The 144179-nt window shown below is 42.1% G+C and overlaps 1 protein-coding gene across 1 annotated transcript; it reads right to left on the reverse strand.

The window, feature by feature from the left end:
• Positions 1-3178: 3178 nt before the first annotated feature.
• LOC309973975 (metabotropic glutamate receptor 7-like) lies at positions 3179-99245 on the reverse strand (the record flags this gene model as incomplete). Its single annotated transcript, XM_082858437.1, has 4 exons — positions 3179-3307; positions 80369-80411; positions 87327-87417; positions 98727-99245. Coding segments are annotated over 4 exons (654 nt in total). The 3' UTR covers positions 3179-3306.
• Between the last annotated feature and the right edge of the window lie 44934 nt (positions 99246-144179).

Raw genomic sequence — 144179 nt, forward strand, 5'->3', positions numbered from 1 at the left:
ATCCTGGCACATGAATGAGTTGTCAGAACCAAGGGCTGCTGGAGACCATGCTTCTACCCTAGGTAATCTTCCCTTCTACTGGGCAGCAAGTAAACACAAGCACAGGAGTCAGTGCTCTGGAAGAAGTGAGTTCTGCTGCTACAGAGCACAGAATCTCTTTTTTCTTTGATTTAATTTTTATTCTATATTGGAGGATAGTTGATTTACAATATTGTGTTAGTTTCAGGTGTACAGTAAAGTGATTCAGTTATACATATATCCATTCCTTTTCAGATTCTTTTCCCGTACACTTTGTTACAGGATATGGAGTAGAGGTCCCTGTGCTATGCAGTAGGTCCTTGTTGATTATTTTATATATAGTCGTGTGTCTATGTTAATGCCAAACTCCTAATGTATCCCTCCCCGCCATCTTTCCCCTTTGCAGAGCACAGAAACTTGGAAGGGCAAGTTCAGGGTAGGATTCCTGGAGGAAGTGCCGTCCTTTCTAAGGATATGTAGAAGCTCCTGGGGTGGCAGGAGAGAGCAGTGTGTGTTGAAGTTTGAAAAATGTAAGAAAATATGGCAAAACTAATGTACAGGACTGGAACTCAGGGTTTGGGAAAGAAATGAGAGTCGATACTGAAAACTTAGTGGGGCCCAACAGAAAGGCGCCTTGTTTGTCCTGTCAGAAGTTTGGATGTTTATCCTGAAGGCTGCGGGAAACACCAAAGAACAGTGAAATGGAATTCTGGTTTAGAGGCTCACTTGGACCTCCATGTGGAAGGCAGTTGATTGGGTGCAGGGTGAATTGTAATCTAAGGGTCCCACTTAAGTTATAAAAGGTGGGACCGGGTTTTGCAGATCTGAGAGAGAATGGGTGAGGCCTGGTGACCAGTTAGAAAAGGGAGGGCAGCAAGCGTGGGTGACAGTTTACAGCTGCATCTTTTTGAGAGATACAGAGCACAGTAGAAAGGGATTGGGGGTGGCGAGAGGATCTTACTTCATCTTCAGTGCTTTAGAGGGGCCTGGTAGATAGGTCTGGGCCCAAGGTACAGATGTGGGCTTTTGGGAGGACAGGTGTTTGAAGGCATGGTAGAGACTTAGGTTATCCACAAGAATATCCAAAGAATCATAGGTCTGAGAGTTTTTTTAAGTGGGTATATTTGAGGATGTTTATAAGCTGAGAGAAAGTAGCCAACAGAGGAAGGGTGTAAAGATCTAGGAGAGGAAGTGATTATTCATTTGTTTTTGAAAGCTGAATACTTATCGTGTGCCTGGCCCTTTTCTTAGATCTGGGGTTCACACCATCTGTTATCTCTTCTGCAAGGACAGTTGAATTCATGCCCCGGTGAACAGAAGTCAGATTATTCTTTGCATCCCATTCAAGTGTAAGAACTGTTTTGTACCTCTGAAGGGAAGCAAGCTCTATCCTTTGGTCACCTGCTGATGATAATAGCATTGGCTGAGACCTGACCATTTACAACGAAGGCACTTCTGTAGGTAATAAGTTCCAGGAGGGCCCGAACTGAGTATGTCTGTTTCAGCATTTAGCATGGTTTAGCATCTGAGAGGCCGGTACATTATTGGCATATAGTAGACTTAAAAATGAATATTTGTGGATTGTCTGAATGAGTGGATGTGTGTGATTCACATCCTATTTGCAGGTCCTATGCCCTGCAATGGATTTTCAGTGTCAGGTTGTGAAAGTATTTATGACAGGGATTGGCATTGTTCCCTATCTAAAGGATAAAGATTACACATGAAAGGACTTTACACTGACATCCTAAAAGCCTCATAGGAATTACTTAAGAAAAAAATAAAATTGGATTCTGTATAACTTCTAATTTGTAAGCTGGCCAGAACACTGGTATTTCAGCCAGTCCTCTGGTAGTTCCGATGACGTCCCCATGATCACCCAGGCATAATCAGAATGGCTTTAGGATTTGGGAGCCAAAATGTTCCTCAGTATTTACGGCTTTGCTCGTCCATTTAAGAAAATGGACTATTGAAAAAATAGCTTCAGACACAATATGGCATTTTATGATTTAGCATGAAATCTGAGAAATACAGAGGTTATCGGAAGCCTGCAATGGTAAAGTTCCCTCTGCTATTGAAGTTATTGTCTTTAAACAAAGATTCTACATCACTAATGCTATATATATATATTTTATGATATTCAGGTTAATTTCCAATTCTAATTCTAACTGGTCAGTTGGTATGAGAGATGGTGTGGCTTCCAAAGGTGAAAAGTATTATTTTGTTGTAATTTCCGGCTACCTAAGGATGGGAGAGGCCCAGGACACTGCAGTCAGTATATTATGTGGAGCAGGTTATATTGTGGTTTATTTATGAACTTTTACATGTTTATTTTCTTCTTTGCGGTATGCGGGCCTCTCACTGTTGCGGCCTCTCCCGTTGAGGAGCACAGGCTCCGGACACGCAGGCTCAGCGGCCATGGCTCACGGGCCTAGCCACTCCGCGGCATGTGGGATCTTCCCGGACTGGGGCACGAACCCGTGTCCCCTGCATTGGCAGGCAGACTCTCAACCACTGCGCCACAAGGGAAGCCCACATGTTTATTTTCTATGCAAGTTTGTGTGCTCCTTTTTGAGTTTTGGTAGATAAGTGTTTTGTAACTTTGGAATACTTGGAGTTATATATATATATATTTTAATGTAGTAGTTAAAGCCGTGGAGAGTGTACTAGTCTACCTAGGTTCAAATTCTGGCTTTACCCTATGACTTCCCTGTGGCTTCCTCTGCTCACCTATTAAAAAGGAGGATAATAAGACTGCTGTGGTGAGTTATATACTAAGTGCTATTTAAGCATTTGCTATAATGATCATATATACTCGAAGGCAAGGAACTTGCCCCTTGATCATCTCTGTATTCCTAGTGCTTAAGAATTCCTAGTGCTTTCCTAGTGCATTGTCTTAGGATAGAGATAGCTCAGTATAGTTCTTCTCACTATAAAGTACTGTTATGTTGAAAGTCTTTGCTTGTGTACTAGTAATCTATGACATATCTGCTGAGGACAAGGAAAGGAATAGTTTTAAAACTGCAATGGATAACAAAAGATTGTATGATGTAATGCCTTTATTATGTAATTATAAAACTAACAAATGATCGTGGTAGAAAATTTGAAAAACTCCTAGACAAAAGAGAGGTCAACAATATTTGGAGTAACTTTCAGAGTGTAGAGTTGTCCATGAATATTAGTGCTTTCATATTTTCCAGGACTTTCAGTAGACTCTGCTTCTTAAGAGTCTATTCATGATATTTTACTTTAATGATGTTTTCATCATGGGGACACACACACACACAGAAATCTGTTAAAAAAAAAAAGAAAGGCATGTAAATCACCTATGTTTCAGATAGCCACATGAAATAAAGTGAGAAAGGTCAACAAGCTGAAAGAATGTGGAGTAGCATCTCCTTAATTGCTTACATAACTCTGATAATTACCTCTTTGTGGATAAAGTAATTAATGGGGAATCTAATTCAAGAAAAATGTATGAACTTCAAGCCTTCTCAAAGCCAAGTATTTCTTTCCACAAAAGGTTACTTTCCTAGGCCGTGCTTCCTTATTACCAGACAGGGAAAGAGTATTGTATGGCAAAGGATCTTCCTGAAGGAAGGTGCTTCCCACACTGATTGTCATAAATGACTTCGGAATGACTGTTGCTGTATTACCAAAATCTTAAACTAGGATATTTTTGACAAATGCGGTCCTTAGTTAATTTTTAGAGCGACAAACTGTCAGATGGCTCTGAAATAACAATTGTCTGGCTATTCTTCAGGGTGATCACAATATGGTAATGACCTTGAAGTATCACTAAAAAGCAGGAAGGTGTGAGTCTTCCTTTGGTGCCAGAGTGAAATGCGAGTTGGAGTTGGAGTTGGAAAAGAGGCCCACAACCAAGTGATAGAGAAGGAAATGTGAGGTCATTGGTGAAAAACCAGGTTGAAGTTAAGGTGAAGAGGCATGAGGAAATGGGCAACTGTTCCAGTATTACAAAGATCATCAAGAAGCATATCCATGAATGTGGTTTGTATTGCAATCTGCTGAAAAAGAGACAAATATCCTGGCCTGGCCTTCATGGAGATTATATTTTATTGATTCTGATAATAGATTATTGTTGAAAAGGGCCTCCTATAAATTATAACCATGCAAAGGCAGCAAGATAATTTTTTTTCTTTATGTATGTGTTTCTCATTCCTACTCACTTCTCTCTTAGGGGAAGAGAAAATCACAAAAAGCAAAAATGTCAATTCTCAGCTATTCATTTTCAAAATAATTTTTTTTCCAAATTCCAGTGGAGGCAATAGGTTAACTGTTAAGATTTGTAAGGCTCAAAACGCTAGATTTTTACAAAATGTCGCCAAATTTTATTCCACAAATAATAGCTTTGCAAAGAATATATGGTGATGCAAAGTTGGAAAAAGCTGGTTTTTCTTCCGTGAATGGCTTCACTGTGTTGGGAGAAGAGGCGCAGAAGAAATCAAAGTAATTAAACATGGGGTGAGTTTTCCTGATAGGGGACTCTAGTGCTTTAAAATAGACTAGATAATCCTAGGGATAATCTGAGGGTAGAACAGACCAATGCCTCATTTCCAATTTGGTACCCTGGAAGAAAACAATGTATTTTCTTTAAGGTCTTGAGAGGTTTTTCTTCTGCTTTGTTTTGGTTTTGGTTCATTTTGTAATCAGCCTTATTAAGGTATCATTTACATACAATCAAATGCAGACATTTTTCATCAACGGCTCAGTGACTTTTAATTAATGTATACATTTGTATAACTACCACCCCCATAAAGATAGATAACAATTCTAAAACCCTAGAAAGTTTCCTCCCAGGCTTTTGCAAAAGTATCCCCATCTCCCACCCCAAGGCCACCACGGATCTGTTTTTTATCTTTAGAGATGACTTTTGCCCAGTTTAGAATTTCATGTAAGTTGAATAATACAGTAGGTGCCCTTCTGATCTGGCTTCACTTGTTCAGCATATGGTTTCTGAGATTCATTCATGTTGGGATGTTTTAAACCAGGACTTTAGCCTGGGTGGCTGATGTTGTCTGAAGGCACCTATAGGTACATATGAGTCTCTGGCATTGTCACTGTCTGTTCTTGGCTCAGTATTTTCAACTTTATAAGAAGCACAAGGTTGAAGTAAGGAAGATCATTGTCAGTATAATGGAAGTGAAGTGGGTTCTGTTATATAATATTCTCAGCATAAATTGATCTGCTTGGAATCATTGTGTTGATAATGGACAAGGATACTCCTCCTCCAAAAACCTTGATACTATAAAACTTCTAAAGGATGCTGTCCTAGGACTCTTTTAATTTTCATGTTTTGGGAAACATTTCTGGAGAATTCAAATGCTCGCAACCTGAAAGAAGCAATTATTCACCTGAAGGCTAACTCTGCTAAAGTTGAGTTGTCTGACCTTTACATGCTGATAGAACCCAAATAGCCTTGCAAAACAATGCTCTCTTGTTGGATATAAGCATATAGATTGTTTAAGATGGACGTGTATATGCAGTAAAGTGAAAAAACAAAGAATCTTTGAGTTTCCCTTGCTGGGTTTTTTTATTTTTTCATTTAAGTTTCTATAGCATATGCTAATAATTCAGGGAAACCTCAGGTTAGTTTTAGGTCCACTCTACATAAATGTTGAAGTACTCCATATCCACCTTTTTTGTACCTTCCTTCTTTTCTTCCATCTTTCCTTTCTAACTTCTTATAATCCATTATACTTAATCCTGCATTTGCTGAGGTGGCAATTAGTGTAGGAAAATACTGTGAAATTTTGCTGTTCAGAACGCATGTTGACCAAATTCTATATTGAGAAAAGGTCTGAATTTACCCAGAGTAACCCTTTCTCAGCGTCTCTGAATAAAGGGCATAGAAACTGGGTTATATATAATATCCTGACAGGTATGTAGAACTCATAGCAATTGCCCTAAAGAGCTTACCTAGCATAGATGCATATGAATGCATTTAATGATTGCTTTATTGGCAGCAGTGCCAACCTACACAGTCTGTTTGGTTTTATATTATTCTCATTACCTGCTGTTTACCACTGTATACATTGCTAATGGTGTGGTTTCTACGGCTTGTGAATTTCACGGCCAAATAATATGTAATTTATTGCACACTTTAGTGTAGAAGATGGAGACTCCATAACTTTTCGTGTGCTCTTTGCCCCTTTAGAATGTATTACACTGAGATCAGGCAAAGTAATAAATTTATTTCAGATGTGCGGGATAGCTAAACATCAATTAGGACTGATGGGCAATATTTCTGCTTCCAGCAACATAACAGTTTTTAAAGACTAAGCCATTGAACGTGGAGTCACTGAACATGGGACTCAGTTCACTGGGATCCTTCTTAGAAAAATAAAGGACAACTTGAATTGGATTTGTGTGGCTTATTCAAGTAGTAACTAATCAGCTACACCTTGGTGAACTTAATTTGTCACAATTGTTTGGTATTTTATTAACTCTCTTCCCCTTCTTCCCCGACTCTCACGAGAACGGATCATGAGTATCTTAAAACATACTAAGTCGTCTTCCATCCCTGTTAATCTAACTACAAAAGCACACTTTCCTTATCCAATGTAACTTACTGTCTTTTAGAGTGGCTGGGGTTTTAATTCTCTACAAAATTAAAACCAGCAAAGAGAAAGATTTTCAAGGAGCCACCACCTTGTAGTGCTTTAGAAAGAAGACTTTAGAATTAAGGGCAAATATATCATTTTATAGCTAAAGCACCTGAGGCCTAAAGTAGGAAGGTAACCATCAAGGTCAGGGAAGGGGTAGAAGATCAGGTTTCAAGCTGAGGAAGAGTCTACAGGGACTCAATCTGAGCAGGTCAAAAACTGAAAGGAGACCACAAATGTTCTGGGAATGCTGGCATCTGGCCTCAAGTGTGGGATTCAGACAGGGAGCGGACCTGGGGGGAACTGAGCTTCTGCAGTAGGCAGAGAAGTCCACGTCCTCTCCGGAAAGTACCACTGACATCAGGGAGTTGAGGGGAAAGAGCAGAATTCCAGTCCACCTGAGAAAGCAGGCCAGTCTGATTAACTCTGAATTTAGGCTTATTTCAGATACTTCTTGAGAAAGAACTTGGACAAGAGCAAGTCCCACGCAGCCTCTTTTAAATCCTTGCCCAGTATTTTCTGGTGGAGCTGCTTAAACCCTCCAACTGACTCCAGTATTTTAATTTCACTCTGTATTTAATTCCGACAGTTCTATGACTGATTATTTAATGGGCAAATAAGTAGGGTCACAAAAGAGTGTGAATGTATTTTACAGGATGAGGATGGGCGGAGTGGAGCAGTCTGGAATAGGACACCAATAAAAAGGGATCTTGGTAAAGAAGAACGTCTATTAGAAATGGAGAGGAATTCGCAAGGAAATTAGTGCCTGACACCACGCCCTTCTCTCTGCATGTTTAGAAGCTAGTTTCTAATTTTATTTTCGTAGGAGCTGTCCCTGTGATGAATTCTCTTTTACCTCCACACCATTTATCACATGGACATATTGTGAAGTTTGTGTGAGAGAAAGCAAGTATTAGAATGTGTCTTGCAAGGAGCTATAAACACTTCCTAGAACAATCTAGGGTAGAAGGAAAAGGAAAGGAAGGTGGAAACAAAGGAGAAAGACAGCTAATGATGCTGGAGTCTCTCGTTGGGATTTGTGGTATGTCTTTTTGAAAGTAAGTACAGAAAGTCAGAACTTGACTGATTGTTTCCTGATCACGGTTTGTTTTCAGTTCTGCTTTTTTCTTGCTCTCTCATCAGTTATTCCAGCCATTGCTATGTCATTTTCAGTTTCAGTAAGCATGCCTGTCTTGTTTCCATTTGCATTTTTCATGCAAACGTTGATTGAACTGATGACCCCGAGTTATCAAGGAAACATTAGATACACCAGTAGATACATTTCTTAATTTTAGAAAAAAATTACCGAGTGAAGGTTAAAATAACTCCTCTTCAATTTGTCATTTTAAAAAAACTTCTCCTAACATACAATACCTCATTGCCTAACAATGCCAGATAAATGAAGAATTCCTATGTATTCATGAATGCAGGCTAGTCTGTATATTTTTTGGCAGGTATGACCGTTACCGAGGGTAACGGCCTGGTTTGCTGGCCATGTCCTGTCTCCTAGATAGTTGTAGTTTCTGTTGTCTTTCAGTTGGTCCATTGGATATCAGAGGTGAATTTATAAAACTATACTTCCCTTTACACTTAGTTTTTTGTTTTGTTTTGTTTTACTTGAAGTATAGTTGATTGACAATGTTGTGTTTCAGGTGTACAGCCAAGTGATTCCGATATATGTATTTCTTCTTCAGATCCTTTTCCATTATAGGTTATTACAAGGTATTGAATATAGTTGCCTGTGCTATACAGTAGGACCTCGTAGTCTATCTACTTTATATATAGTATACACTTACTTTGTGTGATCCACGCTGGTCAGACCACATGATTATTTTCACTTCTGATATAATTTCTTCAGGTCTAACCTCAAATCTTTGATAAGAAGATATTTTTTAGCATGTGTGTGCTCTAAATCCAACAGTAGTTAGCAGAGATATGGTTTTGCACTAGGTATTCTTCGCTTTTTTGTTCTCGGCCAAGCAACTGAAAATTAGCTTTTATTTTCTGGTTGGTTTGCTAGATGTTTATGACTATAATAAAAGTCTTACATTTTGTCTCATATCTTAAAACACAATCTGAATTAGCAATGGGTATTGTGCTATACATAGGCGCTGTGATATAAATATTGTATCTAATTTCAAAAACATATAGCCTAGAAGGGAACACAGACACACAAGCAGCAATTATGGCAACTGCATTTGTTTACTAAGTGAAATAGTACTGAGATGGGTAAAGTGCTAGCAAGTCTTGAACAGCCAAATCAGCTTCAAAAACAGATGCGCAGTTCTTTAAAAATCTTTTTAACATTTTTCCATCTACATGTAGAATATAACTTAGCATAAAAACGGTACGGGTTTTATTTTAAGTAATGTAGCATTTTGACATCCTCATAATGAAATTAAATCCAGAAGGAGGTTTCTCTCCATGATCTCTTGAAATGGTCCTTGATCATCCACAATATTTCCCATCAACACAAAGGTGGTACCAAGGGCAGGAAACTCCAGCATTATTAAAGTTTCATAAAGCAAAGTCAATTTTAAGAATATAATGTCCCCAAACTGATAAAGGTCTTGACAGAAAATTTCAAGGGAAGCATAAATTGTTTTTTGTTTGTCAGAGGGCAAAAATATTTAGGTTGAGTTAATGAATGGTAGAGTTTTTGAGTGGAGAGTGTCCTTAAAATATTATGTAGATCTGTACTGTCAACAGATGCTAGCCACGTGGCATTATTTATATTTAAACAAATTTAAAAATAAGATTAAAAAATCAGTTCCTAAGTTGCATTTGCCATATTTCAAAGATGTTTATTAGCTCCATGTAGCTACTGAACACTGCATTGCATGGTACAGATATAGAATATTTTCATTATCAACAAAAATTTTATTGAGCAATACTAAAATTATACCCAGATATTCACAGAGAAGGCAACCAAGTCTCAAGGAAATAATATAACTTCCCCAAGATCACACAGCTGTGTTTTTAAAGAAAAACAAAATGACACAAAGGAAATAGTAACAGAGGCATTAACGAAACTCAGTAAGTTTCTGGAGCAGTCAAAGTAGGGTTTAAAAGTGCATACTTAGCTGTTAGCAGGGCTGAAGCTCTTGATGGTTGGTAAGATCTACCTGCCTGAATTTGGACATTAGCATTTTATGCAATGAATTAAAAGCAAAAAATCCTTTCAGCGAATGGCTGCTCCATAGTTTTAGTCACTGCCGTGATTCCATAGTTTTAGCCACTGCCGTGCTTCCAGGTTATGTTTATCACTTTCATATACAGGGCACCACTGTGAGATGTGATGGTTTATTTGACCCCAGAGAAATCAAGAATCTTGTGGGGGTTATGGCTATATTTGAAAAGGTTGATTTTTAAATGCATCATGCAGACTGGCCCTGTTTTAAAAGGGATTCCTGCCATCAAATAATCAAAATGTAAACTCTCTTCTTACCTTGCAAAAGTCAAAGATAGTCCCTGCATCTTTATTATTTCGTTGAAATCCAAATATTATTTTTCCATTCTCTAACTTGTTTTCCTCACAGTGTGATCAACTATTGCCAAGGAAGGAAAGGTTAGATTTATCAGTCAAAGTTTGCTAAAGGCCCCCTAGGTAACTGAACCCTCAGGAGAAACAATCGTCATGTATTCTTTTTCTGTTGTTTCAGTATCTTCGTAAAGAGTCATTTCAATATGTTTGGTTCTGTAGCAGAGGTTCTGTGAAGTGCTTATCTTCCTCAGAGGTCCAGAAAGCCTGCGAGTCTGTGGGTAAAGATGGGTAAGGAGAGAGAGGGAAGGAGGCTAGATAGAGGCTCAGTGCTGAGACAAGGACAGTGTTCTAAAGCCTCCTGGGGGTGAGGCTGGGGTGCACAAACACCCACGACTAATCTAGACAGAAACTGAATAATCAAGGGAACGACCACTGTGAAGCCATGTGGTCACCTCTCCCTCTAGAAATAAATATTGCCCTCAGTAAGTCTCCCCCCTGCCCCAGAAGAGCATTAGGAAGGTCTGGAGAGGGGGATTATTGGCAGAAATGGAAAAAGCAGGTTGAAGGGATTAGCCTGGAGCAGAGAGCCCAAGAAACCCAAGCCAGTAGATGGAAGGCAGACTTTTCCTGGAAGTCTCCAAGCCCAAGTCAAGTTCTGGGACCACCAAGTACAGTCAAAGAGTGCTCATGTAACCCCTTGGGGCCCCCACGGGAGTGGAGGAAGACTGGACAGAGAGGGAGAAGGGGCCACTGAAGGTACAGTATTTACGATGGGATTTAACTCCTCAAAGGCCTCCCAGTAGCTTCAGATCTGCTCAAGAATCCTTCATGTCCTGCTGGTTTGCAGCGAGTGGCTCACAGCTTCAAGGCCTCCTCTGCCAGATGGAGAACTATTTCAAACATCCTGCCTCTATTTTGTACTCTAGCAATGCAGACAGGAAACCTGACCCCATTTTCAGGTTCTAAAGAGAAATTCTAAGTACCTGAAAGACTGAGGAACATGGTGGCTTTTATTTAAGATGTGGAGATAGAGAGCACATACCTGGACTTGGGCCTGCAGCAGCACCGAATTGCACCAAGAGTTCCCTTTATTTTCTCTCGCATCTCTGTTCCTCCTTTTCTCTCTGCTGGATTAGCCATGGGGACTCCCAAGTTCTTCATTGTGTGGTCCTGGTACCAAGATTCTCCTGGGAATTATAAAGCTATTCACCTTCTACATCGAGCACTTCTTATTTTTTCCCCAGCAACGTAAGTCATCCTTAAGAAGGGTCAGGGTGCTAGCTCTTAAATATATATTAGTCATCCCTTTGTACATTAAATTCTCTTTCTTGGAGACTGCTCCTGAGATGGTGTTCACCGTGCTCCCAGCTGGCCTCCTGAAGTTCTGCCCTGCCTTCCCCAACAGGTACAGTTCAGGAGCTGCCTACCTCAGGGTGATAAGTTCTCTTCTAGTTGCTTTATTCCTTTCCCTTTTACATTTAGAGAGTATAACTGGAATACATAAACTTCTCTGTGACCACAGCTTTATTTGCAACCCACAGGTTTTGTTATGGGATGTTTTCATTATCATTCAATTAATAAAATTCTAATTCCCATTGCGACTTTATCTTTGACCTACATAATGATCAGAAGTATGTCTTTAATATCCAACTATTTGCTAAAATATTGGTTATATAGGTTTAAATTTCTTGCTTATTCGGAGTCTTGTTTTATAACCAGAATATAGTCAATTTTATAAATGTGCCACGTGCACCTAAAAATTTCTGTGGGATATATATATTCCATCATTGTTGGTAGAGTGTTTTATATAAATTTAGGCCAAAGTTTTTAATGATGGTATTCAGATCTTCTATAATCTGCTGATTTATTGTTGTGGTTCTATGTTACTGATCTAGGTAATTCAGATTTTCCTATTTCTACTTAGATTTTTGGAATTTCCCTTCATATATTGCATTGAAGTTTAGATTTATAATATATTCCTTGTAAAGTAACAGTGGGTTTTATTATCCTGCCTTATCGCCAGTGATACTTTTTGCTTTCAAATCTATGTTAACATTAAAAAATCTTCTTCAATTTTGCTTATTGTTGTTATGCCATAATTGTTGAATCCTTTTTTTTCTGACTCTTGTCTCTTGTAGGTGGCATAGAATTAGGTTTTTTGTTTCAATAATCCTTGTCCTTTGAGTATTTACAGTTAATGTATTTTCTTACAGATTGTTTACTCCTTGTTTACTATTTGTCCCACCTTGTTATGTTCCTTTTGCTCTTCTTTCTTCCTTTGAGATATCTTCAAATTCCATTTCCCTTGTATTAGCTTGTTATTTTTACATAAGTAGCAGTTACACATGTACCATGACTTATTAGCTCTTTTACTGCTTCTCAGGCAATGCTGAGATCTTAAATTTCTTTTACTATATTTTCCTCTTCCATTTGTTTTAATGCATTCTAATTTTTGATATATTTTATTATTACCCTTTTGTGTTGTTAGATTTTATTTAGGTTTATCCATTTATTTATCCTTTCTGTTATACATAATTCTTTATAAAGTCCTTATTTTCATCTGTGATAATCTTCCTTCTGCCTGCAGGTCTCCCTTTATAATTTAATTCAGTCAGTTCTGATGAGAAAATATTTTCTAAATTTTGTTTGTCTGCAAATTTCCTTATTGCATCTTTCCTTCCAAACAACAATTTCTCTGCCTCTAGAATTCCCAATGGGCACCTCTTTTCTTTAGCACTTAAAAATGTTATTCCGGGGCTTCCCTGGTGGCGCAGTGGTTGAGAGTCCGCCTGCCGATGCAGGGGATGCGGGTTCGTGCCCTGGTCCGGGAGGATCCCACATGCCGCGGAGCGACTGGGCCCGTGGGCCATGGCCGCTGAGCCTGCGCATCCGGAGCCTGTGCTCCGCAACGGGAGAGGCCACAGCAGTGGGAGGCCCGCGTACCGCAAAAAAAAAAAAAAAAAAAAAATGTTATTCCGTTATTTTCTAGTATCCATTCAGCTTCGCTGAGAAGTAAACTGTAATCTTAATCCTATTGTTCCTTTGAAAGTAATCTCTCTCGTTTTGGTCGGGCTGCTTTTAAGATGTCATGCTTTTCTTTGCTATTCGTGAATTGTACTGTGGTGATCTTAGGTGTGGTTTTCTTTGTATTTGTTCTTGTTGCATTTTTTTAGTGCTTATTGATTTATGGCTCCATATATTCCTTTTAGTTTTAGAGAACTCTCAGCTGTTAATATTTCTGAAATATTGTTTTCATCCCAATCTCTCTCTCCTTTTTTCTTTGGACTCCAGTTTACACATATGATAAAAATGTTTACTGTGACCCATATGTCTCAAATGCGCTTATGTGTACTTTTTATTCTTTTCGTTTCCCGTGCTTTAGTCTTAATATTGTTACTACTCTATCTTCCAGTTCACTTACCTCTCTTTACCTGTGTCCAATCCACTACCGAGTTTTAAATTTAGTATAATTTTTAATTCTATCAGTTCAACTTCAATCCGTTTCTAGTTTCTAGTTGTCAAGTTAAATTCTTCACCTTGTCATCTATTTTCTTGAACTTGATAATATTTACCAAAATATGTATGAACTTTAATGTTTAGGTTATCTATGATTCTGATTCTGTTTTGTTTTTTATTCTAATTCTCCTTTTCTTGGTAGTCTTGGTGGTTCTTCAGTGAATACCAGACTTGGGATATGACAAGTTGTAGAGAATCTGAATGACATTACAGTTGCCCTTTGGACAACCTGGGTTTGAACTGCACAGATCCACTTATACATGGATTTTTTTTTCAATAAGTAATACAGTACTACATGATCTGTGGTTGGTTGAATCCTCAGATTCAGAACCACAGATAAGAAGGGCCGACCATAAAGTTATATGTGGATTTTTGACTACACAGGGAGTCAGCGTCTCTAACTCCAACATTGTTCCAGGGTCAACTGTATTTTCTTGAGGACAGAATTTCCTATTCTTAGGTAGGGAGCAGAGGGGAAGATCACCTCAGTCACCTGGACCAACTTCATACTCATTTTCCTTCTTTATAAGGTTCAATGTAGATGTTGCATCAACCTTCCTAACCCACACACACACACAGACACACAGACACACACACACACACATATGTAGAGACTTCCAGTGTCCTAATTCGTATCATTAGTTTTCCATTGGGCCACAAATCTTTCATAAGTTCTGAACGCCAATTTTGTCTCTTCAGCATTATGAGCCAACTAAGTCTTTGCTTTGACTTCAGTTAGCTTTTGTTTGACTTCTTAGCATCTTGTCTTGTCTACCTTTTATACATGGAAAATACTGCAAGGGAACACTGTTGCTGAATCCAGCTCTGTTCTCTGAATCTTTACTCTCTCTGTGATTTTGGTCCTTAAAATTCTAGCTGCCTTGTTATTTCTCAATTCCAACTCTGGTTTCCTTAGTCCTATGACATTGTCCTAAGATCTACTGGCTTTTCTACCTCTTAGGAGCCACATTTTTGAAGACTTTTGCTCTTCATCAGTAGTTTCTAAATGACTGGGCTAGAAACGCATGTGCAGAATATTGTTCTCACTTCAGTGAGTTTCTTTCTCTATTTTACTTTTCTAGGTCATGGCTACCTCAGTAGCTTTCTAACGCTCACAGTCAAATGTTGCTTATGATTTATCTGGCCTTTCTAGTATGTTTTCCTAAGGTAAACTGATATAGTTGGAAACAGAAGTTTGTACCCACCATTTAAAAAATTCTGTTTTGTCTTTCTATGAATTCTCTTTTTGTCCCATCTTCTGTCACTTTTTCCTACCCAAAATTCCCATTCTCACAGGTAGATTAAGATTAAAAATTATTATTAAGCTAATACGTTACTTTTGAAAGGAATTAATTTTGCTTTGAACAAGAACACAGATTGGTGAATGGAATATGGAAGATTCCTTAAGACCTTTTTCATCTCTAAGAGTAGTATCCAACCATCGGTACCATCATAAGTTTGTTAACTATGGAAGCAAGCAGTCTTTATAAAATCAGCATTTTTCTTATTTTTTTTATTTTTTTGGGTGTCACCAGGACTTGCCTTAGACCACAACTCCTGGCAACACCAAATATAAATGAACCCTGTTACCCATGGGCGTTTACTTGGCTCTGCCACCCTAAGATTGGCCTCCTGGCTCCTTAACCCCAGGGGACTCTAAGCCCTGGGCCACATTCTTGAACCCAAGCCCTGCTCCTCTGTCAGTGGGCAGAATAGTCCTGATACCCCCTGGACCAGGGACTGGGCACATGGCCCACATCTGCCACCACACGGGTCAGGGCGAGAGGGAAGAGGGACCTTGACATTCTCTTCTGGTTTCCCTCTGGGGCTTGGAGTCAGATCCAGGCAAAGACCCCTCCCTTCCGTGTGGAGCTCCTGGCCCCTCATTTGCAGCGCCCAAAACCTGCCTCTGGGGAACCCTTCATTTTGCTCCTTTCTTTGGCTGAGGGTGCTCAGGAAGGAAGCACTGCTGAGACCCAGAATCCCAGGCCAGAAGATGCCCAACGAAGTAGGCTAGGCCAGCCCCAGGACATGATACCGGAACTCCCTCCTAAACAAGACTGAACTCATCACACAGATGGGGAAACTGAGGTCGAAGAGGGCAACGGCTTACTGGCGGAGCCTGGAGCAGAGTCTCTAATGGACACATTCCATGTTACCACCAAAACATGGGATTTCTAGAGTGCAGCTCACCCTGTGCTGACCCCCCCTCTTAGCCTGGCCACCAAGGTCTCACCTCCATAATCCCATCCCACGACACCCCCTTCCTGTGTCCCACACAACAGCCGGATTAGACCCCTTGCCCTCAGGCTGTCGTTCACAGGGCTCCTTCTCCCCGAAGCTCCTTCTCCCACCTCTGCCTGCCCAAGTTCAACCAGCCTCTTTAGGGTCCGGCTCAATGCCAGCTCCTTCGTGAGCCACCCAGAGCCCTCATGCTCCTCTAACCTTCCGAGGTGCTTTGCCTCCACCCTCACACCCCGCGCTCTGTTGTCCACGTGAGCTGTGGTTACGGTGTGTGAGCTTCCTGAAGCCGCAGACCACCTCCCCTCTGGGCCCCAGCACCTGGCGCAGTACCCAGCACTCAGTAGGTGCTCAGTAAAATCTCCTCCTCATCTGATGCCCTGCCATGTCCTACCGATAACTGACAATAATGCCTATTGTTTACCGAGCATATACCATAAGCCCGGCTCTGGTACTGTCTCCCATCCTCATGTGATGGACCCAGGTCACAGAGGTTGTGTGACTTTCCTGAGGTCACAGCTCTGGAACTGGAACCCCACTGGTTCTTGTGCCTATATGAGTCTCCTTTCCTTCCCACTCACCTCTTCTAGGTCAGACCACCATCATTTCCTCACCCTGTCCTGTCACTAAAGACTTCCCATGACTCCTTGTGGCCCACTAGACAAAATCTAAACCCCTGAGCATGGCATCTAAACTCTGTGACATCTGGCTTCTTCCCTCTTTGCAGCTTCTCCTCTAGTCTCTGAGCATCACCTCGGTTTCCAGCCTACTGTACCTTGATTTACTTGTAGGCTCTGCACATGCTTTGCCCTCTGCCTAGAACACCCTTCCCCTACTTTTCCTCCTGTGAACTCCTACACATCTCTCAACATCCAAGATCAAGGGTTACCTTCCATTCTAGTCAGATGAGACAAGCAGCAAACGAACTGGACACAAAATTGAGAGCTCTACGAGGGAAGGACCTGTGTCATCATAGTATCCCCAATGCTTAACCCATAATCAGTGCTCAGTCAACATTTGTTGAATGAATAAATGAATACTCTATATATTCTTGTTGACTAAACGGAGAAATGGCGAAAGAATACAAGGCCACAGTATGCAGGGCTGGAGGTGGAAGGGAAGAGACTGAGGCCAGGAAGGCCAAGGACGTGGTGGAGTACAGTCACAAGTACTTCAGGGGCTGCTCTGCAGCAGAGCCACGCTCTTGGCAGAGGGAGTGTTTGTGAGAGACAGAGGAAGGAAAGTGATGGTGTGAGGGAGGCTCTGAAAGTGTGTGTGTGCACGCACACGCGCATGTGAGAAGGCGGTGGGGATATATGCGGGGGAGTGTGCGTGTGTTGAGTGTGCTGCATTTGTAATCAGTCTGTGAGAGCGGTGCTGAGGAAGTATGTGAAGGAGCGTGTGTACGTGGCTTGTGGGTCTGTGGCGGAGAGCCCGTGCGTTCTATTTGTGCATGGGGGTCTGCGTGAGAAGGCGAGGGTGTGGGCCACGAAGGCTGTGCCGGAGGTTGTGCATGTCTGCAGGGCGAGGGGGTGGGGACAGTGATTGAGAAAGACAACAAGGAGGGGACACCTGAGGGGGGTGTGAGGGAGAAACCGTAAGTGTGCGGGCGTGGAGGGTGTCGTGAGCACGTGCAGGAGGAGACGGTGTGACCGTGAGTGTGCACGACGCGGAGGGTAAGGTAGGATGTCAGGGCGCTGCTGAGGGTGTGGCTGCATGGCCTCGGCCACGGGCCGGGAGCCAGAGGTGGGGGCTGGCCCTGGGCCCAGGGTGGGGGGCTCTGACCGAGCAGAAGGTTCCTCAGAGTTCTCCCTGGAGCCACGGGCGCCAGATCACCACGTCCCCAGGTAGAGAGGTCGAGCAGGAGGCCCAGATGTGTGTGTGCGCCTCACATTTTGTCCACAGCAAAACCTCTGGGCATTTATTTGTCTTTGTCTGTGTCCGGGTGTGCACGCCTGTGCTTGTGTGCGTGCTGCCGGCTGTGTGTCTGTGCCTGTCTTTGTCTCTGTATGTATCTGGGCCTTTGTCTCAGTGTGTGTGGCGGTTGGTCTAGGCTTGCCCACAAGACTGTGTCTGGGGTTGTGTGTGTCTACGTGTATCTGTGCCTGTGGGGCACCGGGCGTCCTTGATCTGTGCATGTCTAAGTAGGGCTGCGAGCATCCCCCTGGACCGCCTGTTTGTATCTCTGTTTGTGTGGCCTTAGTGTGAGTGGGAGAACGTTGTGCTTTGGAGACTGTGGATCTAGATCTCAGTGTATCTTTAAGTGTGAGTGTGTGCTTGTGTATCTGCATGTGAGAGTCTGCCATGCGTTGTAGCATGGAAATGCTTATGTGTGTCTGTGGAAGGTGCGTTTGTGAGACCAAGGATCTCCGTGTGTCTCTGTGCCTCTGTGTGTGTATGTGTGTTGGGTGTGAGGGGTTTGTCACAGACTGGTGAGCAAGTTAATCTCAGACTCCGTGACACGTGGAATAAAATCACGCTCCCATAATGGGAGAGAACCAACTCTTCACCCTCTGCCCTGGGGGAGCCAGTGGGGGCCAGGGCCAGGCTTAGGCCCCTATGCAGGGCCCCCTGTGGCCTCAGCACCCTACCCCCGCCTCTCCTCTGCCACACCAGGCTCATTCTGCCTCCAGAGTGCCCCGGTGCCCACTGCTGGCTGGGCTAGGCTCCAGGACATGTGACGGAGCCTTAGAGGCCTGTCCTGGGCCCCACAGCCCCACCCACTGCTGAGGAGGGCCCTGCCCCAGATGGGAGGGCGGGTGCAGGAAGCAATCTTTGGGCCCCTCCTCCTCCCGGAGGAGAGGGATGAGCTGCAGGCCCGACCTGGATCTTCCATCTCTCAGCAACAAGATTCCTGGTGAGCAGGCTGCGAGGCTTGGCAGGGCACCTGCCGGAGACCCGCCCTCACCCGCCAGGACGCCTGGGTCCCCAGGGCCGGGCAGCAGCGGGTTCCCTGGGGAGCTAGGAGGGCCCCAGAACTTCAGGCTACAGCTGCCCGGGACTATGGGAAAGCCAGACCCTTCCAGGCTCCCACCCCCAACCACACACGGCTCCTCAGCCCCCCAGGCAAACCGCCACCCTTCTTCTGGCCTCTCCCCAGCCTCAGCCATTGCTTCAGAAAGCAGACCAGCCACCAGCACCACCCACTCCCTACCTGAGCCTCAGCGCACACCCAGCCTGAGTTCAAGACCTCACCTCTGGGTTTGAGGGCTCTCAAGGCCAGGACTGTGCTGCTTATCTCAGAATGGGGCTTCTGAGGACAGGGCCATGTGTCCCGCAGCTGTGAAATCCCTCTTGGTCTTAGCACTCTTTCCTGACTGAGCAGTCAGGCACCAGGAGAGGATTTCAAACCCAAGGCTGGGGAAACTGAGGCAGTGAAGCTCTCTGCCCTGCCTACCGTTATGAATCAGAGGCCAAATCCAGTAGTCTAGACACACAAGTTCTTAATTCTGTCCAGCGGCAGTGGCTGCAACTTGTTCTTCCCCATAGGGGGTGCAATTTCGGGGGGAGGAGGCATCAGTTGGAGGGAGAGGGGAATGGGCAGGTGGACCCCCCTCAACCCTCAGACTTGGATAAGCAGCCGGAGAGCAGGTTTGGTAAGAGATTAAGGTCGAGGAGAAGAGAACCCAGACGCTCCAAGATTTATGACCCTAATTCTTCTCCCTTAAATTCCCCTCCAAGCCCCCCAGCCCTAGCCTGGTCCCTCCAGGGTCATGCTGTGGCCCCAGGTCAATGACAAGGCCTTAACCCATCCATCAGCTGTTGCCAGGGAGTTTCCACCCCAATGGGCCCCAAAGGGAGGAGATCAACTGACACTACGGGCCCAGACTGACAGGGAAGGGGCATGGCCCTAAAGAGGTGGCCAACAGCCCCCTGCATCCTCCCAGGATGTAGGGGCTCACAACCTCCAGGGAAGAAGCTAGGCTGGTGGGTGGGGTCCAGGAGGAGGTGACCTCCCAGCTCTGGCACCACTCCCAGCCCCGCCCTTCCAACAGGCCAGGAGACCTGGGATCCCACGGGGCCCTACAGCTTACAGGGTGTGTGGCCTTGGGCCCTTGTTGCTCCTCTCCAAGCCTCAGCCTCCCCACCACACAATGCAGGAAGTGGTCTGGATACCCCAGGCATCCCCCTTCAGCTCCGCTCCCTCAGTGCTAAGCCCTGCCCTCTCTCCAGTCCAGGGGTGTCACCTAGAATCTGGGCCAGATGGGGTGAGGCTTTGGCAGTTATCTGGAGGAGCTCCTGAAGCCACCCAAGTCAGAGCTGAAGAACGTATGGTGCTCACTCCTCCACCGCACATCCATTTTCCAGAAGAGTGAAACTGAGGCCCTGAGAGAAGGTCGGGGTCTGCGCCAAGACCTGAGTGTTACTGGTGGGATGGTTAAGAGCACGGGCTCTGGGGACAGAAAGACTTAAGATTAAAATGTCAGCTGCAACAGAAACTTGTTATGTGAAGTCCCTTGCCTTCTCAGCCTCAGATTCCTCATCCATAAAATGGGCAATAGTGCCTCCCTCCCACGACTGCTGAGTTGAAATAAGAAAACGCACATAAAGGGCTCGGCCAGTGTAGCAAACCCTTGGACAGTGGTAACTATCATGACTGTGGGTAGTGTTAACACAAAGCCAAGTGGCCGGGGGGAAGGGTAGGTGGGGTCCCGACCGGGCTCATCCTCCAGACCAGGAGGGCCAGCCAAATACCTCAGAGCCCCCCAGCTGTCTCCCCTCTTCGTTAAAGGCCTCTCATTAGTGAGCCTGGGCACCTGCCCCCCCACACGTAATAAGCCTCATTAGTATCTTAGCCCCAAACTCTGAGCCAAGAGTCTGTGCATGTGCACACGCCTGAGGGTGGGGGGCTGCGACAGGCCACCAGCCAGGAGACAGCATCCCCGCCAACCACACCCCCTGCCTGTCATCAGCAGGGCCCGTCACCACCCAGCTTGTCACCTGCCTGCCTCGCACCCGCACCACCTGTCACCCACCCAGCTCGTCACCCACCCAGCCCATCACCTGCACCACCTGTCACCCACCCAGCTCGTCACCCACCCAGCCCATCACCTGCACCACCTGTCACCCACCCAGCCTGTCACCGGAGCTGCCTGACAGGCCTCTGGGTGAGGGACAGGAGATGGGGAGGAGAAGACCACAGGGGTGTGGAGCTGGGGGCCCCAGAGACCCTGTAACACCCCCCACTTCAGCTCGGCATCCTGCAGCATCGCCATGGCAACGTCTCAGCCGCAACCACTTTCCCAAACATCCCCCCCGTCCCCCAGGCCCTGCTCTTAGCTGAGCTGAGGCTGAGAAGAGCCTTGACTGACAGCAGAATGGGACAGGAAGGAGCTGCTCATCAGCTGGCTGGCCTTGGCCATCCCTGCCCTCTCTGGACTTGGTTACTCCATCTGCAAAACGGAGGGGCTGGAACTGGGGAGGCCCCTGTACAGCGGGTCATCCCTTCCCAGCCTGGATTTGCTGAGCCAGTGGCCAGTTAACCTGTGAAGGCTGGTGGGGGTGGGGTACAAAAGGACAGGGGGTTCTGGGTTCTTCCACACTCCTTTGCCCTGGCCCAGCTCACACAGGCTGGGCCTCTGGCCCAAACTCACATAGCAAAAGAGGAGCAGCAGGCTGGAAGGCAGAGGGGCTCTGCCACAGGACTGCCAGCTGGAGATGATGCCACAGTGGGTGACCCAAGGCTGAGTTGGCCCCCACCTCCAAGCTGCATTATTTATAAAACCCAGAGCTCCTAGCCGAGCAACAGCTGCGGTGCCGCCCCTCCAGGGGGCACAGGCCGAGGTGGAAGGGTGGTGCCTCCCCGGGGGAGCCCCCTGGGGTCCCGGGCTCCCTCCACAGCTGGCTGGGGCAGAGGCTGAGGTGGGAAAGGGGCGGCTGCGCCATCCTTCCCCTCCCAGCCCCCTCTCCTCTCCTCTCCTCCAGGCAGGCAGGCAGCGATAGGATTACTTCTGCATGACTGCCCGCTCCACAAGGGTCCAGAGACCCTCCTGCCTGCAGCAATCTTTAAAATTCCTGTAGCCCGGCCTCTCTCCCTTTCTCCCCACAGTGAATGCTCCAGCTTCTACCGCAGCGTGCCCGCGGCCGCCACCACCACCAGCGAGCTGGCCGGGGCCCCAGGTCCCCGGAGCCACGGGCAAAGGTAGACCCATCCTCGGGGTGTCCCTCGGAACCCTCTGAGGCCCAGGCCCTGGCCCATCCCCTCCGGCCCCTGGTGCCCGTCCAGCCCCACAGGGCAAGGCTCAAGCTGGGGTCGGGCCTGCCAGCTGCGCCAAGGAGGACCGGCACATACGTGCAAACACACCTGGTGGGTCCTGGCGTGCCTGGCCACATCCTCTGCTGCCAAAACCTGGATGTCCCCACCTCTGCTCTAACCGCCCCCTCCCTAACCTCACTAATCCTTGCTACCCTGGGGTGGGCAGACAGCTGGGCCAGGCCAGCGCCTGTGGCTCCCCAGGGCACAAGAAGCAGGCAAGAGATCGATCCACTGAATTTTTTAAGGCTCTAAATGAGCCTGCCTCCCCAGACTTGGGGCCTGGGACACAGGCGATCTCTCAGGGACCCCTCCCTCAGCATTGCAGTTGCTTCCTCTTTCAGGTCTAGGGGGTCGGGGCACCTTTCTAGGAGCCTTTCCCCCAACAACAGAAGAGGCACGAGGGGCCCCTGGGAAAGAGATGGGATTGGGGGGCTGTGAGCAATACCCAGAGCCCCCCCCAGTCTCCCCAGCCCTAATGCAGGCAGAAGCAGCCTCTAAATCACTCCCCTCATGCTGCCCTCTGAGGCGGATTCTGTGCATCTGTAATTAGGGGGTGGAACAGATGGTGGAGATTCCGTTTAAAATCATGCATCTAGTAAAGTAACCTTCACTGCTGGAACTGACTCCCAGGGAGACCAAGCCCCAAGCCCGGATCTGGGGGTGGGGTGGGGTGGGAGTGGAAGCATATCAAGCCAGCACCTTCTCCATCTTTTTTCCTGAAGCTCCAGACCCCCCCACCCCCACCCATACACGACAGAGTCAGGGCATGGCTGGGTACTCAGAGTTCTTGGCTGACACACCAGGATGACCAGGTGCCAAGAGCCCCCAAAGAGGCCCCAAAGCCCCAAAGCCCAGGCCAGGGTGCCCAGAGCACAGGGTCTTGGGTGGGGCAGCTTTGAACCAGATGTACAGCCTCACTGTCCAGGAATGAAAGGCCTGGGGCAATGAGGGGGGATGGAGATGCCTCCCCAGGCAGAGGAGGCTCTGGGAAGTGGGGGAGGACCAGGCAGCCGAGAATAAGAGAGAGCACGGAAGAGTGGGCCAGTGTGTCTGCAAGGCTGAGGCTATCTGGGGGGAGGTTGGGGGAGGGAGGCTGGGGAGGACAAGGTGGGGTGGGGGAGCGGTGATGGAGAGCGCTGAGGAGGGAGGCTGTGCTGGAACGTGTGATGGTGGGAGTGCGGCTGCAGGGTGAGGTGTGGGCGCAGGGCAGAGCTGCTCTGAGGGGTGACTGGGCTGGGGCCCTGTGTGTTTGTGTATGAGTGCGGGACTGGTGTTTGGAGAGGGGTGGGGGCTGTCCCTGGGCCCTTGGATAGCTGAGGAAAGTACTGGAGCTGGAGCTTGCTGGGGAACACACAGAGGACTGCTTGTTTGCGGAGGTGCTGGGATCTGGGGGGGGGGGGTGTGCATGTGCGGGATGTGCATGCACGTGCACGGCCTGGAAGGTACGAGAAGCTGAGGGGACATTACTGTTCAAAGATGCACCGTGTCTGTGTGTTTGAGGTAAATGGTGTGGCTACAGGGGTGTCCTCCTCCGCGTGGGTGTTGAGGCGGTGTGTGTACGTGTATGTCGCGGGGAGAGTTTGGAAAGGTGTAGGGGGCTGTATCAATGTGTCTGGGGACGTGATGAGCTGCAACGGAGGGAAACGCTGGGGCCGTCGGGAGAGTCTGTGGGTGTCTGGTTAGGTGCTGGGACTCTGAGAACCTGAGTGTGTGGAAGGTATTAGGGCTACAGTAGGGTCCTGGGTGTATCTGGGGAGGTGCTGGGATTGGAGGAAGAGTTGATCTGTTTCAGGATGTGGTAGAAGCCTTGTGTGTGTGTTGGGGTGTCTGGGGGTATATTGGGGGTCATAAACATCTGGGTTTTGGTTAAGTACTAGGGCTGTAATATGTGTTTGGGTGGGTAGGCATGTGGTGGTTGTGTGTTTGGGGGCGTGCTGGGGCTGTGTGTTTAGGGGTGCTGGAGCTGTGAGTGGGGAAGTGGTTGTGTATTTAGGAGGTACAAGGGGCTGGAGTTGGGCCCCTGTGCCCAGACAGGTGATGGGGCTGTGGGGTGAGGGCGGGTGCCCCTCTGAGGAGGTGAAGGGCAGAGTCCTGGCCTTTGCTCGGGCCCACCTGGGGGCTGCCCGCTAGAGCCCCTCTGCCGGTGGTGCCCGCCCACCCCCAGACCCCACGTCCGGGTGTCGAGACAGGCAGTCCATCTGTCTCTTCCTGTGCCCAGGCCGAAGGAGCAGTGCCGCCTCCTCGCTCCCTGGGAGAGCAGCAGCAGATCCCAGCCCACCCATCTGCCTTCAGATGGTTGAGGCAGGAGCCTCCACAAAGCTGCCTGGAGGGCATCCCTGTGTTTGAAGAGGCACGGGCTGGGGGGTCGGGGGAACTGCACAGCAAACAGTCCTCGTGGAGGCTCCTTTGAAAACCACTGACGCCAGGAGAGACGAAGAGGGAGGACAGGGGCGGGTATGTCTGTCCTTGTACGTCGTTTGGGTCAGCGCCCAACTGTGTGCCTTGGAGCCCCTTCGCATGTGTTCATGCCGGTGGCCTCTGTTCAAGCAGCATCCTTGCCTTGGAAAACAGCCCTCCAACCCAGGCTATGAGCTCACAGCCTCACACAGGCAGCTACCCCCTCATCCATGCACCCTGCCTACACTACACTCACACGCAAACATCCCCCACACCTTCACGCCTGCAGAACACTGCACCCTGGTACACATGCCCCTCAGCCCCAGAGTCCCAGTCCTTCACATGTGTACGCCCATGACACACACCCGCACACTGCAAAGCCAGGTACAGCCACATGCACCTGTCACATATGCATGCCTCCACACAGACATACCCGACAAGTAGCTGTCACACCCACACCCACACACTCCACACACCTTGGGGAGTGGATCTCCCTGTCACACCCATATCCCACCTCATATGCACTCAGTCTCTCTCATACACATTGTAACAGACACTCATCATCCCTGATACCTGTACATACGTGCACGTTTGTACACGTGCATACACACTCTCACCAGCTCTCAGCTCTTTCACACCAGCCAGTTTCTCTGTGTCCAGGCCAGGCCCTGCAGGAAGGCTGCCACCGGCTGAAAGTGTCTCCTGCCTCCCTGCCCTGCCAGCTAGGTCAGAGTGGGGGGCATACCCCCCCACCATGGCTCCCTGGGAACCCTGATCTTCCCCTCCAGAGAGAAAGAGTCCTCTCTCTGCTCTGGGGTGACTGCCACTGTTGTGTGAGAGTGTGACTGTGTATGTGTGTGTATCAACATGTTTTGAGAAGCCACGATGAGGCCTGTGTGTCACTGCCTGTATGGGTAAGAAAGCACAGGGACAGGTTCACTGGTTATGTTTGTGAGATTCAAGATGAGTGTGAGAGCAGAGACATGTATGCCACAAAATGTGTATTTGTGAGTATGTGTGAGGCCAGGCCCCTGTGGACAGGTGAGAGTATGGGGGGTTGCACTTACACAAGGAGACACACGGTGAGTGTGAGTGGGGAGTGAGTGGGAAGTATTCTGGGATATTTTCTGAGACAAGGGGTATGTACATTTGTGAGTAGGGGTCAGGGCTACGAGAGGCACCCTCCGCAACTCCCTCCCCCTACAAAATCAGGGGAAAGGGGTCTCTGAGATCTGGGGGGAGTGTGTGTGTGTGTGTGTGTGTGTGTGTGTGTGTGTGTGTGTGTGTGTGTGTGTGTGTGTGTGTGTGTGTGTGTGTGTGTGTGTGTGTGTGTGTGTGTGTGTGTGTGTCTTCCTCTCTCTCTTTCTCCCTGACCTCTTTAGCAGCTGGAAACTGAGCCGGGGGTGGAAGGAATGGAGACTTGGCTGGCCTGGGGGTTTGGGGAGGGAAGCAGGAGAAAACACCTTCCAGATTCTCATCAAATCCTTGTTTGTGATTTGTAGCCTTCAGTCTCTCCTCTCTCTTTCTCTCGGTCTGGGTTTCCCCCTTTCTTTATCTCTTTCTGCCCCTCCCTCTCTCTCCCGTATCTCTCCTTCTCCCATCTCAGTCACCTTGTCTCCCCCCTTGGATCTCCCTGTCTCCAAGTCTCTGTCTCTCTCTGTCTGTTACTCTCTCCCCAGGCCCTTCCATTTTTCCGACTCCTGTCTCTGCCAGCACCTCTGTATGTCCGTCTCTCCCAGTCCTGGTCCATCTGTCTGTCTCTCTCCGTCTGCCTGTGCGTGGGTGTCTCTGTCCATCTGCTCCGCCACCCATCTGTCTGGGTGTCTGTGCTAGTCCTTCTAAGGGTGCCCACTCGCTCACCAAGACACCCTCCCCCAGGTCAGCAAAGGCCTCTCCTGGCTCAGGGGGCGGGGAGGGGGTGCAGAGCTGCAGCTTCTGGAAGCTTCAGTAGCAGCTGGCTGACCTGGGAGTTCGGGGCCAGCCAGCTGCAGAAGTGGCCCCTCCCCTGGGCTCCCAAGCCAAGGACCCCAGAGCAGAGAGAGGAGAAAGCAGGGCCTCACTGCAGCTGAGTCTGTGTGTGCGTGCGTAGGGGGAGGCAGGGGGCCTCACTTTGCCTTCACTTCACCGTTCCCCCCAAAGCCAGGCCCTGTAGGAGAGGAAGCTTCAGTGCCCACCTCCCTCATCCCCTCACCAATGGAAGAGATGCTGGGGATCCAGGAGGGAAGGGCTGGGGGATGCCAGGCCTTGGACGAAGCCATAGCTTCCTGTCAGATGGGTGGGAGGGGGGCTCCTTCCCTCCTCCCTCCCAGGCAGTCCCTGGGGATCCCTCCAGTGCTGGTCCCAGCTCCGGACACGAGGGGCCCCATAGGCAGTTCTCACCAGCTCCCACAGGGACCATTCCTACCTCCCAGCTGCCCCAGAGCCTCTGAGCCACAGGGATAAGGCGGAGGGGGGTGGATCACAAGGGTGTCTCCTCCCTCCCCAAATGGAGGTTGGCTCTGGACATCTGGAGTTCGTGGCCCTGTCTACGCCCTGGCCATCCTGAGAGGCCCCAGGCAGTCCACCTACCATTGCCAGTCCGGCACCACACACACACACACTGCACCCCAGCACTCGTGGCCCACCACCGCCACTTCCTGGCCCAGCAACTCTGAGGGCTCAAGAGGAGCCCTACCGCGGAGACCTGCACCCTACACTGACTGGTGGCAGCCTCCAGCAGGGCCCCCGGCACAAAGCCAGCAGCTGGAGGAAGTACCCTCCAACAATTCCCAGGAGGCTCTGTTCCTCCCTCTCTAAGAAGAGCTCACAGTCCAAATCCCACAATAGATGGGGAAACTGAGGAAGGGATGGGATGACACAGTCAGTCATTCTTCCTGAGACCCTGGGGTGGGATCATAAATGAGGAATAGGGAATGAAAAGGACGCCGCAGGGGCAGAATCTGGCTCCTTCCTGACCTGCCACGGGCAAAGTCCATGTTGGCTGCACAGCCCTGCACAGCCCTACCGCTGGGCCAGGGCCAGGGGCTGGCTCCCTCCTTCTCCTCATTTCTGAGCAGCCCTCCCTGCCCTCTCCCTCCCAGCTCTGGCTCTCTCATCCTCAGCTCTTGGAAGCCTGACTCACTGTTTCCCCTCCTCTCTCTCCTCCCTCCCTCTCTCCTGGCAGCGGCGCCTCCCCCTCCCCTGGGGGGGCTCTGGCCACAAGGGTGCCCGCCTGCTCCTCTCCCCAGGCTCTGGCCCCCTCCGCACCCAGGAGGCCCCCTGCAGCTGTTCCAGCTCTCTAACTACAGAGGTGGACGCAAAGAGCCTAGGTCCCAGGCAAGCAAGGGGAGGGGGCCCCTCTAGACTGGATTTCCTCCTGTCAAACAAGGTGGGGGGGATCCAACCGGATGACACCCCTGGTGTCTCTAACAGTCCTAATGTTCCCCGCTTTTAAAAGCCCGGTGCCTCCTGACAGAGCGCCCACAACCTGTGGGGTGCTGTACCTGCTTCAGGCTCCGCCCCCAGGTCCAAAGAAGAGGTCGGCTCTGTTCCCAGACATTTGGGGAGTGGGGAGACGCTGCCCTGGGGCAGGAGAATTAGTCAAGTGACCCCTGGAATCCCCCTGTCTCCCCGTTCTCCCTCCTCCTGTGGGAGAGCTTCCTTCTCTCTCTCTCCCACCTGTCCTCCCTTTTCCCAGAGACGTTTGCTTGTCTCTCCTTCAGATACTATCCTAGCAGCAATTGATCTTGGGTGAGAGGCTCTCAGTGCCCGCTCATTTTGGGCTGTGGGGTGGGGAGTGGCACATGTCTAGGCCTTCTTGGTCCCCTGGATGCCATCTCCAGGGGCTGTGATCCTGGCTCTTCTCCTTGACCGTTTTCTCTCTCACCCCCTCATCACTGGCTTCTGTCACCATCTTTTCCTCTTTCCACCTCACGTCGGGCTCTCTGGGTCTCTTTCCTCCCCACGTCCCCCAGCTCTCTCCCTGCGGGGCCCATCTGCTGACATTAGCAACAATGTTACCGTTGCTCCCCCCCTTCAGTTCCCAGCTCCACCCCATCCTGGCTTCCCCCTCCCCGGCTCTGTCCCAAGAGACCCAGGGGACCCAGAGGCAGAGCTGGGCTCCATCCCATAATGGTGAGTCTGCTTGACCTCACTAATCACACCAGAAGTGCCTGGGCATCTGGTATGAAGGCATGGCACCCTGTGGTCTTGGGTGGCTGGCCTGAGGCACAGAGCTCTGTATTCCACAAACCAAAAAAAAAGAAGTTGACTTGGGGTGGGGCAGAGCAGAGAAGAGGGGAAGTGAGGGGGATCAGGTTTGCCTGGAGGAAGCCCCTGTCCAATGGAGAACAGAGGCAAGAGGAGGTAGTGGCTCGAGCCAGCGCTCCAGGCTGACTGAGAACAAGCAATGTCCCTCTGGGGCTCTGCCGGTCCAGATCAGCCCCCGCTAAAAAAAAGTCTTCTGCCAGCGATAGTTTGCCCCGCAAGCCTCCAGCACAGCTACACCAAGCAGGTAAAGATCCCGTCTCTGTCTCTTAATCTCCTGTAGAATCCAAATCCATCCTCCCTACAGTACACCTCCACTTAGCTCAGCAGGGGGTTCCATAAGCCTCCCTGCCCCAATCTAACCAGGTGGAATGGGAGGGGACAAAGCCCCCCGGCTCCCAAGCCCCCTCACCAAAGGCCCCATCAAGGGCTGGGGAGCAATGCAAAACAATCCTGGAACCCACGCACCTTCAAACCGAGAAGCAACCCTGTCCATCACAGCACCTGGGGGTGCTGGGGCTCCCTGCCCCCACGACCCTGTTCCAGACCCCCCAGCCCAGCAACCATAATAAACAGCAAACTCTTTTTCTTTATGACACCAAATTCCTCCAAGCCGAACAGCTCCTTCCATCACTACCTCAGCCATAGATCACATTAAAAACTCACAGAGGGCAACTTAAACACATCACATTTGTTTCTCTCTATATTATTTCAATAGTAACGGCATTAAAAATGGATTTTACTACACAAAATAAATATCAACACGTGGGCCGGGAGCCCAGGCAGGGGGAGAGAGCCCACCAGGAGAAGGTCCCTGAGGGCTTGGGCACAGCTTAGGCACTGACCAAGGAGGTGGCTGAGAGGACAGACTACACCTGGGGTGGGGTGGGGTGTGGGGGGAATGCCTGGGGAGGGGGCAATGCCCGCCCACCTGGGCACCTGCCCCAATGCCAGACCAAGAGGGACAAGAGTCACTGGTTTGAACTGGTCCCCCAAAGCTCATGCCCTCACTGATCTTTGCAATCTCTGGAGGGTAGGAGCTCTGGGGCAAGAAGTTCACTAGTCTCTAGGGGTTATTCCAACTATTGACACAGCAGAAGAGAAAAATGAATTCAACTTACTATCCAGTTTGATTTTCCATTACTATAAAAATATACATCTGCTCAAAGGAGGGAAATGGCAAGCTGCAGGCACATGCCACCTGGGGGGTCCCCCTGCAGCTCACCACCACAACCCAGCCTGCCCCTCCAGGCGGCAGGGGTGGGGGCTGTGTGTGGGTGGGGGACGACCAACTGGTAATCTGTCACCTACAGCCCCAGCTCACACAGCTACACACACCGGGCCACACGGAACAGGAACAAGCCAACAACAGAAACACCCCAAATGCTCCTGGCAGGACTGTGCCCAGGCCCGGGCGCATGCCCCCGCCCTGCCGGCGGCAGCAGCGGACAAAATGTGGCCACCCTGACCCGGAGGCAAACTTGTCCTCACACCCTGAGCTCTGCACAGGGAACTGGGGCCAAGTCCCGCCTGACACCAACTGGTCCGGCGGGAAACGCCTGCCCAGCCAGACAGGCACAGGCCCCCCAAGGGTCCCTCCTTGTGCTCAGGGGCCAGGCTGGTGCAGCCTGGCCCTACCTCCCAGGGTGACGCCTGGGCCCAAATTCAGCTGGCCCTGCCAGTCAGGCACTGGTGCAGAACGGAGGGCACCAGGCTCAGCCCCGCCCAGCCCCAGGGCCCCCAAGCTAGGAGGGAGGGGGAACTCCCCACCCCTCCACATCTGGCCCTGGCCCCCAGGGTCTGCAGTAGAGAATTCCCACCCCCGCTTCTCTCTCTCTCCCTCCTCCCTCTCAGTGCCCGCTGCCCATCTCAGGGACGGCCCCAGCTCCCGCCTCCGGCCAGCAAGGCCCACATCCTTCCTCCCTCAGCTGGCCCCTTCGCCTGGCAGGAGGCTGGGGGGGTCAGGCTGCTGGGGAACCCCTCCAGCCCCCATCAGTCTTCATCCCCAGCCCCCAAACTCTGGGTTGCTGTCCCTTTTCCTCTAGAACAGGAAACAAGGTTATTTCCTAGACTCAGAGCCAGCCCTCTGCCCCTCTGGCTCTGCCTGGGGACCAGGACCCAGCAGGGGAATGCGCCCTTAGCCAGAAAGCAGAGGGATTCTGCAATTCAACCCCAGCTACCGGCCCAGGGGGCTGACAGCTGTCACTCAGCACCCCACCCCCTGGGGAAGAGGGGGCCCGATTCAATCAGAGCCTCAGAGGAAACGCATTGATAGGCGATTATTTATTTATTTATGCAAAAGTGAGCCGACTTTGTTCACCAGGTAACCAGGCACGCGGCCCAACCCCTACGGCTCTGGTCGCCCCCAAATCCCTCCTCCGCCCCACACCCGCTCCGGGTCAGCTCCGGGTCATTAGGTTCCCGCCTCTCAACTCCCAGAGCACCAGCAGAACCTTGGGATTTGGGGGTTGAAGGGGAGGGGCTCCTCCCTCCGCAGTCTCCCCCTTTCCCAGGGCCGTTCCTAAAATCCAGCCTTGTTCTCCGGTCCCACGGTCACCCCCCTTCACCCACCCCCGCCACATTCTCAGCAAGCTGGAGAGCAAACTGCAGTTTTAAATCCAAAGACGGAGGGAGGGGGAAGGAGGAGAGGGCACGCGGCAGCGCTGGGCGCGCACCTCGCCCCCGAGCCGGGGGAGCCGCGGGGCGGCCAGGAAACCCGACAACCCCCCCTCCCCGCGCCCCCTTCTCGTCCACCTCCCCCTCCCCCTTCCCGGCGCTGCCTGCCAGGCTTCGAGCCCAGGCCAGCCGAGCCCCGGGCCCCAGTGGAAACAAAGACCGATCGCACCGCGGGCACCGCAGCCATGGGGTCCGGCGGACCGGACCCGGGCGCGCGGAGGGGGTGCAGAGCACCCCCGGTGCGCTGCACAAAAGAGCCCGGCCGGCCGGTCCCCAGCGGGGGTCTAGGGATGGGGAGGAGGCGCCACTCACCGGAGTGCTGGGCTGCCGGCTCCGTTGGTCCGAGCCAGGCGAGGGGCTTTGGGGGGCGTCTGTCTTCCGGCCGCGGCAGCGACGCGGGGCGCTCGGCAGCTTTGCCGCTCACCCTAAAATCGAGATCATATTTCCCTTTGAGTCCTAACACTATGATAATATAATCTCAGTTATGGTATAAACCAGGTAACTGATTTGAGAAGAATACTGAGTTTGAGGACATATTGACCGATTCATTCCACAAATACTTTACTAAGGGACTATGCTAAGGGCATGGGATCCCATGAAACAAAATGCCAGCAGAAGTGAATCTCTTTAATGAAACGAAGTATGTGGAAGACAAATCATTAAATGCTTACTTACAGTAAAGTAAAGCATGCAATGTATCCTGAAATAGGATATATAAATGATTATACGTGCAGGGCTTGCCCCAAGACCAAGTCTTCTCTAAATGGATTACTTTCTTTTCTCCTTCTTTACCCTGTCTTCCCCACTTATACCTCTACTCTCTGCTTCAGTGAAAGATATTTCTCCTTTCCACTTCTAGCTGAAAAAAAAAAACAAGTCTCAGGTGTCAATTTACTATGTAACTGTGGGTCCCTCTCTGTATTACAAAACAAGACTCAGGGGCAAGTGAGTCCTGATATCATGACCTCCAAAAGGGTCACAAGGGATCTCCGAAAATTTCAATAGTTTTAGAGTCTTTTCTACATCTTTTCCAATGATTCAGGTATGGAGGTTTCTATATCTTGGGCCTAGAATTCCTTCTACTGAGTGGCGAGTCGATGTGGTTTTAGTGCTTATATCCTATAAGTTCTTTTAATTAGTGTCTTATAGCCTCCCAAAGTGTTATATATATATATATATATATATATATATATATATGACTGGCCACCATTTAAAATGAAAAAAATAATTTACATTTCTACTTAACCTCATTGAGTTGCCCATTTAAGAAGCAGAACTACACTGTCAGAGCATCCACTTTTGTAATACCTTAGCCATAGTATTTTAACATATATAGTAGTTCTCAATATTTACAGTGTATTGGAAGCACCATATTAGGGTACTCCAGAGAAACAGAACCAATAGGAGATATATAATAAATATAATGTAATGTATGTAATTCCTTTAATAGGTATTAAACATATTAAATATATTGTATATTAAATATAAGCTGGAAACTAGGAAATCCAGGGGTGTAGTTTCCAGAACTGACGTAAGCCACAGTCAGAGGGCAGGGGATCAGATCAAACACTCCGGCAGAGACAGCAAATTCTCCTTTCCTCTGACTTTTTATTCTTTTGGGGCCCTCAAGAGATTGGATGAGGCCCACCTACACTGGGGAGGGAAATCTGCTTTACTCCATCTACCAATTCAAATGCTAATCTCATCTGGGAACACCCTCACAGACCCACCCAGAAATAATGTTTAGAAAAATATCTGTGTATCTCAGGATATAGTTGAGTTGACACTTAAAAATTAACCATTACATTCTGCAAACCTTAAAATATACCAATGCCTCAGTCCAACCCCCAGAAATTCATATTTAATTGGTATAAATTACAGGCTGGGCTTTAAGATTATCAAAAGCTCCCCAGGAGATTTTAATGAATCACCAAAAGTTAAGAACCATTAACATCATAGAACATTCCTTTCTTGATGAGAAATCAAAATGCTTCTCACTTTTAGTGTTGATGCCCTGGAAGAGATATTATCTACCTCTGTAAGGTGGCTTCAGAGTATCCCACTGTACCCCATGTAGTCAGTATTTTCAAACAGGCCACTGCAAACATGTGCCTCCAAGTCTGGTAAAAGTCAATCCAAATATTTTTCCCCAATATGGTAGTAGATGGGTGGAATTTCTTTTATGATCACCATGTTGTATGGTAGGCATAATTATTCCCATGTAGAGGGTGAACTGAGATTCAGAGAAAAATAGGGGTGCATATTGCCACAAAGCTAGCAAATGTAAAAAATTAGGAAAAGGTCAAGTTTTCTGATCCGAGTTAAATAAGTAGTAGGTATCATTATTTTATTTATTCCACAGATACTACTGTCAGGGGTGAGTAGAAAAAAAGCAAATGAATAAAAATGTAGTCAGCCTATGAACGGGAAGATTAGCTAGCATCCTTCACACAAAAGACCTGATATGTATTCGGCCACTAGAGAGGTTTAGTCAGCTGTATTTACAGTCCCATAAATGGAAAGAAGCATCATGACAAAAGGAAATTCTATGAATCCAGGAAAAAACGCATCAAATTAAATAAATAATTCACAGGCAGAGCAAAGATTACAGAGTTGGCTCTGATAACAAAGTATCTAAAATAAGTGGTGATGTGTTTCTCCAACCACACAGGCTGCCAGTCCAGGTGCAAAGGAAAATAAATAAAACTATTATAGATCTAGTAAAAGTTAAACAGATAATAAAAACCAACAATGGGGATGAATTTTAAGTTGGTGATTCTTTGAACAATACTCAAGACATTTCATTTGCTCTGTTAACGCAATGTCAAGTCCATTTTAGAAATAAAAGAACATTTTTCTGCTTGCTAGAGTTTAGACATAATCCTCAAACTGTATTAAATCAAGATGCTTCTAGAATCAGAGCTAAAGATCATCAAGGATTATTAAAGAACTATAGTCACTCCCTCATTTTACAGGTGAGAAAACCAAGGTGGTAAATGATTGTGTGCTGGGCTTAAAGTCCACATGATTCCCATCAGTGGCCAAAACAAGATTAGAATGCAGGTCTCCCATTTCCTCTTCACTTATTCATCATTCTTTAGTCATTTTGAGCACAACTAGTGCACTGCTGTTTGAAACCTGACCTTTCCAATGGCAGTCAAAATGCCATACTTTAATAGTGCTTCCATTGTCTTTGACCAGAATATTAAATAACTGGCAATCACATTCTGAGCTTCTTTCCAGATGAATTATACGTTAAGCTCTATTTCAATATTGATTTGTAATATACTTTAAAGCATGTTGATCTTCCTCTGGTCTCTTCTTACAGTTCTGAGCTACATGAATGCTAGAGTTCCTAAAATTTGTGATTTTCTGAATGGCCATCTCTACTATGTCCACCAATCCAACAATAGTCACTGCTTGTTGCTAGACAGAAAAAAAAAGTTAATAAATTTACAAGTGAAATCCTGTGTTCATTTTTTTAAATGAAAAACAGAAACCTATTTCATTTAGAATCTAAACCCTAGAAGCATACATAGGGCTTAAAGAAATGTATGATTCTTCTATGGAATATTGGAGAATTCTTGTTTAATCAATGGAAGCACATCGTTAGTTTACTCAGGTCCCTAAAAAGGTAGAGGACCTCACTTAAAAGAAACAAGTGACTATCTTAGTTAATGTAAATAGAAATGCATTTCCAGCTTATTTATGGTTGTTCATTTCTATACCATACAGTGGTCTGTATCTCAGGATATGAGTATAAAAGGCAAATTGATAGGTGAGAAGGATAAGTGGTATAATAAAAGAGTTAAAAGCATGGGCTATATGACATGGACAAGTTACTCAGCCTTTCTAATCTTCCATATGCACATCTATAAAACAGGGAATAAAACATATTACAAAGAGATATGCTTCTCCTCCCACCATGCTTTGGCCTTCACATGTTTGGGAGGCATAGGAGATCCAGTGCCTTTCCCCTCCATCCTATTCTTGGAAGAGGAATTGTTAATGTTATTGGTCAGTAACCAGAACATCTATGGAGCAATGGGTAGAATTATTACATTTGAAAGGGACAAACGTGTCACATGGTTCTGTCCCAGTAGCTCAGCTTATGATTCACAGAATAAGGCATGTTAGCTTAAGCTTGTCCCATGACCTAGTCATCTGTGATTTGGGGGCGAGAGAGAGAGAAGGAAAGCCTCAATTAGAATTCCAAAATGAAGTAACAGCGACTAGCTCACTAGTAATAAATAATACTTTGGTCTTTTCTGATGATCGTTTCTTGTGTATGGATCCCTTGGCAGGAAACTTAACCACCCACTTCAGAGGTCTGTTATGAAGTCCGATATGGTATAAAAAGTGCACAGTGCAGTGCCTCATATGCAATAAGCTGTCAAAGAATATTATCTAGATGACCTTGGATTTGCACTTAAATGTTTGTTATTAAATCAGTTTGCATGGGACTAGTATCCAGAGCCTCAGGATAAAGTAGATTCATGTGAGTTAATAAATGAAAAGCTCTCTGAAATTCTAGATGGCAGTTCTTGCTAACTCAGGTAAGTGGAAGCTGGTGGCTGGGTGTTCCCTCAGGACACGTGTTTTGATGGAATGAGGACTCAGGGTGTAGAAACCAGCTTGGCAGTGGATGGTAAACCATTGCCCAGCACATGCTGCCTCCTGTTAAGCAGAAGGCTCTCATGCAAATTGCTTTCTGAATCGTTAGCTGTCGGCAACACTCATCTCTCCTCCTGCAGCTGTTCTTGCTGATTTTGCCTGCAAACTTTTCATATTGGGCAGGCTCCCAAGCCAAACAAGTTGTCCCTCTGCAGGCTTTGTTCCTGGGGGCGAGAAGTGAACCTCACAGATAAGTCAAAGTAAGGATGCACCATGGACTAATATACACTGAAGGAACAGACTCCTTTAAGCTAAGGTGATGGATGCCTTTGAAAGTAATTTTCATGCAGCTTGCTGTGAGAATGTCAGCCAGGCTCCAGAAGTTATATGCTGCAATTTTAAAATTATCTGCCTCTGTAGACTTCTAAAGCTTCTATCAGCTAAGAAGTATCTTTTTTAAAAAGAAAATATTTTTATACAATTTTAAAGACTACTTTCCATTTATTACAAAATATTGGCTATATTCCCCCTGTTGTATATAATACATCCTGGAGCCTACTTTACACCCAATAGTTTGTACTTCCCACTCCCCAATTCCAACTCTTAAATTGTCTTTCCCCCCTCCCCCACTGGCAATAACTAGTTTGTTCTTTATATCTGTGAGTCTGCTTCTTTTATGTTATATTCACTAGTTTGTTTTATTTCTTAGATTCCACATATAAGCAGTATCATACAGTATTTACCTTTCTCTGTCTGACTTGTTTCTCTTAGAATAATGCCCTCCAAGTCCATCCATGTTGCTGCAAATGGCAAAATTAATTTCATTCTTTTTTATGGCTGAGTAGTATTTATATATATATATGTATGCAAATATATAAATTTAAATTATATATATATATATTATATATATATAAAATCTTCTTTATCCATTGATCTGTTGATGGACACTCAGGTTGTTTCCACGTCTTGGCAATCGTAAATAACGCCGCTATGATGCTGCGAACATTGGGGTGCATGTATCTTTTTGAATTATAGTTTTGTCTGGATATATGCCCAGGAGTGGGATTGCTGGATCATATGGTAATTCTATTTTTAGCTTTTGAGGGACCTCCGTACTGTTTTCCACAGTGGCTGTACCAATTTATTACATTCCCACCAGAGGAATGTGTGGGAAATCTCTGTACCTTGTGCTCAATTTTACTGTGAACCTAAAACTTAATTAATTAATTATTTCCCAGCAGCATCAGCAAATAAGACCATGCATTTTTTAAAAAATCTTTTTTTAAGGCAGAGTAAATATTTGCTGAATAAAATGAGAAACTCTATCTCGATTGGGTGGATTAAATCAGCAGAAACTAAGCTTCACCTGTGATTTTAGCAGCTGAACTGGTTGAGAAATTCAAAGCAGAACAGGCACAAGTCCTCTCTGAACAAGGTAAGGTACAAGAAAAGGAAGGATGGATGTGGTAGGCAAATCATAACACTCTATCATGGCTAAATATAATATCAGGAATTAAATAACTTGAAATCATATAAAAGTTTCCTTTACTCGTATGCCCCCTCCCGCATAAAGTGGAAGGTGAGCACAAATGTAAATCAAGCAGGCAGAGGCTCCCACTATCTTATAAATGAAATCAAAATTTTAAAGTGTTTTCTTCAGAATCCCTTTTGCCTGGGTGCAGAAGGAAAAGTAGCTGATCAGTGCACCCAAAGGTAAAATGAAAAATAGTAAAAGAAAGTTTTTCTACATTTTTGAATTTAAAATCTGAAATATATTTCTTTAACACTCTTATTTATACCCATGTACCTGAAAAATTAAAATTAAATTGTATTAGAGCAGAGGAGCAAAAATTTCCAGCCAATCCAAAGGTTAAGTGGTGCCTGATACACTGTTTGAATAAAGTTACGAATCCATATCCAGACTCAGCTAGAAAATTAAAGCGTGCTGTGATCACTTGGTACGAAGAGGGGTCATGGCAATTGATTTTACTTATACACACTTTCATACATAATAATTTAGCAAATTTGTCCTATGCCACTTTCCATGCTTATTTAATCCTCATTTAATCTCTACCAAATGAATACTGTGAAACATGTTTAATCATTATTCCCATTTCCAAGATGTGGAAACTGAGGCAGGAAGTAAGGTACATCAAAATTCAGAAATTTTGTCACTCCAAATATCTCCAGGTCTAGCTCTTTAACCTGTATAATAGTCTTTTTCTCTTTTCCTTGCCATGTGAACGTTTCATCTTCTCCCACTGTCAAATTCAAGTTTTAACTCTAACCTCTCTTGACCTCCGCTATCCACTGAAGGATGTCTTCTGGCTTCCTAGAAAAGCTTCACCATTCTTAGCAGAGTACTTGAGATCTAGCAGGTGCTTTGTTAAATGAATGAGTTAATAAACATATAAGAGAGCATTCAAATTGCCATTTAAGGGATGGAGAAACAGGCTCTGAAAGATTAAGTAACTTCCTTCATGTAAGGGGTCAAGCTGGAATTCAGATTCTAAAGCCCAAGGATCATCCTCAGAAGAATCTAAGTTATCTTCACTGGGATAGAATATGCTCAGTCTATATCCCTCACTAGACGCTAAGGAACAAGAAGGCAGTACTAGGTACCTAATGCACTTCATTTTGGGTAAATTTTTCATTTATGCAAAAATACGTGTGTAAAGATAGACTAAAGCCTTAAGCTTTCCCTGCTGGATTCCCTGCTCAACTGTGAGTACTCCTGTGATGAAAACTCGCCTAACACACTGAATGACCTCGACCAAGCAGCTTTCCTTTACAGCCTCCATTTTCTTTTCTGTAAAATACTGTTGACAGGACATGTTCCACCTGCCTCATAGAAATGCATTTATAAAGCACTTTGGAAAGCATGAAGCTTTCTTCAAAAGCAAGCAAGTATTTTAAATGTCATTATTATAGGACTCCTTAAGAGGAGCCTTTTATGGTGGAAAGAAACCTTAGCTTATCAATTGTGCAACTCAACCACAGAAAATTTAAGGCAGAACATGCATGACACAATAATAATTCCAAATAAATCCTTCTAATAGTTAAGTAAAGAGAAGTCAAAATTCTTCTCTGGACTATTTTGATTTCATACAAAGGGCATCCCTTTAGAAGTTATGGAAGTTCAGATACAGAGCCTCAAACTCTAGATTGCAATGCGACATTTGTTTCTGAACTTCTGCTGCCAGTCTTACAGTTCACTTGCAATGTAATATATTACTGCATTTCATTTCTAGGCAAGAACATTATTTACTCACAGGAGAAATACTTTCCTGAGGAAAGACTGTCTTTGGAAACTTTCAAGGACATTTGAGAAATGCTTCAGCCCAAGCCACAAAATTATGAGCATGCTTTTGTGCCTCTCTGTTCCCAGGGCACCATTTTTAAAAATCTTTCATTTAAGTTTATTGCAAGCATCCATCTTCCCTTTCCAGAAAAAATAGCAATTAACACAACTTCATTGATTTCCAGTTTTTCTAGGTGTCATTTCATAATGCATATACTGTAAGCAGTTCACATCATCATTTTCATCGCTTTCAACATTTTCCATGTTGTCTCCCTACCTGAATTGTGACTTTTTGTATGGAAAGTTTATCACTTGCATCTTACTTTGAATAAATCTGAAATCAACATTCAGTACTATTTAATTATTTTTATTTTCTTCAGTATGTTTCTAACTTAGCAAACTATGGGTAAAAATGCCATGTAACAACAATATGTAATATTTACATAGAGCCCATGTAGTGAACATAGTCCTAAACTCTTACCAAATCCTCACCAGACCCTATAAAGTAGGTACTATTAACCTTGTCATTTGATAGATGAGAAAAGCATAAACTGGTTAAGTAACCTGTCTGAGGTCAGATAGCTAGTGATTACTTTCCCCATCACCGCCATTGTTTAGTTAATGAGTCCTTCCCATCTCAGTTCAAATGGCACTGACACAAAAAAGCCTTTCTTTGACCTCTTGAAAATACTGGGTCTCGTTGCTTTTACAGCATCATATGTTTATTATTCATTTCACATATTTGTGTGATTATCTAATTATATTTGAACGTATTTTTCCTAAGGGTAACTCTAGTCCAGCTGTGCTTTCCAAATTATGAAATCCGGGACTACGTGGGCTATGTCTGTTTTGCTTATTACTGTAGTTTCAGTATTTGGTGCATGGTAAGTATTCAGGAAATGTGATGGATGGATGAATGCAGGGCTTTGTAAGGACAAATAAATAAATGACTGGATCAGTAAATTTGGTTGATCATAACATAAACAACAGTGCCATGTTAAAATTTTTCTCTGGGTCTATACACAAACTCTTCTCAGATAGGGTTCCTGTTTGCTGTCTACACCGCCAGTTGGAAGAGAAAAAAGCCAATCAAGGTCTGACTGTCATTATGTGTACAGGCTGAAGCTGATGCATTAGGTTGAGAGACAGGGTGATTTAGGAATAATTTTACTTCTGGCTGAACTATATATAGAACCAAGTCTTACGTAATAAAAAAAAAATCTACTTTTAATATTATTGTGTGAAGAATGAAATAGGAGCATCAAGCCCATTAATTGCGATATTTAATTATATTGTCCCATTTCCACATTCATTTCCATGAATTTGGATGCCATTAGGTCAAGCTAACCCAAGCATTTACACCACCATGATAAATAGTGAAATATCAATGGATACACAGAAAGAAAATTTCCCAAATTTAGCAGAGAACGCATTAGCATGAACTTGTAAATTTAACATTCAAGTTCATTGGTGTGCAGAGAACCAAGTGACTTTTGTTAAAGTAGGAAACTTTATGACTATGTGAGGACATGAACATTGAGAAAGTGCTCCCTATTTTAAAACCAGGACATTAGAAATATTTTAATGAATTTATTTTTTGCACGTCTGCCATCTAGGTGACAGTAAAACTCAATATTTATACATCAGATTTTTAAAACATTGTGCATATATACTGTATACTGCTACAGAATATAAGTTGCCCCCAAATCTCCAAGATACAATATGGGATCAAACAAACAAACAGAAATGACAAGAAAAACCAACTGTAATATTTTGACACCTCTTAATTATTAAATAATTATGTTTAGAGAAATAAAAGTTAAAAAATTGTGCTCTGAAGAGTATTTAAAATATGAATGAACCTTCAAGATGGCAGAGGAGTAAGACGTGGAGATCACCTTCCTCCCCACAAATACATCAGAAATACATCTACATGCGGAACAACTACAGAACACCTACTGAACACTGGCAGAAGACCTCAGACTTCGAAAAGGCAAGAAACTCCCCATGTACTTGGGTAGGGCAAAAGAAAAAAGAAAAAACAGAGACAAAAGAATAGGGATGGGAGCTGCACCTCTGGGAGGGAGCTGTGAAGGAGGAAAAGTTTCCACTGCCCCTTCACTGGTAGAGACAGGGAGCAGTGGGTGGGGGGAAGCTTTGGAGACACGGAGGAGAGCACAGCAACAGGGGTGTGAAGAGTAAAGCGGAGAGCATCCCGCACAGATCGGTGCCGACCAGCACTCACCAGCCTCAGAGGCTTCTCTGCTCACCTGCCAGGGCAGGTGGGGGCTGGGAGCTGAGGCTCAGGCTTCAGAGGTGAGATCCCAGGGAGAGGACTGGGGTTGGCTGCGTGAACACAGCCTGAAGGGGGCTAGTGTGCCACAGCTAGCTGGGAGGGAGTCCAGGAAAATGTCTGGATCTGCCTAAGAGGCAAGACACCACTGTTTTGGGGTGCGCAAGGAGAGGGGATTAATAAAGCACTGCCGAAACGAGCTCCAGAGACGGGCGTGAGCCGCGGCTATCAGCGCAGATCCCAGAGACAGGCATAAGATGCTAAGGCTGCTGCTGCAGCCACCAAGAATCCTGTGTGAAGGCACAAGCCACTGTCCACACTTGCCCTCCCGGGAGCCTTTGCAGCCCGCCATTGCCAGGGTCCCAAATTCCAGGGACTTCCGTGGGAGAACGCCTCAGGCTGGTGCAACATCACGCTGGCCTCTGCTGCGGCAGGCTCGCCCCGCACTCCGTACCCCACCCTCCCCCCGGCCTGAGTGAGCCAGAGCCCCCGAAGCAGCTGCTCCTTTAACCCTGTACTGTCTGGGTGAAGAAAAGACGCCCTCAGGTGACCTACACGCAGAGGTGGGGCCAAATCCAAACCTGAGCCCCAGGAGCTGTGTGAACAAACAAGAAAAAGGGAAATCTATCCCAGCAGTGGAATACCTGAATAGACAATGAAGCATCCCAAAATTGAGGCGGTGGACTTTCTGTGATTTTGTCTGTATAGCTTTGCTTATACCATTTGTCCTATGGTTCTGTCTGTACGTCTTTTGTTTTTCTGCTTTTTAGGATAGTTTATAGTGCTTGTTATCGTTGGTGGATTTCTTTTTTGGTTTGGTTGCTCTCTTCTTTCTTTTTTAAAATTACTTAATTTTTAAAAATTTTTAATATTTTTTAATTTTTTATTTTAATAACTTTATTTTATTTATTTTTTACTTTCTTTCTTTCTTTCTTTTTTTCTCCCTTTTGTTCTGAGCCGTGTGGCTGACAGGGTCTTGGTGCTCTGAAGGGTGTCAGGCCTGTGCCTCTGAGGCAGGAGAGCCAAGTTCAGGACACTGGTCCACGAGAGACCCCCCCCAGCACCACATAATATCAAAAGGCGAAAGCTCTCCCAGAGATCTCCATCTAAACACTAACACCCAGCTCCACTCAACGACCAGCAAGCTACAGTGCTGGAAACCCTATGCCAAACAACTAGCAAGAGAGGAACATAACCCCACCCATTAGCACACAGGCTGCCTAAAATCATAATAAGGTCACAGACACCCCAAAACACACCACAGGATGCAGTCCTGCCCACCAGAAAGACAAGATGCAGCCTCATCCACCAGAACACAGGCACCACTCCCATCCACCAGGAAGCCTACACAACCCACTGAACCTACCTTGGCCATTGGGGGCAGACACCAAAAACAGCAGGAACTACAAACCTGCAGCCTGCAAAAAGGAGACCCCAAACACAGTAAATTAAGTAAAATGAGAATACAGAGAAATACACAGCAGATGAAGGAACAAGGTAAAAACCCACCAGACAAAACAACTGAAGAGGAAATAGGCAGTCCACCTGAAAAAGAACTCAGAGTAATCATAGTAAAGATGAGCCAAAAGCTTGGAAACAGAATGGAGAAAATACAATAAACGTTTAACAAGGACCTAGAAGAACTAAAGAGCAAACAAACAATGATGAAGAACACAATAAATGAAATTAAAAATTCTCTGTAAGGAATCAATAGCAGAATAACTGAGGCAGAAGAACAGAAAAGTGACCTGGAAGATAAAACGGTAGAAATAACTACTGCAGAGCAGAATAAAGAAAAAAGAATAAAAAGAATTGAGGACAGTCTCAGAGACCTCTGGGACAACATTAAACACACCAACAGTAGAATTATAGGGGTCGCAGAAAACAAAGAGAAAAAGAAAGGGACTGAGAAAATATTTGAGGAGAATACAATTGGAAACTTCCCTTATATGGGAAAGGAAATAGGCAATCAAGTCCAGGAAGCGCAGACAGTGCCATACAGGAAATATCCAAGGAGAAACATGCCAAGACACATATTAATCAAACTATCAAAAATTACATACAAAGAAAAAAATATTAAAAGCAGCAAGGGAAAACAACAAATGACATACAAGGGAATCCCCATAAGGTTAACAACTGACCTTTCAGCAGAAACTCTGCTGAAAGCCAGAAGAGAGTGGCAAGACATATTTAAAGTGATGAAAGGGAAAAACCTACAACCAAGATAATTCTACCCAGCAAGGATCTCATTCAGATTCGATGGAGAAATTAAAACCTTTACAGAGAAGCCAAAGCTAAGAGAATTCAGCACCACAAAACCAGCTTTACTACAAATGCTAAAGGAAATTCTCTAGATAGGAAACATAAGAGAAGGAAAAAACCTCCAATAACAAACCCAAAAGAATTAAGAAAATGGGAATAGGAACATACATATCAATAACTACCTTAAATGTAAATGAATTAAATGCTCCAACCAAAGGACATAGATTGGCTGAATGGATACAAAAACAAGACCCCTATATATGCTGTCCACAAAGGAACCACTTCAGACACATACTAGGGACACATACAGACTGAAAGTGAGGGGATGGAAAAAGATACTCCATGCAAATGGATATCAAAAGAAAGCTGGAATAGCAATTCTCAAATCAGACAAAATAGACTTTAAAATAAAGACTATTACAAGAGACAAAGAAGGACACTACATAATGATCAAGGGATCGATCCAAGAAGAAGATATAACAATTGTAAATATTTATGCACCTAAAATAGGAGCACCTCAATACACAAGGCAAATGCTAACAGCCATAGAAGGGGAAATCAACAGTAACACAATCATAGGAGGGGACTTTAACACCTCACTTTCACCAAAGGACAGATCATCCAAAATGAAAATAAATAAGGAAAAACAAGCTTTAAATGACACATTAAACAAGATGGACTTAATTGATATTTATAGAACATTTCATCCATAAAGAACAGAATACACTTTCTTCTCAAGTGCTCATGGAACATTCTCCAGGATAGATCATATATTGACTTGTCACAAGTCAAGCCTTGGTAAATGTAAGAAAATTAAAATCGTATCAAGTATCTATCCTGACCATAATGCTACAAGACTAGATATCAATTACAGGAAAAAAACTGTAAAAAATACAAAAACATGGAGGCTAAACAATATGTTACTAGATAACCAAGAGATCACTGAAGAAATCGAAGAGGAAATCAAAAAATACCTAGAAACGAATGACAATGAAAACACGATGACGCAAAACCTACGGGATGCTGCAAAAGCAGTTGTAAGAGGGCAGTTTATAGCAATACAAGCCTACCTCAAGAAGAAAGAAACAACTCAAATAAACAATATAACCTTACACTTAAAGCAAATAGGGAAAGAAAAACAAAAAAACCCCCAAAGTTAGCAGAAGGAAAGAAATCATAAAAATCAGATCAGAAATAAATGAAAAACAAATGACGGAAACAAGAGCAAAAATCAATGAAACTAAAAGCTGGTTCTTTGAGAAGATAAACAAAATTGATAAACCATTAGCCAGACTCATTCAGAAAAAAAGGAAGAAGACTCAAATCAATAGAATTAGAAATGAAAAAGGAGAAGTAACAACAGACACTGCAGAAATACAATGGATCATGAGAGATCACTACAAGCAACTCTATGCCAATAAAATGGACAACCTGGAAGAAACACATAAATTCTTAGAAATGCACAACCTTCTGAGACTGAACCAGGAAGAAACAGAAAATATAAAGACACCAATCAGAAGCACTGAAATAGAGACCGTGATTAAAAATCTTCCAACAAACAAAAGCCCAGGACCAGATGGCTTCACAGGCGAGTTCTAGCAAACATTTGGAGAAGAGCTAACACCTATCCTTCTCAAACTCTTCCAAAATTAGCGGGGGAGAAACATTCCCAAACTCATTCTACGAGGCCACCATCACCCTGATACCAAAACCAGACAAAGATGTCACAAAGAAAGAAAACTACAGGCCAATATCACTGATGAACATAGATGCTAAAATCCTCAACAAAATACTAGCAAACAAAATCCAACAGCACATTAAAAGGATCATACACCATGATCAAGTGGGGTTTATCCCAGGAATGAAGGCATTCTTCAATATATGCAAATCAATCAATGCGATAAACCATACTGACAAACAGAAGGAGAAAAACCATATGATCATCTCAATAGATGCAGGAAAAGCTTTCCACAAAATTCAACACCCATTTACGATAAAAACCCTCCAGAAAGTAGGCATAGAGGGAACTTGCCTCAACATAATAAAGGCCATATATGACAAACCCACAGCCAACACCGTTTTCAATGGTGAAAACCTGAAACCATTTCCTCTAAGATCAGGAATAAGACAAGGTTGTTCACTCTCACCACTATTATTCAACATAGTTTTGGAAGTTCTAGCCACAGAAATCAGAGAAGAAAAAGAAATAAAAGGAATCCGAATTGGAAAAGAAGAAGTAAAGCTGTCACTGTCTGCAGATGACATGATACTATATATAGAGAATCCTAAAGATGCTACCAGAACACTACTAGAGCTAATCAATGAATTTGGTTATATAGCAGGATACAAAATAAATGAACAGAAATCTCTTGCATTCCTATACACTAATAATGAAAAATCTGAAACACAAATTAAGGAAACACTCCCATTTAACACTGCAACAAAAAGAATAAAATACCTAGGAATAAACCTACCTAAGGAGACAAAAGACCTTTATGCAGAAAACGGTAAGACACTGAGGAAAGAAATTAAACGTGATACAAACAGATGGAGAGATATACCATGTTCTTGGATTGGAAGAATCAACATTGTGAAAATGACAATACTACCCACAGCAATCTACAGATTCAATGCAATACCTATCCAACTACCAACGGCATTTTTCACAGAATTACAACAAAAAATTTCACAATTTGTATGGAAACACAAAAGACCCTGAATACCAAAAGCAATCTTGAGAAAGAAAAACAGAGCTAGAGGAATTACGCTCCCAGGCCTCAGACTATATTACAAAGGTACAGTAACCAAGACAGTATGGTACTGGCACAAAAACAGAAATATACATCAATGGAACAGGATAGAAAGCCCAGAGAGAAACCCATGCACATATGGTCACCTTATTTTTCATAAAGGAGGCAAGAATATACAATGGAGAAAAGACAGCCTCTTCAATAATGGTGCTGGGAAAACTGGACAGCTACATTTAAAAGAATGAAATTAGAACACTCCCTAACACCATACACAAAAATAAACTCAAAATGGATTAAAGACCTAAATGTAAGACCAGACGCTATAAAACTCTTAGAGGAAAACACAGGCAGAATACTCTATGACATACATCACAGCAAGATCGTTTTTGACCCACCTCCTAGAGAAATGGAAATAAAAACAAAAATAAACAAATGGGACCTAATGAAACTTAACAGCTTCTGCATAGCAAAGGAAACCATAAACAAGATGAAAAGACAATCCTGAGAATGGGAGAAAATATTTGCAAATGAAGAAACTGACAAAGGATTAATCTCAAAATATACAAGCAGCTCATGCAGCTCAATATCAAAAAAACAAGCCAATCCCAAAATGGGCAGAAGCCCTAAATAGACATTTCTCCAAGGAAAATATACAGATTGACAACAAACCCATGAAGGGATGCTCAACATCACTAATCATTAGAGAAATGCAAATCAAAAGTGCAATGAGGTATCACCTCACACCCGTCAGAATGGCCATCATCAAAAAATCTACAAACAATAAATGCTGGAGAGGGTGTGGAGAAAAGGGAACACTCTTGTACTGTTGCTGGGAATGTAAATTGATACAGTCACTATGGAGAACAGTAGGTAGGGTCCTTAAAAAACTAAAAATAGAACTACCATACGACCCAGTGATCCCACTGCTGGGCATAAACCCTGAGAAAATCATCATTCAAAAAGAGACATGTACCACAATGTTCTTTGAAGCTCTATTTACAATAGCCAGGACATGGAAGCATCCAAAGTGTCCAGCGACAGATGAATGGATAATGAAGATGTGGCACATATATACAATGGAATATTACTCAGCTGTAAAGAGAAACGAAATTGAGTTATTCATAGTGAGGTGGATGGACCTAGAGTCTGTCATACAAAGTGAAGTAAGTCAGAAAGAGAAAAACAAATCCCATATGCTAATGTTAGACCTGCGTGGTCTCCTAGGAGTTTCGACTCGCCCAGGAAACAACAAGAGTCGGAAGTCGATGCAAAACGCAAGAGGTTTATTGAAGGCCGGTGCACCGGGGTTCCTTGGTCCTCACGTAGGAGGTCGAAGAAGGAACCCTTTTGGGCGCGAATATGTCAGTTTTATAGGTTCCCACTTCCCCGTACGTAAATTATAGATTTGGTTGTGTTCTCCTGCTGATTGGTCCCGGCTTAGGCTCGGACCAGAGAGGGAACTTGTCCCCAGCTGCCTGATTGGTCTTTGACAGACACCTTTTTTACATTTTGTTATCTCCCTCCTTCTCCCCAGCTGCCTGATTGGTCTTTGACAGACACCTTTTTTACATTTTGTTATCTCCCTCCTTCTCGGAAGGGGGCCGGACATCCTGGAAATTCACCCATTGTCTAAGAAGCCCCTATTGTCTGGAGAGTTCTTAATCATTAGCTGGAACAATGTCCCTCGAGTCCCACACTAACACATATATATGGAATCTAAAAAAAAAAAGAAAGAAAGAAAAAGTGGTTCTGAAAAACCTAGGGGCAGGACAAGAATAAATACGCAGACATAGAGAATGGACTTGAGGACACGCGGAGGGGGAAGGGTAAGCTGGGACAAAGAGAGAGTGGCATGGACATATATACACTACCAAATGTAAAATAGACAGCTAGTGGGAAGTAGCCACATAGCACAGGGAGATCAGCTCGGTGCTTTGTGACCACCTAGAGGGGTGGGATAGGGAGGGTGGGAGGGAGACACAAGAGGGAAGAGATGTGGGGATATATGTATATGTATAGCTGATTCACTTTGTTATAAAGTAGAAACTAACACACCATTGTAAAGCAATTATACTCCAATAAGGATATTTAAAAATAATAAATAAATAAATAAAATAAAATGTGAATGACTGTTTTACATGTGGTTCATCACAAAATCATAAAAGTGCAATTCTCCATTGTATATGTTTAAGAATATATTCATGATGCTGACTAAGGTCCTCATATGACTGTGGCTTTGGTCTTGAAACATGTAGAAATTTTTTCTTGAATTTCTATCAAACACAACTACCCAGCTGCCATTAACAAGTGATGTGCAAAGTCAGAGAGGGTCAACGCTTGTAGGATTAGGTAGGATTAGGGAAAATTTTCTCCATTCTGTAAAGTGTTGAAGTCATTTATTGAACACCCACTAAATGTAAAACAGGGCAGGATACTAAAATACTGAAAAAATGGACAACATATACTTTAAGTCTTCAAAGAGGTGATACTGACATTAAAATATGTGAAAATAACCAATAAAATTAAGAGTGCTATACTATCATTTTAGATAACAAATATGTGAGTTAAAATACATTTCTATGTAATCAAATATAAGCTGTTATTATTAAAGATTGACAACTATATTTGTATTGAGGAGAACTGTATTGAAGCAGCCTATGAACTTATTAATGGTTTATTGATTGATTGACTTATAGATCTTGGAAAGCAAAAATTTTCTTAAGGTCAAGTTGTAAAGGTAGGAAAGTAAAGACCATGTAGTATTTAGGATTGTGAAGAATTTGAAAGACTTCCTAGGCAGATGAAATAGGGATATATTGGAATATAAGGAAAAGAACTTGTACTCCAGATAAGTGAATGCAGTTGGGTGAATGGATATTTGCTGTATGAAAGAAGTGGGGAGAACTACTGGAACTGGATTTTGGTGGATTAGAGTATGAGTATCTTGAATGCCAAGCTAGGGGATTGAGATTCCATCTGGCAGGCTGTTTTTGAAGGATGGCATGCCCAGGAAGCCAGGGCTGAGTAGTTCATTGCTAGTCATAGTCAGGGACTCAATCATTCAGCCTGGTTGTCTGATTTTTCTACTGCAGGAAATTCATCTGAAGAAAGGTTGGGTGGAAGACTGTGACGGGCTGAAGACCACTTATCCTTACCCTTACTACTAAAATCACTAAAATGCTAAACCTTTAATGGAACAGCCTTCTGGCTTGACTAGGAACACTACTTCACAAAGAAAGGATGAAACCAAAAGGTTTATCCAACTCAGACCTAGAAGTGGGGAGAATGGTGGGAAGGCTGCAAACAGTCAATCATTTAATACTGAATGGAGAATTAAGGACTCTAGAACTAACCTTTGGAGAAAAGTAAGAACAGAAAAGATAAGATTTGGAACACTCATTATTATTCCTGTTTTCATATAACAGGGTTTCTTGTCATCCAACTATTCGTTATCTACATCCTAATTTTAAGGTGTCTATAGATTCCAGCCCTTCTACATCAGCAAACTGCTCATCCTGTTTCAGCAAATTACTCACTGATGGATTCATAACATAAACATAATACCGTATAATAGAAATAAAATTCAAATCAACTTTAAAGTGAAATTCTGAATTTTAAAGATATAGTATCATGAAGCCATTGTAAATAATAGCAGAGATCTGCTGGGTCAAACATACAAAGCCACTGATAAATGAGGATGTGTAGTTAACAATTTTAAAAAGAGATACAATAGAAGTAAAAGAAAAAACAATTGAGTATCAAATAATTAAGAGAAGGCCTTGGAAGACTGTTGAATTTTTACCAGAATTAGCCTGTTTGAGCTGCTAACATTGAACATGCAGGGAAGGAGAGTTTACTGTCCCATAAACCAGTTTTGCTGAAATAATCACTCAAAACAAAATGTAATTCTTTTTTTTTAATTGTAGCACTTGTGCTTAATTAAAATTTAACCTAAATTTTACTGGCTATAAGAGAAAATATACTGGATTCGTTTATATAACATATTTTGACATAAATTTCAAATGAAAATTATTTTCAAATGTATTTTCAATTACTCTTCAGTCACTATTTACAGATGATTTGAAGTATATGGATTTTTTTTTTTTCATGTACAAATCATCCTTGAAAAATAAGGATTCTTTTACTTGAGTAGGACTTATCTTAATCCAGAGATCAGATCTAGGTCCAATAGACAAAATTTTAAAACTTAAAATTTTCTAATAGTAAAAGGCACTTAAAAGGTTAAAACCTCCTAACAGACCAGCATTCCGACTATAGAATCAGCTGATTTATGGGTAGTGAGCATTTTGTTATCAAAATACTCATCCACAGCTGAGTGAGCCTATAGCATGGATACATGGTAGATTTCTGTACCAGAAATTGGATGAGCTTGTGTGTGGATCTCCTTCCAAATGCTAAGAGTTCAAGGGCGTAACTGAGACCAGAACAGCATTTTCCAAAGTTGCTAGAAACAAAGAGTCCTTTAAAATGTTCCACTGACAAAGGGTTGTAGAGCCAAATAAAGTTTAAAAACACTTCAGACCAAACTCTACTTAACAGTGAAATTCACAGAGCACATTATAGCTCATTCCATATCTCAAAAGTCCTCCAGTCACGAAACATGTTTAAATTTACTGAACCCAGGATTTCTCAAGTTTATTTTACTACAAAATCCTTTTTCTTACTTTTTTTTCTTTTTTGTTGACTTCACATTCACTAATGTCCCATGGGAGCATAGGTGCTATTCAAAAATATTTAACAAACTTCAAGTGAAGGCACTGAACAATCAGAAGGCTGTCTGACTAATTAGAATGACCGTAAAACTAGTGTTCTTTGGATCACTATTTAGAGGAAAAATCTGGTTTAAAACTGAGATCTTAATTGATAATCTAATGCCATCAATCTGCAAAGTTGCCTTAATTAGTAGGGGTTTTTTTTTCTTTTTTTTGGTTACAGTTGCTGGACTTAAAATGTAGCTGATATAATGTAAATCATTTCAAAAAGGTCAAATGTATGATGTCACATGTTCTCTAGCATCAAATCCATTTCACTAAGTCTAAAATAATCTCTTTCAAGAGACGCAATATTTTCTTTAACCCTGGAAGGTTCGGTTCTAACCTTAAAATAACTTAAAGACACTTTTCAAAACTAAACTAAAAATTGAAAAAATAAATAATAAGTAGAAAAGGGCAAGAGCTAAAGTAAGAGACATTTTCACTGGCCATTCAAAAAATTCTCTTCTTTAATCTGATTTTTAAAAATTAATAGAAAAGACTGGCAATTAACTTATTTTCCCTGGTGACTACTGCCTGTTTGGGGTGATACAAACATTTACCTAGATAACTGTGCTTTAGGAGTAATAAGATTTATATTTTTGGTCTCTGTCCCAGTTTCTGCCACAGTTTCTAAAACCCTTGGGATTTCCTAAGTGATGAGATGATAATGGTGTCTTTTGTTATGTTAACAAGGTGATTTTTAGAAAGCACCTAAGGATGGGAGCAGGCAGCCTGTGGAGCCAACCTTGTGATTAGAGGTTGGAACTTTCGGTCCCACCCCCTTGCCCTCAGGGCAGGGAAGAGCCACTCAAGACTGAGCTCAATCGCCCATGGCCAATGAGTTATTCAGACACGCCTGTGTACTGAAGCCTCCATAAACCCCCAAGGACAGGGTTCAGGGAGCTTCCCAGTTGGTGAGCACATGGAGATTTGGGGAGAGTGAGCTCCATGCTTTCTCCCCATACCTCGTCCTATACATGTTTTCTATCTGGCTGTTGCTGAGTTTTATCATTTTATAATACACCGGTTAATCTAGTTAATAGAATATTTCTGTGAGTTCTATGAGTCACGTGGGCAAATTAATTAAAGCTAAGAAGGGGGTCGTTGGAACCTCTGATCTGTGGTACAAGGGTCAGAAGCACAGGTGACAACATATACTTGGTGACTGGCACCTGAAGTGTGTGTGTGCATTCCTGCTGGACTGAGCCCTTCCTTCACATGTGAGATCTGATGCTATCTACAGGTAGATAGTGCCAGAATTGAGTTGAATTATAGGACACCCAGCCGTTTGAGCACTGCTACGCTCTCTCATTGGAAATGGGGTGCTCAGGACCACTTAATGCTTTCCAGGCTCTGGCTTCTGTGAATTCATGACAACAGTAACCTCTGAAACATACACATGTACCTCTGCCACAAAAAACTTCTGATAGACACATAAGAAATTAATAAAAGTTGCTAAGAAAGGGGGTAAGGGACCTAACGTTGGTTGGATGAGGGGCAAAAATATTCCAGAAGGAATTACTACTACTATTTACCTTTTGATAGTATGTGATTTTTAAATATGTGATCTCATTAGATTTTCCAACTACAAATAAACAAGATAATTATCATTTTTTTAAAAAAAGGCTGAAGAAAATGTAGTTTTATATACTTCAGAAAAAAGAAAATTGAAGGAGGATTTGATTATAGTGTTCAGTAGGCCAAGAAATGTGAATAAAGAAAGAATTACTATAAAGGGGCCAGAAAAATGATTTAGGAGACAAGACTTTAGGAGACACTTTCTGATAAGTAGAGCAGTAACTCTTGCCATTGCCTTTGTTTTTGGCCACGAATGGTTAAAGGCTCCTGTGAGAGGGCTACAAGGGGACTAGTGTCCACATCAAGTGGATAGCTTAGATCCTCATACCAACTACTGGAAATTATCCAGGGCCCAGGAAGGAAGTACTGGTAAGCTGCAGTTGCCAGCACGGTGCTTGGTAGATGTAAATATTTGTGGGTCTGCTAAATTAACGGTAAGACTATAATTCATAATATCTTGCACACAAACTAGATTGGTCAGTTTTCAGTGGATGACTTTATTACCATTCAGAACTCAGTTAGATGGAACAGTACTCCTCAATGATTGAGAAATCAATCTTCCTCAATCTTCATGTATCACCATCTGCAAACATTGCTCTCTCTCACAGATTACCTGCCTTCAGCTATGGATGAGACAGTGAGATGCATTCCATTCTCCTCTTCCTGGACACACAGAACAATGACCTTTTCTAACCTCCCTTGGAGCCAGGCAGAGGTCAAGTTTTTCATTCTTGTTGAAAGGGTATGGGTCTACCACTTTCAGGCCTGGCCAGGAGATATTATGCATGATTGCCCATGTTCCCTTCTGCTGTAGTTTAGGTAGTCATGCATTTAAGACAACACCTCAAGGTGGAGGGGGCAAGGGTTCCTGATTCACTACTTGAAAGCAATCTGGTAAGAATGAACCACCTAATTCACACTGGTCTCTGACAAGAGAAATAAACATTTATTAAGTTAAGACACTTGGCTTTCAGGAGTGTTTGTTAGACTACCTAGCATCAATTACCTTGAGTAATTCATTGCTAAACTGGTACACTGGTAATAACCACGGACTAGTGATGAGTCTACTTAATTCCAATCCTCTCCATTTCTCATTGCTGATTTACTCTATACTCACCAGAAATTATTTTTCATAGGACTTCTTGATGACCATGTCAGTCTAGAATTATCCATAGTACCTCTATGTCTATCTCTTCCTCCAATTCAACTTCCCAGTAGGGGACCTGGCATTACCCCTCTGTGTAGATACAACCATGGAGGATCAGGTCCTAACGAGATCGTATCTAGAAGGGCCCTGTTCTGCAAGGTTTATGGTTTATTTTGCTATACCTTGGATTCATATGTTGGTTTAAAATTAAAAGTGACATGATTTTTGAAGGTTGAAGCTGAGTGGCTGAACCAAATTTCTATAATCAAGTTAACATATATTTTCCCCCTGAGTCTGTACCAGGTCATTTCTTAAAAATTATTTTTTCTATCCTATGAATCTATATGTTTACATAAGCATTAGCTATTATTCCCAACGTCTATGTTATGGACGGAAAATAAGATTCTTCTCGTGTCCCAACTCAAATCAAACAGTAAAGCATTGTTTACATTATACAAGGTTTACATTGCACAGGACTGTTTATATTCTACAAGGATCCTGAGGTCACGTCTAGACCCAATGGGAAAAAATGTCATAATAGATTAGTAAGGACTGTAATGAAGATGGAAGGGGAAAGTGGTGGCATATGTGCTAGGCATTTATTTCCCCAACTGAGGTCATTTCCTTGTCATGTATCACAATGCTACTGTAGTTGCTCATGTGCTGCAATCCACTGTCCACCCATCCACCCATCTAACATTTTTGAGGACTTAATCTGTGCCAAGGACTCTACTCTCTGCCTGAAATGCAAGTGAAAAATACAACCCAGGTCTTTCCTGAAGGAGCACATAAAGGAAGACTGATCTCTGAATAGTAATTGACACAAGATAATGGCTGAATGGGTGGTTTCTTTTATCGTGCACTTGCAGGATAGAAAGCAGAGAGAAAAATAGCTCCAAAGAGTTGGACAGTTATATTATTGATTTTCGAGTGACCGCCAATTAAAGGGCATGCTTAGCAGCTAGAAATGAGGACCTCATTAGATGACTACAAGAGCCAGACACTTTCCCCTAAACTCTCAGTTCCATTTTCATTTCATGAAGAGACAGCTTGGGAAGTCAGAAGTCACGCTCTTTTATGTCCACAACAGGGATGATTTAAGGCCCCGGTAAGCTCCTGCTGCGCTGCCACCTAAGGTCATACGACTGTGAATCATGGCGGGATATAATGACTTGGGCAACATTCTTTCCTGCAAATACGTACAAGATGGATGGTGAATAGTATTGAAGTATAATATATGGTGCCGATCATGAATTTAAATTCCCTCAGTAATGGAGGAGAAACAATTAGCAAAGGGCATTCTTGACTTCGTTGAGCAGCAATGCCTCTCTGACTCCTGAGACACTCATTTTCAGCAGTCAGGCCACAAGATGTGTCTTCAATTTCTGCAAAATCTAGTTCTAGCTAGATTTTGGGAACTAATGGGAACATGATCTTAATGGATGTCTCATGTTTCTCATGCAGTGTGGCTGTGGAATTTTATAGGATGGAGTCAACAAAAAAGACAGGTCCTTTTTTACAGCATTCTTTATATCTGTTCAATCTTGTCACTACCATAGTGTCCTACTAAAAGGACGTTTCAGGGACTGTGTGAGGCCTGGTACAGTGCGTTTTTATAGTCAGAGTGGGTCAGCGGATGGAGAATCACATGAGAGAAAACAAGAGGATGAGGTGCTATTCCTGGCTCCAGCTTCACCTCAGAGAATGACCTTGGCAGAAGCTCTTAACCTCACTTTGAATCTTTGAACCTCAGTTTTCTTATCTGTGAAATGAGGAAAGAACATCTGCCCCTTTGCTCCCTCTCAGGATTCTTGGAGGATTAAACAGATCAGGGCTATAACCTGAAGTACGGTGACCCCATGAGGAAAAAAGTTAGACATCACTTAACTATATAATATTCTTTTTAATCATTACTAATTTCCAAAGGTGAAGAAAACCTTGTTAAAAAAAATATGTAAGCTGATTGTTTTTCTGGAAACAAAATAAAGGCTCAACTAGCAACCCTGCATTAAAAAAGAGAACCTGAAATGCACATTCCAAATCTACTTCGAGACAGAAAGACCCCCAAATTCCTTCCAGTTTCCTAAGATTTTTCCACTATAATTTCTTTTCATTATTGTCTTCTTCATAAAACGTTAGTTATATTTTGGGGTTTTGCTATTGCATAGTTTAGCATATATAAGGAAATCGTCTTTCCAATTCACTAATAAAAAAGGGAGTACAGGAGAGAAGAAGGAAGAGAGGGAAGGAGGAAGGAATAAATAGAGAACAAACCCAAGTGGCTAGAAGAAACTGACCTGAGAAGACAAAACAATTCATAATTTAAAATACTATATAATACAAATGAAGTTAAAGATGTGTTTGCCCAGAAGAGGACTGACTTGAAGTAAACTGATATGATTTTCTGGATAACACCCTGTATTTCCCTGCTTTAGTGAAACAGTCAGTCATAGAAGAGCTCTATCTACGGGGAAATTATGAAAGAAATAATCTTCATTTCTCCATGATTCTTTAAAACCAAATTGGACTTTATTCCTTCTTATGTCTCTCTCAAACTCCACTCTTCGACATAGAAAATAGCATTCTGGAATGACTTAGAATTAGAGATCAGTCAATATTTCATGATTTTAAGGTTCTTCATTATGAAAAATGTGAATTTGGGCCCAATAATCCTAATCCTACCTTTTTCTTTAGTTCTATAGTTCTATTAGGCCATGTTGTTAGAGCACTGTTTACACTTATTGCCAATAGTCTCTGGATTGGAGGTCAAACTGTCACTTACCTTCTTCAGCATACCCTTCAATGATTAAATGCCCCCAGGGACTTTGAAGAATCATTTTCATCTTGTAAATATTTTTAAATTGACATCTTAACTTTACAGTTGCTTCCCCTGTGAGGGAAAGAGACTAGGGTGATGAAGGGTTTTCGCTTCTTACTTTGTATTTTTTCAAGTACTTATTACTTTTTAAATTAAAATCAAGGAACCAGCACAAGAATGCTAGTAAGGTATGAGTGAGATGTAATGCTTGGTGTGCATAAGGCTTCAATAGTCCACTGTGAGAGTGCAGCCTTTTGAACAACCTCAGTGATAAGTGGGAACCACTTGTCCAAGACTATTTTATTTAAGATGCAATACTCATTTCTATTCCCTCCAATACATTTTAAGTACCCCAAGCTAGAATAATGGGGCTAGAGGTGCAAGAAGAATATTATACCAAACAGGGACAATATAAAAAAAACATTACAATCAAATTTTCCTTATTAAAAATATAAGTCAAAAACCTAAATACACTATTATTCCACAGAGTTTTAGGGTATATTAAAATCATTGTGATAGGATGTTTCAAAAATTATGGTACAATCCCCTTCTGACACCCTCATTCCTGAGTCACCACTTCAGCAGGACTGGGCTTTGGCATACTCAACCCACATGATGAGACAACAGCAAAAAGAGCTTGATGGCTCAGTTGCCGAGGACTAGCCCACTAGGTTCTGAAGACAAGTGGACCAGGTGCTCCCACTGTCCAAGCCAACCACCAAACCTGTGAGTGAGGCTGTCTCAGACCAGCTCTCACTCAGCTGATCCATCAGTTGACTAAAACTGCATGAAGGAGCCCAGATAAAACCAAAAGTAAAACACTACCCAGATGAATCCAGTCCCAAATGGCCAAGTAATTGCTATTTTAAGCCACTAAGTTTTTTGTTGTTTTTTTGTTTTTTATATCTTTATTGGAGTATAATTTCTTTACAATGGTGTGTTAGTTTCTGCTTTATAACAAAGTGAATCAGTTATACATATACATATGTTCCCATATCTCTTCCCTCTTGTGTCTCCCTCCCTCCCACCCTCCCTATCCCACCCCTCTAGGTGGTCACAAAGCACCAAGCTGATCTCCCTAAGCCACTCAGTTTTGAGGTGGTTTGTAATACAGCAAAAGCTAATCTATACTATAATACGATTTGGTCAAGTGGGTTTATCCTTGAGAATGCAAGGTTGGTTCAGTATCAGCCAATCAATTCATGTGATTCACTGTATTAGTTAAACAAAAGGAGAAAATCATATCATCATTCTTTTTAGATACAGGAGATAAAAAGCATCCCATGAGGTTCAAAATCTATTGGGTAGGGTAAATTTTATAAAACTAGATCCAAATAATAACTCTTTCCTTGATAAAGGCTATATACCAAAAATACATGGCACATGTATACATTAACAAAAATAATTATACTACTAATTTTTTTAAAAAATTAGCATTTCCTTTAAGGAGAGAATTGAGATAAAGATTTCTAACATTACTGGTCTATTGGAAGTGACCTTTTTGGAGCTGTGTATTGAGAGAAATAGAAAGAGAGAAGGTTTAGAAGAATATAGATAAAAATGTCATATTTATAGATTGTTTTGATTATGTATGTCATTGGAAACACAGGAAAATCAATAAGCTATTAAATCTAAGACAAGAGCTCAACACAAGGGCTGGAAAAAAATTAATATACCAAAATCAATTGTGTTCCTCCATAGCATCAATATCTAGATACAATACAAGATGAATTTACCATAGTAACAAAACCTATAGAGAGTATGGGGTTTCACCTAATAAATTATGCAGAAAATCTTCATAATGAAAACTTTATTAGAGGACACATGAGTAAAAGAAATATATATCACAGGTATGGATGAGTTGACTTACTATAATAATATAAATGTCCTTATATTAATCTATAAAATTAAATGCAACTGTAATAAAAGGCCAAGCTTGTTTGGTTTTTTTTTTTGAGGGACAGCATAAAAAAGTGATTCTAAACTGTATCTGGGGGACTTCCCTGGTGGCGCAGTGGTTGAGAATCCACCTGCCAATGGAGGGAACATGGGTTCAATCCCTGGTCCAGGAAGATCCCACATGCCACGGAGCAACTAAGCTGGTACACCACACTGCTGAGCCTGCACTCTAGAGCCCACGAGCCACAACTGCTGAAGCCCACGAGCCTGGAGCCTGTGCTCCTCAACAAGGGAAGACACTGCAATGACAAGCCTGTGCACCACAACAAAGAGTAGCCTCCTGCCCCACCCCTCGCTGCAACTAGACAAAGCTCACATGCAGCAATGAAGACCCAATGCAGCCAAAAAAAAAGAAAAAAAAAGAGCAGATTGCTCTATCCTCTATAAAATAATTAAAATAAAATAAAATAAAATGTATCTGGAAGAATAAAGTTCTCCATACAGCTAAGGTAGTTTTGAAAAATAAGCTCAAAATGGAGAATGTGCCCTACACATTAAGATATATTGGGAAGTCATGACAGATAAGAAATGTGTGATGCCCTTGGAAGAAATGGCAAACAAGAAAACAATCAAACAGGTGGCCTAGAAATAGAGCTATATTCAGACAGGAAGTTGGCACATGAAAGAGATGGAATTATAGTCCAATGGAGGAAGCTGAATTACAGCTTTTGGGGAAACAGTCTCATTTTCAAAAGAGATATGAGACTGGATCTTAACCTAGTGATATCACTTATGTTGTACCCAGTCCTATATAGCTCACCTAATCTTCACAAAAATATCCACAAGGCATAAACTATTATCCTCATTTTACAGGTGGAAAAACTGAGGTATGAGAGGCAAAATGACTAGCCTAAAACGTACATGGTGGAGCTGGAACTTAAGCCCCACAGAAATCATTCTATTAACCATTATGTTATATAATTCCACCTAATGTACAAAACTAAAATACAATAGTTTTAATATCTAAATGTGAAATATAAAATCTAGAGAGAATAAAAGAAATTGCAAGGTAATATATTTGTGATTTCAGGGTAAGAGATGAAATAGATCTTTGAAAAATAAAGAAGCATACATTGTATGAAGCAAAAGTGATGAATTTAACTATATATTAAAATTATAAATTTATTAATATAAAAAATCTGATTTAAAAAAATGGGCAGAAGACCTGAATAGACATTTTTCCAAAGAAAACATACAGATGGCCAACAGGCACATGAAAAGACGCTCAACATCACTAGCCATCAGGGAAATGCAAATCAAAACCACAATGAGAGATCACCTCACACATGTCAGAATGGCTATCATAAAAAAGAACAAAACTAACAAGCCTTGGCGAGGATGTGGAGAAAAGGGAACCCTGGTACACTGTTGGTGGGAATGTTAACTGATATAGCCACTAGAGGGGTGGGATAGGGAGGGTGGGAGGCAGACACAAGAGGAAGAAGATATGGGGACATATGTATATGTATAGCTGACTCATTTTGTTATAAAGCAGAAACTAACACACCATTGTAAAGCAACTATACTCCAATAAAGATGTTAATAAAAACAAAAACAAAACAGAACTACCATATAATCCAGTAATTCCACTCCTGGGTATATATCTGAAGAAAACAGAAACACTGATTTGAAAAGATGCATGCACCCACATCCAGTGTTTATAACAGCATTGTTTACAATAGCCAAGATATGGAAGCAACCTAAGTGTCCATCAACAGATAAATGAATAAAGAATACGTGCCATATATACACAATGGAATACTGCTCAGCCATAAAAAATGATTAAATTGTGTCATTTGCAACAACATAGATGGACCTGGAGGGTATTATGCTTAGTGAAATAAGTTAGACAAAGACAAATACTGTAATGATATCACTTATAAGTAGAATCAAAAAATAAGACAAATGAATGAATACAACAAAACAGAAACAGATTCACAGATATAGAAAACAATCTAGTGGTTACCAGTAGGGAGAGGGAAGCGAAAGGGGCAAGATACAGGCTGGGAATTAGGAAGTGCAGACAACTATGTATAAAATAAATGAGATACAAGGATATATTGTAGGGCATGGGGAATATAGCCAATATTTTATAGTAACTTTCAATGGAGCATAAGCTATAAAAATATTGAATCACCATGTTGTACACCTGAAATTAACATAATATTGTAAATCAATTATACTTTAATAAAAAATTAGAATTTTATGTACAATAAAGGATACCAAAGTCAGACTGAAAAACAGTTGATGGGTAGAAGACATATACATTATCTAAAACCCAACAAAGGACTCAACATCTGAATACAAAAACTCCTACATCTCTAAAGACACACAATACTCAATAGAAAAATGAGCGAAGGTCATGACAGGCAATTCATAGAATGGAAAACATGAATAGCAAGAAAGTATATGAAGACCTAACTTTTCTAGAATCAGAGCAATGCAGAATTAAAACACCTTACTTCATATGAATCCACACATGCCAAATTTCCAGAAGTTAAAGTGCAAATTATGCTGTGGAGCAACTACGCCTGCGCGCCACAACTACTGAGCCTGCGCTCTAGAGCCTGGGAGCCACAACTACTGAGCCCGCGCGCCAAGAGCCTGTGCTCCGCAACAAGAGAAGCCACTGCAATGAGAAGCCTGCGCACCGCAATGAAGAGTAGACCCCGCTCGCTGCAACTAGAGAGAGCCTGAGTGTAGCAACGAAGACCCAATGCAGCCAAAAATAAATAAATTGATTAATTTTTAAAAGTGCAGATTAACAGCATGTGGTGACAAAGGATATGGCAAGAGAGAAATTCCAAGTATTGCTGGTGAGGGGAAAATGGTACAGCTATTCTGGGGAGGAATCTGTGAAATAAGGCATATATATGACTTCTACCTCAGCCATTCCACGGCTGCACTGTTACTCAAGGGGACATGTGGAAAGAGTGTATTAATGCTTTATGGTGGACATAAAGTGTTGAAAATAGCCTAAGTATGTATCACCAGGGTAATGGATAAGCAAAACATGGTATTAACATATGGTGGAATATTAGACAGTGGCCAGAAGCAATAATTTCTATGGAGCAACACAAATTTTAAAACAATAATTTTGTGTAGAAAAAATAAAAGAATAGGATGTGATTTTTAGTCGATACTACTTTTGCAAAAATTAGAAAATACAAAACAATTCGGTATTTCAAATAGATACACATGTTTAAAATAACTATGAAAGGTGAGTTGGGAAATTATTTATTAAATGGCCCAAATGATGCTATATAGGGGAAAATAAAGGAACTAAATCTGGCAGAGGAACGTCGGGGCCAAAACCAATCTTAAAAGTATTAGAAAATAGAGTGACCGTACACACTGATGATAAAGTGACATGAACTGAGGCATATGGTCCCTTTTGAGTAAATGCCTTAAATACGAACTAAAAAAATAATGTCATAAGATTTACAAGCACTATAAAAATATTTAGCATTATTGCAGTAGATAGTAGAAATATATAACCTTTCAACTTAAATAAAAACAAGACTGATGAAATATCGTCTTCGTTCCCACGTCATCCATGCTAAGGAAGAAATAATAAATCAGCTTTTAAGATAGAATTTTTTACAATGAGAGATAAAAAACAAACAAAAAGAAACCCTGTTTATCCCATGAAGGGAGAAAAAAACAATTTGAAAAGTCAGAGTAGAACTCTCTGAGGACAATATTTAACATCAATTTTTGTAAAACAGAATTTTAAGAAGCTGGTTTTGAATTGTTTAAAACGAGTTTCTAATTAGCATGCTGAGGAAATACAGGGTCCATCTTAATCCAGAAGCAAATAAAAAGTTCTGACTCTTAAAATTCTAGGCTCTAGAGTAGGTGCGTGCTGGTGTGCTGGTGTGTATGTGTGTGTGTGTGCACATTTGCTGTGTGTTTTCAATAAACTCAAGAGTACATAAGGGTGTATGTTATTATATTGTAACAATTCTTGAGCAAGTCTATCTGAAGGTCAGTAGCAAACAAGTAGATGCCACTTGGGTGGCCCCCCAAACTCTCAGGTAATGTGCACATCTGGCTTGGCAATCATGTTCTGCTTTTAGACATAATGCATTTTTATGTTCTTGTTAGCATTGAAAGACTAACTTGAATATTCTGCAAATGATGAAATGGACAACAGAGCAGTAACCTAGAGTTTACAAGTATTTGGGGCAGTAAAACTTTAGTTCTAGATTTAACTTGGATTTTAGTCCTAATTTAACTTGGATTTTCTACAATGCATTTTTTTCCTATAAACTGGAGGTATATACCACCATAATCCTAAAAACCCTGTGACTTTGGGCTTCAGGGGTCTAAGCCTTCTCTCTAAGTGACTGAAAGGTACAACTGGATATTAGACCTGTCTAAAAATTGTCCTTTTCTGTCCTCACATACAAGGGTTCAGCTTGATTTTTGGATAGCTGTCATTAAAAAAACAAAATGTGCAAAGAGCTAATGCCTTTTGCTGCAAGACAAAACAGCTTCTCCTGGACATGCAGTAATAGGAGGCAATGCCATGTGTTGGAAGCATGCACATATTTTATGATAGATATTAATCTGGAGGTTAACAGCTAGGTGCTCTGGTTGAAGTAGTTTATTTCAAACACACATATAATGTTAATCCACTTTGTAACAAAGCCTTCAACATTTCATATGCAAATTCGTTTTTCTTTCTAGTTTAAGCCCAAGGAAATCCCTATAAATCTTGTCTCCAAAGAGAAAATATAAAGAATTCATAAGATTAAAGAGTTCTTATCAATTGTATAAAAAATTAGAAATGTACTAACTAGATAAAAATGTAGATGTCTAAGAGAACGTCCAACAAATAGAAAAGTAGAGGACTACACTGAGATTGCAATCCTGAGAAAAATACATTATTTCTAAATGAAGAAGTAAAAGGAGATAGTATAAATTAAAGCCAGAAGAAAATTTAAAACCTACAAAAATACGAGTCAATACAAAGTTAAAAACCCATGAATTTTACTATATACCCAAAGGCTTCACAAAAGATCTCATGAATATCACAAATTAAAATAAAACAAACAAAAGCCAGAAATATTGTTTTCCCCAAATTGTACTACTACCTGCTTATTGCTTCAGTGGTAAGAAGAAAAATTATCTTCAAATAGTTAAATTGTATACCTACTTATATTTTAACTCTTAGGTGGATCTTGTTATATAATATATATGATCTTTAAAGAAAACTTGTTGATTGTTTATTTTGGCATCTGTTAGGAAATTCCCATTTAATTAGATAAATCTCCTTAGATAACTCTGAAATAAAAATAGATGCAAATATAGTATGTTTCATATCATTCATTTTAGACCTCTAAGAGTTGGAAAAGCTCAACCTGGAGAAGAAACTAGTTTTATTGAGGGAAGAAACTACTTTCCAGTTTAGAAGAGGAGGGATTATCCCATTTCTGTACAGGAAGCAATCAGGAAGATACAAAAAGAATGATCCTTGCCTAGTGCTAAGGCCAGAACTACTGTGCATATTGTACCAGATCTTGTAAAAACAGTCACTGTGCTGGCACTCACAGGCCTGGGTCATGGTGTGTTCAACAATAAAACTTTGTTCCAAAGGATGGAACTCCTTCGGGCCAAAAAGCTTTCACCTGTATTCCATTAACCTCACTGTTTTGTTATGGGAAATGCGTTTATTTTTTGAAATGACATTGAAATATATCCTTAAAAGAACACTTTAGGTCTCAACAAGATTCTCTTCTCTTTCAGCCAACACATTACCTTTTAGAAATCAACAGTCTACTTCTTTCTTTAGATCATCACATTTCAAAGCTGTAGCAGCTAATAAATGTTATTAATATGATTTTTCCAAAACTGCAATCTCCCTAAATTTCTATGCTGTCTTCTTTATCCTGTCTTTTCAAGGTAAAGGTATCTTTCCAGTTTTCTTAGCATTATCAGGATTATGGATTTTGTTCATTGTTAAAGTTCGTTATTTATGGACATAAGTTAATGTAAATGCAAAAATATCTCGTATTATTCACAAGCTGGCTGACTTAAATCACTCGCTCTTAAAACAACTTTACTGCTCTCCAAACTGTTCAAATGCACGGAAATATAAATTCAGGATGATGTGGCTTTTCTGCAATGCTTTCTTTTCAGGCTGCAGTCTACATGACAGCGTTATACCTTATCCTTGCTGCTGTTGTTGTTCAATCTATAAAATCTCTCTTGAAGACCCCCAAAGCAGCTTGTAATTTAAACTTTTACTTTTGGTGACTCACTGTTTTCAAATTGCCATCTCTGACCATATCCCCCTTCCAGGGGAATTTATGCAGACTCTTAACCCATAATTGCTTTACTCTTTACCTCTATTTCTGGGTTCTTAAATTAACTGTTACATCAGTGTTCTTCATTACTCAAATTATTTTTTCTTAGGAACTTTTCCTGGAAGTAAGTTCATGCTATTTTTGACAAGCAAACATCTGACCTCTGAAAGAATTCTTACAGAAATGGGTTTATATCCCAAAGGCACCACCAAAAATCTTTGTGACCTTGCATAAATGTCCCTTACCATTTCAGGTGCTATCTTTGCTTGACTCCAAAGGGAACTGATTAAAACTATGAGCACCTAGCTGTTATGCACTTTTGTCTCAGTTTGGTCAATGAAACTCTCAAAAATCCATCAGATTTTCATTATTTTTATCATTAGCCTGTTTGTGTAAAATAAGTTACCATTTATGGAGCCAGTGTTCTCCTTTATTCTGGCATCCAATCATTGTAAATATTTCTCATGGACATATTCTTAGAAGGCCTATGAATAACCTGGCCTCTTACTGATTCTCCCTTTTGGAGTCTTACTAGCCAGACTTCCCCAATAACTTTCAGAGAGAGTTTTCCCCCTTTCCGGGTCTTCTTTTTGACTTCTACACGCCATAGAACTTTCAAAAGTCATCACACCAATACTAATATTACCACATACCCTCCAAAAAGCTCCAAGCTGTTTATGCCTATTCATTAAGTTAATACTTTATCAAAACTTGTCCAATTGAGTAGTTTTAGCACAGATATTTTACACATTTTAGCACAGACATGCTCTGTTTAAGGCTGACAGATCCATTAGGAATTAACTTTCTGGTACATTTTCCCTCTGACATTTTCCTCACAACTGCGTTTCCTCATAACTGAGCCATCAGTTATCTCTTGCCTATAGAAAGGCAGATAAAAGAAAGCTAAGTGAGAAAAGATATGTAAATAGACTAGCACAATATTGGACACATAATAAGTATTCAATAAATGATAGCAAGTATTCTTACCCTTATCCTCACATTAGTTTATATGTATTTAAAACTGATTACTGGACTCAACTCTTACTTCCATTTCTCACTAGATCCTCACAGAAACCTTGGAGGAAGCGAGGTTTTATCCCCATTTTACAGGTTGGGAGACTGCAGCCTAGAGGGCTTAAGTACCTTAACTGAAGTCATATAGTCAAGAAATAAGCCTATATTTGTCACAATCACTTGCCCATGCTTTGACGTGACACCACCACCCATCATTTACCCAGCTTCACCAAGGTACCACTAAATTTTTTACTCTTATTCTCCTCTCTTTGCTTCATACTGCCATTGTCACCAGCCCAGTCAAATTCACTTTTAATTTTCCAATGTTAATGAAGGGAGTAGAAGGTGGAAATTGAGGTTAAAGGAGGAAACTTTAATGTTATTCAAGGATGACTTCATCTTAACTTCCAGCCTTAGTTTGCCCATTCTCTGCTCCAGTCACATGCAGAGTATTTGCTATCTCTTCCATAAGTCTTGACTTTTCTTGTCTTTATGCCACTTTTCTTTTCTCCATTTGCAATGAATCTCCCTTTCCCTTGGTTCTTCACCATTTCTTACTCCATACTCTCCATTAAAATTCAAATCTACCTTTAAAGCCCGACTCAGATACCAGTTCTGTCCTGCAGTCTCCTGGATCTGCCAAGTCAGAACTAACCACTTGCTCCTCCGTGCTCCCGCAATGGCAATGATGTTAGAAGGGCGAGTGATTTTACAGCTCGCTCACCACCTACAGGAAATATGTCCTATTTGCCCTTCCACATCCTTTCTTCACCCAACTCTATATGGATGGCTTGCATGGCCTATCTTAGTAAGTGTCCTTGCTCTGGCTTCTGTTTGGCTCACCAATGAAGAGTACCAATAGAAGATTGTAGGGAATGAAGGACGGGAGTGAAGTTAGGGTATTAATTCTTGCCAAATTGCTGGGAGTTGGCTGCATCCCCCAACTAATGTATAGTGCTTCTCTGTGGGGCATCACAGCATCTTTGGGGAGGACTCTCTCTCCAGCAAGGCTTCCTTTCTCTTTCATCTCCTATAAAGTAGCCACACTTTTATTGAACCCAGGGCACTATACTATCTCTTGATTCTCTACATTGGGCTCAATTTATCCTTATTGATGTACCCCTGATTTCCTGCTGAGACCCTGTCTGATGAACTTCGTAATATGCTCTTCTAAGCTGTTAATTTTACAAACCACATTATTACACTTATTAGAAGAATGTCTTCAGGATGTGTCAGTAAGCTCTGATTGATGATAATGGTAAACAGCTAGAATTTATGGAACATAAAGCATGCTTTGGTTACTCTCTTGAGTACACTGTGTGCATTCTTCTAATTAATTAAAATCACTATTAGCTAAGCAAGGCACACAGATGCTAAGAGGTTCCCAGAAGTAACTTGCTCATGGTCACCCCAGTGTCTCAGTAGTGTTTAGGACTCAGATCTGTCCAAAGCCTAAACCTTAAGTTCTAGGTCTAAGCAGTGGCTCTCAAACTTGAGTATGCATCAGCATCACCAAGAGAGCTTGCTGAAACAGGTAGTGGGCCCCACCCCCAGGTGTCCGAGTCTGTAGGTCTGGAGCAGGGCCCAAGACTTTCACTTCTAAAAAATCCTACGTGCAGCTGATGTGCTGGTCTGGGTACCAGACTTTGAGAACCACTAGTGCAAGCATTTTAGGTCCAGAATTTCAGGTGTTAGAATAATTTTCTGGTGATAATGTCCAAAAAAAAAAGCACTGCATTTTCCTGTTTCTAAGGTGGTAATACATTCAATCTTAAAGAGTCAATAATGCGGCTAAGTATCTAAGAAAGAAGAGTTATTCTCCAGGAAGATGGGAGGAGATGGACATTCTAAGGACAGGAATGCCCTTTCAGGAAACTTGCAAAGGGAACAGAAAAATAACATAGTAAGATTCTGCTATCCAGTGTTCACAGAACATGAGTGGGATACTCTTGACTGTAAAATGGGAAGCCAACTTTTGCTCACCATATACATACCTTATTCAGTACAAATGTTTATTAAGAATCTCCAAAAGCTAGACACTAGGCATCAGGGATACACTGATAGAGCAGATAAAGTGCCTGGCCTCACGGAGCTTGTGCTTCAGAGGATGTACATCAGCTAGATAGACTGAATGATGCATACTATATTGGGTTCACACTTCGTCTCAATAAAAACATATATCCATAGACGTGATCCAGGAGTCAAATGGCAAAAGACCTAGCCTCAAAGTGAGTGTTAATTTCATTAAATGGTAGGTAAAAATTATTTTATATGCTGAGATAGACTCTGCTTAAAAGACATTATTCCTCCAAACGTATTATTCAAGCCAGCTTATAAACCTGTGACTTTTTCTAGGAGAAATGTTGCCTTCTTTCCCAAGAAAGGAGCAGTAGGGGTCGGGGTGGAAATAGTTTCATCATCAGAGGCACAGTTTCACTACTACTGCTGAGCTCCAATTCGCAACCTTCTGAATGGTTTCCAGACTAAGTAATTTAGCAAAGTGATGAAGAAAAAATGGCCCATTAATCTTATGATGCGTGTTATAACTTAACTCTGGGTTTAGCATAGGAAAAATATTATTTGCATTGATTAGATATATGCTTTATGGCTGCATATATTATTCACTCTGAACATTCTAAAATTATTAGCTGGGTTGACATGATGAACTGCACAGGAGTACTTCTAGATGACATCTCAATGTCATCTGTTACTCACATCATATAGGTCTAGGAATCAATATGTATTTTACTCAATATGAGACCTTATTCCAAACCCCAAAATATGCCTGTTTTTATTCGATGGTTATCATCATGAAACTACCAGCTAAACATCATTTAGAAAATTCAAAGCAAGTAAATTACTGTATTAACTGTCCAACTATGATTATGACTTTCCTCCACTTATAGCTGAACCTAATATAATGATCTGGTCAGTCTGACTAGGAGGATTTATTCATTAATTTACTCAAATGTTCTGAGGTATATTTTGAAGGACTTAAATTATGGTCTGGTTTGTGGGATCCAACAGTAAGGGTGCAGGTTTATCTCCTACAAGCTCTGTGACCTTGCCCAAGTGACTTAGCATCTCTGAGCCTCACTTTCCTAATCTGCAAAATGGAAACAATAATAGAACCCAAGTTGTAAAGCTGAAGGAAAAAAAGTAATATGGTAATGTATTTTGGCACAAAAGAGCAGTTACGCTGATGGTCATTATTTGTGAATACTGTTGCTAAGATTATTGAAAACCTCTTGTGTGTTAGGTGCTGTTCAAGGACTAGAATTTTAAGACTGTTCTTCACCTTTATCCCACTTTTACCTGCAAAGTTCTGCCATGCACTGGAAAAACATACTGGTATTTCTAGGGAAGGGGACCACTCAGGTGACATTTTTGTTTCACCAGGTATATAAAGTATACAAAGGTTATAGTGTATCTTTTCAGTCCTTTGGACGTCTAGTTACCTTTCACTAGAATGATTCTAGTAGATCCTGATAGATACCTGAGACAAGGTCAGGTCAGTGATGTTGGTACCTTTTCTGGCTTAAAAGCATAGGGCAGGGCTTCCCTGGTGGCGCAGTGGTTGAGAGTCCGCCTGCCGATGCAGGCGAAACGGGTTCGTGCCCCGGCCCGGGAAGATCCCACATGCTGCGGAGCGGCTGGGCCCCTGAGTCATGGCCGCTGGGCCTGCGTGTCCGGAGCCTGTGCTCGGCAGCGGGGGAGGCCACAGCAGTGAGAGGCCCGCGTACAGCAACAACAACAACAAAAAAGAGCATAGGGCAGAAACACAGGAAGAGAGGTCTTCCTTTTCCACTCCTGTTACTAAGAACCCTCTCGAATAATGACAATCTGAAACAGATCACTACATTGTTGCACGTTGTAGAATGAAAGCAGTGTACAAAGCAAAGAGCACTGGCCTCCATTATACTTGCATTTCACTCGAGATTCACTTTTCTAGACCGTGGAGAAAGCAGATGTTCCAGCACTTTCCAGGTACTGGAATATTACAAGCTGGCAATCTCCACCACTGCATGTTTGATCACACCATTCCCTGCAAATGGAATGCTGTTCCATCAAGGTCACATTGACCAGTGCAAATACCTGATTTTATCGTACAGTCAGAACCAAATTAACTTACTGAAATTCTGCCCAGCTCAGGGTCTACCTTCTCTGTGAAACCTCCTGTGAGATCCCAAGTTACAAACAACTCTATCTTCTTCAGAAGACATTGTATACTATATAAATAGTAATTACATATAAATATATGTATATGTGTGTGTATTTCTTTGTTACATTAAGTTACAGCTCCTGTGGTTTCTCTTCTTAACTAAACTGGACCCCCTTATCATCACAGTGGCCATGTACATCATTGTATCCTCCAAAAAATCCAGATAATAATATCATGGATTCAGTATATAGTTGTTTAATAGAAAACAATTAACTAACCACTGCAGAATACTAGTGTCTCTCAAGGTGTGTTCAGTGGATCATAAATCCTATGAGACAGTCCATGAAGGAAAAGATTTCAAATAAATTTGGGATCTGTTGTCCACTACATCTCCTTATCACAGACTCATAATTCACAAGACTCGTAAAAAGCTCTGTAGCAAAGAAACTGTTGACTTAGTTTGACCCAGTATTTCTCTTACAAGAGTATCAGTTCTGGAGGTCAAGGACATTTTCCACCTCTAATACAACATCTCTACTGCCTAGTAGAGTGCCTGGCACTTAGTAGACACCTAATAAATATTTGAATAAGTTTCAACATACATTCCCCTTTTAAGCTATAGAAGAAAAACATAGTATATAGTAGATTTTGATTTACTTGGGGAGAATAATAATATGAATAGATAAATTTACACAAATCATTTTAAAGTATATATATTTGACAATACTTTTTTCCACAAATCTACACAATGGCACATTTAGTGGTGATAGTAAACAAACTACATCTGCTTCTGAAAACTTGCTAAGAAGGATGGCTACTAAAAACTACAACTTGAACCCAAAACAATTGATTTAGTTCATTGGTCCCCACTCCTTAGCAGTTTTAATATAGAAGAAAATAGATACATATATTTCTTTTCTGCCATAATATGACATCATATAAGGAATGCTATTTTATTAGCTAGAAATAAGATTTGCTTTTGTTATTTTAGTACATTTGATCACATAAGAATAATTCTAGATTTTTTCCACTCCTGTGACTCTCATAGCATCCCCATCTAAAACACTTTGGAGATTTAGATCAAATGTCATGTCAATTGTCCTAGACTGCTTACTATGTGCTTTCACTATAGTTTTTAATGTCAATAGAGAAAGGAGAAGGAAAAGTCAGAGGCAAATGAAACAGGTGTATGCAACACCCCTCTCTACTACCGACATTTCTCAGAATTCTGGGGGAAGTTGCATCTATAAGTGGAAAGTTTTTCACCATGGAACTCACGGTGGTTGAACTTCTCATGAAGAATTTTTTTTCACTACTGAAGAAAACTATGTTTGATTTTACCATAACTGAAAAGTTCTCCTGTTTCTACTTCTGAGGTTTGCCCTCAAGACTACTGTTTACCTAATGGAAGGGACTCCTATGCATGGAGGAAAAAGTGCACCATTTGAAGGAAAAGCTAAAGGAGTGATATTCAGGTAGCTCCTCATTCCACCAATGAAAACATACACATAGATTTTCCACTTTACACCTCATTTTCCCCCTTATTTTCATGATTTTGAAATGAATATGTAGGGTCTGATGAGTTTGTCAATAGTCTATAATTATTAGTGTTATTAAAATAGAATACAAATGATAAGCCATATGTAAAAATGCTGTGTGAATAAACTGCTATACCCCAAATAATACAAATGAGTGAATGGCAGTAAATACTAAGAGGGATTAACAACATAAAGGATATTAAAAAAATGATGACCGTATTTCATACTTATGTGTCTTTTTCTCTCTCACTTTTTTTTTTTATTGCGGTACGCGGGCCTCTCACTGTTGTGGCCTCTCCCGTTGCGCAGCACAGGCTCCGGACGCGCAAGCTCAGTGGCCATGGATCATGGGCCCAGCCGCTCCGCGGCATGTGGGATCTTCCCGGACCGGGGCACGAACCCGCGTCCCCTGCATCGGCAGGCAGAACGCTCAACCTCTGCGCCACCAGGGAAGCCCTTCTCTCTCACTCTTACTCAACTCCTAAATAACTAAGAGAATATGCTCACAAATGGTAAGCATGTTTTGGATGTTCGATGTGTGTTTGTGGGAAAGAACAAAAAAAAACCTGCCTCAGTTAGGTCAAATATCATACAAGAGATGAATGAGATTAGAGTTGGGATTGGGATTTGTGTTAGTTACTCAATAGCTAACCAATCACAGATATGACAGTGTAGTGCAATATGCAAATATACTTTTAAACAACTTCTCTTAAGCTATCTACTGTCTGTAAAGACAATCACACTCAACTGCTCTGCACTTAACCCCAGAGCTTCTGAGTTAGAATCTCTTAGAAATAGGTACACGTTTCATTGCTTTGGCAACATTTACATGGCTCTGCATCAGGCAATACAACTGCTAAGATCACACTCTGGGAATTCAGGAAAGGCTAGTGTCCAGTTCTGGTCGTTCTACCACCCAACTGTGATCTAGGGTAAATTCCTGATTAAAAAAAAAAAACAAAAAACCCTGAAGATGCTGAAACAGTATTTCCTACTTCACAGGGTCGTCATGGGGATAAAAGGTCATTAGGATAAAGTGCCTCTCACCCAGGAAACACTGATAAATGCTACTGATGCTACCATCATCATCATCATGACCGATCACGAACATATTGCCACATGGAAATTCAACATTCCCTGGGCCATTCACAACTTTCCTTTAAAGGACTCATATTCTATGTGGGGTCTTAACACCTTCAAATAACAGAAAATACAAGTCTTTACGCCTTTTTTTCTGTAGCTAATTTTGGCATCTTTCACCTCTGTCCACTTAACTGTTGGTTTAGCATATTCTTGTCACACAAAGGAGCTACTTCCCAAAGAGAGAAACAATGTGTCAAGTGACAAAGACATTGAGTGAAGTCTTTCACATCCTAGATTGCCCACGGTACAGCTCAGCTGGTCTCTGGGTTGGAAGGCCTGGGTCTACTTTGCTCGTGTGTTACAGGGGAAGGGACATGGTCCTTAGCACGTGGTCTGTGAAACAGAGGCAGCTGCGGGTAGAATTATAACACAAGCAGAACTGGCTTCAATTCTTCCTTCTTAGGTCTTTTTCTTCTTGTTCAGCTGTTCAAGGAACTTGCCTGCCCTCTGTCCCTGCCAGGACGATGTTACATCTGCCTGGATAAGTAGGTCACCATTGTATATCAGGAAAGGTCTTATTTGTAATCATCAGGAACCAGATACGGCTAATTTGAGCAGAAAAGGAAACTTTTGGAAGTTTATGGTTAGGTCTCAGTAACTAGACTAAACAACCGAAAGCCAAGGCTATGGTATTGCAATTATAGGATCAGGCCAAAGTGATGTTATAAGTCCTAGCTGGCCTTGCTACCAAGCAGGAACAGGAAACAGGAGGTTGACCCAGCACTGCTGGCCTTGCTTCTTTACATCATTTATTTGTAATTCAAAATCCAAGAGAGGGGTGCAGTTGGCCAATCCGAGGTCGCCCGACTGTTTTCCATCTGTAAGGGAGACTGAGCATGTGAGTAAACAGTGTATCTGACATGTTCAGCTTGTATAACAAGAGGATGGCTCTGTTTCTCACCAAGACCCACAAAGTGGAAAATGCCCCAGAGAAAGGAATTTCAGATCAGATGCTTGGAAAGTTAAAAACAACAACAACAAACAAATGCAGATGTGGAATTAAAGACATGGAGTCATTAAGAACCTATATGTGGAGTGATTCAGACCTGAGTTCACATCTGGAGCAAGCTACTCAATCTTGCTGAGCTTCAATTTTCTTTAAAGGAAACAACGTGGAAGATGATATCCACATGTAACTTGTGGTACACATGAAGGAGGGTAGTACAGTATATGATGCCTGGCACATCCTATGCATTTGCTAAAACTACTAGTAGTACTATTATTATTGTTACTTATTATACAGTTTATTGTAGAAATTAACAGGGAGAGTATTAATAAATGTTAATACAGTGCTAAGTGTCACATTTATGATCTCAACTAATTATTTGTTGATTCAACAAACATTCCACATATCAGAAAATAACCTGTTTGTGTGTATATATATATATATATATATATATATATATTTTTTTTTTTTTTTAACAGAAGAAAAGAAACCCTGAGGCTTAGAAAGTGTAAACAATGTAGCAAAAGTCACTCATTTAAGAGGTAATGGAATATAATTCAGCCATAAAAAAAAAGGAGATCCTTTCATTTGTGACAATATAGATGAAACAGGAGTGCATTATACTGATGAAATAAGCCAGACAGGATAAATGCGAATGATATCATTTATACATGGAATCTAAAAAGAAAACAAGCCACACTCATAGAAACAGAGTAGAAAACTGGTTGCCAGGAACTGGGGTGTGGGTGGGGAAAAGAGGGGAAGACTGGTAAAAGGGTACAAACTTTCAGCTGCAGGATGAATAAGGTCTGAGGATCTACTGTATAACATAGTTACTACAGTCAATAATACTGTATTGTATAACTAACATTTTCTGAGAGAATAGAACTTAAGTGTTCTTACCAAAAAAAGGAAAAAGGTGTCATGAGCTGTTAAGATGTATTAATTAACGTGATGGGACGGATCCTTTTACAACGCATATGTATATCAAATCATCATGATATACTCTTTGACTATCTTACAATTTTGTCAATTATACCTCAATAAAACAGAAAAAAAAAGAGGTAATAAAGAAGAGACTCCAATCCAGTATTATCCAGCTCAAAAAACTACACTCTTAACCATTACAATATAGTATCCATCCATATGTTGTAACTGTAAAATGCTTAACACAAAGGAAACGTTAAATAAATGGTATTTATTCTAACTCTAATGCTTACTAGATATTAGTTATGTGGTATGCTTTACTTCTAACTACAAGGGTATAAGGTGCAAAGTCTTGCTACAGAACATAAAAGCCCTTGTGGTACCCTGTAGGATAAACACAGTACCTGTAAATCTCTCATCTCTCAACCCAGAGTCTCCTCAAGTTGGAGGTCTTTACCCCCGTTATAATGTGGGAATAATGCCTTTCCCACATTTGCACTGGGCATGAAAATCCATACTTTCAGGTGTATACTGAACCTCCACTTAGCTCCTCGTCACCTTGGAATCACCAGACCAAAGATCATTTGTTCCATTAATATAATTGATGTAGGGATAGAAGTACAGAATATACAGAGAGTGTTGGAGGAATCCAAACAACAAGTCCTCCACTCTCAAAACAAATTTTAGAGTTCCAAAAGTAAAGAGCAATGTTTGGAAATAAAACTAAAAATGAAACTAACATCTACAATTAGCCAAGTATTTATTATGGGCCAGGCTACTTACTAGGCACTTGATAAACATTACAGCTCATCTTCCTGCAGTCCTTCAAAGCATATAATAATGTTTCTATTTCATAGAGAAGAAAATTGTATCTAAGCAGGTTAGTGATTAGCCCAAGACCACAGGGCTAGGCTGTAAGAAAAGAAGGCCAAAATGGTGATGGATGTTATAACTAGAAGATTATGGCTAATCAAATAAAAATATTCAAAACGGTCCTAATGTATTATTAGGATTTCTTTAGAATAACTTGGGTGCCTTAGTGAATACAGTAGTGGTAGGCACTACAGTCTCTTTAATTTGCTAATCATACAATTCTACTTCAATATTCTTGGTGACAAGGAGCTAACTACTGATAAGACAGCTTCTTCAGTTTGGGGGCTACTCCAGGGTGAAATGCCGGAACGTCTTACTGCCTGCAATGTTACCTAGTTCTACCAGGGGGAATAAAGCAGAACAAGTAGCCACTGTTCTTGACAAATGGATACAGTTTCAGTTTTTCAAACTATGAGTGTCAGATTCATTCATTGTATCACATAGATCTGTCAAATGGCTTTGCCCATTTACTAATGGATGGCACACTGCAGACACACGTTGGGTCAAAGGACTCAATGTCACCTCATTGATACTGTCATCAATATAATTTGTATTGGCATTTTGTCTCACCCTGACTTTAAGGACTCTGTGAGGAGATCCAAGTCTCCAGACCATGGACTGATCACCTCTGCTTGACACAGTATTCTCTGCTCATTTCCAGAGGGGACCAAGGATGAGCTCTTGTACTTCTGAGTCTATTCACCCTACCTGGCAACACATACTAGCTGGGCTGATTGGATCAAGCAGGAGCCCCAGAGTTTAAATTTCCAGCTGCATTGGAGGAAACAGCGGCTATGCCCCAATCCCATAACCCCTCACTTCTTACTGCTAGCCTATCCTAGGCTGTTCTTGCTGATAGGAGTACTTCATGCTAAAAATTAATTTTGCTTACCTGATGGCAGTCACACAACCTCAAATGCCATTTTTATAAATAAGGCAACCACCAATGGAGTGTGGTTTAGGGTTTTTTCTTCTGTAGACCCTGCCTACCCTATAAAATCTCCCATTACTGCATCATGGAGACTATAATCCCTTTCCGAGGGAATAGATTCTCTCCAACCATAAGATGAAATAAGAACCTACATTTCCATACTGCCCAAAAGGAAATACATTGATTACTAAATGCAGGAGAATGACTGATTTTCCACATTTGTTGTGTTCATTAAAGGGTTTTTGAATAGACTTGACAGTATTAAAGAAGTTCAACACAACAAAATAAAAATTAATAAATGAAGAGAAAAAAATTGCATTTACAACAAACAACAAAATAAACACATTGATATATAAAAGGTTGTTATACATCGATGAAAAATGGATGCCATAAAGTCACAAACTAAAAAGTATTAAGAGCCAATAAAGATATGAAAATACGTTCAACCTTGCTATTATTAATCAAAGAAATACAAATAAAATAATTCAGGTGTCATATTTTACTGACTAGAATGACAAAGTTTTAAAAAACTTGATAATACTGGTATTGATATTGATAATACTGGTATTGATATTGATAATACTGGTACTGATGAGTGTGTGTAAGAAACCACATTGGATGTTAAATTCTTGGTAGAAATAAAAAGCACGGTAACCTTTCTGGAAGACAATATGTCAGTATGTACCAGAACTGACAACCAGCCATTCAAGTTCTAGAAGTCCATTCTAAGGAAATAAACAAATGCTCAAAGACATATGAACAAGGATGCTTGTCTCATTGTTTAGCAAAGCAAAACAGGAATAATCTAAATGTTGAACAGTAGGGACTGGTTAAATAAATAATAGAATGCTGTTCAACCATTAAAAATGATGCTGCAGATTTTTATTAGGTGATGAGTAATCATACTTATATTACTAAATAAAAATGTTATAGAACTGTTTTGTAGTTTGATATAATAATTAAAGGTATTTTATACTTGCATTGTATTTATATGCACCCCGTCACAAAAAAGTTTCAAAAGATACCCTCAAAAATGTTACAGAGATGATTTATCAGAAATGGGATTTTGAGTTATTTTTCCTTTTTTCTTTAAATCCTTTCAATTTTGGAGTTTCTGCAATGAGCCTGTATTATTTTTACAATTAAAAATATTTAAATTTACAACAAAAGGATCTAAATTCCTCCAGTTTTCCATTTATTTTCTATCCTGGCTCAGGGTATTTGTGTAAAAAAAAAAAAAAAAATCAGCTTATTTTCTCTTTTGTATCAATCTAAATTTACTTTTCATAAGTTAACTATTTTAGTCTGGCAAAAGTTTCACACAGGAAAATTTTTAAGGTCTGAATAAGTATTCTATTACCTTTAAAAGCACTGGAAACTTTGAAATTATTTCTTTCAGAATTTTCATAATACTGAAAGGCGGGGGGGGGGTAGCAAAATGAAGGCAAATAGATAGTAGTAGTCAACTTCAATTAAGAAAAAGCAACGAGAGGCAGTTTGTACTCTTTTGATACGGCAGAAGCCCCGTGTGTCAACTCATGCTATAAAATGTATATATACACACACATATATATGTTTGTTTGTATTATATGTATATGTGACACACACACATAATTAATCCACAGTCTTAGGCTAATCACTCGTTGTGGCAGAAACAACGAGCTGTTGACTACACTTTAATTAGCTCCTCCAGCCTGTAGAGGCATCACTAGGACCAAGATAGGAACAACATTCTCCATCTCCGCTTGCATCTGGGTATGGTTCTATCCCAAAGAATGTGACCAGAGGTGACCTGAAGAGTTTATGTCTGAAGGATAACGAGTTGATAATTGTAGCTTGCAGCTTCCTCTCTCCTTTCCTTTTTAGGATAAACGTAGAGCCACTCGATGAAGGTGGTGGGTCCCTGAATAACTGAGCAGAAAACTGACCCTCAGACCACCAAAGGCCATACTACACTCCTGAGTGAGTGAGAAATGAACTGTCCATGTGTTGCTCCACTGAGGTTTGAGGTTTATTATTTAGTGTTTAACTAATGCATTTTTTCTTTAAACCTCAGTTGCCTTCTCTGTAAAATAAAGTCTTTGAAAAGGATCCACTGTAAGTTTTTTCCATTGCTTATGTTTTTATCTTAGTTTTTAATTCTCAGAAACATTGCGCGCATTTTACCTTTTAAGTTAGTAAGCCTACTTTTTTTCCCACAAAGACGGGTTCTTCAAGTTATGGAGAAGTCATAGCAGACTGTTGCTTCAGTTTAAGATACACATTCACATATGAGATAAGAAGGGTGAGGACCCAGAGAAACGCCTTTGACAGAGGGGAGTGAGAGCATACTGAAGAATGTTTAGTAATAAAGAATTCAGATGGGAGAAACGGATGGGTTACATCTAACAGATTTGCTCAAAGGAATTCTGGAAAGGCAAATATGTGAAAATGGATAGCAAAGACATGAAATGCCTTTTGGTCCCTAAATGGATTTCATTTCAAAGACGTGCATATTGCAAATACATGTACCATAACACTTCTCTGTCCACTTCTAGAATTTTCTAAAGCCTGACAGAACATCTGCAGAGAGAGGATGTCATTCCAAGATAATCAACTGCAAGTGACTAAATTAAGATAAAAATGTCCTTAACCTTGAACAGTTTTTAAAGAGATTTTAGAAGAAGGAGCCCTCCAGGGGGTTGTATGACTATATAATGGTACCCTTTCTAAAAGGCTATTTACAGATACATAATGTTTCCCCTCCATTCTTTAAAGTAAAATATAGGATAAAAAAAATAGTTTGGGGATAATATTTGTTTGGGACAGCAGGCACTGCTAATCAGTACCACTCTCTCCTTATTCCTTACTATCAGAGCCCTGGTTTAGGAGACCCCATTATCCTTAAGGCTAAGGTGGCCTTAAAATCCAAGCTGATGAGATCTAAGTGCAAGTCTGCTGACCATCTGTGGTAAAAAATTTGCTCTCTGAGTTAGACACTGCCTTTTTTTTCTTACTTAATTTCTTTTTTTTTTTCCTTTTCTTTCTTCCTGCCCAAATTGTTGGAACACTATTGGAGATTCTGGGGTCACTTTGAAGCTATGTGGGCGTGCTAGAGATGTGGAAGCTGGAAGAGCGAAGCAACCCAGTCCCCTGGTGATGCCCTTCAGCAGCTGGACTAACGCTAGAGGGACTATCTCCAAACTTCCTGCTACCCGTGGAAAGTAAGGTAAATCACTCATTCACTTTGTTACCTACTAACTGATCCAGAACTCTAACCTCAGGGTTCTAGAACCCTTCTCAGTATCCCATAGTCATACTCATGTTCCGGATTCCTGATCATCAGACTTGCTTACAGCAGATGTATGGGGAGGGCGGGCTCTTCTGGAAGCCCTCATACTTCCTCCCCTACCCCCACCACACACAAATAATGATCTTTATGTCAACTCATCCTTCTATCTACACTCAGAGGCCAGGGCCCCCAGGAAGGCTTCCCTGACAACCCTTTACTCCTCTCTACAAGCAGAAAGGGTAGAGGTGTGGGCTCTGGAATCAGACTTCCTAGACTTGAATTCTTAATCTGTTACTTACCAGTTTAGGACATGGGCAAGGTAGTTACCTTCTCTGGACACCCCTGTAAAAGAGGAACACTAAGTAGCACCTATGTACCTTACTGAAAGGATTAAATGAGCAAATGCAGGTAAAGTTCTTATAATTTTTTCTTGGGTCAATCAATTCTAGCTGCTATTGTTACCTTTGGCTAATTTAGGGCAGAGTCCCTTTGCCCTCCTTTGGTTCTCTGGGCCCGTCTCATTCACAACACACACAACTGCATACTGCATTCACAACACACACACCGCATACTGCAGAGTTTTGAAAGGTGGTTCTCAAAATGTGGTCCCTCGGCCAGCAATATCAGCCACACCTGGGAACTGGTTAGAACTCTGGCACTGGAGCCCAGCAATCTGTGTTTTAACAATATTCTCAGGCAAATCTGATGCACACTAAAGGTTGACGACAACTGAGAGCATCTGTCTCAGACTCTCCTGGAGGCATTCACCAAAAATAGAGTTACAGGACCTTACACCTGACCAGCTGGAGAAGGGGTCTAGTAATTGCCCTGGTTATCATGCTTGTCATGATTTTTCAGCACATAAATGTTTGAGAATCACTGCCATTTTGAATGTGTGTTTCACTTGTCTGTGTTTCCAGTGGACTTTACTTCCTTGCAAGGAAGGTTTGTGAAGATTTGTTGCTGTTGTTTGCATTATTAGTTTTATTATGCTAATTCTAGAATCTCTGGTGCATAGTGCAATCTCAGGCAGGAAGTAGTGGCTCATTAAAACAGGTATCCCAAAAGTCTTAGTAGAACTTCAAAATTAATTCCTTCAGGAAGAGGTAAAATTGTCATTAGATGCAGATGATATGATACTATATAGAGAAAACCCTAAAGACTCTACATGAAAACTATTACAACTGATAAACGAATTCAGCAAGGTAGCAGAATACAAGATTAACATACAGAAATTGGTTGCATTTCTTTATACCAACAATGAAATATCGGAAAGGGAATGTAAAAAAACAATGCCTTTTGAAATCACAACCCCAAAAATAAAATACTTAGGAATAAACCTCACCAAGAAGGCAAAAGACTTACACGCGGAGAACTGTAAGACATTAATAAAGGAAAGTGAAGATGATTCAAAGAAATGGAAAGACATCTCATGTTCTTGGATTGGAGGAATTAACATTGTTAAAATGCTCATACTACCCAAAGCAATCTACAGATTTAATGCGATCCCTATCAAATTATCCATGACATTTTTCACGCAACTAGAACAAATAATCCTAAAATTCATACAGAACCATAAAAGACCCAGAATTGCCAAAGCAATCCTGAAGAAAAAGAACAACGTTGGCGGCATAGCCACCCCAGACTCAGACAGTACTCCAAAGTCACAGTAATCAAAACAGCGTGGTATTGGCACAAAAACAAATATATGGATCAATGGAACAGAATACAGAGCCCAGAAATAAACACACACACCTCAGTTAATCTTTGACAATTAATCTTTGACAAAGGAGGCAAGAATATATAATGGGAAAGAGACAGTCTCTTCTCTTCTCTGACATAAATCATACCAATGTTTTCTTAGGTCAGTCTCCCAAGGCAATAGAAATAAAAATGAAAATAAACACAGGGGAGCGAATCAAACTTACAAGCTTTTACACAGCAAAGGAAACCATAAACAAAATGAAAAGACAACCTACAGAATTGGAGAAAATATTTGCAAATGATGCGACCAGCAAGGGCTTAACTTCCAAAATATACAAACGGCTCATACAACTTGATGACAATAAAAGCAAACAACCCAATCAAAAAAATAGGCAGAAGACTTAAAGAGACATTTCTCCAAAGAAGAAATACAGATGGCCAATAGGCACATGAAAAGATGCTCAACACTGCCAATTATTAAAGAAATGCAAATCAAAACTACCATGAGGTACCACCTCACACCAGTCAGAATGGCCATCATTAAAAAGTCTACAAATAACATATGCTGGAGAGGGTGTGGAGAAAAGGGAACCCTCCTACAACACTGTTGGTGGGAATGTAAGTTGGTGCAGCCACTGTGGAAAACAGTATGGAGGGTCCTCAGAAAACTAAAAATAGACCTACCATATGATCCAGCAATCCCACTCCTGGGCGTATATCCAGACCAAACTATAATTCAAAAAGACACATTCCCCCTGATCTTCACAGCAGCAATATTCACAACAGCCAAGACATGGAAACAACCTAAATGTCCATCAACAGATGAATGGATAAAGACGATTTGGTACATATATACAATGAAATACTACTCAGCCATTAAAAAAAAGAATGAAATAATGCCATTTGCAGCAGCAACATGGATGCAACTAGAGATTATCATACTAAGCAAAGTAAGTCAGAAAGAGAAAGACAGATACCATGATACCACTTATATGTGCAATCTAAAATATGACACAAATGAACCTATCTGTGAAACAGAAACAGAATCAGAGACATAGAGAATAGACTAGTGGCTGCCAAGGGGGAAGCAGGTGGGAGAGGGATGAACTGGGAGTTTGGGATTAGCAGATGCAAACTGGTATATATAGATTGGCTAAACAACAAGGTCCTACTATATAGCACAGGTAACTATATTCAATATCCTGTGATAAACCATAATGGAAAAGAATATGAAAAAGAATGTATATACATATGTATAACAGAGTCACTTTGCTGTACAGCAGTAATTAACACAATGCTGTAAACCAAGTATACTTCAATAAAAAATAAGTTAACTGAATTTTTAAAAAGATTAATTCCTCAGAAGAACAAGTACTACACATTCACAAAAAAAGCACCCTTTGAAAGTTTAAATTTTTGAATTTCTTTGCCACTTCCTTAGTTTTGATCATCTTGGACAATATATTTTCAATACTGACTTTTAAAAAGAATTGTGTTTCAGTGTTTGCTATCCTTAGAGAGACAGAAACAGATAAGTACAACTAAATACTTGTTTTTCAAAAGTCTCAAAAGTATAAGGGAAATGAAAGTAATTATATCTTCAAATGATTTTGGGGTATGTTTCTAATTTCATACTTCTGATGTGATTCAAGATTAAAACTGTATTAAGACATTTGAGACATGCCGCATTGGTATTAAATGAATTTAATTTTGTGTAAAGTGGCAGAAATATTTTCTTCAGCAAACATACCTGCAGATATAAAATCACAACCATAAATCTACAAAAAAGCAAGCTATTGAATGAAATCTGATTGGTTATTTCCCTGCAGTATGGATCTGCTAATAATTTAATTTACTACTTGCTAACAGAAGCCAGAATTTAAATATACATATATATATATGTGTGCGTATATATCTATCTCTTCAATTTTAAATCATTCATATATATGAACAAGTATACATACACATATATAACAATTGTTCATATATATAAACAATTTAAATTAAAGAAAGTACATCTGGTGGCCTATCTTTTCCCCCCGATTTCTAAAGAACACCATATTCTATTCTAGGCAGTGAAATGTCAATCCACCTTAAGGGTTGTTCAATGAGCATATCTGAGAAACCACTGGTTTAGCCAATGATGTACTTATTGAGGGAGGCCCTAGTGCCACTGTCAAGAGCTTATCCACAGGAGAGATAAGAAGGTACTTGTTTGGTTTGTGAAAAGAAGGAGTAGTGAGGAATGGCAGGTAGCTGCAGGCTGATGACACGTTATGTCCGTATATATGTAGAACCAACACACCCATAATTGCACCCATTTTCCATACCCAAATCCAAAGCCTTTATATCATTAATCCCAGGCAAAAATGGTAAGATTCATGTGTGTTACTATCCCACGACTTCAAGATGCCTATAAACTCATATGAGTATGTCTTAGTTTTATCAGTGGAGGACAAACCAGGCTTCTATCACCAAGCCCCATTCCATAACAGGCAAACCAGTCCAAGACTTCTCTGAGTGCTGCAGGAGAGTCTATGGAAGGGGCGCTCACTCCACTGTGATGCCTAAAATGCCTTTGCACAGAGCAAACATTCAATACATGCTGAGTGAATGAATGAGTGAACTGGCTCATTTCAGGGAAAGTCCATTCAACAGGCTGGCATTCCTTCCTACCCATCTTATCTGTTAAGCTTGCCATCAGACAAAAATTTAATTATAAAACGTTAGAGCTGAGGAAATTTTAGAAACTATCTACTCTCCAGAGGTATACAACTTTAATTTAGTGGTAAAAATCACTAGGAGTGATTTAGGAGTCTATCAGATCTGAGTCCAAATTCCACATCTACCATATTTTGGTGAGCAAATAACTACTTCTGAGGCTCTGTTCCATGTATGCATTATGGGATATCATAATAATACATACATTAATTGTATGACTATCAGGGGATGAAATGACACAATCCATTTGCCATGGTCGGCTAAGTAATTTGCCTCAAGTAAGCACTCAAGACATTAGCCAATATTCATAGCGGAGAGATGAAAACAAAACTCTGGGACTGATGCCTACCCTAGTGGCCCCAGTGGTCATAATGACTTTCTTCCATTCAGCCTGCTCTCTTCTCACTAAGACTAAGGAAGAGAAGATGAACAAATTAGGAATAACAATTTGAAAATGGTTTTATACTCCCTGAATGAATGGAATTATAATAAAATGATTCATGAGTTCTGCAGAAATATGATGAGACTTTAGATCTTTATGTTAGTTCTCTACAAAACCAATTTATGGCCCTAAGATGTACCTTCCCACCCAGCCCCATCCTTACCAGGATCAAATATCATTGTAAATGGAAAAGTCAACCACACATAATCAACAAGCTAAGTTACAAGCCAGTGAAGTCTCAGAGCTTTGATAGAGAAAATTCAGATTTATCATTATACGTGAAAATAAGATGATATGAAGAACTCAATCTAAAAAATATTACCTGGAGATCTATAATCTCTACAATAGTGCTATAAAAAGTAAAGAGCTAGAAATCTATTTAGATGGTTTTCCTTATAAGAAAGCACTTTCTGTATAACTTTTAATGTACTACTGATGAGAACAATTCAACAAAATTCAAATAAATATCTGCAGATGTCCTACGAGAAGAAAAGAACAGAGTTAGATGTGACAGGGGATAACTGGACTTCAGGATGAGTAAGACCCTATACTTGACCTCAATAAATTAACATGAAATACAGTGGATGAGTCATGTACAGAATGTCAGAATTCTAAAAGGCCAAGCTAAGTACCAAAAGGAACACGTGGGGACTCTTAAGAAGGAAATAAAATATTGGTTAGTTGATTACGAAAAGGCAGAAGGGAGTAGGTTCCCTTTGGCTGCTCTTTGAAGAGATCACTTCCTTTCCCCCCTAGTCCTGAGGCTAGGGTGGCATGGGCAATAGAGGAATGTGGGGACTGAGAATCATTTCTACTCTCACCAGAGTGGCTGGAAGCAGATTTTCTTACCAGGATGTAGTAGTATGCTAATATTTAAGGGTTCTTGAGGTCAGAGAGAAGGGTTTGAATACTCCAGCTCCATCTCTTGCTGTGGGTCAAGTTTCTTACCTTTCCAACACCTCAGCGTCTTTATCTGAAAATTGGGGATGATGATAATGTCTCCCACCTGAGTGTGAGAACTACATGATATAGTGCATACGCAGGGCTAAATTTGGTGCCTGGCACACAGAAAGTGCTCAGTACGGCAGGCGAGTGTAGTGACAATAAAGGCAAAGATGACAGGGGTAGTGCCGGTGTTGCTTCTGCCCCCAGAACAGGCTCTGACTGGGAGAGAGTTAAAGCACCTTTGGGTTCATGGGGGTTTATATATAAGCAACGGTTGATCAATGTGAGCTGGTTGTCCAAACGATTATGTGCAATCTAAGAAAAAAATGGGCCTCGGATTTGCTCAGCTACTTAATAATATTAGTAGTAGTAGTAGTCAAAGAAGCTAAATTTTATTAAGTGTTTATATGCCAAACAACGTGCTGAACGCTTTAAAAGGATTTACTCACTTATTACAGTGAGGCTATATGCTAGGTCCTGATAATGTTATTTGTCTCTTTCAGATGTTGACTGAGCCTCAGAGGGGTTACAAAAGCACCTAAGATCCCCTTGTCAGTACATGACGGAAATGAGTTAAAATCCAGCCTGTCTGACTTGTTCTTAATCACTAAGGTATGAAATTTAGCACGTTGCCCTTTGCCTGATTCTCCTTCTGAGGCCTGAATATTTCACTGAGCTGAGTGCAGAAGAGAGAAAATTCTCTCTCCTTGACCCAACTTGGCATCAATATCCAACTCCCCTTCTCAAAATGGGTTGCTTCAACGAGCAGCAATGAATGCCGGGTCGTGGACCAGTCACCTTGATGACTAAGAGTCAGACACTAGGGAAAGAAAATGCTCTGTGACAAACCTACCCTTGTACAGAAACAAGACAGAAATGGGGGGACAGGGCAGAAGATAATGGAATAAGGCACATACGAAAAACAGCACCTGGCATCGTGATAGTAATAATAATAATAGTAGGAGTAGTAGTAATAGTAATAATAATAGACTTTACTATGCTCTAGGCATTGTATTAAGTGCTTGGTGTAAGTGACTTCATTTTAACATTGAAAACAAGTCTATGGGGATGAAATATTATTAACATCATTTTATAGGCAGGAGTATTGAGGTTCAGGTAATCAGGTAAATTGCCCAAGCTCATATGGTTAGCAAGTGGAAAGCAGAGATTTGAACCAGCACCTACACTCCTAACCATTATGCTATAACCATTATGCTGAAGACATAAGAATTCCAATGGTCTTTCCCCATAACCCACTCCTGCACTCCAGACTTAAATAGTCCAAGATCAAGAGAGAGCAAGCTTGGAGTTGCCACTCTTCAGTGAGTGTCAATCATTTCAAAACAGTGTATTTGCTAACAAGATGCACTTCCTGTGATAATCTTCTCAACCAGCTATCAAGAAACAGGAAGCAAAGATTCAAGTAACAGTATGTTCCTACTTACGAGGAAGGTGGGACAGCACAGTTGACACTGGGCTTAACTGTTCTGGAAAACGTGGTCCCAGTAGGCATACACGCTGGTACATTTTCCCCACCTACCAAATACAAAAGAAGTATTTCATTTCCATGTTGCTCTTCAAAGTTCCACCTCATTCGTGCCTGTCATTCATCCTCTGGCCTCTTCCTGTCTCCATTTCTGTACAGAAAGGTGCTGAGTCTCTGCTCTCGGATACGAAAAGGGTGTGTTAGGAGAGGGAGCCATGGTACCTCAATGTCTTTTTTTTTTTCATCTTAATTCTATTATGCCAACTCCACTGAACTTAATTAGAGTGAATACAGAATTACACAATTACCCTCTGTTCTATTCTTCAGATGTTATATTTTGATAAAATTTACGACATGCTGCTCTCCCCTTGAACACCAGATGAACACTAGAAATGGATGTGTGTTGACATAAAATCTGTTATAATTACAATTAAAGTATAGCTTACATAATGATAGTGTTAACATAAAATTATAGATGTGTAGAGACAACGTGGTCATGCAGTTTTCAGTATAAGTACATGCTTAGAACAATATCTGTTAGCGGAATGAAGATGGAAGAGAATTTTGGTTACGCCACAAAGGCTGTTTAAGGACTTGCAGATAGCTAAGGGGAACTCAAAGACCAGTAAGATAATATTTCCCCTGTCATGTCTGCAATTGCAAAGCGAAGGGAAGATGTGAAAGTAAGTACCCCTATGGAAATTACAACACAAGTACATTTTTTTCCTTGAGTACCTGGGTAAATGCTTAAATTCTAATGTATATCAGTGATGCAAATTTTCAACTGAGTTTGATAAATCATAAAATAATAATTATACATATATGTATATAAAACTGCATGGAACTAGACAGTTCAGAATTACTTCTAATTAAAGAGGTACCCTATGACAACTAACTTAAACCTTACAAAATATGGTTCCAAGTACCCTATCAGAGTGAAAAGCAGGAGACTGAAAGGTTTAGTGTAAATGTTTGTAGTCATGGTGTCTTAACTAAAACTACTGTGTCACAAATACTATTAAAATAATTGTGACATTTTATTCACTTTTACTGCAAACAACAAAACAAACTATAGGTATTTTTTCATTTCAGGTAATTATTTTAGCTAACAGTTATTAAATGTTTTGAGAAGACAGAGTGCTAATTGCATTACTTCATTTTACCTTTAAAATAGCGCTTCCATGTAATTATTCTTAATAGCTCCATTGTATTAAAGTGTATCTCTAGTTTAGACCTTTCTTCAGAACTGCAGACTTGTGTATCCAACTGTGTACTCAGCATCTCTACTTGGACGTCACGAAAACATCTCAAATCTTATACCTCCAAAACTGGTCTTTAATCCCCCAAACATGCTCTACCCCAAACTTTTTCCATCTTAGGTGACAGTAACCACACCTTTCCAGTTCCCCAGGCCCTAAATCTCGAATTCACCCTTGACCCCCTCTTCCTTTCCATTCTTGCATTCAATCTACCACGAAATGCTGTCACAACCTTCCCAATGTGCCACTTCTGAGAATTACCAGCCGCTAGCAGCCTGGTGCAGGCCACCAACATAGACCTCGAGGATCCTGTAGTTGCCTACCGAGATTCTCCCTGACTCCACTGTCTCCCCACATCCTCAAGACCACAGATAGAGTTATGCTTTTCAAACAAGAGACAGTTCATGCCACACCTCGGCTAAAATCCTGCCCCTGGCTGCCTACATTTAGAGTAAAACACACAATGCATGTGATGGCCTCCCAGGACTTACCCAATCCATCCCATCACATATCCGACCTCCAGCCCTCCTGCTGTCTCTTCCTCCCCACTGACTAAGTCAGCCAGGGTGGCCTCCTTGATATTCCTCCAAGCTGCCCGGCATATTTCTGCCTTAGAGTTTTGGGACTGGTTATTCTTGCTCCCAGGGAGTGGTCTCCCCATCATACATTCTGACAACTCCCTCACTTCAAGTCTTTGCTCAAATGTCAACTTATAAAATCCACCCTGACTACCCTATTTAAAATCAGAACCTACCTGTACACTCCTCCAACACTCCCAACCCAAGCCTCTTCAGTGAGCTTCACATCCTTTTCCTTCTCCCGTAGCACCCATCAACCTGTGACAAAGCATAGAATTTATTTATAACATCCGTTTCCACACCAGAGTGTAAGGAGGGAGAAAGCATGCAAGAAGGAGCACGCAGGCAAAGGCTCTTGTCTAATTTATTCATTGATACGTCCAAGCATAGAAAACAGGAAGATGCTTGATAAATAGTCCTGAAAAAGATACAGATGAGGAAACTAGTAGTAAAGCTCAGAAAGTTTAAGCAACTTCCTCAAGGTTCTACAGATAGAAGAGGGTCACAGTAGAATTCACACTTGAGGATGTCAAACTTCAAATCTCTTAGCCTCTCTGCTATCTTTTTTTTTTTTTTTTTCTTTGCGGTACGGGGGTCTCTCACTGTGGCGGCCTCTCCCGTTGCAGAGCACAGGCTCCGGATGCGCAGGCTCAGCAGCCATGGCTCACGGGCCCAGCCGCTCCGTGGCATGTGGGATCTTCCCGGATCGGGTCACGAACTCTCAACCACTGCGCCACCAGGGAAGCCCCTCTCTGCTATCTTAAGTCCATGCAATTCAGGATTTGTTTTAATCAGTGCCATGGAAATTCTCACTCCACTGAATAGGATCACTAAAGTGTTCTCTGTCTAGATTTATATATATATTTTCCATTTAAACAAAGGAAACAGAAGAGGGGAATTCATCATGGGTTATTGCGGTAATTTTATAGCAATTTTAGGAATAATAACATTTAAGTAACTGATTTTTAGTGATAGCATAATAATAATAAAATAATAGCTCTTAAATGTATTGAAGAAGAATCGCATGCTAAACTCGGTGCTAAAATATTTCCATGTATATTTTGTGCAAAATCCTTATGAATATTCTATCAGATGAGCTTTATGTATAACTCCACCAGGCATACTTCTCTTATTCCGCTTTCAAAGATAAGGAAATTGATGAGAAGTGTGGTAACCGTTTGATCAAGATGAGACTGGTAATAAGTTGTGAGTATGAATTTAAATTCAGGTCTAACTCCAGAATTTGATTCTCAATCCATACATGAAAATTCTGATAATTCCTTTGATAAGAGTATGTTTTCTCCTGGAAAACATCCCCCATTATGTCTGCCTGTGCTCATACCTTCAGAACACAGTCAAGTTTAAAACATGATAAAAACGTTTAAATAGTGTGCTTTAATAAATGGAAATATCTTCATCTAAACAATAACACAAAAAGGCAGGCTGAGCCCTTTGAAGTGGCTTCATTGCTATCTTCCATCCAGAACAAGAGACGGAATCAACAGCTGCAGAGTAAAGAAAGCATGAAACCCAGAGATGGAGGATTCTGTAAATGACCAATTACAAGACTATTAAGCCACACTTTCATAGCAAGAGGCAAAATATTCCATTAAACTGAAAATTCTTCTAACCCTCACTCAAGGCCCACACAAACATTAATGTTGCATTTATTAGGATGTATTTCCTGTGCTCTATCAACTTGACTTTCAGCAACTGTATAAATACAGTCCTTTCGCTTTGCACATATATCTGAATGATGGATTCCATTACTGGAGTTTTGTAGAAAGAGTGCAGTGAATGAAGTTTGGGAAGAGCCATCATAATCCATAATGATGGGCACTGAATCAGAACAAGAAGAAACCTCTCTTCTCATTTATTTGAATGAAAATTCTACTATATATTTATTGCCTCTGTACAGGGCCATGTGTTGAATAATGGAAAACAAGCATCTTTCATTTGGAGGTAGGATTTGTGTGCTCAAGTTTCTATGGGCCTGCAGAACTAATCTTGTTTTAGAAATGAAATAAAATGTAATTTCTTACTGTAAGTAGATGTGGTTAAGCAACTGGCAACTTTGATGTCTTTAAATCACTGCAGTTTCGGGGTAGGCAAATCTATAATTATTTCGAGCACTTCTTTATTGGTGCAACAACTGAGCAGTGTACATAGTGGTCAACAACCTGGGCATTGTCAGACGACTCTAAGTTTGAATCTAGACTTTGCCACTCACCAGCTATGTGACTTTCAGCTATGAGAATCACTTTCTTCAGCTTTACAGTGTGGATTATTATATGCCCTTTGCAGAACTACTGTAAGAACTAAATATATATGGGCACAGTGGCTCATAGTAAGGGCTCAAATTAGTACTGTGGTCACTACTAGTAGTACTGAAAAGAAATTAGAACCTCTATTCTCATAAAGTGGGATATCTGTCCCTTTATCACTGTAATTTCATATCATTTTACTTTTGACCTTATAATTTAATAGCTTGATCCAAAAACATTTAGCAGTAAATATAATTGAAAGGTGGTTACTTGTCAAACATGAAATACTGTAGTATCAAGTGTGCTGGCACAATACTCTTCTCAGATAATCAACCTGTAAAAATATATTATTATCTTCTTTTTAATTAAGCACATTGAACATATATATTTACTGTGCCAATTGGCGAAAGGTCCATTAATTAATCAGTCTAACTATATGTTGCAATAAATGTCTTCTAAACATAATGATATACGTATTTTATTTGTTGGAAAAATGTGTTTGAGGTTGTTCTTTTCTGCCTATTTAAAGTAAAAGAGGGTGAGAAGTAGTTAGGCTTAATGTACTTTGTACTCCATTATGCCATGAAAATTCTTCTGTGCCCTGGAGACAACAACAAAAGATTTGCTTTAATGACAAGAATCAAGTATGTTCTAAAGCTTCCAGGTAGGAGGCGTATAGGTTGCAGTTTATATCAGAAGTCTTTGCTCTCTCTCTCAACTGCATCTAGATGGGAAAGATGTGGTCACAAATGCTTCAAGGTGATATAGTAAATGTTGGAAAAGAGGGGGGTAGGAGGCAGAGTGTTGAATATCTCAAACCTGAGCTAGAAGGATTTTATTTAAAGAAAATAACGGATATGATTTTTCACTTAAGGAATGCCAGTCAGCAAACCTGACATTAATGTAGGAAATTAGCTCTTTTAGCTATGATGCTTTCAAATGCACATGGCTGAAAACAAATTCAAAATAGTCAAAGGAAATTTAAAAACAAAAACCCAACAACAACAACAACCTCAACAAACAAGTACTAGAAATTCAGGGATGCAGCCATATTCAGATACAGTTGGATCTGGAAGTTCCAGAGTATCAGCAGGGTTTCAGCTCTCTCTCCATCGCTCAGCCCTGCTTACCTCTGCAAGACTTTATTTTACAGAAAGTCTCTTCTTGTGCTGGATGGTCACTGGGAGTCCCAGAGTCATATCTCCCCAGCTTAGAAATTCCAGAGAGAAAAGACAATTCTTCCATTTTGCTCTGAGACAAAAGTCCTGGGGAGCAGTCTGATAGACTTAGCCGAGGTCAGATGCCTACCCATGAGCCAATCACCTGCTTTACTGGAGTTCAGTCCCTGGGCGACTCATCCCCGGGGCTCGTGAGGAGGCAGGATGGCTTTATCTGGCAGTTCTCCAAGAAAAGCCTGCTGTTTTTTTGGTAAGATGAAAGGGGAGAGGACATGGATAATGAAACCTGTATCTGCTTCTGTAAAATCCACAGAATCTTACTCCCTGCCCTGTGTCGATGACCATGCAGTAAGCTCACCCAGGAGGTCATTTTTCCCACAACAGTCTTTATATATATGACTAAGGAACACACTGGTAAAAGAATATGGGAGAAAGTCTGAGTATGACAAGTCAGCTAGACTGATATTAACTAAAAAAGCTGTGTGAAAATATCCTTAAAAAGTTGCCCCCAACTCACTCAAAGTCCAAAGTTGGAGCTGGAAATACAATGTCATGGAGTTTGGATAAGAACAGGTTTTCTCCAAGCTGAACTATGACACAGAGATTAGAGACTTCTAGAAACTATACTTTTTCTAAGAAAAAACATCACATGAGAAAAATGAGGCCTAGAAAAATTAAATGACTTAAGCTAATTAATGGCAGGACTGAGACTAGAGTATACTTTGTGTAATTGGCTATGGCCTTTTTTTTTCTTTGTTATCACTTCAGAACGAGACAAACTTAAAGAAAGGAAACACAACCAAAACTCAGTGGTTGGAAAAGAGATGGATGTGAACGCCCACTTGTTTCTTACGTATAAAGTTACCCCTCGCAGTGTTTTGGAGAAGAAAACGCTGGCTCTTCCCAACGTTGGTTATATACACAAAGATTCCAAAGACAAGACAAGTGCTTTGCAAACAAAGTAACTAGAACCAGCTCAGGCTTCCCCGCGCCGGGTCCTACGTTCCACGGTCAGAACCACCAACTGTATCCCCCCGGGGAACAAGGTGATTCAGAAAAGCTGGCGCCTTCAGAGAAGGGAGAAAACTTAGCCGGGAAGAGAGTCAGGAGGAAACTTGCTCAGCTTCTTGCTGGGGTCTGAAACGATCCCAATAGAGTCCTTAAACCGCTCAGGTTTCCCCAAGCAAGCACCCTCGCCTCCAACCTGGGCCACCCCAGATCTGACTATCAGACGACAGAAGTCTGCGGACGCACGAAGAGCTGACCAACCCACGAGAGGGACCTACGCGCGGCCGCGCCCACTCACCCGCCGCTCCCCGGGAGACGGGAGACCAGCCCGGGGTCCAAGTCCTGGGCGTGGCAGACTCGCCCCTCTCCGGGCCCGGCTCCAGCTCACCTCGGCGCGGTCCGCCTGCGCGCCGCCATCTTGACCACAAAGGGGGCCTCGCGCCGGAGGCCCCTGAGCGGGTGCCCTGAGCGGAGCCGGAGCGCCGGGGAGGCCCAGGTCGGCGCCCTACGTCCCCCGCGCGCTCGCGCCCCGGCCACGAGCGACGAAAGTCCCGCACGCAGCGCCCGACCCAGGCTTCCGCGGAACCGGCGCCCCGCGCTGCCCGCACCGCGGCTCAGGCGGCGCCGAGGGCGGCTCGGGCGGAAGAGCGGGCGCGGGTCACGCGCTCGGTAACCTGGCAACGCAGAGCAACCCGGCGTCCCCGGCTAACCCCAGCCCTCCCCCCGAGGAAGCACGGACCCCCGCACCGGCCGCCCAGCCCGCGCCGCCCCTCGGTCGCCCCGCGCGACGCTGCCCGCTTGCTATGGTCTTTTAAATCCATGATACAACGTCTATATGTAACAAATCTGTTAAACCCTAAATGTTTATGATATTCAGGTAATCCATTATCTGAATTATTCTTGAAGATAAAACATCCAAAGACTTCTTAATTGTATGGGTATACATACATAAAATACACGTGGAGGTAACTTCAAATATAGTATGTGCCTGTCTCTATTCCTTCCCTCTCCGCTCTTTTAAAAAATGCCCCTTTAAAAATTGCCCACTCACCATCTGTTAGGTAAATTTGCTGAAACACAGTAAATGTGGAGACAGAAATTGTTATAGAGACTATTCCAAATGGCACTGACACCTGTATTTATGAAATTTTTAAAAGGGTAAGTTAGAGTTGTTTTTTTTTAAAAAAAAAATCCCACTATAGTAACACCACATCATCCTAGGTGCCCAATTCTATCCAATTACATAAGATGGAGAAAGAGAGCGAGAGAGAGAGAGGAGAAAGAGAAGAAAGGAAGAAAACCAAGTACTTATGTATAAAATGTTGCTGCCAAAGTTTGAGATCATACTCAAGCATCAATGAACAGAAGGAAAACACTTACAAATGTATTTCATTTATGGTATGAGGGACACAGGTTTAGATTTGCAACACGCTCCCACAAGGGTCAAATTGACCACTTTTTTCTATCTAGTTGCTCTTGAGAGAACAAAACAATTGAAACAGATGCCATTCAATTCCAAGTCTATAGCTTAGACCATGTCACTGCACATGAAATATTGTTCATTCAGAGTCAGCACATAGCAAGAGTAATTTATACTCTCAGAGTGTTTGCTCTCAAGTCAATAGCAGAGAAGCCTTGAATAAAAACGTTCCCATTACTTTCCATTGTAATAGATCTTACTTATAGCCCATGAAACAGTGGTCAGAGGAGATTTATTCTTTGTCCACCATATTATATAATCTCTCCACTTTAAGCCATCCCCCACTCGGCGATTATTTTTTAAATATGTTACTCGTAGTCAATATTAATTTACATTTAATCTTTCTTAGCATTAGGAGAGTATTATTTTGTACAGGCTCAGAAACAAATCTCCCGAAATTCCTCGCTGATGCTCCCTTCAGGCTGAAAATGCATTGCAGGGTGGCTGCAGTGACTTAATTCTAGTTGGCAGAGCCCTGGCCACACACTAATTTCATTAGCCTCAAACTCCTGGATTTGAAAGATCCACTGAATATGATTCCTGTCCTCTGACATGTCACTTACTAACCAATTCAGTGTGCATACAGAGGAGAGAAAGGACTTGCTCAGCTCTGGCCCACCGGCAGGCAGATGAGAATTCCCAGTCAGAGACACTGTTTACATCTGAGTGGTCATTCTTGCCCGGGTCCTCATTTTCAGGAAGGAAGTTCAATCCAGGCTTTGCTGGCAGCTGCAGCATTTGTTACATCCATTACTAGCTCCTTGTTCCTTCCTGCTCCCCAGTGCTTAGCATCCCCCATTTCAGTCACTAAGTCTTCCTTCCCCCAGCCTAGAAGCTTACCTCACCATAAATTTTTATCTCAAATGATAGGTTTGGCACATTCCCCACAGCAACCCACAGGGACTGGGGAAAGGAAAACTCAAATCTCTGGAGAGCTAAGAATTCAACCATTTAGAGGAGTTTCTTTTATACAGGACAGTCTTCATTGAGCTGAACCCTGCAATCCCAGAGAAGATTCACCTACCCGTTCTTTTCCTCTTTCCCTAAAGTGACTGTGTCTTTGAACAAGGGGTCTGTGTTCCACTATTCTCTCTATTCATTTTGCAGGTTTACAGAGGCTGGGAAACTGGGGACTGGACTTACATGCCAGGAGCTTCTAAGATCACACGCAAAAATAAGGCTACTGGAAGAGATTGTTGGAATCTATCTCTGTATATTTGAACATGGGCAGTGGTTAACCAGGATGCTCACACCAAGCTTATATCCAGCTTGCAGCACAAGCTACAAGTTGGTGCATCCCTCCTACTACCAGCCTCTTCTCAATAAATGCAGGTGAAAACTGGGGGCTCTTTTCCCTCAGCTGTTCAATCCAAATGAATAGCTGCAATTTGCAAATTAGAGGAAAATGACAGTGTTTTCTCTGAATGGTTTTGGTCCCAACGTGCACTGCTAATGCTGGCATTCAGTTCCTTTCCTTCCCAGCCCAGGGAACGGGGGAACTAAGCATAAGGCAAGCGTTCTCTTTTCTTGCAAGTGCCTCAGATCCACACACCAGAGAAGGAATCAGCTCCCCCTGGAATCTTTTTCAGCAAACACAATCCTTCACCTAGTCTGCAAGCTCTCTCTTGACTTTAAGATTTCACTCTTTTTTCGACAGGCAGGCCCATCTGCAAGCTCCTAAGCTCCAAGTGAAGGCACCAAAATAATTTTTAAAACGTCAAACAGCAAATGTGCCTTCAACCCCCAGAGCTCCAGTAAAAATACTGTGAGTTGCCCCTGTGGTTCTCAGGTGACCTCTGGCCTCATCCTCCCTGCAGCGCTGCCTCCTCAGGTTCTCTAGTTTAAGCTCAGAGGTAAAGGAAGTGCTTCTGGGTTTTGCTTACAACAACCCAGGCTCTTCCTGAAAGCATTACCTCAAAGTGAAGGCTGCCCAGAAGCACTTTTGGCCTTGCAAACATCTAGAGGTGGCATACTCAACAGGTGCTAGGGATGCTCAGAGGCTCAGAGGGGCCATACCAGGCTGCAGCTTTAGACAGGCACCCCTCCTTCTGGCACAAACACAAACTTCATACCCCTGGGTGCTGATGTAGTGACAGCTTGAATCTCACAAGGAGTCCCCTCCAGAAACCCAACATGCTTCAGGAAAGGCACTTGAGAGGGAGCCGACTTTTTAGCTACAGGGAGCATAAGGGTCAGCCAGAACATCTGGAGAAGGGACTAACTGAGCTTGGGTCCTACCAGGCAGGGAGAGAGCTGTGCATTAGGAAAGGATCACTTCAAGACAGAGATGAACAAAAAACCTGGAGATAGGGGTAGAGAAGGAAAAGAGAGGCAGAAATTGAAAGGGAGAACATAAAAACAGAGAGACAAAAAAAAAAAAAGCAGGGAGAAAGAGACACAAGGAGAGAGACACACAGGAAGAAAGACAGAGAAACAAGAGAACCCATAGTCACGCAGACCCTGAAACTCAATTTCTTCATCCAGAAGCCATCCATCTATACCCAGGGCGGCACAGGAGCCGTGGGGCCGAGGCTGCGGGAGCAGGCGGTGAGAGAGCACTGCAGCACCGCCCACCGCTCAGCGGGCCCGATCCGCCGTCCTCGCATCTTCCGCCGTTGCCCGCCTGCACCCGGAGCTAGAGGACCGCCCGGCCTTGCTCAGCGCACCCTACTGCCTCCCTCCAGGCGCCTTCTTGTCTGGCTCTGAGAATCGTCCTCAAAACCCAGGACTGGGGTTGGGGGCTGCGTTAGGGAGGTCGTGGGAAAGGATGGGCACAGGATGAGTGCAGAAAAAGCGACTGTGTCTCGCAGTTAGCATGAGCTCACCTCCGGGCTCTGAGCTGGCAGGAGTAGAAAGCTGATCGCCCGGCTCCTGCCAGTGGCCGGATCGCAAAGGCAGTTTAGACGGTGCAAACAACTGCCCAGAGCAAATCACCTGGGGGCACGTCTGCGGGTGGCTTCTCCCCGCTTGAGGACAGTCCCCACGCCTTCCGCCCCATGCCCTGGCAGATATAGGTGACAGGTCGGGAAATCCAACCCGAGCGAAATGGGCAATTCACGTCCAAATGTAGGTGAAGACCTAGCCTTCGGTTTAAGAACTGCCTCCCTAAGCTCTTCTCGAAATTTTCCAAGGCAGCTGCAGCTTGTCGGGCGGCTTGGGGCAGGGAAGCTGGGGAGTTGAGAAATGCCTAGTTTCTAGGCGTCTTCTCATCTTTCATATTCCTTGCGCCTAAGTGGCTCTCACAGGAACCCGGCACTTTTACAAGCCTGTTTTGGAACCATATTTCACTCGAATGCAAACCCATTTAAATCATCGCCTTGTTTTTCGGAGACTGTTTCTTGTCAATGGGGCCATAAATCCAGAATGTCAAGCCGGATGGAGTGGAGCGCGGACAGGGGAGAGATGGAAGGGAAATGAATCAAGCAGGGAAAGTACCTCCTCGGGTGAGGTGGGAGGGATTCGGCAGGATCTCCAGGGTGGAAATGAGCGAAGGCTGACCAGACCCCGCACCCCTGGAGTCCAAGCCAGCCTTCAGGATAAAGAGCGCGGGGAGCTACGGCGCGCTCTGCCCCGGAGGGAGCGCCCCCCCTACCTGGAAAAGCCTCAGGATGTTGGCTACCATGATGGAGACCGAACTCCCCGAAGCCCCAATCACTCCAACTACTTTCTCGGGCTTGACGAAAACCGGAGGCTCGCCGTTGGTGCAGCGCACTTCGGAGGTGTCCTTCTGGATGAGCGCCTGGACGAAAGTGAGCGACTGTTCGAGCGCATAAGTGTCCCTGGAACAAGTGTCCAGGATCCGCGCTCCCAGCGTCACGTTGGGCAGCAGGTTGGGATCGCTGTTGATCTGGTCCAGGGCGTAGAGCATCGCTTCCAGCCTGTGGATCCCGTTCTCCCTCTTGATGTCGCCGCAGGGCACTCCGCTGGGACCCTTCGCGTGCACCGGGAACAGCCCCCCGAGGGTGACGTCCCCCTCGACCCGAATGGAGTGCGGGGCGTACATCTCCTGGCCGCGCGCCACCGCCGCTAGCGCGCACAGAAGCACCTCCAGCACGCAGCAGGGAAACTTCATCAAAGTCAGGGCGCGGAGCAGCTTCCCCAGCTGGACCATGCTGCTCCCGCGGATGCGGTGGTGGCGGCGGCACTCGAGGGGACGGTGGCGGGCTCGCCGGAGTCCTGGCCCCTTGGGGTGAGCTCCTCCGGGGAAGCCCAGGGTCTCCTGCGGGCGAGGAGGGTAGGGGCGCCCGGGGAAGGGCAGCCGGCGAGGGTGGGGGGTCCCGCGGCGCCTGCCAGCTTGGGGCGCCGTGCGCTCTTGGGTTCCCCGGCCAGCGCGCCGCGCTCGAGCTCGCGCTCGGTGGCTTGCAGCTCGAGCTCTCCAACAGCCCAGCACTGGGGAGAGAGCGAGGATGGCTATCGCTTTAAATGCGCGTTCGGCTCCCTCTCCTCCTCCGCCCACTCCCTCCCACCCTCGCTCGCTCTCAGGCTCTCCCCACCCTTCCCAGCGCCCACCCTCCCCAGGGTTTTGCATCATCACGCAGGGAGGGGCTGCGTGCTGAGGTAAGGGGGGAGGGAATGGGTGGGCGGCTGTGGGGGGGCGGAGTACCTCCGATTCGGAGTTTCGAGGTCCCCAGGGAATCTGGGGATTGCAGGTCGCAGGCGAAGGCTGAGCTCCTGCTTCGGTCTCACTGTAGAAGCCGCTCGCTCGCCCGCCTGCACCCACACGCACATTCTAGGCACAGGGTGGCATCAGCCCCGGACAGGGCGGTTCTAGCTGGGGCTGACTGCTTCCAACCCTGAGGTCCGGAGCCGGGACTGTCAGCGCCGGGAGAATGCGAGGTAGTCGAAGGTGATGCCGCCAAGCATGAAGGGTAGTAGGGAGACCCCAGTCTGTACTGCTAATTCGTCTGTGCCAGTTTTTCCTAAGAAAAACACACATACACACAGGAGGCTGATTTATGACCTAAAGAACCTTTACGCAGAGACTTCTTCGGGGCCAGGCACTGGGCTAGCCTGTAGGGAAAGACGCCAACAAGAAGTGCTGGGAATGGAAATGCATCTTTGGTCTTCAGGGGTTACTGTGGCCGGAGCCGGATGAAGTAACCCTGGTCTCCAGTAAATCTGTGGCGGATTCGCTCCTTTTCTTCCTTTCATTGCAAGAGATGGAACAACTGAGAACTCTGCAGAGCGCACTTTCTTCTCTGGCGCTGACAGGTGTAAGGCTCCCTCCTACCCAGTTCCAGAGATGCTTTTGGGCTGATGTCAGGTTTCCTCGGGCAGGAAATAGCAAGAAAGAGGTGGCAGTAGGAGGAGCAGACAGAAATCTCCCCATCGATCTAGTGATCCAGTGATCCATTCTTCTTTTTTTTTTTTCTGGCTGAAGATTTGGGGGTTTTGGGGAGTGGAATCAGGATGCCAGAGCAGGTTGTAGTGCAGTTAGGAAGCTGTTTTTCAAAGGTGTCCCCTCCTGCAGGTCCAGCCCAAACTTGGCCCATTAAAGCAACAAGTGGCCCTAGTTCCTACACAAGGAAGGGCAATGTATCTGCCCTTGGTGCCCACGTGTACTGCTTATGGTGGTCTCTACTCTTGCTGAGCTTTTCTGTTGGAGTGCAGCGAAACTGCCTTATACAGAATTGAGGGCGCAGAGAAAACCAAAACAAGACTATACTTTCTGTTGTAATGTTAGTGTACTAAAGAAAAATGTCCTTGCACATAAACAAAACAACACACACACACACCCCTAAAAAGTCAGAAGTTGGGAAGTTGGTTGTCTCTTCCACCAACCACCTGTCTGACCTTGGCACTTCTGTTCCTGTGCCTGAGTTTTACTTTGCCCATCTGTAAAATGATGAAATTGAATTGAATGTTTTACACGTTAACTTCTAACTTTCAAATCCTCTGTTGAAATAGGTCATGCACCTTTGGCCATGGTGTTCTTTTTAGACCAATATCCTTTGTTGCTTTATGTGTAGGGCACCCGTTTTTTGATACCCAAACAACACTTCAAACATTTCCTGGTACAGAGGATTTTATATTTTTTCTTGTTGACCACCCATTTATCTTCCTTCTAGGGAGAGTCCAGTCCATCATTTTCTTTTCAGACATGCCCCTCCTCCAGGTTTCAATACTTAAGGTTTGAGGCGGAAAAAAACCTTCTGGCTACAGTGTTCAAGGAAGGGAATAGAGGCTAACAAGAGTTATTCAGGGCTAATCCCTGGACTTCTGCTGGGGTAACGAGGTTGATGACATAGGGTTACCACTGTCCAATAGACAATCCATGCTGGAGTTAAAAGAAAAAGGAGCCTCCTTCCTCTAAATGCTTTATGTATATCTTTTGGACAATGTTACACTATTTGATTTTGTAAAAACATACCATTTTACTGCCATCTTCAAGAAAAGTGATGTAAAAACTATGCGAAGCTACCCCTGTATACAATGTGATCATCCATCACTCATAGATATGATGCCCTGCTATATAAGTGCACACCTTGTGCAACCTTATGCTGTGATGCGCCCGCCCCTTCCAGCCAGCCCTGGAGCTGCGAGCGTATAAGCCCGCAGCTGTGCCAGAAGCTCCCACATAAACAGGGAAATATTTGGATCCCATAATGAGAAATACCAGAGAGGAGAAAAGGCAGAGAGAAGAAGGGGTGGGGAAGAGAGAAAGGGACCTGGTTAGAACATGTGAACTCCTGGATCCACATGTGCCTGAAAGATTACCTCTTTCTTTTCAATTATATAGTATTTTATCTCTGTTGTTTGAAGTCAAAATATCCTCTTGTAACTCACCTATTCTGCTATTCAATACATTGGATCAAAAAGGCTGGAACAAGTGAAATAGATATCCTGTTAAGGCAGCATTAGCTAATTTGGAAAGGGGGAAAGAAGCAAAGCAATAGAAAGGCATCCTTGGGAACACAAATACTGTGATCCTAGTATTTAGGCATCAGTACCTGAGGCTATATTTGATAGAGACTGTATCCTTATTTAGTTTTTAATTTAAGGCTATTTAGTAGGCACTTGGTGCCAAAAAATATATTTGAAGAGCTGTGTTACAAGTAAGAACATTTGATTTTTCACCTGCCCATGTGAAGATCTATGTTCTCCTCTTCCATTTCCAGGTCACAGCTTGCAATTGCTCAACAAATAGTTCTTGGCTGACTGTAGAATGTTGCCTTATTCTGTGTTCTCTCTTTGCTCTACTCATTCTCCCCAAACATCTGGCAGCAATCATTATCTTCTTTTTGTTGCAGTCATCTGTGTGCATGTTTTATTTCCCTTGCTAAGCTGGAAGATCCTTGAGGGTAAGGGGCTAGGTATTATAAGGGGCTAGGTATTATTTATCTTTTTACCTCGGACAATGTTCAGAATGGTGTTTTGTACCTAAGAAGCACTCATGTGTTGAATGAATCAGAATTGGTTTGCCATTCCCCACCGCCTTTATCTCACAATAACAGAAACATAAAGTGGGCAGAGCAGAAACGACGGCAAATAAATTGTCCTCTTAGTCGCAGAATGCAGTTTCTAGGACTTAAAGAATAATTAGTAGATTTTGAAATAATTTTGTTTTACAAAAATTTCGTAAGATTGAAATACTCTAACCTTAAAGCTCTCGATCAACTCTAAAGGAGGGCTTTAATTGGCTCTTCCTGAGTCAAGTGTTTATTCCTGGGCCGATAACTGGGGCCATTGTCATAATAGAAAGTGTGATTTGTTACCAGAGAAAGAGGAAAGTGACGCTGGGCTTGCAAGATATTTATATCTTCAGCCAGAGTGCATAGGATCTGGAACTTAATTGGTGACGCAGTATTTGTTTGAGATTATATGAATGAAAAATCTTTGTGTAAGAGTGATTAATCTAAAACTTGGCCAGTCATTGTCCTAGTGTCATATTAAATTGCAGGAGAATCTAGTTTTAGGCACAAAGATCATAAATATAAAATGTGTTCCCAGGTTTGATTCTGTGTAGTCAGTAATCTATACTTACCCACTCATTAATAAAAATGAAAGTTAAGGACTCAGTCCTAACTTATATGCTTAGCATTGTATTTTGCTAACAATCTCAGTTTTATTTTCTTTGTTCTCCCCTGTCCATCATCTTCTGCAGAAAATAATGTCTCCACTTTCAATTCCCTGTCTATTTAAATCCAATTTGTAATTTATAAAGTTGTCCTCCTTAAGGGCTGCTGCTTCTGCCACAGTAATGTACTCTGGCCATTATTATACTCTTCCATCTTTCATGGAGGTCTCCATCCATAGGTTTTGTTTTCATAGCTTTTTTTTTTTGGCGGTACGCGGGCCTCTCACTGTTGTGGCCTCTCCCAATGCGGAGCACAGGCTCCGGACGCGCAGGCTCAGCGGCCATGGCTCACGGGCCCAGCCGCTCCGCGGCATGTGGCATCTTCCCGGACTGGGGCACGAACCCGTGTCCCCTGCATCGGCAGGGGGACTTTCAACCACTGCGCCACCAGGGAAGCCCTATACTTATGATTTTATATTTGCTTATTTACTTTTGTCTCCCCCCTCAGCTCAAGAGAGACTATATTCATCTGTGTTAATCACTGCTGTGTTTCCTGAACATGCCTATAAATCATACTGAAGAATGGTGCCTGAACTTTGGTAAGGGATCAATCAATTTTCTTGGCTGGATGAAGAAATGTGTTCATAAATTAATGAACAGATCTTCGGGGCTTCTGACTTGAGGACTAATGGGAAGAGGATGGCAAATTGTTGGGACAGGGTACTGCAAGAAGTAGTATTTGGAGTACTCTGATAGCTATCCTAACAGATAAGATTGTGTTCATTTAAGTAGTTCTAATCAGAGAGCTGGGAACTAGGGACACACAGCATTAAGGTTTTTATAATGCATTCTGTAGAGTTCTTTTTAAGTCTGTACAAATATCATTGAAAATATATGCATACATATACACCTCTGTTACTTTACTCAGCGCTTTACGAGAGTCCCTCAAGGAAGGGGTAGTAGCAACTCTCAGTATCCTTCCTTTATGATGAGCTTAATTTATTCAAAGTTACATCATAATTTATTTGTAACTGTGAAACTAGACTTAGTTATTGAATAGACCCTCCCTAGAAACGTATGACATTAATAAAACCAACAAAACTTTGTTCAGTTTCCAATGATAGACACTACAGACTCAATTATGGGCCATCCAGTTTAATGAAGGGAAGAAGTGATTGAACAAATATAAAGCAAACAGAATATGAAGTTTTATCCTCCATTAATATTAGTAACGGATAGTGTGGGCTCCAATGCCTTCAAGATAGCTTGAGACCATCATCTCTGTGTCATGGGCAGGGGGATGTTCAGCCAGGATGTCTTTCACTGTCACTGAGAAAAATTTCCATAATATATAATGATACCTACTGAAACTGATATGGGGCATTTGGGTAATAAGGAATCCATTAGCATATTTTTCCGGAAGCCTTGACTACAAAACGAAGACAGTAGATTTGGACACTTTCAGCCATGAAGTTGTTTGGATAGTCATCTTTATGCCTAATGAAATAAGCTTATTTCATCTCTGCAGCTTCCCATATGCCATTTTCCCACCTCTGTTTTATGTTTGGAAAGACTTTTAGAAATTGAAAGTCAAGTTAAAAAGTGAGTGACAACTTAAATGATATATGGAATATTTTGCTGACTTACAAGAGCATGCAGAATTAAATATGACCCAGTTCAAATGTTTATTTTAACGTGTATGTTGAGGTGGCATTCTCAAGGTGCCAGAAAATGAGAATTCACCTTCCAGTGTGTGTTACCAGTTCTGTTCATTGCACAGAATCATCATAAAATATACTGTTTTCTATGTACCTGGTATATATCTCAATTAGTCTGAAGAATTTCTCAGATACCTCTTAATATGTAGTGCTCCAATTCCAATCTTGCCATGTCCTGTACCAGTGACACAGCACACAGGAGTTTTATTTCTCTTTATTTCTCTGGGTTGTTCAGAACCCAATGAAAGAACAATGGAATGGGATCCAAGAGATCAGGGTTCTTGTCCCAGATTTACCATAAAATAATTGTGTCCTCTTGGGAAAATTATAGTCATTCTAGGTCCCTTTACTTTACTTTGACAGAGCTGCACTAGATGACCCCAAATAATATAGCACTCTTTCAGTAGTAGCTTAGATGTTATTGGTATTCTGAAACAAATGAAGACAATGACACATGGAGCTGTGCAACATCTCTGTAACTCTGTTGTCTTAGAGTTGCCTCCATTTTACAGATGATAAGATGACTGTGCATAGAAGTAGATGTTTGGAACCAGCGGTTCCAAAGTAAGTGGAGGTAAACCACACATTTCCTTCCTTCCTGAAGCTCACTTAGCCAAAACATAGGCTTCTGAATATTAAGCTGTAAAGCATATTATCAGTACATTTTAAAAGAAGCTATTCTTCTAGGATTTCCAATTAATAGCAGGAGGTTTTGAAATTCTTAAAAGATCATCTAATTTTGTGAGATTTACAGCTCTATTTTCCTGTAAAGCAAGTTGTATTAGTGCCAGACAGTCATCTGAGCTTCTGGATACTTCTCTGAACCTCTTGAAGTTTTCTTCTTGCTATCTGAAATTCATGCCAGATAAGCCTTTTTCTAGAGCGTATGTACAGACTTGTGTATTTTTATATAGGAAAGCGATGCAGTGAGTCAAGTCGGGGGTTAAGCCCTCATTCTCAGAGTGGTATTGAGCTCCTGGTGAAATATAATCATCATTTCCTCAGAATCGAAAAGCAGTTATCTCAGGTGTATAAATAATCCCATTAACTATTTGTACATTTACGTATGATACATGGATTTATTGTACCTACGAGGTGTGTTCTCTTTGGGAAGTACAAAGCTCTTAGAGACATAGGTTGTTCATTTTTTGCTTTCCCACAAATACTGTGACCCTTTGAGCAGGAAGGTCTATATTTTACTAACATCTAGAACCAGCAGTTAACACGGTGTCTAAGATGTAGTCAATAAATATGAAATAGATAAATGAACACATTTTTATGTAAGGGCCAGGACATGGACAAATAGAAAATTTTCATTTTCAGTCACAAAGCAGCAACAGACATAAAAATGATACAGACAACAAGTGCTACGGTCATTCAAAGAAGGCATAGAATAGATAGAAGGATCTCCTCTATGGCACAGGGAACTATACTCAATATTTTGTAATAACATCTGTATGGGGCACCTGCTCCACACCAGGCCCTATGACAGGTGCTTACATACTTTCCCTCTCCCCCATCCTATGGGGAAAGTACCTCTGCTATAGATTTAACATTTGCCTCCCCCAAAATTCATATGTTGAATTCCTAACCCCCAAAGTGATGGTATCAGGAGGTGTGGCATTTGGGAGGTGATAAGGTCATGAGGGTAGAGCCCTCATGAACAAAATTAGTGCCCTCATAAAAGAGACCCCGTAGAGGTCCCTCGACCTTTCTGCCATGGGAGGTTACAGAGAAAACACGCCAACTGTGACCCAGGAAGAGGATACTCACCGGACTGTGAATCTGCTCGCACCCTGATCTTAGACTTCCAACCTCCAGAACTATGAGAAATAAATTTCTGTTGTTCATAAGCTACCCAGGCTCTGGTATTTTGTTATAGCAGCCCAAATGGATTACGATCACCTCTGTCCTTAGGTTTCAGACCCAGAAACTCAACTTTGTAGAGGTTACGAGAAACCTAAAGCCACTCAACCAGGCAGAGGCAGATTTGAAATTTCAGTCTCCAATTCCACATGTAAGTCTATCAGACCCTGTCTCCAGACATGATGTGATGAACAAGAGCTAATGCAACAAAGAGTTTACATGCAGCAAAACAATTAGCAAACAAAGTAAGAATATAGTAGACCGACTGTTTTTGTCACCCAATAGCCATTCACCACTCTTCCAGTTGAACAGAAGCCATGCCCCGTGGGCACATTCAGCCCTGCTGTTTTCACTTCCCAGATTTGAGGGGTAGGAAATTATTATCCCTCCTGGCCATCAGCACCCTGACCTCTACCACCCACCAGGCCAGCTTCAAGAACAGCTGGATCCACCTGTTCAAATGAAACAGGTCTGCTCTCTGTGGTGTTGGCTTCTAGTTCAAGCAGCTCTCCCCACATGATAGCAAAGCTGGCTCCCAGCAGTTGCAAGCATGAATCCTACCAGCCTAGCAGTCCCAACAGATACCTTTTAAGTATTTGTTCCCCAAAGCTCCAGTTAAAAGTCCTAGGCTGATTCCAATTGGACCTGCTCTGGACAAACATTTTCTTTAGAACCAAGAAGGCTGCCAGACAAAATACAGGATGCCCGTCTCGTTAAAGCTGAACTTCAGATACACAGTAATTTTTTTAGTAGAAGTATGTTGCATGCAATGTTGAAGACACCCTAAAAAGTCGTGGTTTTCATCTGCGGTTCAGCTTTAACTGGGCGCCCCGTGTGGGCTTTGCCGGCTGTGGTGGGCGCCGAGCGGGGTCGGCGGGGACGGGGGTGGGGTGGGGGGGGACTGTGGCCCGAGCCGGGTTGCACACCCAGCCCACAGCGTGCAGGGAGAGAGGGGGCAGCCTCATCTCCGCTGCAGGAGCTGAGACGGGGAGAAGGGGAGCGCCCCAAAAGGAAACCAGCTGCCCCTCCCAGGAGAGAGGAGATGGCTGTTCAGCAGCCAGAAACAGCAGAGGAGGCAGAGCACAGAAGCGGCGGCCTCTGAGGACGCGGCGCACATATTTCTGGTGGGCGAGGGGCACGCGGGCCGGTCCGTGGGAAAGAGGGGAGCCCGCGCCGGCCCCTCCGCCTCCCGAGTCTGTGCGTTTCCCTAAAAGAGCAGCAGCTGTGCAAACTGACCGTTCACAGTTGTGATAAATCGCCTTAGGAAAGCACTTCGATTAAAGTCACATCTAACTAGAACGCAAGAAGTCACCCCTGAACAAATCAATGACGAGAGGGGCAGCTCTGGGCGCGCACCCACCCCGCTGCTGTTTTGCTTTCCCCGCAGGACGAGGGCCGCTCACTGGGTCGCGGGGACAGCGCGCTGTCTCAGCTGGGGAAGAGGCGCTTCCTCAGGACACATGCAAAACCCAAAGTGTGAAAGGAGGCCTTTATTCCATTCCTTTGGGGGATTTCTTAATGACGTAAAGCCCAACTTGGTTTCAGATCTGCCTGTCGTTTCCGTGACAGAACCTTCCTGGGGGGTCCACCAGCAGCGGGGTGGCCACGCGCCACAGGGCTGTGCTCTCCTTCCCAAGCCAGTTCATCTCCATCTGTAGCATTTTCAGAGAAACTCTCGGATAGGTTTTCTCCAACAGGTTCTTTTTCCTTCACTTTATAAAGTCATTCTCCTGCACAAAATGAACGGCCTGAAGACATCACTGAGCCTCTTTTTCTCCCAGGGTCAGGGCCAGCACGGCCCCCAGACCACAGGGGCGCAGGACCTCACAATGGGCTTCAGGCCTTCCCCTCCCCTCCCGCCCCTCCCACCCCGCCCTACCCCTCCCCTCCTCCCCTGCAGAAATCACATCCCTTTCTCCAGACTCCCCACTTCAGCTTGACTTCCAGCAGATCTTTACCCTGCCAGTTAGTAATTCAGGACTAATTAGGTGATTGCTTTCATTTATGGTAGCAGTTGTGGGGGTGGTGGATGAAATGGCTTTGCCCCTATTCTTGTTGGAAAAATAAATTACACCCACTGTCACTTGAGATCTTATTTTACCCCCAATCAAGCAAATTAGCAGCGTGGTTCATTTTCCCAGCATTCACTCCTGAACAGACGGCAGTGCCCTGGAACGTGGCTTAGAGCTGTGTGGTCAGTGCAATTGTTTGGGGCTGTTTGTGCCGACAATGAGAAGAGACGCCTTGTCTCCGGAAAGAAAAGTGGCCCTTGTCTTGCTTTGGCCAACGAGCTGCCCAGAGCGCTGCCCGCCTGGCTTCTGAGGAAGATGTACACCGCCATCTAGTGGATATGGGGGCTCACTGCAGTGTGCTCGTTCTCCCGCCTTTCCTTCTGGCAGGTAACAACAAGCAATACTGCTTCTTGTAAGTTCCTAAAAATAGGGGAGGTCTTATATCAACAGGAGTGAAATGTTTGCCTCAATGTCTGTAATGAAAGTGCAACCCCATGCTTGCACAACGTCTGTCTTGTCAGTAGCCCTCTTTCATCCCGATGTTTAGGTCCAAGACAGGATCGTCATTGTCTGAGCAATGGGTATCTCTCCGAAGCTGGGTCGTTCTCCCCTGTCCCAAGTAGTGTGGGAGGAGACAGTCAGCACCTTCACAGACGCCTTCATCTCTGCAGCCTCGCCATCACTCCTCATCTCGCCCACAGCAAGCCCGATTCCAAAGTGCACAGGGTAGAGGCGTTCGAAAGTTGGCTTGTTCAACCAGGGGCATTGCCACTTCCCAGAGGGAGCCAGAAACACACCCACATCCTAAGACTCTTTTCAGTCTTGGCGTTGAGGGGGTTCCCACTCTGTCCCCTGACTACACACAAGTCAGTGTCTTTTTCCTTCCCGCTCATTCTACCTACATGAAGAGCACGTTGATCTCCCCAGTTTTAACACAGGAACCATGATTTTCTTGGGTTTTGTGTATGGTGGGGGGAGAGAATGGGAGAGAGAGCAAGTACATCCCAATATGGAAGGGCTTGGCGCCGTGGTTCTCCACCAGGGGCAATTTTGCACCCAGGAGACATTTGAAAGTGTCTTGGGACACTTTGGATGGTCACAGCTTACGCGAGGCTAAAAGTCCTTCCATCACAGGACAGGCCCACAGCAAAGAAGCAACCAACCCCACCCAGCAGTCGTGCTGAGGCTGAGAAAGCCTGGTTTAGGCTCGCAGATATCGCCCTCCAGCAAGCCGGTTGGAACACTGATTGTCCTCAAATGGCCCACACTGCAGAGGCTGTGGATAGATAATGCATCCTCTCCCAAGTCAGTACTGACCGCCGTTTTTCTTCTTTTAGACTCTTCCATTTTAAACATAATTTAGCTGTCTCTTTTTCTTCCCTCTGCTCTGCTGAGAAGAGAAAGGATTGGAAAGGGGGAGGGGAAGGTGACAGAAAAGGAGGATTAGAGGCCTGACCTGTTTCTCCTGGAGAAGCTGGGCACATTCCTCTCTCACACGTGCTTTGTGACCGAGCAGGGTACAATTAAAAGCACAATAATTTGCTTGTTATTCAAGTCAGGCATTAGTCCGGGTAATGGCGTGCTTGGTGTAAGACATGGATTTCCGTGTTCGGAGCTAAGCACAGGACTAGCTGAATTCTCCATGGAGAAATCTTGATTTGTTCAGGTCTTTCATGTTTTCTCCAGAGAAGGGATTATGTCTTCCTGAAGAGGGGCGTTGCTTAAAAAGCTACAAAGTGTAAGAAAAGGATTTAGGGCAGAGGGGCCTGTGGTTACGTAGTTGAGGGGTACAGGGAATTTCAGAGCCAAGGATTATTTAAAGCCATAGAGTTAAAAAAACAATTGCTTTAGGGACTTCCCTGGTGGTGCAGTGGTTAAGAATCTTCCTGCCAGTGCAGGGAACACGGGTTCGAGCCCTGGTCCGGGAAGATCCCACATGCCGTGGAGCAACTAAGCCCGTGAGGATAGGTGCCAACTGGCACTCACCAGCCCAAGAGGTTTGTCTGCTCAGCCGCGGGGGTGGGCGGGGCTGCAAGCTGAGGATCGGGCTTTAGTGGGAGCGCAGGGAGAGGACTGGGGTTGGTGGCGTGAACATAGCCTGAAGGTGTTAGTGCACCACGGCTAGCCGAGGTGGGGGGGTGGGGAGTCCGGGAAAAGATCTGGAGCTCCCGAAGAGGCAAGAGACTTTTTCTTCCCTCTTTGTTTTCTGCTGCGCGAGGAGAGGGGATTAAGAGCGCTGCTTAAAGGAGCTCCAGAGACGGGCGCGAGTCGTGGCTAAAAGCGCGGACTCCAGAGACGGGCATGAGACGCTAAGGCTGCTGCTGCCGCCACCAAGAAGCCTGTGTGCGAGCACAGGTCACTATCCACACCCCGCCTCCGGGGAGCCTGTGCAGCCCTCCACAGCCAGGTTCCCGGGATCCAGGGACAACTTCCCCGGGAGAACGCATGGTGAGCCTCAGTCTGGTGCAAAGTCACGCCGGCCTCTGGCGCCGCAGGCTCGCCCCGCACTCCGTGCCCCTCCCTCCCCCCGGCCTGAGTGAGCCAGAGCCCCCGAATCAGCGGCTTCTTTAACCTCGTCTTGTCTGAGTGAAAAACAGACGCCCTCCAGCGACCTACACGCAGAGGCGGGGCCAAATCCAAAGCTGAGCCCCTGGGAGCTGTGAAAACAAAGAAGAGAAAGGGAAATCTCTCCCAGCAGCCTGAGAAGCAGTGGATTAAAGCTCCACAATCAACTTGATGTACCCTGCATCTGTGGAATACATGAATAGACAACGAATCATCCCAAATTGAGGAGGACTTCGAGAGCAAGATTTATCATTTTTTCCCCTTTACCTCTTTTTCTGAGTGTGTATGTGTATGCTTCTCTGTGAGATTTTGTCTGTATAGCTTTGCTTCCACCATTTGTCCTAGGGTTCTATCCGTCTGTTTTTAAAATTTTTTTCTTAATAATTATTTTTATTTTAATAACTTTATTTTATATTACTTTATCTTCTTTCTTTCTTTCTTTCTTTCTTTCTTTCTTTCTTTCTTTCTTTCTTTCCTTCCTTCCTTCCTTCCTTCCTTCTTTCCTTCCCTCATTTAGACAAAGAATCATCCCAAATTGAGGAGGTGGACTTTGAGAGCAAGATTTATGATTTTTTCCCCATTCCTCTTTTTGTGAGTTTGTAAGTGTATGCTTCTGTATGAGATTTTGTCTGTATAGCTTTGCTTCCACCATTTATCCAAAGGTTCTATCCGTTCATTTTTTTTTCTTAATAAGTATTTTTTAATTTAATAACTTTATTTTACTTTATCTTATTTCTTTCCTTCCTTTTTCCTTCCTTCCCTCCTCCCTTCCTTCCTTCCTTCCTTCCTCCCACCGTCCCTCCCTCCCTCCGTCCTTTCTTTCTTTCTTTCCTTCTTCTTTCTTTCTTCCTTCCTTAAATTAAATTCAATATAGATATTTAAATTTAAGGTAAAATTAAATTATAATTTGAAATTATATGTGGAGTTTTATTTCCTAAAGAATATTTTGGAAATTTCAACTCCTATTTTAACTTATATTTTCAGAGAAGGTATTTGGTCCAAATGAAGAATATCTTCAATTATTGTTCTTCTATTGCAAGCAAAAAAGGATTTATACTTCTTTTCATGAAATATGGTTGTTTGACAACAGAAGGATAAATATTTTATATTTTTAGAAACAACAGTCAGGCTACTGATATTCTTAATGAGTTTTAATAAATCTGAATGCTTCTTATCATCTACTCTTTAGCTGGTACCTGAGGAGTTGTATACCTCCGGGAAGATATGTGCTCCAGACCCGTAAATATGCAGTTCACAGAGCCCACCACCAGAGGACAAAAATGAAGTAAAATCTTGAAACCATGTAGTGAAAATAGTGGGAGTTTAAATAAAAGCAACATTTCACAGTATGCTTTTCTGACCAATGTTATATCTAATAACCTAATGGATTATATGTACACGGATTCTAAAAAGTCAGCAGCACACTTCACTGGTCAATTTCTATGATAAGGGGAACGGAATTTGAGTGTAGAAAAACAGTATACTTACATCTTAAAATTCCACCCCTACAGAATCTACTCACTATTGAAAACTGGTAAGAATAATAGCTTCTGTGTCTCAGTGACCAGTTAACATTTTCAAGAGTAGAATTTATCTTCCTATGATGCTCAAATACACAGGAAAAATGCATATCTAGGACAATGGATAAACTCTATATGACATGAGAAAATATTCAAATGGAAAAAGTATAAGTATCTACAAGGCACAGTTTTATATGCATTAGTGTGGATATATACATAAAGAAGCTCTAAGAAACATAAAGATCACTTCCAGGAAGTAATTTTAGGTAGAAGAGAATTAACATGGATGAGGAAGAAAAGAGAGTTGGTTTTAAAATAGTTTCATTTACTTGTGTTTTTTTTGTTTGTTTATTTATTTTTTTATTTATTTGGTGTTTGGAATATAAGGAAACAGTGGCTTTCAGATCAGTATCCCAGTGGAACAAAGGGACCGAGCTCTATCCTGGAGCCCAGCCATTGTTTGACTATCTTGTAATAATACTGGTGAAATACAACCAAATCATTTGAACTATAAGCATCCTCTCTGACAATAAATTTAAGACACCAACATTATATATTAAAGAAAGTAAAGAGAGAATACTGTTTTCTTTAGAGAGAAAATACAGATCCTGGACCAAATCAATAATGTCAGCAAACCTCATGGGTATAAAATATTCTGCTGCCTATCATTTAGAACATGCTTCTAGAAGAGGGAAACTGAGCGATAATTTCCCTAGATTTTATATTTAATTCAAATATTTTAGATAAGAGGCATCTCTAGTAAAACACTGTATTATTGATTCTTTCCAATATGATAGCTCACAGGAGTTCCTCTTTCCTTCTCAAATACATATGGGGAAATGGAGATGGGTGTGGGTTAGAGGAAGTATCTAAATAGAGCATAATAATCAACAGTTTGTTTTTTAAAAATAGAAATTTCTATTCAAATTGTTTCCAGAGACAGAAACACACAGAGACAATTCCATGTGACAACAGTGAAAGAGACCAGAGTGATGCAGCTGCAAATCAAAAAACTGCCAACACCAGTGATTGATGGCCACCACCAGAATCTGGTTAAGACAAAGAAGGATCCTCCCCTTGAGGCGTCAGAAAGAACATGGCCCTCTCAACACTTTGAGTTTGAACTTCTGGCCTCTAGAGCTGTGATAAAATAAATTTCTGTTCTTTTAAGCTAACAAGTTTGTGGTATCTTGTCATGGTAGCCCTAGAGATGACAGTATTTGATTCCTGAGCTGGCAACTGTATTTTGACTATGTAATGACTATGCCAAGATAATCAACAGACACAAAGATAAAGGCAAAACTGAGACTAAGCCCAGTTCTTTTTATTCCCAGAATAATAAATGATTTTTAAATTAATTTAGATCTCTTTGTCTAACCCCTCGGCTTTTCAGAAGAGTATGTGGGACCAATCAAGTATTAATATGTTATACTTTCACTTTAATTCATCTCAAATTATTTCTAATTCCCCTTATGAGTTCTTACTTGACCCATGAATTATTTAGGAATATATTCTTTAATTTCCATTTGTGATTTTCAACAAATTTCTTTCTGTTAACGATTTCTTATTGCATTCTGTTTTCATCTGAGAGCACTCTTTGTATTGTTTATGTCCTTTAAAATGTACTGAAATTTGTTTTATGGCTTAGCATATAGTATATCCATGTGCATTTGAAAAGAATGTATATTCTGATGTTGTTGGGTGGAATGTTTTATAGATGGCTGTTAGGTCTACTTGATTGATAATGCTGTTCAAGGTTTTTATTTTCTTGTTGATTTTCTGTCTGTTCTGCTATTGAAAGAAGGGTATTAAAGTATCCAACTATTATTGTAGAACTGTCTGTTTCTCTTTTCTGTTGTGTTGATTTTGCTTCATTGTATTTTGAAGTCCTGTTGTTAGGTGCTTATAAGTTTATAATTATTATGCATTCTAGATGGAATAATCACTTTATCATTTTAAAATGTCTTTGTCTCTAGTAAAAATTTTCATCTTAAAATGTAATTTTATTTTATTTCCATTTCTCTAGGAGGTGGGTCAGAAAGGATCTTGCTGTGATTTATGTCATAGAGTGTTCTGCCTATGTTTTCCTCTAAGAGTTTGATAGTTTCTGGCCTTACATTTACGTCTTTAATCCATTTTGAGCATATTTTTGTGTATGCTGTTAGGGAGTGATCTAATCTCATACTTTGACATGTACCTGTCCAGTTTTCGCAGCACAATTTATTGAAGAGGCTGTGCTTTCTCCACTGTACATTCCTGCCTCCTTTATCAAAGATAAGGTGACCATATGTGCGTGGGTTTATCTCTGGGCTTTCTATCCTGTTCCATTGATCTCTCTTTCTGTTTTTGTGCCAGCACTATACTGTCTTGATTACTGTAGCTTTGTAGTATAGTCTGAAGTCAGGGAACCTGATTCCTCTAGCTTCGTTTTTCGTTCTCAAGATTGCTTTGGGTATTCAGGGTCTTTTGTGTTTCCATACAAATTGTGAAATTTTTGGTTCTAGTTCTGTGAAAAATGCCAGTGGTAGTTTGATAGGGATTGCATTGAATCTGTAGATTGCTTTGGGTAGTAGAGTCATTTTCACAATGTTGATTCTTCCAATCCAAGAACATGGTATATCTCTCCATCTATTTGTATCATCTTTAATTTCTTTCATCAGTGTCTTATAATTTTCTCCATACAGGTCTTTTGTCTCCTTAGGTAGGATTATTCCTAGATATTTTATTCTTTTTGTTGCAATGGTCAATGGGAGTGTTTTCTTGATTTCACTTTCAGATGTTTCATCATTAGTGTATAGGAATGCCAGAGATTTCTGTGCATTAATTTTGTATCCTGCAACTTTACCAAATTCATTGATTAGTTCTAGCAGTTTTCTGGTAGCATCTTTAGGATTCTCTATGTACAGGATCATGTCATCTACAAACAGTGACAGCTTTATTTCTTCTTTTCTGATTTGGATTCCTTTTATTTCCTTTTCTTCTCTGATTGCTGTGGCTAAAACTTCCAAAACTATATTGAATAAGAGTGGTGACAGTGCGCAACCTTGTCTTGTTTCTGATCTTAGTGGAAATGGTTTCAGTTTTTCACCATTGAGGATGATGTTGGCTGTGGGTTTGTCATATATGGCCTTTATTATGTTGAGGAAAGTTCCCTCTATGCCTACTTTCTGCAGGGTTTTTATCATAAATGAGTGTTGAATTTTGTCAAAAGCTTTCTCTGCATGTATTGAAATGATCATATGGTTTTTCTCCTTCAATTTGTTATTATGGTTTATCACATTGATAGATTTGTGTATATTGAAGAATCCTTGCATTCCTGGAATAAACCCCACTTGATCATGGTGTATGATCCTTTGAATGTGCTGTCGGATTGTGTTTGCTAGTATTTTGTTGAGGATTTTTGCATCTATGATCATCAGTGATATTGGCCTGTAGTTTTCTTTCTTTGTGACATCCTTGTCTGGTATTGGAATCAAGGTGATGGTGGCCTCGTAGAATGAATTTGGGAGTGTTCCTCCCTCTGCTATATTTTGGAAGAGTTTGAGAAGGATAGGTGTTAGCTCTTCCCTAAATGTTTGATAGAATTCGCCTGTGAAGCTGTGTGGTCCTGGGCTTTTGTTTGTTGGAAGATTTTTTTTTTTTTTTTTGTGGTACGCAGGCCTCTCACTGTTGTGGCCTCTCCCGTTGCAGAGAACAGGCTCCAGACACGCAGGCTCAGCGGCCATGGCTCATGGGCCCAGCCGCTCCGCGCCATGTGGGATCCTCCCAGACCAGGGCACGAACCCGTGTCCCATGCATCGGCAGGTGGACTCTCAACCACTGCGCCACCTGGGAAGCCATCTTGTCCTGGGCTTTGGTTTGTTGGAAGATTTTTAATCACAGTTTCAATATCAGTGCTTGTGATTGGTCTGTTTATATTTTCTATTTCTTCCTGATTCAGTCTTGGCAGGTTGTGCATTCCTAAGACTTTGTCCATTTCTTCCAGATTGTCCATTTTATTGGCATACACTTGCTTGTAGTAATCTCTCATGATCTTTTTTATTTCTGCAGTGTCAGTTATTACTTTTCCTTTTTCATTTCTAATTGTATTGATTTGAGTCTTCTCCCTTTCTTTCTTGATGAGTCTGGTTAATGGTTTATCAATTTTGTTTACCTTCTCAAAGAACCCGCTTTTAGTTTTATTGATCTTTGCTATTGTTTCCTTCATTTATTTTTCATTTATTTCTGATCTGATTTTTATTATTTCTTTCCTTCTGCTAACTTTGTTAGTTTTTTGTTCTTCTTTCTCTAATTGCTTTAGGTGCAAGGTTAGGTTGTTTATTCGAGACGTTTCCTGTTTCTTAAGGTGGGCTTGTATTGCTATAAACTTCCCTCTTAGAAGTGCTTTTGCTGCATCCCATAGGTTTTGGGACATTGTGTCTGCATTGGCACTTTTTTCTAGGTATTTTTTGATTTCCTCTTAGATTTCTTCAGTGATCACTTCGTAATTAAGTCGTGTATTATTTAGCCTCCATGTGTTTGTGTCTTTTACAGATATTTTCCTGTAATTGATATCTAGTCTCATGGCGTTGTGTTCGGAAAAGATACTTGATACAATTTCAATTTCCTTAAATTTACCTAGGCTTGATTTGTGACCCAAGATATGATCTATCCTGGAGAATGTTCCATGAGCACTTGAGAAAAATGTGTATTCTGTTGTTTTTGGATGGAATGTCCTATAAATATCAATTAAGTCCATCTTGTTTAATGTATCATTTAAAGCTTGTGTTTCCTTATTTATTTTCATTTTGGATGATCTGTCCATTGGTGAAAGTGGGGTGTTAAAGTGCCCTACTCTGAATGTGTTACTGTCGATTTCCCCTTTTATGGCTGTTAGTATTTGCCTTATGTATTGAGGTGCTCCTATGTTGGATGCATAAATATTTACAATTGTTATATCTTCTTCTTGGATTGATCCCTTGATCATTATGTAGTGTCCTTCTTTGTCTCTTCTAATAGTCTTTATTTATTTATTTTTTTTGCGGTACGCGGGCCTCTCACTGTTGTGGCCTCTCCCGTTGCGGAGCACAGGCTCCGGACGCGCAGGCTCAGCGGCCATGGCTCACGGGCCCAGCTGCTCTGCGGCATGTGGGATCTTCCCGGACCGGGGCACGAACCCGCGTCCCCTGCATCAGCAGGCGGACTCTCAACCACTGCGCCACCAGGGAAGCCCCAATAGTCTTTATTTTAAAGTCTATTTTGTCTGATATGAGAATTGCTACTCCAGCTTTCTTTTGGTTTCCATTTGCATGGAATATCTTTTTCCATCCCCTTACTTTCAGTCTGTATGTGTCTCTAGGTCTGAAGTGGGTCTCTTGTAGACAGCATATATAAGGGTCATGTTTTTGTATCCATTCAGCTAATCTGTGTCTTTTGGTGGGAGCATTTAGTCCATTTACATTTAAGGTAATTATCGATATGTATGTTCCTATTCCCATTTTCTAAATTGTTTTGGGTTCGTTATTATAGGTCTTTTCCTTCTCTTGTGTTTCTTGCCTAGAGAAGATCCTTTAGCATTTGTTGTAAAGCTGGTTTGGTGGTGCTGAACTCTCTCAGCTTTTGCTTGTCTGTAAAGGTTTTAATTTCTCCATCAAATCTGAATGAGATCCTTGCTGGGTAGAGTAGTCTTGGCTGCAGGTTTTTCTCCTTCATCACTTTCAGTATGTCCTGCCACTCCTTTCTGGCTTGTAGGGTTTCTGCTGAGAGATCAGCTGTTAACCTTATGGGGATTCCCTTATGTGTTATTTGTTGTTTTTCCCTTGCTGCTTTTAATATGCTTTCTTTGTATTTAATTTTTGACAGTTTGATTCATATGTGTCTTGGCGTATTTCTCCTTGTATTTATCCTGTATGGGACTCTCTGTGCTTCCTGGACTTGATTAACTATTTCCTTTCCCATATTAGGGAAGTTTTCAACTATAATCTCTTCAAATATTTTCTCAGTCCCATTCTTTTTCTCTTCTTCTTCTGGAACCCCTATAATTCGAATGTTGGTGCGTTTAATGTTGTCCCAGGGGTGTCTGAGACTGTCCTCAGTTCTTTTCATTCTTTTTTCTTTATTCTGCTCTGCAGTAGTTATTTCCACTATTTTATCTTCCAGGTCACTTATCCGTTCTTCTACCTCAGTTATTCTGCTATTGATCCCATCTAGAGTGTTTTTCATTTCATTTATTGTGTTGTTCATTCTTGTTTGTTTCATGTTTAGTTCCTCTAGGTCCTTGTTAAATATTTCTTGCATTTTGTCTATTCTATTTCCAAGGTTTTGGATCATCTTTACTGTCATTATTCTGAATACATTTTCAGGTAGACTGCCTACTTCCTCTTCATTTGTTAGGTCTGTTGTGTTTTTATCTTGCTCCTTCCTCTACTGTGTGTTTTTCTGTCTTCTCATTTCGCTTATCTTATTGTGTTTGGGGTCTCCTTTTTGCAGGCTGCACGTTCTTAGTTCTTAGTTCTTAGTTCCCGTTCTCTGTTCCCAGTGGCTAAAGTAGTTTCAGTGGGTTGTGTAGGTTTCCTAGTGGAGGGGACTAGTGCCTGTGTTCTGGTGGATGAGGCTGGATCTTGTCTTTCTGGTGGGCAGGTCCACATCTGGTGGTGTGTTTTGGCGTGTCTGTGGACTCATTATTATTTGAGGCAGCCTCTCTGCTAATGGGTGGGGTTGTGTTCCTGTCTTGCTAGTTGTTTGGCATAGAATGTCCAGCACTGTAGCTTGGTAGTCGTTGAGTGAAGCTGGGTGCTGGTGTTCAGGTGGAGATCTCTGGGAGATTTTTGCCATGTGATATTATGTGGAGCTGGGAGGTCTCTTGTGGACCAGTGTCCTGAAGTTGGCTCTCCCACCTCAGAGGCACAGCACTGACTCCTGGCTGCAGCTCCAAGAGCCTTTCATCCACACAGCTCACAAGAAAAGGGAGAAAAATTAGAAAGAAAGAATTAGTAGAAGTACAAAGAAAGGAGGGAGGGAGGGAGGGAGGAAGGAAGGAAGGAAGAAAAAAAGAAAGAAAGAAGATAAGGTAAAATGAAATAAAATAACATAAAATATAATAAAGTTATTAAAATAAAAAAAACAATTATTAAGAGAGAAAAAAACGGACGGATAGAACCCTAGGACAAATGGTGGAAGCAAAGCTATACAGACAAAATCTCACATGGAAGCATACACATACAAACTCACAAAAAGAGGAAAAGTGGAAAAAATCATAAGTCATGCTCTCAAAGTCCACCTCCTGAATTTGGGATGATTGGTTGTCTAAAGGAGGGAAGGAAGGAAACAAAGAATGAAGGTAAAGTAAAGTAAAATAAAGTTATTAAAATAAAAAGTTATTATTAAGAAAAAAAATTAAAAAAAAAACAGACTTATAGAACCCTAGGACAAATGGTGGAAGCAAAGCTATACAGGCAAAATCTCACAGAGAAGCATACACATACACACTAACAAAAAGAGGTAAAGGAGAAAAAATGATAAATCTTGCTCTCAAAGTCACCTCCTCAATTTGGAATGATTCGTTGTCTATTCATGTATTCCACAGATCCAGCGTACATCAAGTTGATTGTGGAGCTTTAATCCACTGCTTCTGAGGCTGCTGGGAGAGATTTCCCTTTCTCTTCTTTGTTCTCACAGCTCCCAGGGGCTCAGCTTTGGATTTGGCCCCGCTTCTGCGAGTAGGTCGCTGGAGGGCATCTGTTCTTCACTCAGACAGGACGGGGTTAAAGTAGGAGCTGATTCGGGGTCTCTGGCTCTCTCAGGCCGGGGGGAGGGAGGGGCACCGAGGGCGGGGCGAGCCTGCGGCGCCACAGGCCGAGGTAACATTGCACCAGCCTGAGGCGCACCGTGCGTTCTCCCAGGAAGCTGTCCCTGGATCCCGGGAACCTGGCAGTGGCGGGCTGCACAGGCTCCCCGGAAGAGGGGTGTGGATAGTGACCTGTGCTCACACACAGGTTTCTTGGTGGCAGCAGCAGCAGCCTTAGCATCTCATGCCCGTCTCTGGGGTCCACGCTTTCATCTGCGGCTCACGACCGTCTCTGGAGCTCCTTTAAGCAGCACTCTTAATCCCCTCTCCTCGCGCAGCAGGAAACAAAGAGGGAAGAAAAAGTCTCTTGCCTCTTCGGGAGCTCCAGATCTTTTCCCAGACTCCCTCCAGGCCAGCCGTGGTGCATTAAATCCCTGCAGGCTGTGTTCACGCAGCCAAACCCAGTCCTCTCCCTGCGCTCTGACCAAAGCCCAAGCCTCAGCTCCCAGCCCCACCCGCCCTGGTGGGGGAGAAGACAAACCTCTCGGGTTGGTGATTGCCTGTGGTCACCGATCTTCTGTGCGGGAATCTCTCCACTTTGACCCCCGCACCCCTGTTGCTGTGCTCTCCTCCGCAGCTCCAAACCTTTCCCCCTCCGCCACCCGCAGTCTCTGCCCGCAAAGGGGCTTCCTAGCGTGTGGAAACCTTTCCTCCTTCACAGCTCCCTCCCACTGGTGCAGGTCCAGTCCCTATCCTTTAGTCTCTGTTTATTCTTTTTTCTTGTGCCCTACCCAGGTACGTGGGGGAGGGGGGGTTCTTGCCTTTTGGGAGGTCTGAGGTCTTCTGCCAGCGTTCAGTAGGTGTTCTGTAGGAGTTGTTCCACGTGTAGATGTATTTCTGGTGTATCTGTGGGGAGGAAGGTGATCTCCCCGTCTTACCATTCCACCATATTCCCGGAAGCCATTTGGCAACTTTTAAAAGTGAAAAAGACAACCGCGGTTGAACAGAAAAGGAAAAAAATGGGACTTCCCTGTTGGCGCAGTGGTTGAGAGTCAGGCTGCCGATGCAAGGGACACGGTTCGTGCCCCTGTCCGGGAGGATCCCACATTCCGCGAAGTGGCTGGGCCCGTGAGCCATGGCCGCTGAGCCTGCGCGTCCGGAACTTGTGCCCCGCAACGGGAGAGGCCACAACAGTGAGAGGCCCACGTTCCGAAAAAAAAAAGGAAAAAATGGCTACATACTTTAAAAAACAAAATACACAGCAAAGCAAAACACACTCTGACATCAAAAAACATTTGTTCGATTTAAAAATCTCAGTGTGGGAAGATGGCGGAAGAGTAAGACTCTGAGATCACCTTCCTCCACACAGATATATCAGAAATACATGTACATGTGGAACTGCTCCTATACAACACCTACGGAACGCTGGCAGAAGACCTCAGACCTCCCAAAAGGCAAGAAACTCCCCATGTACCTGGGTAGGGCAAAAGAAAAAAGAATAAACAGAGACAAAAGAATAGGGGCGGGACCTGCAGCAGTAGGATGGAGCCGTGAAGGAGGAAAGGTTTCCACACACTAGGAAGACCCTTCGCGGGCAGAGACTGCGGGTGGCAGAGGGGGGAAGCTTCGGAGCCGTGGAGGAGAGCACAGCAACAGGGGTGCAGAGGGAAAAGCGGACAGATTTCCTCACAGAGGATCGGTCCTCACCAGCACGCACCAGCCCGAGGCTTGTCTGCTCACCGGCCAGGGCAGGCGGTGCTGGCAGCTGAGGATCGGCCTTCGGTGTGAGCACAGGGAGAGGACTTGGTTTGGCAGTGTGAACACAACCTGCAGGGGGTTACTGCACCACGGCTAGCCGGGAGGGAGTCCGGGAAAATGTCTGGACCGGTCGAAGAGGCAAGAGACTTTTTCTTGCCTTTTTGTTTCCTGGTGCGCAAGGAGAAGGGATTAAGAGTGCTGCTTAAAGGAGCTCCAGAGATGGGCGCGAGCTGCGGCTAACAGTGCGGACCCCAGAGACGAGCATAAGACGCTAAGACTGCTGCTGCCGCCACCAATCAACCTGTGTGCGAGCACAGGTCACTCTCCACACCTCCCTTCTGGGAAGCCTGTGCAGCCCTCAACGGCCAGGGTCCCGGGATCCAGGGACAACTTCCCGGGAGAACGCACGGCGCGCCTTAGGCTGATGCAACTTCACACTGGCCTCTGCTGCCGCAGGCTCGCCCTGAAATCCGTACCCCTTCTTCCCCCCAGGCTGAGTGAGCCAGAGCCCCCGAATCCGCGGCTCCTCTAACCCTTTCCTGTCTGAGTGAAGAACAGATGCCCTCCAGCAACCTACAAGCAGAGGCGGGGCCAAATCCAAAGCTGAACCCCGGGAGCTGTGCAAACAAAGAAGAGAAAGGGAAATGTCTCCCAGCAGCCTCAGGAGCAGCAGATTAAATCTCCACAATCAAATTGATGTACCCAACATCTGTGGAATACCTGAATAGACAAAGAATCATCCCAAACTGAGGAGGTGGACTTTGAGAGCAAGATTTATTATTTTTTCCCTTTTCCTCTTTTTGTGATTGTGTATGTGTATGCTTCCGTGTGAGATTTTGTCTGTATAGCTTTGCTTTAACCATTTGTCCTAAGCTTCTATCCATCCTTTTTTGTTTTTTTTTGTTTTACTTTAAAAAAGTATTTTTTAATAATTATTTTTTTATTTTAATAACTTTATATTATTTTACCTTACTTTATTTTATTTATCCTCTTTCGTTTTTTCTTTCTTTCTACTTTTTTCCCCTTTTATTCTGAGCCGTGTGGATGAAAGGCTATTGGTGCTACAGCCAGGAATCAGTGCTGTGCCTCTGAGGTGGGAGAGCCAACTTCAGGACACTCGTCCTCAAGGGACCTCCTAGCTCCACGTAATATCAAACGGCGAAAATCTCCCAGAGATCTCCATCTCAGGTAGACTGCCTATTTCCTCTTCATTTGTTAGGTCTGGTGGGTTTTTATCTTGCTCCTTCATCTGCTGTGTGTTTTTCTGTCTTTTCATTTTGCTTATCTTACTGTGTTTGGGGTCTCCTTTTTTGCAGGCTGAAGGTTCGTAGTTCCTGTTGTTTTTTGTGTCTGTCCCCGGTGGCTAAGGTTGGTTCAGTGGGTTGTGTAGGCTTCCTGGTGGAGGGTGCTAGTGCCTGTGTTCTGGTGGATGAGGCTGGATCTTGTCTTTCTGGTGGGCAGGTCCACGTCTGGTGGTGTGTTTTGGGGGGTCTGTAGACTTATTATGATTTTGGGCAGCCTCTCTGCTAATGGGTGGGGTTGTGTTCCTGTCTTGCTAGTTGTTTGGCATAGGATGTCCAGCACTGTAGCTTGCTGGTCGTTGAGTGAAGCTGGGTGCTGGCGTTGAGATGGAGATCTCTCGGAGATTTTTGCTGTTTGATATTATGTGCAGCTGGGAGGCCTCTTGTGGACCATTGTCCTGAAGTTGGCTCTCCCACCTCAGAGGCACAGCACTGACTCCTGGCTGCAGCACCAAGAGCCTTTCATCCACAGGGCTCCTTAATTTGGGATGATTCGTTGTCTATTCAGGTATTCCACAGATGCAGGGTATATCAAGTTGATTGTGGAGCTTTAATCCGCTGCTTCTGAGGCTGCTGGGAGAGATTTCCCTTTCTCTTCCTTGTTCTCACAGTTCCCAGGGGCTCAGCTTTGGATTTGGCCCCGCCTGTGCGTGTAGGTCGCCGGAGGGAGATCTCCATCTCAACACCAACACCCAACTTCACTGAACAACCAGCAAGCTACAGTGTTGGACACCCTATGGCAAACAACTAGCAAGACAGGAGCACAACCTCACCAATTAGCAGAGAAGCTGCCTAAAATCATAGTAAGTCCACAGACACCCCAAAACACACCATCAGACATGGACCTGCCCACCAAAAAGACAAGATCCAGCCTCATCCACCAGAACACAGGCACTACTCCCTTCAACCAGGAAGCCTACACAACCCACTGAACCAACTTTAGCCACTGAGGACAGACACCAAATGCAACGGGATGTATGAACCTGCAGCCTGCAAAAAGGAGACCCCCAAACACAGTAAGATAAGCAAAATGAGAAGAGGGAAAAACACACAGCAGATGAAGGAGCAAGACAAAAACCCACCAGAGCTAACAAATGAAGAGGAATTAGGCAGTCTACCTGAAAAGAATTCAGAATAATGATAGTAAAGATGATCTAAAATCTTGGAAATAGAATAGAGACAATGCAAGAAACCTTTAACAAGCACCTAGAAGAATTAAAGATGAAACAAGCAACGATGAACAACACAATAAATGAAATTAAAAATACTCTAGAAGGGGCTTCCCTGGTGGTGCAGTGGTTGAGAGTCTGCCTGCCGATGCAGGGGACACGGGTTCGTGTCCCGGTCTGGGAAGATCCCACATGCCGTGGAGCGGCTGCTCCTGTGAGGCATGGCCACTGAGCCTGCGCATTTGGTGCCTGTGCTCCACAATGGGAGAGGTCACAACAGTGAGAGGCCCACATACTGAAAAAAAAAAATTACTCTAGAATGGATCAACAGCAGAATAACTGAGGCAGAAGAATGGATAAGTGACCTGGAAGATAAAGTAGTGGAAATAACTAATACAGAGCAGAATAAAGAAAAAACAATAAAAATAACTTAGGACAGTCTCAGAGACCTCTGGGACAACATTAAATTCACTAACATTCGAATTATAGGGGTTCCAGAAGAAGAAGAGAAATAGAAAGGGACTGAGAAAGTATTTGAAGAGATTATAGTTGAAAACTTCCCTAATATGGGAAAGGAAATAATTAATCAACTCCAGGAAGCCAGAGAGTCACATACAGGATAAATCCAAGGAGAAATATGCCAAGACACATATTAATCAAACTGCCAAAAATTAAATATAAAGAAAAAATATTGAAACCAGCAAGGGAAAAGCAAAAAATAACATACAAAGGAATCCCAATAAGGTTAACAGCTGATCTTTCAGCAGAAACTTTGCAAGCCAGAAGGGACTGGCAGGACATATTTAAAGTGATGAAGGAGAAGAACCTGCGACCAAGATTACTCTACCCTGCAAGGATCTCATTCAGGTTTGATGGAGAAATGAAAACATTTACAGACAAGCAAAAGTTGAGAGAGTTCAGCACTACCAAACCAGCTTTACAGCAAATGCTAAAGGAACTTCTCTAGGCAAGAAACACAAGAGAAGGAAAACACCTATAATACCCAACGCAAAACAATTAAGTAAATGGGAATAAGAACATACATATCGATAAGTATCTTAAATGTAAATGGATTAAATCCTCCAACCAAAAGACACAGACTGGATGAATGGATAAAAAAATAAGACCCATATATATGCTGTCTTCAAGAGACCTGCTTCAGACCTAGAGACACACACAGACTGAAAGTGAACGGATGAAAAAAGATATTCCATGCAAATGGAAATCCAAAAAAAGCTGGAGTAGCAATTGTCATATTCGACAAAATAGACTTTAAAATAAAGACTATTAGAAGAGACAAAGAAGGACACTACATAATGATCAAGGGATCAATCCAAGAAGAAGATATAACAATTGTAAATATATTTATGCACCCAACATAGGAGCACCTCAATACATAAGGCAAATACTAACAGCCATAAAAGGGGAAATTGACAGTAACACATTCAGAGTAGGGGACTTTAACACCCCACTTTCACCAATGGACAGATCATCCAAAATGAAAATAAATAAGGAAACACAAGCTTTAAATGATACATTAAACAAGATGGACTTAATTGATATTTATAGGACATTCCATCCAAAACAACAGAATACACATTTTTCTCAAGTGCTCATGGAACATTCTCCAGGATAGATCATATCTTGGGTCACAAATCAAGCCTAGGTAAATTTAAGGAAATTGAAATTGTATCAAGTATCTTTTCTGACCACAACGCTATGAGAATAGATATCAATTACACTGCCAAGGGCGTGGGTTCAAACCCTGGTCGGGGAACTAAGACCCCGCAAGCCAAGCAGTGCAGCCATAAATAAATAAATAACAAATAAATAAATAAATAAAAGTTAAACATATGATCCAGCAATCCAAGCCCTGGGTATTTAGCAAAGAAAACTGAAAACACAGGTCCCCACAAATGTTTAGAGCAGATTTATTCATAGTAGCCAAAATCTAGAATGAAGCCAAACATCCATCAACAGGTAAATATATAGATAAATAACACATGGCACACCCATACGATAAGATTCTCAGCAATGAGACAGAGTTAAACGAGCAATAAGTAGAACCAAACTACTGATATATGCAACAATATGGATCAACCTCAAAAACACTATTGTAGGTGAGAGAAGCCAGATACAAAAATCTATGTGATTCTATTTGTATGACATTTTATAGAAGGCAAAACTACGGTATAGGGGTTGAAATCAGATAAGCAGTTTCCAGGATCTGGGGCTGAAGGAGTCAATCAGCGTTGCCTGGTTTTGAACTTTATATGAATGGAATAATATAGTATATCTTTTTTCAGGTCTGGCTCCTTTTGGTCAGCAGTACATTTGTGATCTTCATCCATATTCTTGTACAGAGATATCATTTGTTCATTCTCATTTTTATAGTATTCTATGCATAACTATGCCATGATTTACTTATCAAATTGACTGCTGGTGTCACACTCAACATTTTAAAATTACAACATAATAGCCTAATTGGCTAAAGTTCTTTTTTAGTTAGATTCTTAAAATTCTTAGTTTTAAATTCTTATTTACATCTTAGTTAAGCTCTACAAAATCTAAATGGGATTTTCCTTACCAAGTCACCTCTTAAGCAGATATTAAAACTCAGTGTATATATCCATACCATGCATTGATTTTTTAATGAAAAATCCCCTTGATCATTTGGTCAGTTTGGGTTTACCCCCAAATATTATCACATCTGATTTGCCAGTACCTACCCACTCCTAGATTTTCCCCCATCAATGGAATTTCTTTCTTCTTCATGGATTTTCTAATTTAGAGCTGGAGATACTATCACCCTTCCCATTTATGACAGTCAATAATTTCAGAATATTTGTCTATTAGATTATGGTAGTCTTGGCCTTCTCCCCAAACATCATCAAGATACTCCCTGAAGGAAAAGAAAGAGGAGTGTTGGTTGTCAGTTCACACACAGTTTAGATGATAAGGGATTCTGCCCCAAACAATGACCATAATTAACTAGGGTAGCTGAGATAGAAGGCAAAACCTGTGAGTACATTACCTTCAATTACTGTGGTAGATGGAGCCACAGGTATATGAGTTAATTTTAAATGAAGAGGTTCTGGCAGGAGTGTGTTTCTGAGTCTCTGAAACCTGCACACATCAAGGTAACAAGGATAGGTTTAAACTTGGTTGAGTATTGAGTTTTTGCATTTTATTGTTGCAGTGAAAATCATGTCATGAACACTCCATTTATTTCTCTACATAAGGATGTTCCTAATTAATCTGTTATTCAAAAGTCACCAGTATTATATTAGTAGCTGCAATATTTCATGACACTGACTAAAGCCCAGAAGCAGGTTCCTGTGGCCCAATTAAGTTTTTTAAAACCTTTTACTCAGCGGGATGCTGCCTACCTGGATCTTTGAATGAAAGGAGATTAATGAAGCTGCAATGCAGATGATTATATTGAAAGTGATGAATAATTTATTAGAAAGACAATCATCACAGGCTGTACAGTATACGAGGCATAAAACTGCTAAAAGTAATGACAGAGTATAGTTTAGGCAAGTAATGGGCAGTAGTGCTACAAAAGGAGAGCATGGAGATATATTATTTAGTAATAAAGTTCTCATAAAAATTGAAATATGAGGTGGAAAGATTAACACGGTCATACAAGTCATCTTTAATGTTCATAGCCAAGTTCTGGCTTTTAGAAAGAGTAAACTGAATTTATGCTTGTGACAACATGTAAGTCAAAATGCTTATTTATACATTACATGCAAATGACCGCAGACCTTTGGTTTGCAGTTACCAAAGTAATGTTTAGTAGCATTTAAATTTATTACATTAACATTGGATCAGGAGCTGTATTTCTACCTGCCAAATGACTAACATTTGTAGGTCCTATCATCAATAAATATACTATAGTTCACAGACCCCTGCACTGCTAGTCCCAAATCAATGAACAAAAGATTTCACTTTTTGTTTTTCCACCTTAAACTGAATATAGATGTGTTCTCGTTTACTCCATCCTAATATTCTAATATTATTGACACAAACCTTTCGGTCTTCTGGTATGTTTGCTTCCACGAAGGGGATGCATAGTGCTCTATTTAAGAGCAAAGGCTTTTGATGGAAGTAGACCTAAGTGAAAACCCTAATAGCCAATTACCAGCTGGGTGACCTTAGTTCAATGACTTGATAACTCTGGTCTCATTTTTCTCATCTGTAATAGGGACATAATAATACCAGTCTCATGGAATTATTACAACAATTCAATAAAGTATATAAAAATGTATCTAGCCTATGGTAACTAACTCAATTATTATCATCATAATTATCAGTATCAATACATTCTGGGAGTTTCCATAATAGAAAGTGGCATCAAAATTCTTGAAGGAGAGGCAAAACATACCTTATTCTTCACATAGTCTCATCTCAGCTTCATTTCTAAAGTTAAAGGTCTGAAGGTTAACTTGTGTCTAATGAGGTATGTAAGTAAATTGACAGTCATTTGGATTTAACACAAATGTTTTATAAAAATGCTTGTCTTTTACGATTTCTTAGAAGTGGGTATAAAATTGGAGCTGTAGAATAAAACCAATCTGAATTTTGAGAAAACATAAATATTTACAAAACATTTTATTCTGAATTTGAAACCTTTCCTATTTCATGTCAATCACGTAAAGAATGGGAATAAGATTTCCATTTTAAACACAGTAGTAACAGAGGCCTTAATAAGAAAATGGCATCTGAGTAAAGGCCTGATAAAAGTGAATATATAAGCCATATGAAACTCAGAGGAGAGATTTCAGGTAAAGGGAATACCAGTGCAAACACCCTAAAATGCAAAGGAGGGTGTGGTCAGTGGAAGTAGTTCACCATGGTTGTAGTCAATAAGTTGTGCATTGTATACAGAACATCTTAAATCAATAATAAGACTGATTAAATGTTTATTATCTTCATGAACTGACAAGTGTAAACAATATCAGTGATAAAATACTCCTCCCTAAAAAAAAAAAATAGTCTATTGATCTAAGATCTAAACAACTGCTGTGGTTTCTATCGAGCTCAATGGCCTGCTGCCACTGGCCCATCTTTGGAAACATACCAAGAAGGAACAGCACGGGACAAGTGTGTCTGGATCAGATTGAATGGGAACAGGAGCTGTAGATGAGTGGGTCAATGATCAATAGCGTGCCTAGAATATGTACGGCTTTGTAAGCTCTGTTTGGACTTGAGCTTTTACTCTACAAGATGGAAAGCCATTGGATGGGTTAGAGTAGAGGGTTTTCAGGATATTACTCATACGGGCTTCCCTCGTGGCGCAGTGGCTGGGAGTCCGCCCGACGATGCAGGGGACACGGGTTCGTGCCCCGGTCCGGGAAGATCCCACATGCCGCGGAGCGGCTGGGCCCGTGAGCCATGGCCGCTGAGCCTGCGCATCCGGAGCCTGTGCTCCGCAATGGGAGAGGCCACAACAGTGAGAGGCCCGTGTACTGCAAAAAAAACAAAACAAAACAAAACATATTACTCATGTTTTCAACACACTGATTGCAGTATTGAAAATAGACTTCGGGAGGGGAATGTGATAGTTATGAAAGAGAAAACTGAACTAGATGGTGATTGTTCTCACTACATCCTATTCACGCCACCGGTGAAGGATGAGTCCCATACCCTGAATAGTACAAAATGGCTGAAGATATGACATTCAACTTTGAACAGATGAGATTGACGGCAGTTTATTAGTCAAACATACTCATAACCTGGGAGAGGAGGACTCCACACACTATGCAGGGCAACACAAGAGTTACAAGAATCAGCAGGGGCTGTTGAAGGCAGACTTTGTAGTAACCAGAGACAAGTGGACCACCCCCATTCCAGTTCACATCTTGAGGATATGATTGGTTTGTCTGAATAATTTTGCAGACTGACAGAGGAGTAAAATATATTAGGTTCAGATCCAGATGGGGTACAGCTGGTCTGGTTAACAGGGGAACTACCTGGGTGTGAAGTCTTTCCCACTGAGCATGGAGCATATTAGCAAAAGCAGAGGAACTCACAGATAAGCTTCTGGGGCTCTGTGATACTCAAGATGTCAAGGAATACAGTGATAGCTTGGGATAGAAGTAGAATTGGTGAAATTAGTAAGAAAAGAATTGATGCAGAATATATTTTGAAGGTAGAGCCAACAAGAATTGTGGAAGAACTGGATGTGGAATTTGAAAGAGAAGAGTCAAATATGACACTAAAGTGTCTGACTCTAGCAAATGAAAAGATAGTGTCGATTACCGAGAAGGAAAACTATAGGAGTAGTAGTTCACGCTTTATCCACACAATTAAAAACTATGTAGATGTACAAAACATAAACTTTTAATGTACTTATATGGAAATATCTCAAAATATAGTAAGTGAAAAAGCAAGGTACGTGGTATCCAATATAGCATTTAGGATTCATGTTTTAAAAGGGAGAGAAAAAAATAGATATTTGAACTTGCCAGGACACACATTTTAAAAATTTATATGAAGTGTGTAAGAAGCAAAAAACAAGTAATAATAAGAATTACCTGTTAGAAGGAGAGGATAGAAGTTAATTGGGCAGAGATTGGGAGCAAAAGAGGAATATATTCACTATAGTTTATGGTTTCTGATGTTTGTACAATGTGAATGTAGTTTTTAGATAAAAATAAATGCTTAAAAAGATATAGGGAGAAATTCTGTTTGAAAAATGTATATAGCTGACAGTCCCTGATACAGTATCTCCACATATATACCACTGTCTCTTGAAGAAACAATAATAAAAGGGAAAGACAAAAATAAGAAAGAGATGAAGGAGGAGGAAAATAAGAAAAGCAATTACAATAATTATAACAAAAACAATAACATATTAAAACTTAAGACTAAGGAAAAAGGCAGAAAATAATTACTGAATTATAAATATGGCAACCCATTACCTATTGCCATAATTTGGAGATGGAGTCCCAGGAACAGGACTGATAAAATCAGACTTTGAAGTAAAATTATCAGCTCATCATGTTTTGTCCTGAAAGATGATCACCTTTAAAAAAAAGAAATAAGGCTGATATCACATGGGGGGTTGGTAAAAGTTTAACAAACTATTTGGGAATGTTAATTGCAGCTGTATGGCTGATTAGTAACATGCAAATGTACATACTTCCATTGTGGCTGATTTCAAATTACCAACATGACCTCATATTTCTTTGCTGCTCTTTCTTTCTTTATGTAGATACAAGTTTCAGACCTTTATCATTTTCCTTCTTTCTGAAGAACTTCTTTTACCATTTCTTTCAAGGCAGGTCTATTGGCTACAAATTTCCCCAATTTTTGTTTGTCTGTGAAAATTAATTCTCTTTCATTTTTGTAGGATAATTTTTCTGGGTACAGAATTCTAGATCTTTGGGTTCTTTCTCTCAAAGTTTAAATATTTCACTCCAGTCTCTTCTTGCTTGCATGGTTTCTGAATAAAAGTTCTATATAAGTCTTATCTTGTCCTTCTATAGGTAAGGTGTTTTTCTCTTTTAAGATTTGCTCTGTCTTTAATTTTATGAAGTTTGAATATGATATGCCTAGCTTTTTTTTTTTTCTTTTTAATTTATTCTTCCCTCTGTTCTGAGTTTCCTGGATTTGTGGTGTGGTGTCTGTCATTAATGTCAGGAAGTTCTCAGTCATTATTATTTCAAACATTTCTTCCATTCCTTTCTTCCTCTGCCATCTGGTATTCCCATTATGCATTATGCATTACAACTTTTGTAATTGTCCCTCAGCTTTTGCATATCTGTTCTTTTTCATTATTATTTCTCTTTGCATTTAAATTTTGAAAGTTTCTATTGACATTTCTTCAAACTTGCTGATACTTTCCTCAGCTGTGTCCAGTCTATTGATGAGTCTATCAAAGGCACACTTCATTTCTGTTACAGTGTTTTTGACTTCTAGCATTTCCTTTTGATTCTTCCTTAGAGTTTCCCTCTGTCTGCTTACATTATGCATCCATCTTTGCATGTTGTCCACTTTTCCCATTAGAGCCCTTACCGTATTTATTAGTTATTTTAAATTCCCTGTCTGATAATACCAACATCTCTGCCAAATATGAGTCTAGTTCTGATATTTGCTCATCTTATCATGCTGTGTTTTTTGTTGTTGTTGTTTGTTTGTTTTTTGTCTTGTAGTCCTTCTTGTAATTTTTGTTAAAGGCTGGAAATGATGTACTGGGTAAAAGGAACTGAGATAAATTGGCCTCTAGTGTGAGGTTTTAAGTTTACCTGACTGGGATTTAGGTTGTGCTTACTGCTTGCTCTAGCTGTAGGAGTGAGAGGTTAAAATTTCCTCTGATATCCTTGTTTTTGTCACTCCTGTAATCTTCGGGTTTCCTTAGATACTTCTTAAATGAGGTCTGAGACATGCAGTTCTTTCACTTGTATTTCCTGTTATTATACAGGAGTTTAAATGATGTGGTGGTAAGGTGTGTGGGAGAGGAAGTTTTCTATGGCTGTATGGTATGGTCTTGGTCTTTTGGTGAGTCTGTAGCCCTGCCTATGACTTTCAGTGGTATTTCTCAATTTTCTCCCTCTTAGGTCGAACAGGAAGCCTAGAGAGGGCTGCAGGTGGGTGTTCTCTATTTGGTCACATGTTGTTCTCATTCTTTCCTTTAATTCTTTATATATGCTTTCCCTTTAGTTCTTTTTTTTAAACATATATATTATAGCTTCTTGTTGACTACTTTTTTCCTGTGTGAGCACCATACTTTCTCATTATTTTACATGTCTCATAATTTGTATTGAAACCTTTAGAGTTTCCTTAATGTATCAGTTTTGGAAATCAGAACTCCCACTCAAAGTTTGTTGTTATAGCTGTTTGTTTTTTAGTGACTTTCTTGTACTAATTCTATAATGTATACTAATGTATACTAATTCTATAATTACTTTCCTGTTTGGTCACTGAAGTCACCACTCAATTAGCTTGATGGTCAGCTAATGACTGAACAGATTTCTTTAAATATCTTTAAATATCCCAACTTTCGCCAAGGGTCTCTCTATGTGTATGGGGCATACCTTTAACTCTTAGGCAGACATTTTCTAACTCCACCTTAGACTTCACTTCTGCTTTTGCAGAATTACCAGGTCAGATGAAAGGAGAGCTTAGGGCCTTCTGGGGCCTTTCCCAGGAATGTACACAGCCTTTGTGTGCACAGGCCTATGCATACAAAGTGATCTTCTCATTTTCCCAAAATATGCTGAAGTTTTTCAAAGCCTCTGGTTGTTAGGAGATCACCAACTGAAACTCCCCCACTTTGACCAGGGCCAGTTACCTGAGTTGTGTCACAGCAGGAAGTCCAGATAAGGAACATGGTGCTGAAAATTAACCGGGAGAATTCGGGAGAGCTCAAAAGAGGGAGGAGACAGCCAACCTCCCAGAATACTTCATGCTGGAATCCATCTTGGCTGAGAGACGCACGTGCCACCAGGTAGGACCCTGAGTCACACTATGGGCCAAGCAAGATGATTGGCCAGAGGCAACCCAGCAAGTAACCCTCCTACCATAAAACCTGAGACTGCAAGCCACATGGCAGAGCAGTTCTCCTAGTTTCCCCTACCCTGCTGCTCTCTGCCCGGTGCCCCTTTCCTATACTAAAGTCTCTTGTTTTGTCAGCACGTGTGTCTCCTCAGACAATTCATTTCTGAGTATTAGACAAGAGCCCACTCTCAGGCCCTGGAAGGGGTTCCCCTTCCTGCAACATTTTGACATCTTATTCCCCAGTTTTTCCTTTTAGGTTGTTTGGTGAACTTCTTATTAGTCCCAATGTTACTTCAGACAGATTGACATTAAACAATTGTCATTAATTTTCCTTGAAACTTTCCCTGTAGATAGGCTTGTTCATACAAGGTAAGGACTCTGTCAGATCATATCAAGACATGAGAATAGAGCTTTTCATAGACCTGCCAGGTAAGTCAAATAGTAATAATTCTATGTGTGTGGGGCTTTTGGGATACTTCAAATTGATTCTGCTCCCTCAAAAGTTGCTGCTAGATTGGTGGCTTTCCAGCTATAGTAGTTGTAAGGCTGTTCCATTTTCAGGACTACACAGAGTTAAGGACAGGGGGATAGAGCAGGTTAAAACCCTACAAGGCTTGTTCTTCATTTCAAGATTCAACCATTTTTCTTGGATAATCATTCCCTGGATTGTTGAAAATCATTGGTTAATTTTCAGGGTTCTGAAAATATTGATTTTGACAGTTTTTGCCAGTGTTCTCATTACTTCTATGGAGGAGTATATATTTGGAGGTCCTTACTTGACATACCTTTCATTAGTCAATATATACAAGAGTGTGTCCCCTGCCAGTGAAGATGATATAGGTAACAGAGCTGTTTGAAGATGGAGAATAGAGTATTGTTTTCCGAGGAGAGAAATATCTCCATAGCCACTCTCTTGTGGCCCGAATTCCATGAAGTTTATTTTATTTTATTTTTTAACACCTTTATGGGAGTGTAATTGCTTTACAATGGTGCGTTAGTTTCTACTTTATAACAAAGTGAGTCAGCTATACATATACATATATCCCCATATCTCCTCCCTCTTGCTTCTCCCTCCCACCCCTCTAATTACAATAGCCAGGACATGGAAGCAACCTAAGTGTCCATCGACAGATGAATGGATAAAGAGGATGTGACACATATAGACAACGGAATATTACTCATACTTGAAGTTTATGAAACACGGTATGCTCTGCAGCTTCTGATGCCCAGCTATACTTTGCTATTTTGCTTGAGTAAGGAGGATAGCTTTCACTCTACTCTGACAAAAAAAAGAAGTACAGCTTCCTTGTTTCTTTATGCACTAGAGAAACCCAGGTTATAAAGAACACACACACACACTTGCTTTCATTTCAACATTGTAAATATAAAATTGTATCATAACAATGGGAATATGTTATTTTAAAAGCAACAGGTATGAACATATCATTGTCCCAGGGAGTATAATAGAAAGGAGAATTTTCCAGGGATCTTTGTTTTGAAAAATATAGTGATACTAGGAGAGAGTTCAAAAGTCAGGGAAAGAGAGAAAGGAGATTTCTCCATTGGCTTCATGCTTAAATATATTTATCTCCTCTCATCAACCCTGAGGCAGAGAAGAATGAAAATTAAACTCTGCCTTTACACTTTACTTCTGTTACAACACTCCTCAACCCAACCCTTCTTGCTCTGTTCATCCAAATCCTGCCCATTTTTCAAAGTGCAGCTCAAATCCTGCTTCTCTTGTAAAGTATTCCCTGACAATTTCATCTGGAAACAATTTTTCCATCTTCTAAACTTCCACAAGACTTATTTTCCATACCACTCATTCATTACTTATTGTTTACTGACTGGTACAGATGTAATATTTTCTGAATTGCCGCAGCTATTGTAGAGACTTTTTTTTATCCTTTTGTATACACTACATACATAACTTAAAGGAAGCACATCTGTAATGCTTACAGTATGCCAGATACTGTTTTGAGAGCCTTAGAGGTATTAAAAGCTCTAACTACTTTAAGAATATTAGGTAGCTAATAATAGATATTTTACGTGTGTATATATATTTTTGTGTGTACCCAAATAAAATATATGTATGTATATGTATATGTGTGAGGTATATGTATATATGTATGTGCATATATGCATATACTATATATGTATATATGTGTGTGTGATTATATATGTATATATGTATGTGTTTATACTTATACATACACGTATTAAATCTTGTTTTTCTCATATGAATATCATATTGTAAAATTGAAATAAAACAATATTTATTCAGGAGTTTACTAAAAGAATCAATAAATTGTTAATAATTACAAATTTATTATTGAATTTATGCTATTTTTCTCACTTCTATAATAGATAAAGGTACAGACTGATAAATAAGAAACACAGTATATCTTAGTATTTTCCATCCTTGATGAAAATTTTAGAAGGGGAAAAACCCCATATATTATATTTAGAGTAATACAAAATTGGATTCTGTTTCTGAAATGAGGATCCTCTTATTTTTATTCGGCAGACAAAACATGTTGGTTTTATTTCTCTGAAGGAAAAAAATGTGTACACGAACAAAAACTACTTGACAATTACCTAAGAGTCCTCCTAGATTCTAGTCCAGCATCACCGTCAACTAGCTCTAAGTATTAACCTTTCTGTTCCTTGGTTTCTTCATCTGGAGATGAGGGGCATCAGTTCAATTAACAGTATTATCTCCATTTCAAATTTCAAAATCCATGTATGATTTTGTCCATATAGAAGACAGTCTATTCAAAAGGATTTTGAACCATATCTATCATTAGTTTCTACAGTTATACAACTTAATGTAATCCAGGCAAAAATTTCCATTTCCAGAAGCTGATAAAGATGAAGTGATTAAAATAAAAGTATAGGAATCTATCTATACCTACATTACCCTTTTGTAGGTGTAAATATTTCCTGAATTGACATCATGCTGAAGATAATGCAAATTATTTAGAGCAGACAAGCAGGGAAATGTCTTTTAAAGTGCTTGCCTCTGTGCTAGGTATATCCTTGGAAAAATCCCACATTTATTCTGGACTAATGGATACTCTACCATTTTTAGGTGCCTTTTCAACATCCAACAGTGAACGTATTGCTTTCTGTGCAGTTCAGTCAAATACAATCATACTTATACCACTACTATTCCATACTTCTGGATTATGTGGCTTTGAATTTGAAAGATATTTGTTAAAAACGTGTTATGAAACAAAGAGATGGCAAGAACATATCTCCATGCCTATATCAAAAGTCAGCCCACAGCAAAGAAGTCTTCAAACTCATTTTTCTTTTTTACATTTTTTGTTAAAAAAACAGTGACTTTGAAAAAGGAACTAATTTTTTAAATTAGTAATGTTCTGTGTTGTGTTATTAACTAATCATCTGGAACTATAGATTATTTCCAATGAAACAGAAAATCCAGAGTGAGGGTATAAGCTAGATGAACACTCTAAGAATATATACATATATTATATATATATAATGCATACATAAATACATACATATATATTCTTAGCGTAATATATATAGTAGGATATATTATATTTCATTATATATTATACTCTTAGAATTTTGAATATATATATATATATATATATATATATATATATACACATACACACACACAGACACCTCCAGACTTAACGATGATTCAACTTAAAATTTTTTGACTACTATGGTACAAAAGCAATACACATTCATTAGAAACTTTAATTCGAATTTTGATGTTTTCTCAGCTATCATGCAATATGATATTCTTCTTCTAATGCTGGGCTGCCACAGGGAACCGCAGCTGTCAGTCAGCGAGAGGATCACAAGGGTAAACAACCAATACACTTAAAAACATTCTGTACCCATAAAACCATTCTACTTTTCACTTTCAGTACACTGAAACTGTTTGCTACACTACCTCCTAATTTTGGAACTGCTAAACACAGAGTTGGGAACTCTTCCTAGATTAAAAGTACTGCCTTGGCCTTGTGCAATTATACTGTTTAGGTTGCTGGACAAATCTAAGGATAAAACTGGCCTGGACCTAGTGATGGGCAATTCCAAAAGCAAGCTGAATGTGAAGTGCACTCACAGAGAACCTTAGTGTTAAAGAGCCTCTCTACTTGGGAATGGCTCAACACTGGGAAAATAAACCCTGGTTCAGCTGTAAAGAGAGCACATCCTTGGCCGTTTTTCCCCCTTAAGTCCGGAAACTGATGATCTGGTCAGCTTAGGAGAGGGAGGGAGGGAAGGAGGGAGGGAGGAAGATGAGAGAGAGAGAGAGAAACCTGTTAATAGCTGGTGCCAATTTAAAGAGAGAAGGAAAGGGCTTATTATATACGTATACACTAATATTATTCTTAAAGCCAATTCTGATAAATCCTTCGGGAAAGAAAGAGATGCAGCCATCTGTTAATGTGGCTTCAGCTTCTTGGTTTCCAAATGTTACAGCTGTCATCAGACCAGCCATTCCACCTGGGGCGGGGCCAGGAGGTTAGAGGTTAGAGGTTAGAGTTGGGTTAGGGTTAGATCTGTCCACTAAGGACACAACTAAACAGCAACAAAATCTTGGGGCGACCCCTCTCTCTTTCCTCGAGTGCTTTCGCTAGCCGGTCCTACTTCCCCACTCCTTTGGGAGTTTCCTTTTCCATTACATAGGCAAGAGGGCGAGAGGTCCCAGCTTTCATCATTGTGAGTGGTTTGGCTGGGTGTGTACGTGCGAGTAACTCTGTGTGTGTGTGTATATGTGTGTGTGTGCGTGTGTGTGTGTGTGTGTATGTATGTGTGTTGGGGGAAAGTGGAGCTTGCTACAAGGGGCTTAGAAAAACTAGTCGCCAATTTAAAATATTTTCGGAGTGTTTGAATGATATCTTAAAAGCTAATCCCACTCTCAAATTCAGCGAAATGAACAGCACAGATAAGGAAGATGAAGAGGGTGGAAAACCCAAACAGCGGAATGGAGCTGTCCATGCCGCGGGAGTGACAGGGGAGCGCTCAGAGGAAAGCAGCTCTGCAGAGAAAGTCACTCTGGCTCTTCTCTCTCGGTCCACCAGCCGGCGACGCTTCTTCTATAAAAGCATTCCTAGAAAATAACCCTAAAACCGGGAAGGGTAGCGATCGTTGAGCGCAGTTTCCAGGAGCCGGTCCCCGAAGCCGGTAGAGGTCCTTCTCCCCCCGCGGCTGGCGCGGAATGTGGCGATCCGGCCCGGCGCGGGGGATGACTTCTTGCGGCCGGAGCTCGGCGGCGGAAGCAGCTGCTGCAGCTTGCAGGTGTGGTGGGGCCGGCCGAGCTGACCACGCACAGACCCGGCGCGGCGGCACTGCGGCCCCGGGGCAGCCGGCGCCGGGGACATGCGCTGATTCGATCCCTCCGGAGAAGGTAAGCAGCCCGGCTATTATTAGCATCGGCCACACTGCGCGGTGCTTTCTGCTTGGTGAGTAATGGGGTTTGCAATACAGAGGGAAGACGGGGAATATCCCTGCCGCCTTCTGCAATGGGAAAAGGAGCAACAACTGGAATTGAAATTGAAATGTTAATCAGCCAAGTGCTTGAGATTATTGGAGGAGCGGTGTTACTGGGCAAACAAAGCAGGCGGTCAGCCTCTGTAATCTTAAGATAATCAACCATTGCTATGCCACACTCGCTTAGATATTGAAGAGGATTCAGAATGTAAAATAATTTGAGTTGCACTTTTACGTTGCTACCTTCAACCTTCGCTTGGTTAATTTCTGGTTTGCGAGCAGCAGGTTCTTGTCAGCAGCCTGGAGAAGTAATCGGAAATCTTCCCTCTCCTTTTGCCTTCCTCAGTCTTCTCCCTTTCCAGTTATCAGAATGGGTCTGCACATTTCAACGTCAAACACCCACTTCAATACTGAAACTTTAGAAAGAATCTCAAATTAGAGGAGAAACTTACCTCCTGGAGTTCAGCTTGGGTTGAGCAGCACTTGTCCCCACTTCTCCGTTCATTTACCATCTTCTCTTGTCAATCATTTCATTGATTTCCCCCCCACCCCGCTCCGGGGATGCTGTGCCCATTAACAAGCCAGCTCTTGTCAGCTCCTGTCCACCACCTCTGTTCCGTGACTGATTTTTCAAGGACTCAGAAAGGGCATTGCCTTATACCACGTTTGGACTATTATCTGTGTCCTTCCCCCAAATGCATGGCATGAAAAATCCTTTAAGCCCAGTACCAACATGGTTTCCGATAACTCCCTTCATTGTAGTCACTGCAGCTACCAGATGGGTTTGGAGGACAGCAGAATCTGTTGGGGTGTGAGAAAGAGGGCTATACCTACATATTTTGCTCCACGTGCATAAGAATAGGTGGAAGTAGAAATGCAAATGTCAGTCTATCCCGTTTTTCTTGAAGCTTTTTTAGTCCAGCTAGGTTGTGAGATACCTAGCTGGGTAGGGTATGGGGCAAGTCCTCCTGCAAAAGCAAGCAGTGTGTTTGTCCTAGGATTCCCCCAATAACCTCAAAAGAGTTTCCAGAGAGGCTTTTCCCACAGACAGACAGAAAGCCAGGGGAGGTGGCCAAGGTAAACCTCAGGTTATTTGGGCATCCTCATGTTAGTCTCCCCTTTTAGGGGTTCTGACCTAGGATTTCCCCACAAACACCTTGCTGCTGAGCTCAAGTGCCCATTCTTGTTGTCCACCTAGGGATGTACAATTGAATGATATTCTGTGTAATGGTGAAGATTGCTATGGTGGGGATAGCAAATGTGCCACTTCACCAACAGAGAACAGTTGCAATAAGCCAGACTGCGTGGTGTCTGTGTGCCAATATTCCATTTAAAAAGAGATTTGTTATCTTTAAATCTGAAATTAAAGATACAGTTTGACTCAAAAGGCCATGGATTTTATTTTAACAAATTAAAATAGGAGATCAATGAAAAAGAGGGCCAGGGTTTATAGCTAACCTTCTTACCTTCTTTTTATTTATTTTTTTATTTATTTATTTTAGGCTGTGTTGGGTCTTCATTTCTGTGCAAGGGCTTTCTCTAGTTGTGGCAAGTGGGGGCCACTCTTCATCGCAGTGCGCGGGCCTCTCACTATTGGCGGCCTCTCTTGTTGCGGAGCACAGGCTCCAGACGCGCAGGCTCAGTAGTTGTGGCTCACAGGCCTAGTAGCTCCGCGGCATGTGGGGTCCTCCCAGACCAGGACTCGAACCTGTGTCCCCTGCATTAGCAGGCAGATTCTCAACCACTGCGCCACCAGGGAAGCCCCTTACCTTCTTTTTTAAATATTGCTTTTAGGACAAGATACTGGTTCTGAAAAATCATGTTACTTCTATTATATATCATTATTGTTTTTCTGATTATAAATTCTATATTTATAAATACACTTTGGAAAGATTTGAGTTGGTTTCTTTGTCTCTATCTTCAGTACATGAGGCAGAAGGAGTGGAGGGGGGTGGGCAAATCCCACTCCAAATGGCCCACTCAAAGAACTGTTCCCCGGACCATGCAAACCTCTGGACTGAAATTTTTTTGGCTGGTTGTTTTTATTATCTTTAAATGTGGTTTGGGTTTGAAATATTGAATTTTCAGTATTCTAAAATTTTGACTCAGGCACACCAACTAGAAGAGAGAACAAAGAACAAGAATAGCAAGACTATTTTCCACCTTTCTTACCTAATTGTAAAATATTTAATTATATGAATAATTATTCCGAATAATAAGTGAAAAACATATTAAAATAATTCATTTTTAAGAAAGTAGCCCAAGGTTTATGAAATACAGGTTAGCGCAATTGATCTTAAGTACAGTAAAAATTTCTGTAATTTTAAAAGGTGTTTTTATGTTGAGTATTAGTACATGAAAATATACTAATGATGGTTAGAAATTGAAATGTCTGTTAGTTGGTTTCTGAAGAAACTGAATTCTTTGGCAAGAAATGGGACAGGATTAAGGGACTGGAGCCGCCAAAGCTGGCATCATACCTGCCAGTGATTTTATAGGTGAGATGGATGCATTAAGTTATGGATTAGGGTTGGAGAAACCTTCTGGGGAAGAAAGAAAACAAGATAGAAAATATAATTTGTTATTTTAGTGCAACTAAGATAATTAAATTTAAGGTATTTCTGAATTTGGACTTCCTTATATTTAAACAATTTCTGAGGAAAGTTTCTAAATTCAAAGCCCTAGGTAGAAATAGTTGATTTCCTAACTGAAACTGGTTTATGACTCTATTTCCTTTTTTAAAAACATTTCCCAGAGAAAGGAAAAATTAATTGCCCCGTGTTAAGGAGGAGTAATACCAAATAGAAGGATGTACGCTATTAGATGCTAAATGAACTGTAGCAACTTTTTTGTCGATTTCACAAGACAGAATTGAAATCAATCTGTTGCTTTCCAATCACGTAAAAAACAACATTTAGTCTGGTGGGTGGTCAGTGTTATCAGTAATTTAAGACTTGAGTACCGATTTAGGATTCAAAGTTGCCCTCTCCTTACAAAAGGCATTTTCTGGTGCTGCATTACTGCCATTAGCTACAATTGAAATAGACTTATCCTGAGATTTTGAAAAACAGAAAAAGAAATAGTAGGATTAATAAGGCTTTGCCTCCACTGAGAATGGGTAGGAAAAGTGCTATTTTGAAAGTTATCAATGGCCTCTTAATTGCCAGATTTCTGGGCTGTTTCAAACTGTTTTTATTGTTTGTTTGTTTTTTTTGCGGCACGTGGGCCTCTCACTGCTGAGGCCCCTCCCGCCACGGAGCACAGGCCCCGGACGCGCAGGCCCACCGGCCACGGTTCACGGGCCCAGCCACTCCACGGCATGTGGGATCCCCCCGGACCGGGGCACGAACCCGCGCCCCCTGCCTCGGCAGGCGGACCTCCAACCACTGCGCCACCAGGGAAGCCCTCAACCTGTTTTTTATGTCTTTATTTTTAAGTTCTCTTCTAAGTTCTGTTTTAAAAATTTTACTGCTTAGTGTTTTATTCACTAAAATAGCATTTTTAATTGAAGTATAGTTGATGTGTAATATTATATAAGTTACAGGTGTAAAATATAGTGACTCAATTTTTAAAGGTTATACTCCATTTATAGTTATTATAAAATATTGGCTATATTTTCTGTGCTATGCAATATATCCTTATAGCTCATTTTATAATAATAGTTTGTACCTCCTAATCTCCTATCCCTATACTGTTCTTTTTTTTAATTAAATACTTGTGTTCAAAAGTATTATAATAAGTAATATATAAAGAGATATCTCTTTATCTAGTTTCTCACTAATCCCCTTAAATTACCTCATGACCAACCTAGAACAAGTGATATTTATTTGTAGTTTGTGCCTCATGATATCACGACTATATGTCTTCATTTGTTCCTTTCACTCACCCTGCTGCACGTTGAAACCTTGCTCACATCATACACTGCCTCTTCCATGAGCCCTTCCCCATACCCACCTTCTTTCTCATTTCAGATGTGTTTCTCCCTTGTCTAAATTCCTATGGCACTTTCTATTTTGGTCTGTCCTTTAGTTTGAACATGATTTGCTGTTCTAAAATAACCCTAGAGAGCAGAGTCTTTGACTAACAACTTTTTATTACCTGCAACTCATAATACAGTGCCTAGCTCTGTATGTTCCAAGTAGTTGTTCAGCAATTTGATTTTAGTGAAGAAATTAGCTATTATTTTCCGGGGGTGTATATCCACCTACTCTAATATCCAAGTTAGGCTCTAAATAATGTGTGCAAGTACATTTTAGTTTTAAATCCCTATATAATAATATAGTGAAAGTACATTCAAACAGTTATGTTCAACAAAAGTTATTGTGAGCTTACATGCCCTTAAGTGGATATTGGCTCATCCGCATCAAAC

This window comes from Leucopleurus acutus (genome assembly GCF_964270905.1).
Source record: "Leucopleurus acutus genome assembly, chromosome: 17".
Classification (NCBI taxonomy): domain Eukaryota; kingdom Metazoa; phylum Chordata; class Mammalia; order Artiodactyla; family Delphinidae; genus Leucopleurus; species Leucopleurus acutus.